The 144,179-nt window shown below is 41.3% G+C and overlaps 2 protein-coding genes across 6 annotated transcripts; one reads left to right on the top strand and one right to left on the bottom strand.

The window, feature by feature from the left end:
* Window positions 1-44,506: 44,506 nt before the first annotated feature.
* On the top strand, window positions 44,507-69,439 carry SNAPC3 (small nuclear RNA activating complex polypeptide 3). Of its 3 annotated transcripts, XR_008627928.1 has the most exons (10): window positions 44,511-45,286; window positions 45,916-45,993; window positions 55,590-55,674; window positions 58,966-59,070; window positions 61,916-62,065; window positions 63,086-63,168; window positions 64,633-64,797; window positions 66,158-66,265; window positions 67,120-68,059; window positions 68,394-69,439. XR_008627928.1 is itself a non-coding variant. In XM_004600165.2 (9 exons), the coding sequence occupies exons 1-9, from the start codon at window positions 44,970-44,972 to the stop codon at window positions 67,265-67,267; spliced, it is 1,239 nt and encodes a 412-aa protein (XP_004600222.2). In that variant the 5' UTR covers window positions 44,511-44,969; the 3' UTR covers window positions 67,268-69,439. The 3 variants fall into 3 exon arrangements, 2 of the variants coding, with proteins under 2 accessions (XP_054979864.1, XP_004600222.2); XM_004600165.2 differs by having other exon boundaries at window positions 67,120-69,439; XM_055123889.1 differs by lacking the exon at window positions 63,086-63,168 and having other exon boundaries at window positions 44,507-45,286; window positions 61,916-62,070; window positions 67,120-69,439.
* A 914-nt stretch (window positions 69,440-70,353) lies between these two features.
* On the bottom strand, window positions 70,354-117,933 carry PSIP1 (PC4 and SRSF1 interacting protein 1). 3 transcript variants are annotated; one of them, XM_055123886.1, is made up of 16 exons: window positions 117,722-117,933; window positions 116,931-117,151; window positions 113,505-113,581; window positions 95,018-95,156; window positions 91,571-91,675; window positions 89,597-89,659; window positions 84,806-84,902; window positions 83,724-83,799; window positions 79,300-79,525; window positions 78,033-78,151; window positions 75,413-75,471; window positions 74,670-74,740; window positions 74,252-74,353; window positions 73,932-74,145; window positions 72,716-72,827; window positions 70,354-71,875 (listed from the first exon to the last, which is right to left on the bottom strand). In XM_055123886.1, the coding sequence occupies exons 2-16, from the start codon at window positions 117,000-117,002 to the stop codon at window positions 71,815-71,817; spliced, it is 1,593 nt and encodes a 530-aa protein (XP_054979861.1). In that variant the 5' UTR covers window positions 117,003-117,151; window positions 117,722-117,933; the 3' UTR covers window positions 70,354-71,814. The 3 variants fall into 3 exon arrangements, with proteins under 3 accessions (XP_054979861.1, XP_054979863.1, XP_054979862.1); XM_055123888.1 differs by lacking the exons at window positions 70,354-71,875; window positions 72,716-72,827; window positions 73,932-74,145; ... (1 more) ...; window positions 74,670-74,740; window positions 75,413-75,471 and adding an exon at window positions 76,435-76,844 and having other exon boundaries at window positions 117,722-117,928; XM_055123887.1 differs by lacking the exons at window positions 70,354-71,875; window positions 72,716-72,827; window positions 73,932-74,145; ... (1 more) ...; window positions 74,670-74,740; window positions 75,413-75,471 and adding an exon at window positions 76,435-76,764 and having other exon boundaries at window positions 117,722-117,928.
* Window positions 117,934-144,179: the final 26,246 nt, after the last annotated feature.

Raw genomic sequence — 144,179 nt, 5'->3', positions numbered from 1 at the left:
TGTCTATTTGAAAAATGTCATAGGTATCCTTATAGACACCACATTGAATCTGTATAATGCTTTGGGGAGTATTGCCATTTTGATGATGTTAATCTTTTCAATCCTTTGGAGTTGTTTCTTGTGTATTGCTGTGTGGTTAGGAACCTGCAGTTAGGATGGCTTTGTATGTAACAGTGAATTATGGGGAGGTGAAGAAATGTGAGGCCCGACAATAATGCCCGAGAACAGATGACTGGCTAAAGAAACTTTGGTACATCTACACAATGGAATACTATGCAGTTGTCAGAAAAGACGAAGTCATGAACTTTGCATACAAGTGGATCAACATGGAAAGTATCATGCTAAGTGAAATGAGTCAGAAAGAGACAGACATAGAAGAATTGCATTCATCTGCCGAATACAAAACAACAGAGTGGGAGACTAACACCCAAGAATAGCAGAAATAAGTACCAGATTTGCTCCATGGCTTGGAAGCTGGCCTCATATGCTGGGGGAAAGAGCAGCTCAGATATAGAAGGGAATACCAAGCAAAAATGTGGTGGGAGGACCCGCTCAAGATAAGAGAGGGTGCTCAGAGCAGACAATAGAACCAAACACATTGGCCATCCAAGACCTCCATTGCTAACCACAACACTCAAAGGGAGAGAGGGAACAGAGGGGAATGCCCTGCCAAAGAAGCGGGGGGGGGGGGGGGGGGGGAGGGGGGGGAGGGAGTGGGTGGGAGGGATGATGGGGTCATCAGTGGAGGACAGGCACTGGTGGAGGGATAGATACTCAAGCTGTATATGACTGAAACACAAGCACAAGAATATGTAAACCTGTATCTGTACCACGGTGATTCATTAATAAAAAAAAAAACTAGATTGAGACCTCCAGCCATCATTTTCCTTAGTGATCCCTTCTCTATTCCATCTGCCTTCTCTCTTCACTCATGAAGCAGTCTTCCAGCTATGGGGCAGTCCTCCTGGCCCTTGTATCTACTATTCTTGGGAGATGCGTGCTGAAAGTAGATAAAGGACCAAACATGATGACCTCTCAGTGTCTGCATTGCAAGCCATAATGCTTAAAAATAGAGAGAGAGTATGGGGAAGATTGTCTGCCATGGAGACAGCGGGGAGGGTGGTAAAGGCGGGGGTATACCTGGGATATTGGTGGTGGGGAATGTGCACTGGTGGAGGGATGGGTGTTTGATCATTGTGTGATTGTAACCCAAACATGAAAGTTTGTAACTATCTCATGGTGATTCGATAAAATTAAAGAAAAAAAAGAAATGTGAGGCCTGGGTTCACTGGTATCTCTAATATCAGATATAGATGAAGTAACTTCTTCATGCAGAAGCTAGTGCATCCACGTGATTTTAGGGTTGGAGGTTTTAAAGTGATGCAATGAGGCATAGTTTTGGGGGTGAAATGTTGAGGATCGAGGCTTCCCTTTGATGGGGGCCAGACTTCAGTCTGGGGAAGGACGAAGAGCCTGTCGTGGTCTACACACCTGAGTTTAAGATGTTAGATTGACAAATTACTATCATTTTCAAAGTCTCCATAATGAGGTGTCATGGCACTGTAAATAAAGATATTTAACATAAAGACACATATTTTATTTTTTTTAATTTTTTATTAGAGAATCACTATGATGTACAGTTAAAACTTACGAACTTTTGTGTTTGCATTTCAGTCATACAGTGATCGTTTACCCATCCCTCCACCAGTGCCCATTCTCCTCCACCAATGATCCCAGTATCCCTCCCCCCACCCCCACCCCATCCCCCACCACCCCATCCTGCCTCTTAGGCAGGGATTCCCTTTTGTTCTCTCTCCTTTGGGGTGAAAGACAAATATTTTAAATGGGGTTCAGTGGTAGAAGTTTGTCTGGCTTACACGAAGTTGCAAATTTTATCCTCACCCCCACCCCTCATGCCAAGTGCAATTCTGGCCGCAGTGTCATTTGTGATCCCCACAACAAATCAGTGCATTGCAGGTCCAAGTACCCCAACAAAAGCTGGAGGCCCCATGAGTACTGCAACTAAATTTCTGAGAGCCTAGGTTGGTCATTTGGCAACAACACAAGAGTAGCAAAGGAAAGGAAAGGGGAAAAACTGAAAAAGAAGAATATTGTTTTTCTCTATCAAACCCCATTCAAACTATTGGAAAGTTTGATTACATCCTTCCTACATATTATTATTTTTATTATTAACACCATGTGTTTATTAAGACCATGAGTTATTATTAACACCACAACATGATTATTAGAGTCTAACCTCTTAAAGTCATTCTATTTTGCATCCTTATGAGATTAGTTTACATATGTGAAAACAAGAAAAGAAGAGTTGCAGGCTGAGAGATAGTACACTAAATAGAACATTTGCCTTGTATGCAGCAGACACAGGTTTGTCTCCATACTGTCCCTCATGCTTGCCAGTACTGATCCCTTATCACAGAGACAGATATAAGCTTTGACCAATGTTGTATATGACCCCCAAACATAACAAAACAAAACAAAACAAAAAGTAGATGGTTAGAACAGCAAGACCCTAAGAAATAACTCTTACGTGATATCCCAGAAGAGCTATTAAACATATAACAATATGAAACAATACAAAAATGTGCTTTTAGAAGGCTAAACAGGCAGTCATTGTATTGTCATCATTATCATCATCATCATCATCATCGTCATCATCATCATCATCATCACAAGAGAATTGTGAGAATTGTTTAAACCAAAAGTAGAGAACTGAATATATTGGATCAGAGATATAGCTCAAAGAGCTGGAGTACATGATTTAAATGCAGGAGGTCTGGGTTTGATCCCAGGCAATGTGGACCCCAAGCACTGCCAGAAACAACCACAGAGCACTAAGCTGATAGTATCCCCTGAGCATCACTGGATGAGGAAGGAAGGAAGGAAGGAAGGAAGGAAGGAAGGAAGGAAGGAAGGAAGGAAGGAAGGAAGGAAGGAAGGGAGGGAGGGAGGGAGGGAGGGAGGGAGGGAGGGAGGGAGGAAGGAAGGAAGGGAGGAAGGAAGGGACAGGAGGGAGGGAGGGAGGGAGGGAGGGAGGGAGGGAGGGAGGGAGGGAAAGAAGGAAGGACGGAAGGAAGGAGTTGGAAGCCAGATGTCTATAAACTGCACAGAATTTTCAGGAAACAGGTGAGAAATAGCACTGAAATCATTTGGGATCATTTTAGAGAAATTATCTAATCTCTCTTCCTTCACTTTCCTCTTCTGTTAAATAGAGATGGTGATATAAACAGAGGAATTACTCAAAGTAAATAGGTGTTCAGCCAATTATTCAATTGGTGGTAATTTCACTTTGACTACTTGAGGAAACAATTCAAGCCTTTCCCCAACCATTTTCCTCTCATTGTTCCTCCTGCTATCTGATATTAGTTTCCTTAGTTCTCTGTCTCTGAATAAGATAGATATTTAATAGGAAAAAGAGTCCATTTTTATTTTACTTCAGTACCTTTATGTTCAAGACAACTATTGAACAAATAAGGTATTCAAGACAATTATTGAACAAATAAGATGTTCAAGACAACTATTGAACATATAAGAACTTTTATCAACTATTTCATTTATCCATAATAAAATTTAAACTTTCATAGTCTTTTTACCACAGGGTTCTTATGATTCTGTGTGTTGAGTCAGGAGATTTGTTGGTGGGGACAGGGAGGGGAATCGCAAACAAAACAATCTTGCTAAAGAGCTAGAAGCCAGAGCAGGAACTGCGCATGCTGCTGGCTGTCTGCCACCAGGTTAGAAGTAAAAGGATCCCAGGTAAAAGGGTCCACCTCAGACTTCAGTCCAGCCTGAGCAGTTACTGATCACCAAAAGTGTTCCTGCACCATGCACAAATAACACTTCATAGCTAAGCCCTTTGATTCACTCATACAGAACTGTATTTCTGGTTGTTGTTGTTGTTGTTGTTTTGTTTGGCGGCTCACCAGCAGTGCTCAGGAGTTACTCCTGACTCTGCACTCAGGAATTACTCCTGGCAGTGTTTGGGGGACCATACGGGATGCCACGAATCGAATTCAGGTCAGGTGCATACAAGGCAAAGGCCCTGTCTACTATAGTATTGCTCAGGTCCCAGAAATTATTTCTATAAACAAAAAAAGTGGTAGTGGTGATAACACAGTATCAGCATACACCAGAAGCATAAATGTTACTAGCATTAATGCTAGTATAAAAGAAATAATTTTTATCCCAAAAAAATAACAAAAATTAGTTACTATTAGTTTCCTATAACTTAACTTCCTCTCTTTTTTTAATTACTCTTGCCCGGTTCCTGAAAAAGCCCTGTACTTTTCCACTCTTGAGTTCTGGAAGGTTTTGCTGAGCAAGCGATTTCCTAAAGGGAGGCGGCGTTCCTGACAGGCTTTACCTGTTCTCTCAGATTCAACCCTGAGCCACTACCCCACAGAATGGCTCCTCCCGTGGTAAGAAGTGTGCCACAAAGGGGTATGGGTGCAGTTAGGACAGAGAAGGGATCACTATGACAATGATAGTTGTAAATGATCACTCTGGATAAAAACTGAGTACTGAAAGGAGGTAGAGTGATATGCATGATACCCTTTCAGTAACAATATTGCAAGCCACAGTGCCTAAAAGTAAAATAAGAGAAAGAGAGAGAGGAGAAAAAGTCTGCCATAGAGGCAGGCTGCTGCAGCGGGGCGAGGAGGGTGGGCAGGAGGGAAACTGTAGACATTGGTGGTGGGGAATGTACACTGGTGAAGGGATGGGTGCTGAAACTTTGTATGACTGAAAAGGAGGAGGAGGAGGAGGAGGAGGAGGAGGAGGAGAAGGAGGAGGAAGAGGAGGAGAAGGAGGAGGAGAAGGAGAGGAGGGAAGAGAGAGAGGAGGGGGAGGAGGAGGAGGAAGAGGAGGGAGGAGAGGGAGAAGAAGGAGGAGAAGGAGGAGGAGAGCTCCTCTTGTGCCCTGCAGGCTTCAGAGTTTAGTCAAATTCTAGAGATGACACTCTTGAATAATAATTTCAAACTAAAAACAAAACACTTCAAAGCATTTTTGCTTACCTCTTAAAATGTTTTTGTGGGTGACACAGCAATTAATTAATGGTGAAATGAAGAAATGATTTTTAGGACTGGGGAGACACCAAGATTAAGACATGTGTCTTACATGCAGCCAAGCCTGGTTCAGTCCCCAGAAGCTCAGGGTGTACTGAGCATAGAGCTCTCCGGGTGTGCCCTGAGGGCCCCCTAGCACTCATGGACATAGCCCTAAGGTCCCCTAGCACCAGTGGGTGCGATGGCCCTGGACATCCCCCCTGGTTATCACCAAGATCACCTGGGAAATCCCCAGTGCTTCAGGACCCAAACAGCACTGCATCCTCAAGCCTTTGCCTTGAATCTGTAACACTATTGTCTAAGAATCCTGGGGTCCCTGAGCACCACTTGAAAGTCCTGCCTCCAAAGAAAGAAACCGAACTTTAAGGGGCAGACTGATATCTTAATAGGCTCAGTACATGCTCTCTATGTGGGAGAGCCAGATTCCGTCCTCAGCACCTCATAGTTTCCTGAGCATCGCTAGGAGTGATCCCCAAGTACTGACCTCAGAGTAGTATCTGAGCACCTCCAGACATGGCTCCAAAATCAAAACCAAATAATTTTCATTAATAAGTTTATTAATGCCATGTTCATCAAACCTAAAATAAAATTAATTGGGTGGATATACTGGGTGGGTTTTGTGTACTAGATTTGAATGATTCATAAATGTATGCATATTCTCTCTTTTTCTTTTCTCTCTTTTCTCTCTCTGTCCTCATGACTACTTTTTCAGCAAACACAATGCAATTATTTCATTATTTTTAAGACAATTCCATGTTTGGACACCTGTGGCAAAGTCTGTTGATCTTTTCTTTCAATTTCTGGACTATTTAGGCATCTATATATTTACCTATATGAAATATATCTATTGAGAATTACGGCTAATTTTAGTGTCAGCTTAAGGAGGTTTTAGTGTCAAATTAATTGGTCAAAGGCTATTAAAAAATAGCTATATGGTGCTGTGATATCAGTTTGGTTTTAACTGACATGAATTAATTTACTAATTGATAAGCCTTTCTAATCAGTTGAGGTCTTAAGAGCAAAGTCACATTCCCCCAAAGAACCAATTCTGCCTCAAGACTGCATCTTAGGGGAGCCCAGGACATAGTTCTAGGGGTAGAATGCGTGCCTTGTATGTGTGAGGCCCTGGGTTCAATCAATGGCAACACATGCCCACCCCGTAGCACCACTGGCTGTGGCCTGAGTAGGGCCCAACCATCACTGGGAGTAGACCCATGGCCAACAATAACAAAAGATAAATGAGAAAGGAAACAATTCCTGGGCCCATGAGCCAGCTCAAAGGTCAAGTGCATGCCTTGCCTATGCATGACCCAGAGTTTGATTGGCAGCAGCACAAGCCCTCCCTGACACTACTGGGTGCAGAGCTGGGGACCCCTGGGTACTGCTGGGACGACACTCAGGACGACATTGAGACATATTTGAATTAGTTCATCTAGCAGAAGTACTGGTCGGGTCAGATTTGCTGCCACAGAACTTATCAGCATTATAGGTCTGCTGAACTTTGACACTAGAGTTGCAGTCAGATGCCAGAAAACAGATTACCACAGTGGTTAACAAAGATCAGCTCCCTAAATAGACATGACCTCAGATTTTCCCAGTAGTTACAAAGATCAGCTCACTAAACAGCTGCTGTTGTGTGCTGGTGGCTGCGATCCCTACATATTTACGTATTGCTCAGGCGGCGTAGACTTTGACACCAATTCACAGATATACTGGCAACTGTGAAATCGTGGTCAGAGACCACATCTTTCAGTGCTGTCGCTGCTTTGGTCCTACTGTTGCTATAAAGCTCTCACAGCTGCAAATTCCCAGGGCCACCTTGGTTCCCACAAATTGAGGGCCACAGTTACTGTATTGAATTGATGAATGTCAGTCCCTGATTGCCCCCAGACTGGCTTGAAGTTATAAACTCAACCCTCACCCTTATGTAGCACCAAACATAATGAAGGAACAAGGAACTTGCCTACATTGATGGATAAATACAGAAGTTCATGAAGGACCCAAAGCCTATCAGAGCTTTCAAAGAAAGACTTTACCAAGAAAGACATCCAAGCAGCTATCCTATGTAGTCATTGAAAGAAAGAAATAAGTGGAAGAGAACAGCAAAAAGTATCAAAGAAAGGATTTTTAAAAACACTTCAGGAGCTTCAGAGATAGTGCAGAGGTTAAGACACTTGCTTGCTTATGGTTTACACAGGTTTGATCCCCAGTACCACATATGGTCCCCTGAGTACTGCCAGGAGTGATCCCTAAGCACAGAGTCAGGATTAAGATAGCCTGGTTTGGCCAAAACTGCCTCCCCATAAAACACTGCCTGTGCATAGTAATTAAAACTCCACTTCAAGCATAAATAAGTGAGGGACTGGGAGAGAGGCTCACCCAGCTAAGTGCATGCATTGTACAAAAGAAGTCTGGGTTCAATTCCTGATACCATATAGTCCCCCAAATACCACCAGTAGTGATTTATGTTCACTGAACCTGAAGTATCTTCTGAGAACTTCCAGGTCACATGTGGGCCAAAATCCAAAATGAAAAGAAAACAATTGATTTAAACAGTACAGTAGTTGAACTGAAAAAACACAAAAATGGGATTGATTTAACAGCAGAATAGAAACCAAATATTGGATCAGTGAATTTGAGAATAAGGTAGAGAAAACTGTTAAAAAGGGAGGAAAATACTTTTTAAAGTGGAAAAATCTAAAAGATTTATGGGTAAACATAGTAAACAGTAAACATGTTCACTTCAGAGAAGCTCTGGAAGAAGAAGAGAGAAAGAGGAAGAATTTTTTTAAATGTTTTGTGAATTTATTCCTCCTCCTCATCATCATAACATCTTACATTTTAAAAATAAGTTGAATTTGTAACATAATGTTTGCCACTTATTACTTTTAAAAATTATACTTAGGGAAGGTGGTTTCATGCTTTATTGGCTTGTCGCAAAAAGCCCTTATTGCCTAAGGCTCATTGACTGACTCTACAGCATGCAAGAAGGTGCTCTGAAGTGAGATTCTTAGGGGTAAGTTGCAACTTAATAATTTAAGTTGAAATTACTTATCAATCTATATGATGATAAAAGATTCAATTAAATAGGAATTCCCATGAAATAGAAATTAATATATATTCTTAGTTGGAGGAAGAATTATTGGTAGAAGGAATGATAGACAGGAATACCCCCAACCTAGGATGGAGATAGTTCCCAGACTCAGGAAACTAAAAGAACACCAAACAAAAGACACCCAGACAAACACCAAGACATAATTTAATAAAAAATGGCAAGAGAGTTGAGACCAGAGCTACACTGCAGTGGGTAGGGAGTTTACCTTGCACACAGCAGATCTGGGTTTAATCCCAGCAGCCTATATGGTACCCCAAGGCCACCAGGAGTGATCCCTGAGTGCAGAGCCAGGTGTGGCCCCCCAAAAAATAAACTAAAAAGATGGCAAGAGAGAAAGAGTAGTGAGACTCCTAAAATCAAAAAGCGAAAAGCAAAGACATATAAAGGCACACCTTAAGTGGAAGGAAGCAAGGAAGGAAGGAAGGAAGGAAGGAAGGAAGGAAGGAAGGAAGGAAGGAAGGAAGGAAGGAAGGAAGGAAGGAAGGAAGGAAGGAAGGAAGGGAGGGAGAAGGAAAGAAAATGCAAAGAATCTAGAATTAGTGAAATGATTTTGAAAAATGATTGAAACATTAGCACTTTCTGAATATACGGTTAACAATATACACTTGTGTTAATGAATCAGACCGTGTAATTTTTGTATAATGATAGTAATTGAATAAATTATCAAGTTCAGTAATGGACCCACACATACACATGTTCAATTTTTTTAGCAAAATTATCAAGAGTCCATGCAGGAAAGGATAGTCTTAAAAAGGTACTGTATAATAATTTTAAAATATTTTTAAAATTTTAAAGAATATTTTCATATTAAAAAGAAAATTTATGGGGCTGGAGTGATAGCACAGCGGATAGGGCGTTTGCCTTGCACGCGGCCAACCCGGGTTCGAATCCCAGCATCCCATATGGTCCCCTGAGCACTGCCAGGGGTAATTCCTGAGTGCAGAGCCAGGAGTAACCCCTGTGCATCGCCAGGTGTGACCCAAAAAGCAAAAAATAAATAAATAAATAAATAAAAAGAAAAAGAAAATTTATATCACATCATTTAAAGACATTTTTAGGAGCTGGTAAGGTAGTTCAAAGTGCTGAAACACAATGCAGTGGGAGAGGGCAGGTTCACTCCCCTGAGCACCAATGGGTATCACCTGATATCCCCTGAGCACCACAGGAAGTAGCGACTAAGCACTACCAGGTGTAACCTCAAAACCAAACCAAAGAAAGAGATTTATGAAGGGTCTTCTTCAAGAGAGACACCTGGAAATTGAGGAGCTAAGCTTAACCTTGTAGCACAATAAGTCTGAACCCCCTGAGTTTCCACTAGAGCATTAAAGCCAACATTCAGGGAAGGTTGATGCTCTTGATGGTATGTCTAAGATAAATGAGATCAGAAGAGGGTTGCCAGGTGTCTTCATTCCACACTCAAAGAACCCCAGGAGAAAACACTTCTAAGTGGAAACACAGGCTGTACTCAGTCCTAGCTCCCCTGGAGGCTTCCCTGAGAGCTGAACACTTAGCCCAGATTCCTCTCCTCAAAGATCTGATCAAGAAAGAAGACAGCTTGTGACAAAAACTAATCCATCCCTTGGTAAAAGCAGAATATGACCATTTCAGAATTTTTCAGAATGAAATAGCTCTACCAGATGTTGTTCACACCCCTCAGAAGATAACCTTTAAATTGTGTCCTAACACATGAAAGAGCGATGACTCAAGGGAGCACAGGAAGGGTGGTTGTTCCTTAAAAGGCTCCAGATTAAACATCCAATGAGCTAAAAGCATGAGCCTGCAATTAAGGAGGACACATGGGATGTAGTTTCTTTAACCAGCTTGACGCAAAGCCATTCCCAATGGAGATTTCTGAGTAGGGCTCTGTTGTTTGCAATGTCCAAGGTAAATATGCTGACACCATGTTAAGGATGAGGCAGAGTGGGAAAGAGAAAAATAAATGATGAAAAACGAACAAAACAAAAAACATTGATTTAGTTATAGGAACAACATAGCCCAGAAAATTATTTTGTGGCTAGAATTCTCGATCCACCTCCTCTCTCCTTCAGTCATTTCCTTTACTTAAAGATAACATCTGCCTGAATGAGCTTCTGTGAGACTTAACGAGAACTATTGCAGGACACCTTAGCAACACACATAGTTAATGTTAAAGGCTGAACAAGATATAGTAGATATATAAGAATAGTATAGTGGTACATATATAATAATAGTAAATATTATATGTAAGAAAGTGTAAGTATTTTCTGTGACCCTCTCTATAGGGAAGTGATAATCTTGGAGTTAATCCCAAGGGTTAGGAAAGAATAAGCAACTCATCACAATAGTGCTACGCTCGCCTTCGTCAGGGGACAAGGAGATGAGACATCCCAGTGATGGGGATGCAGTGGCTATTTTTTTTTTGTTCCCCTAGTTTCATTATTCTTCCCAGGAGGCTGTCCCCAGAGAACTCTAGGGACAGAGAACTCAAGCTCCCTGGCTGGTTAGTTACCAGTTGAGTGTGGCCCATGTGAGGCACTGGTATTTCTTCCCCGTTACCCACCTGCATTAGTACTGCGTCTCTGCCATGTTCACAACTTTCTAGAACTACACTATACCTAGGTGGTCCCCGTCTACCATGATGATCCCCATGGGACTCTGCTACTTTGCATCTCATACCTGGACTTCAATTGCTTTCTGCTGTTACAAATCTGTAAGTGGCCTTGGCGCTCCTGTGTTCTGCTAACTCCATGCACACCTCTATAAGGAATTTCTTCATTAGAGTCCCTTCATTTGAACTTTGTTTGAATGACCTGGATCAAATGCTTATTTCTGCTAGGACCTTGACCTGCCGGGTTTCTAAATAACTCACTAATGAACTCACTAGAGAAATATAAAGTGTTACATTCCAAAGAGTGCCAATTAGTTAACTGTACGAGTGAAAATAGGATGGAGGCTGGAGTAATAGTACAGTGAGTAGGGTGTTTGCCCTGCAAGTGGCCAACCCAGGTTAGATCCCTGGCACCCCATATAGTCTCCTGAGCCCGCCAGGACTGATCCCTAAGTGCAGAGCCAGGAGTTAGCCCTGAGTACCACTGACTATGGCCCAAGAACCAAACAACAACAACAACAAAAGTGAAAACAGGGACCAGAGAGATAATATAAAGGTTAAGGCACTTGCCTAGCATGACACAGGTTTGATTTCCAGCACCACATACCCTGAGCACTGCCACAATGATCCCTGAGCACAGAGCCAGAAGTTAGCCCTAACACTGCCTGGTATGGCTCAAAAAGCAAACAAATAGAAGAGAGTGAAAATATATGTGTATATATAAATTTTTTGTAGTAAAGGGGATTTAACTCAGGGCCTCATAAATGCAAAACATTAACTTAACCACTGAGCTACATCCAAGAGCATATAATAATTTTCCTGCTTTCAAAGGTTCCATGAATACTTTAGAAGTGGTAGCAAAAAGGAGGTGAAACAGAAAAGAGTTCAAAGTGAATGACCAAAGAGAAGGCTGACAGTACCTGGCAATAATACAGAGCAAGGGAAAATAAAGAAAAGACCAACAGTTGAATCATTAAATGAGGTTGATAGATTAGAAATTGACCAGAGAAACTTAAATTGCCTGAGAATATTAGGAAAACCTCTGGGTATGCATCCATATTTATCCTGTAAAAGAGCAAGAGAAAATTACTAGTGAAGATATTTATATATCAAGAAGCTGCTATTTAGTAATATACATGGTTTTACTGGTATAAGTAATAGTTCAAACTCCAAAAAGACTTATTTTTGTAGACCCTAACTGGAATTTCAGGCGCAGGTTATTTGGCTTTTATTTACTTCCCAAGCCTGTGTTGTTTTATCATTTTATGATCATAAGATGTTTACTTCTTACTTCTTTGTCCTGGTATAATCTTTTACAAGTCCCATACTGAAAACATACTGTACTAAGATATATTATCGGGCTGGAGTGATAGCATAGTGGGTAGGGCGTTTTTGCCTTGCATGTGGTTCACCCGGGTTTGAATACCAGAATCCCATATGGTCCCTTGAGCACCACCAGGAGTAATTCCTGAGTGTAGAGCCAGGACTAACCCCTGTGCATCTCCAGGTGTGACCCAAAAAGCAAAAAAAAAGAGAAAAAGATGCATTATATTTATATTCTTGTACCATATCACATGACAAATCACCATGATGTATTAGTTTAACTATTGGTTGTCTGTATTCTCTGATTGACTAGAAAGAGAAGCTGGGTGCTACTCATTCTTTGGTGTGCATAGAATTCAGCAGTGGGTCAGTAGGAAGGTGGTGGATCAGAGAAACACTCTCTAGGGAAGAGTGTTTCTGAGCCAACTTCAAGTGGTGGCAGTATTTATGCCATTTTCCAGGGCAAAATCCTTTTAGGTTCTGAAATTTGAATAGTTAGGGCATTCCAAGGTATTGGGTTCTGGAGTTTGACTTTCTTAGACCAAATCTATCTCTATATAAACCTAAAATAGCAATTCATTGATAAACCAGTAGTTCTGTCCTTACTGACCAAATAATTGTGGTTCTGATGAGCATGTTCTTGTCCTTTGTGTAACATCTAAGGAGAAAAATTAATATCCAATCAGATTACTTGATGAACACAGAGTTAACACAGGGAGAATCAGTTTGATGACTTTAATGGCTGGAATTTAAATATGATAGATGTCAGCAATGGGGTGGTTCAAGTTTTTTCTTCTCGTTTATTTTCTTTTTTGGAGAGGAGCAAAGGGGATTTACTTTGAGATCCACTCTGTTGTTTTGTTTTTTTTTTATTTTCTAAAATAACATTAGCCTAGTGATCTACCTTTATTGATCCCACAAGGCAAAATTGTACAAAAGGTAAGTAATCAAATTAGTATATCCTCTACCAAACATTTTAGTCTTTAAAAGAGGTATGTGTAAATTACATCATAGGAATAAACATTCTGACCACCATAGACTAAGAAAAAGAATATAATAACCTAACTGTTACATAATCATTTCCAATGAAAGGCAGTGTCTTTCACTGCCTGATTTTTAAAAATTTTTTTATTTTTAATTAGTGAATCACCGTGAGGATACAGTTATAGATTTATACAATTTTGTGCTCATGTTTTCCTCATACAAAGTTTGAGAACCCATCCCTTCACCAGTGCCCATTCTCCACCACCAGTAAACCCAGCATCCCTCCTACCCTCCCTAATCCCATCCCCCTCCCCCCCCCCGCAGGGTATTCCCTTTTGTTCTCTCTCTCTAATTAGGTGTTGTGGTTTGCAATAAAGGTGTTGAGCGGCCACTGTGTTCAGTCTCTAGTCTGCATTCGGCCCACATCACGCTTCCCCCGCATGGCCTCCGACCACATTATACTTGGTGATCCCTTCTCTGCGTTGCCCTCTCTCCAGAATGTGAGGCCAGCCTCCAAGCCATGGAGTCAACCTCCTGGTACTTATTTCTACTATTCTTGGGTGTTAGTCTCCTGCTCTGTTATTCTATATTCCACAGATGAGTGCAATCTTTCTATGTCTGTCTCTCTCTTTCTGGGGAGTCCACTCTGTTTTGTTTTTATTTTGGGAAGGCCATATCCAATTGTTATCAGGGCTTAGTCCTGGGTCTCTGCTCTGGGAGACCACTTGTAGTTCAGGGATCAAACCCGGGTCGGGAAGGGCAAGTGCATCATCCACTGCACTATCTCTCCAGACCGTATCAGGCTCTCTAGATTCATGTGCCTGAGCAGTCTCGCTTTTGCTTTTAATTGAGGCAACAATAGTGTAGATGATTATGCTTTTGGCATATAGTTTTGTCATTCCACATCCACCACCTAAGTGCAACTATCCCTTCACCATTGTTCCTATGTCCCTTGCTGTTTCACCCTCCCACACGGCTGGGAAGCATCAGTTCTGTAGTCAGAATCTAAGGGTTCTTCTCACTGGAAGTTGTCCATCCCTTGCCTTGTTTCTTTATATACCCTAGATGAGTGAGATCACCTTGTTCTTGTCTTTGTCTTAATATACTTTGCTTTACACAATACCCTCTAGCTCCCTTCATGTTACAGCAAAATGCAAGATTTCACCTCTTTTCAGAGATGACAAGTACATTGCGTATATAAAACACAATATTTTTAGCCACTCATGTGTTGTTGAGCCCTTAATTTGTCTCTAGATCTTGGCTATTGTGAGTAGTGCCTCAAAAAACATATGCCTTTTGGTTTATTTTGTATTGAATAGATATTATGGAGTGAAATAGCTACATCACTCTATGTGTCTATGTTTTAATGTTCTGAAGATGTCTCAATACTGTTTTCTTGGGGGGGGGGCTGGGGGGAAGAGGCATATGCATCAATATTCAGGGGATAATCCCAGATAAGTGCTTGGGGGTCACTACCAGTAGTGCTCTGGGGACCATACTGCTCTGAGAACTAAACCCAGGGATCCCACACATAAAACATGCACTCTAGCCCTTTGTGCAATCTCTTCAGCCTTCCAAACCATTTTTCCACAATGGCTGGACCGGTTTATAACTCCACCAACAGTGAAGGAAGGTTCCTTTTTCTCCACATCTGCCCTCAATGCAGATTATTATCCATCTTAAAGATATAGAACATTCTCTCTGGTTTGAGGTGATATCTCATACTTGTTTTGATTTGCATTTTCCTGTTAATACAGTCATGAAGAACCCTTACTTTTTCATGGTTATATCATCTTTGGAGAAAATGTCCATTCAGCTCTTCTCTCTGCCCTTATCTTTTTATTTCTTGGATTTGGGGCAACACTCAATGGTTCTCAGGGGTTAATCAAAGTTGAGAACTCAGAGGTTACTCCTGAGACCAACTGTTCAGCAGACAATGCAATTTTGGTGATCAAATCTAGAACTCTTGTATTCAAAGCATGTTCTCAGGTCCTCTGAGCTATTTTGTTGGCCCTCATCCTCCAATTGTTTTACATGAATACCACTGTCCTTGAGCACTGTTCTAGGAGTAGTCCCCAACATTTCCAGGTATGCCCCCCTGTAGGACAGCATTGGTTTGTCCTTTCAGTCTTGCTGCAGGGATCTTAGGTTTATTGAGTTACTCCCAACACAGTGTTCCCATTCCTCTGTGTTTATCTGTAACCTCTTTCTTTGTGCTCTGTTGACTTATAAATATTGCTTTTCTCATCTCAAGTCCTTTGCATAGTTAATTCAGAGCAATGTCCTTTATGTATGGACACAAGAAAGACAGTTAATGCTATGCTTTTGTAACTTGAGAGTTAATTGACTCTGAATGATATTTTCCTCCTGGACATCTGTTCTCTCAACTTAAGCCTCAGTTGCCCTTACTTCCTAGCACCCCAAAAGCAGGGTCCCAATGAGGGACTGGATGGACCCAGGCTGTGAGCTATGTGCTACCCTGGCATCAAAATGGGCCTGGCCAAAGTGCCATAATACTTACTATAAATTAAAAGCATGGTCATGGACAAATTCTGTCATGATCCAGAAAATAGTAACTGGAGTAGAAATCTGCTAGAATTAGAAATGATTAATCTGACCTGAGCACTGTCGTCTGAGTCTGTGGTGAGATGTCCCCAGGGACTCCCCGTACACGCCTCAATGTATCTCTTACTGTGTTCTTACAAAATAACTAATATTAAGAAGTAGTATTAAGATGTTTATTAAGATGTTAATTGAGTTATTGGACTAAGGAAAGGAGAAAAACACCCTAAGTGGTATTTTGCCCATGAGCAAAGGAAGGGCTTTCTTATGTTGATTTTGCTAATTTTTTTTCTTATGTTGATTTTGACATGGTGTGTGTCTACCCCTAATGTGAGAGACCTGGGCAGCAAGATGGAGCATAAAGAAACTAGCAAGGAGGACAGAGAGAGAAGAATGTAGGGGGTGGGGGAGAGAGAGGAGGGAGAGAGAGAGAGAGGAGGGAGAGAGAGAGGAGGGAGAGAGAGGAGGGAGAGAGAGGAGGGAGAGAGAGAGAGGAGGGAGAGAGAGGAAGGAGGGAGAGAGAGAGAGACCAGGCTTTGAGAGGGAGCGTGGAGAGATGAGCAGGAGAGACAGGAGACAGGAATGGGGGGCAGTAGTGAGACTGGAACAGGCGTGTGGGGAGAGTGAAATAAACAGGAACTGATCACCAACCAGCTTGGCCCTTGTTTCCTCCTTTGTCTGCCCATGGCCAGGGACACCCCAGGTGGGCAAGCAGCCCAAGTCCACCGAACCTTGGTGGCAAGAGACAGAGCTGTCAGGGCTCTCCCTAGCCACCCGGAGAATGCACATATACAAAGAATAAGTGTTTACTGAGTCTAAGAAAAAGCTCTCCAGGCTAGAACACATGGTTGCATCCAGGAGACCCTGTTTGACCCAGCACCACAGCGTCCCTCAAGCAGCAGCAGGAGTGACCCCCCCCCCCCCCCCCCGCCAAACACACAGTCAGGAGTAGCCCCAGAGGCTTCAAAACAAAAATAAATAAAAGCCTGCTACAAAAACACTACTTTGAGAAGCCTGCCTCATCACCTCAGCGGTCAGCCTGCCCTTGTTCCCCACAAGAACAAGGCCTAGAGAAATGAAGCACTTTCAGTAAATTTAGTTCTGCAACGTAATTCTTTCCATGTCACAGGTCAAGCCCCACTAGCTGTGGAAATTTTCCTGCTAACAATACAATGATGAACCACACAGATTGCTTGTCATATGTGACTTGGTGGATTCTAGATCCAATTGGCAAAATTATATACTGCTTGTAATTTTTTTTTCCCTACTCTATGCCTCACTTCTCAGAATAGTTTTATTCCCAAGATAATTTCCATAGCTAGTGGCTTTTTATTCTGGATATGGAAGAGTTACATGACTGAGCTGGACTTTTTGAGTTTGTGGGGTGGTTCAGGAGCTACTCCTGGCTCTCTTCAGGACTGGACTTATGGAAAGCAGGGTTTTTTCTCCAAGCTAAGGGAAACAAATGCTGGAGCCGACCATCCACTGTGTAGAAAAGCAATCTTCTCAAAATATCATCTCAGCAGCAGACTTTTGGATATTTGTGTTTTGCTTTATAACTAGTAGTGCTAAAGAGGCTATTCCTGGCCCTTTGCTCAGGGTTGACTAATGCTTGGGGGAAATTATACGTGATACCCAGGGACTGAACCAAGGCTGCCTTCATGCAAGCAAATGCTCTAGTATCTCTGGCCTCTGAGTTGAACTCTAGTCCTCCAAGACCAAAGATATATGAACACATGAACCAGAGTCACCCACACAGTTTGCTCTGAAGGCATGTCAGGGTCTTTGAAAATGACACCTCTACTCTGCTTACGTGCCCTCTCAGCTCCAGGTGGTCCCAGCAACCCCATCTGTTGTTTGTTCCTTGGGCTGGCTTAGGGAAAGCTGTCAAGGTTCAAAGTTTCTGGTTCAGTTTCCTGCTCTGAGTGAGTGGAGGAGGAAAAATGACCTGGATTTAAAAGGGCACTGGATCACACACACACATACACTCTCTCTCTCTCTCTCTCTCTCTCTCTCTCTCTCTCTCTCTCTCTCTCTCTCTCTCTCTCTCTCTCTCTCTCTCTCTCTCTCTCTCTCTCTTTAATATGCTGTGCCTGGTAGCCTCACTAGAGGATGCAAAAACAGTTCTCCGTGTTCAGACGAGCCCTAGCACTGACCAGACAGGAAATATCAAAGTGCGCTAGCAACTGTAACAGAAATAATAGAATAGATTGATAATAATACTAACAACTTGATTCTCATTATCAGACTTTGCTACTGTTTTTCTGACTTGGCTACTGTTACCCAACCAAGCCAGAGGCAAGGCTTTTTATTTTTTTACTTTTAATTAGTGAATCACCGTGAGGGTACAGTTACAGATTTATACATTTTTGTGCTCATGTTTTCCCCATACAAAGTTTGAGAACCCATCCCTTCACCAGTGCCCATTCTCTACCACCAGTAAACCCAGCATCCCTCCTACCCTCCCCAGTACCGTCTCCTCCCCCTCCCCGCCCCCCGCGACACACACGAGGCAAGACTTTTTATACCTGCAGGCTCTACAATAGAGTTAGTTGTGTTGTTATTGAACCATGAATGGTATCTGGCTGAGCTTAACTGAAGAAATTTGTATGTGAACTTCAGGGGAAAAAGCTAGGAGATAAATTAATTTATGTAAGCTTGAATATAGTCATAGGATTAAAAAAACAAGAGACCGGACTTAAATGCTGTAGGCCTAGATTCAAGTACTTATCAGGGTATCTAAGATAAGAAGAGATAGCCTGTAAGCAAGTCCCAAAAAAATAAGAAATAGCACAAGTAGAGTTGAATAGACAGTAGACAGGCTGTGTCTGGGTAGGTGTCAGTACATAAATGACAACTAGGTTCCTACAGCAGTGTTTCTGGGGATTCAGTTATTAGAGGGAAATTAAAAAAAAAAAAACATATTCTCACATGTAATTAACCCTGAATATTTTTTGGCTTTATTCCTTGTGTTTCTGAAAACTATCAGGGTATACATCTCTGGCCTTCTTTCTTTTTTTTTTTTCTTTTTGGGTCATACCCAGCAATGTACAGGGGTTACTCCTGGCTCTGCACTCAGGAATTACTCCTGGCGGTGCTCAGGGGACCATATGGGATGCTGGGATTTGAACCCGGGTCGGCTGCATGCAAAGCAAATGCCCTACCCACTGTGCTATCACTCCAGCCCTTCTGGCCTTCTTTCTATAAATATCCTGGGCTCACAGCTGTCTACATCCAAATTCTCACAAAAGGAAGATATGGGTGGTTTGTTCTGTTTAGCAACTGATATAATAAAAAATATTCCACTCCAAATCACTTGGGGGGTACAGTATCTGCTCAATTACATTATAATATTATTGGGGCAAGTAGTTTGAAATTCCTGCAGAATTTTATTTCTAATTGCCTTATCTACAATCATATTGCAGCAAAGTCGACAGGGAGGGGACCCTGTTATTAAGAATTTATTTATTTATTGTGAAATAATAAACCAAGAAGGGATTTGAAGAAGTTGTCAAATTGCCAGGCCAGAAATAGCCTCAAGGCATGAAGGCACCACCCACATGCAGAAACTGAGGGAGCACCCAGAGAAGAGTGGACCCCTCTGGGGAAAAATAAAAGGTCCAAAGACCCCTCTTTAAAAGAAACAAAAGGTCATAATAGGATAAAAGAGTTAGTAGAGGGAGTAAGGCACTTGCCTTGCATGTGACTAACCCATGTTCAGTATCCAGCTATGCATTTGGTCTCCTGAGAACCACCAGGTGTGATCTCTGGGCACAGTACCAGGAGTAAGCCCTGAGCACTGCAAGATTGGGCCCCAAAAACAAAAAACAAAACAACGATTTTTTTTTTAGTAATGAAAGGGCCCAGCTCCACAAATAATTTCAAGAAGAACCTGTTGCTGATGAGTCATTCCAGGTAGACTGAGAATTCCAGGCTGGAAGTCTAGGGCCTTCTTAGAATGAGATCGTGCAGACACCCCCTTCTGTCTGAAGCCCAACAGCTGCCATCCACATCAAAACCTTCTGGCATACAAATGGCCCAGTTCTCAACTGTCTCAAAAAGTACACCAAGCAGTTAAACCATCCTAGGGGGAACAAGGGCTGGAGTGATAGCACAGCGGGTAGGAATTTGCCTTGCATGCAGTCAACCTAGATTTGATTCATCCATCCCTCTCAGAGAGCCCAGCAAGCTACCGAGAGTATCCTACCCGCACAACAGAGCCTGGCAAGCTCCCCGTGGCGTATTCCATATGCCAGAAACAGTAACAAGTCTCACAATGGAGACGTTACTGGTGCCCGCTTGAGCAAATAGATGAGCAATGGGATGACAGTGACAGTGACGGGAAATAATCTCCAGGCTAAGAAACCTGGGGAGAAACAACGCCTCAGGTTCAGCTTCACACCTGAGCCTCATCAAGTCACCAAGCCATCAAATCATCCCAGCTCATAGTTCTTGGAGTGTAAAGTCACATACTTAGCAACAGGACACCTCCAACTTTCATAGTATTGACAGTCCAGTAGAAACACAGAAACTTTGATGGAAACGTTGCATCGAAGACCGTCAAGCTCAATGAATGGAACCATGAACACCAAAGGCTCAACTAACTCCAACCAGTTCAGTAAATCCTCAGACAATGATTTTAGCAACACCATTGTGAAATGTAACAATTACCACAAATGGACTTTTCTTAATTTTGTTTTTTATAATTCCATTTTTTCCCCTTTGTGTTACAACAAGTTATATAAAGTAAATTTGTCTGTGTCTGTTAAGAGAGCAGGCTGAAGTAGTAAGTGGAAAACTGGGGACACTGGTGGAGGGAAGGCCACATTAGTGGTGGGATTGGTATTGGAACATTGAAGGATTGAAACAACTATATTATGAACAACACTGCAAATCCAGTGTCATAATTAAAAAATCAGTGTCACTGTAACACTGTTATGCCGTTATTCATAGATTTACTCAAGCGGGCACCAGTAATGTCTCTATTCCTCCCAACCCTGAGATTTTAGCAGCCTCTCCTTACTCATATTTCCCAACAATTGGAGGCTCTTTCAGGGCCAGGGGAATGAGACCTATTGTTACTGTCTTTAGCATATGGAATACGCCATGGGTAGCTTGCCAGGTTCTGCCCATGAGGGCGGGATACTCTCAGTAGCTTGCTGGACTCTCTGAGGGGTATATATATATGATTTGTTGGCTACTGTCTGAACTCCATCAAATATGGTGTGGTAATTATGGAAAATGGGTAGGAAGCATCTTATAATGTGTCCGGAAAATGGCCTGGAGCGTGAGGGCAGTTGGGGAGTGGAGGTCAGCTGCCGGGGCTGGGTCCCTTGAGGTGGGGAGGGTCCTCACCCGTGCCCCTCTGGGTGAAAACAGCCTGGCATGGAATTTTATTTAATTAAATAAATTGAACTTAAAATTTAATTGTATTTAATTAAAAACTTTATTTAATTAAAAATAAATAAAACAATTCACAAATTGGGGGCTGGATCAATATAAATGTGGGTAGGATATTTGCCTTGCACACAGCCAACCTGGGTTCTAACCCCACCCCCCAGTATCGTCCCCTGACCCTCCTGGAGTGATTCCTGAGTGAAGAACCAGGAGTAAACCCTGAGTACCACCTGGTGTGGCCCCAAAGTAAAAATAAATAAAAATAAAAATTTTCTAAAGAGAAAATATGGAAAGATCTTCAAGAACTCAAGGCTGTTCAAACTGCAAATAACTTAGAAAACTTTAGGCTATGGTGGGGCGTTTTGGGGAAAGCCCTATTTCTTTTTCTTTTTTTTTTTTTGGTTTTTGAGTCACACCCGGCGATGCACAGGGGTTACTCCTGGCTCTTCACTCAGGAATTACTCCTGGCGGTGCTCAGGGGACCATATGGGATGCTGGAATCAGAACCCCGGTTGGCCACATGCAAGACAAATGCCCTACCCGCTGTGCTATCGCTGCAGGGGTAAAGCCCTATTTCAAAATCATCCTTGTCAAACCAAGTCAGGCACATTCTCCATCTCAACCTGACATGTGTACTCTCAGCTCTCTCTTCCTCCGCACAAGCCCTTTTTCTCTCTTAAACATACAACCCTCTCTGCCAGGGATGGAAACAAATCTGGAAAACCTGATTTGTTTTCCAAGGTTAGGATTGACTTTCCGTTCCCTCCAAAGATCAACTGCTCACTGCAGCTTGAGTTCACATCTCCCCCAAAATGCAGGTGGTGAGACCAGTCCCCACACAGGGCAGATCAAGTCGATTGCCAATGCAGTCTGCTCACTGGAGTCCAGGCTGCCCAGTGAAATTAGGGGAGTGCTGCTGTCTTCTCCACGTGGCAGGTGCTGTGGCACTTCCCCAAATTGCTGAGATGGGTCAAGGAGGGAAGCAGGAAGATTCTCCTCTCAAAGCTATTGCCTCCCTCTCCTGCTTCACCTACATCATCTGAGAGACAGCCAGGAATCAGCCCAAAGAAGAATGGCAACCTATTTAGCTCGGAGAGTCTCTTCTTCCTCCATCTATTATCCTTTTTTATTTTATGAATATCTCTATAGGTTTTTTTAAATTTTTTTAATTTTTAAAAAAAATTTTATTAGTGAATCACCGTGAGGTACAGTTACAAGCTTATGAACTTTTGTGTTTTTATTTCACTCATACAGTGATCATTTACCCATCCCTCCACCAGTGCCCATTCTCCTCCACCAATGATCCCAGTATCTCTTTCGCCACCCCTACCCCATCCCCCACCACCCCACCCTGCTCTGTGGCAGGGCATTCCCTTTTGTTCTCTCTCCTTTTGGGTGTTGTAGTTTGCAATAGAGGTATTGAGTGGCCTTCGTGTTCGGTCTATAGTCTACTTTCAGTTCGCATCTTCCAACCCGAATGGGTCCTCCCAACATCCTCTACTTGGTATTCCCTTCTCTATCTCAGCTGTCTTTTCCCCCAGCATGTGAGGCCAGTTTCCTCTATAGTTTTAAAATAAGATCATTACAATCCAGTTCTGGAGGGGGAAAGAAATCAATGAGCAACTGAGTGATTCCGTTTAGGTTTAGGGAAAAGGAGGTCTTTATAAGGCATTAAATACTATATGCAATTACAAAGTAATGATACTAGCCAATAAACTCCTGTTATGGAAGAGATACTGAAGGCACAGATAGGTTAGAAATCAAGCTAGATTTCATATAACTTGGAAGTGTCTGAGATAAGGATTCACAGTGGCACCATTTTGCCCTTTTTTTGAAAATGAAGAGGACTATGGGTCACACTTGTTGGTGACCCCTAGCCATGGGCAGGAGGCCATACGTGGTGGCAGGGATTAAACATTAGTCAGCCTCCTTCAAGGCAAGTGCTTTCCCTCCTGTTTTAGCTAACAGAAATTGGAGTTATGTTTATATTTAGCAAATTCCTTTTAAACATAAAATGTGTGTTTGGAGAGACAGTACAAGGTTAAGGCACCCATCTTGAACAAGGCCAAGCTGAGTTGCATCCCAGGTATCACATATGGCCCCCCTCGATTAACCACGGGGCACAGCAAGGTGTAAACCAAAATGCCAAAATAAATAAAATGAGATTTAAAAATATGAAATGTGAAATCATTTCACAACAAACCCAACACAAACTAGAGTAAGAAGGCAAAGAAGAGAAAGCACAGATTGCCAATGGTTCCAAGTTTCTACACTCCCTGTCTAGCCTCCATCAGGAGTCCAGTTGTTGCTGGGAATCAGAGGTGGTACCCTGCCTCCTAGGAGACAACTCCCTCAGGAGACCCATTATACCCTAGTGACAGTGACTAGAAATAAAGAACACATTCCATAGGGGGCATCTGACTGTGCTAACCCAAGACTTGGGTCTGTAGCCAAATCAAGTCAAGTCGGTTTTTTACTTATTCCCCATTTGGGGCTGTTCTCTAGAATTTCCCACTGTTGCAGGTGTCCGCTCCTGGGCATGCTCTAGGTTCCTAGCATGTGAACTCATGTTAGATGCTCTCCCTGATTACCTAAGCTTAACCTGGGGCAAAGGTGGGTCAAAGCCCTGGCACCAAGTAGTCTCTCTCACTAATCCACAGGGATCTACAGTTTAGCATTCTTGGACTCCCACTTCTGTGTTGTTCCCTACCTGTGTCAGCATTCCCAGCACCCCCAGGCAGTGCCTTCTGATGACATAAGGCCTCCCCACACCTGCTCATGACCAATTGTGTGTTAACCACACAGATGATGGAAAAGGGTAGTGTCTGGGCAAGAAGCAGATGAGATCAGGCAAATCTGAATGCAAGTACAACCTCGAAACTCACTCTCTCAGCAACTTTGTTCAAGTCAGAGAGTCCTCTAATTTGAATTTTATCATCTCTGAGAGAAATAATAACCCCAGAGAGATATTATAGAGGTTAGGGCACTTGCCTTGCATGCTGCAGACATTGGCTGGATCCTTAGCACTGTATGGTACCTTGAAGAACTTCCAGGAGTGACTACTGAATACCACTGGGTGTAGCAAACCACACCATCACCACCCACAAGAGAAAGAAATAGTTACACCTGATCTACAGTTGTTTAGAAGATTAAATGTTGAAGAAATTTTGAAGCACCTAATTGTGATATTTCTGTTTCATTCAATTACTTCACATAGAATCAGGACTAGAACTAGAGAGATCGTACAGTGGGTAGGGTGTACATGGTTGACCCTTGTTCGATTCACAGTACCTCAGTTTCCTTGAGCACCACCAGGACTGATCCCTAATTACAGTGCCAAGAGTAAGCCCTGAGCACCATCAGATGTGGCTCAAATGCTAAAACAAAAAGCACAAGATCAACTGAATAGGAAACAGGACCTGTATTGGCATATAAACAACCTGATTTGGGAAAGGATTTCCGCCTGCATGGGCTGGAAAAGAACTTCAAAGAGAGGGAGTAGGGGATCTGGTTTTATACCCAGCAAAGAAAGAGAATGATGTAACAGCTTGTCCATAGTCCAGTAGTTTTTCTTGGAAATTCATTAATATTCATGAGTGCCAGCCAGGAAGATAACTGGGGTTGAAGTACACTCTTTGTGTGTAGGAGGCTGGGCCCCAGCACCACATGCTCCACTGAGCACCAAGAGGAGCCACCTCAGCCCCAGCATCGACCTGAGCACCACCTGTGCACCATCTGATGTGGCCCAACACCAACATTTTTTTTCAAAGTACATTCATGAGGAGAATGGTCAGCATGCACAATTGAGAAACATACAATGAGGGGCTGAGCCTCAGCGGGTACAGCGGGTAGGACATTTGCCTTTCACGTGACCGACCCGGGTTCAATCCCTGGTATTCCATACAGTCCCCCAAGACCGCCAAGAGTAATTACTGTGTGCAGAGCCAGGAGTAACCCATGAGCATCGCTGGGTGTGGCCCAAAAACAAAAGAGAGAGAGAGAGAGAGAGAGAGGGAGAGAGAGAGAGAGAGAGAGAGAGAGAGAGAGAGAGAGAGAGAGGGAGGGAGGGAGGGAGGGAGAGGGAGAAGGAGAGAGGAAGAGTCATAGAATGAACATATAATGAACATACACTCCATGTACAGATATTGTGGAGAACAGCAGGGCAAGTGTGGTACTAAAGAGGAGGGCGAGTAGGGTTCTTGGGGGCAAAAGTTCAGCATGACAGTTCTGTTTTGGTTCAGTGAGAGCCAAGTGAATGCAATGGGGCAGCTACACCAGAGAGAGGAAGCCACACGGCCAATCTAATAGTCTCAGGCCAGTCTGTTTTACCATTTCCTAACCTCAGTGAGTCCTAAGGTTTTTGGGAGGGAGGGGGTGAGTGAAGGGGTAAAGTTGCAAAGTTCTGACAACTACTCCACATCTATTAAGACTGATGCCAACGGCTAGGAATGCCTGAGTGTCTCCTTGAGCCCTTTCCACATCGAAGGACCTGGGGCTGGATCAATAGTACAGTGGGTAGGGCGTTTGCCTTGCATGTGGCCGACCCGGGTTCAATTACCAGCATCCTATATGGTCCCCCAGCACCGCTAGGAGGAATTCTTGAGTGCATGAGCCGGGAGTAACCCCTGTGCCTCGCCGGGTGTGACCCAAAAAAACCACATCGAAGGACCTACCAGAGTCACTTTCTCACCTGTGGATCTTATTACAGTGACAAGAAACAGTTGTTAAATAACAAAATCCCAACTAAGTTTATTTTGATTTTAATTTTATTTATTTATTGTGGTTTTGGTGGGAGGGGGTGGTGATCTACTCCCAGTTTCGTGGCAAAGGTGCTGCTCCTGCGAATGCTCAGGAACTGTGCAGGGCTGGAAATCAAACCCAGGCCTCAGAAATTAAGCATGTGCTCCCACTCACTGGATTCTCTCTCTGTCCCCAGGATCTACTGGTTAATGTCATGAATTTTCATCACAATCGAGAGAGCCCTGGACAGGCATTCAAACTATAGATTTCCATCCCAGAAGCCTTATCCTTTGATAATTTTAGACACCTGAGACTTGTTCCATGGTAGAGCACGAGGCCCCAGTTCAATACTGGGTATCACCCACAAAGCCCAGTGTGACCCCTGGTAGCACTGCTGTCGCAATTCCTGGCACCATAACCAAGTGTGTGATGTCCAGCACCCACAAACAAAGTGTGTGTGTGTCAGTAACAGGACTGATATGTTTGGCCCCCACAAGCACCGCAGCTCAAGCACGTGACTCCCAGCAGCAGAAGGTCCTGGGCCCCTGAAGTTTCTCTCACCCTATCTTCCCACATTGCTGATTAAATCATTGTTGCTAGTTTCCTGGAACACTGCATCCTAACCTTCATAGTATAAACTACATATAATCAAAACTGGGCTTGATCCCCTCCCGTGTCCTTTCTTAGGAAATAGCTGTGACGACTGTGATTTTGGAACCATAGACATGGGTGAATGGGAATGGATGATCAATAACTTCCAGTCTTGGAAGTCTGGTGAAAACTAATGCTAAGCAACCAGCAACCCCCGTCACCTGTCGATAAGCCTTGCCCGGGAACAGCAGACAGGCTTGGAGTTGATATCGTGCCCTCTCTTTTGCCTCTTTGTACTGTTGCAGATAAACCTTTCCCCGTTTTCCTAAAGCTTATGTTCCATGATAGGTTTTGGCATGAAGCAGAAAATGAGATGTGGAAGCAGGAAACTAGAGGAAGGACCTCTGAGTGCTCCCTTCAAAGAACTGAGCAGAAATAAATGGGTTGTAAATCACAAGTTAGGACCGGAAAGAGCAGAAGAGCAAGACCAATCAGGTTTACTCAACAGGAACACAACTGGGTAACAGAAACAATTAGTGCCTACACAGAACTTAGAACAAATTGTACTAATCACTAATTGTACCATCATGTATGTTAACTGAAAATGTTTTCCTAGAAATGATGTAGCCTGTATCTAGCCTAGATAATTTCTTTGTGAACTGTGTTCATGGCTCGGCCCATTTTGGCAAGAGCCAGGTTGAGTCCAAGTACTTCGTAACATTGGGCTGCCCCCTCCCACTTCTTGGGTGCTGTCTGTTTCTGGGTCAGATTTCTGTAACAGGAGCATGAGGTGCCACAAGTCTGGTGTCACCAAGAAGCACTACAACCACGTGTGCGATCCTCAGTCATCACAACACCGATAACAACAAAGGGCAGGAAAGGGGGAAACACAATTTTACAACAGCTTTCATGTTAGACACGCCCCACTTTCTAAAGGAACGCAACAGGACAGAGAGAGAGCCCAACGGGCCAAGGACACACTCTGCATGCAGGAGCCCAGACTCCATCCCTGGCACCGCATGATCCCGTGAGCACTGTGAGGAGCAATCTCAAGCACAGAACTTAGAGGAACCCTCAAGCACCACCAGATGTGAGCCTCCAAACAAAAGCAAAACAACTTTCTTTGATTAGTTTCAGGAGTCCTAATCAATATGCTATTGAACACTTTCTCTACTCTCTTTTCTGCAGTATCTTCACCTCAAAACTCCTGTTCACTTTGACTGTGTGCAAGTTTAAGCTCCAGGTGTTATCCATAAAATTCTTTTATAAAAACCACTTTTTATCCTAACAGAATTTTCTTTTGTCAGCTGCTGATATAATAACTGTTTTTATTCTAGGAAGTGGGGGGGAGGGGCAAGTGGTTGGGCCACACCTGGTGGTGCTGAGGGATTACTCCTGGCTCTGTGCTCAGAACTGGAGTCAATACTTTTGGAGCTGGTGCCACAGGTCCACTCTCTGGCATGGTCCCAAGAATACACTACTGGTGTAATCTAAAAACTAAGAAGGAAACAAAATAAAATACTCTAAGACCTCCGGGCCTGATTTCATGGCTCAAAGCAGCTGCCTTGCAAGAGTGCAGCCCTGTGTTGGATCCCCAGTGCTGCCCACAAGCCTAGGGTGGTCCTATGCTATCAGCGAACCCCAAGGCTGTAATGAAACGTCCAGCACACAGCCAGGTGGGCACTGCAACTTAAGATGTGAGAGAGCACAATGGTCAGAATGCATCCCCGAACAACCATGTGTATGATTGCTCATGGGGCAGTGGCCCAGGTGAGCACTTCAGCCGGAATGTGTGTGAGCCCAATGATGAAGTGAATTCCACACCTGGAGAGGATAAGCATAAACACAGCAACTGGAGTGCGTTGGCCCTGGAGAGCACAGCGGCTGCATGGACAAACACCACAACCAAGTATATGCAAGAGCCAGTCATCACAACAACAGCAGTAAGACCAGAGGAAGGCCCGAAGGAAATGGCAGACTTGTTAACTACTTGATTTTGCAATCCCATTTGGGCTTTAATCCAATAGATGTATTTGTACATATAAAAAAGACTAATGCAGCATTGTTTATAAAGGAAGGAGAGTGAAAACAACCCACAGGCAAACTGATGAGCACCATTTAAGTAAATATGGTCCATCCAGTGAATGTAATTTATGCAACCATGGAAGAGAATAAGGAATCTCTATAAAGACTTTCAGATCTTTAAGATACAACACAAAATCTTTTAAAAATTAGGAGCTGGACGGGTAGGGGCGCATGCGCCCAACCCAGGTTTGATCCCCAACATTCCATATGGTCCCCCGAGCACCACCAGAAGTAATTCCTGAGCACAAGAGCCAGGAATATTCCCTGTGCATCGCCCAGTGTGGCCCAAAAAGCAACTGTCACTGTCATCTGTAGCTCATCGATTTGCTCAAGCGGGCACCAGGAACATCTCCATTGTGAGACTGGTTACTGTTTTTGGCATATTGAATACACCACAGGTAGCTTGCCAGGCTCTGCCCTGCAGGCGAGATACTCTCTGTAGCTTGCCGGGCTCTCAGAGAGGGGCGGAGGAATCGAACCCGGGTCGGCCGCATGCAAGGCAAATGCCCTACCTGCTATGCTATCGCTCCAGTCCCCCAAAAAGGGGGGGAAAAAAGAAAGAAAAGAAAATTAGGGGCTGGAGAGAAAGTCCAACTGGTAGGGTACTTGCCTTGCATACAACCAACTGGGACTGGATCCCCAGTATCCCATATGTGCCATAAGCACCACCAGGAGTAATTCCTGAGTGCAGAGCCAGGAGTAACGTCTGAGCATCACCATGTGTGGTCCCAAAGCCAATAAATAAATAAATAAAAAGCAACATTAGAACAATAGTGTCTTTTGTTTTAAACAGTGCAAATGAGACTATATGCTCATGTGTGTTGTATTAGAAAACTATATCAGGGCCAGGGAGAGAACTCAAAGGGTAACATGCAGGAGGCCCAGACTCACTCGGTGCCCAGATGGCATGGTCCCCTGAGCACAACTGAATGTGGCCCTAAATATAAGACTGTAGAAGTTTTGTAGTAGCAGGAATTAAACCCAGGGCCTCAAACAAGGAAGACACGTGCTCTGTCACTGACTTAACATCCCTGGCCCAAAACGTTCTACAAATTTTCCCCATGTCTTGTTAATGTTTTCTGCTTGATACATAATTAGGTGATTTTAAAGTTGAGAAAATTTTGAGTGTAATTAGACAACCCTAGATGGTTTAGCTTTCCTTACACCTTGCCTATTTGATACAGCCTATTGGGACCACCTCAGGACTGACGGTGCTCTGTCATTGATTTAAAAGTCATTCAGTGGGGCTGGAGCAATAGCACAGTGGGTAGGGCGTTTGCCTTGCACGCGGCCGACCCGGGTTGGACTCCCAGCATTTCATATGTTCCCACAAACACCGCCAGGAGTAATTCCTGAGTGTATGAGCCAGGAGTAACTCCTGTGCATCGCCGGGTGTGATCCAAAAAGCAAACAAATAAATAAATAAGAAGAAATAAAAGCCATTCAGTGAGACATGACTGCATTCGTGTTAGAAAAGTGGTCACTACTGAACGCAGAGAGGGAAAACTAAAAACACAATAAACTGAGTGAAAGACGCCTTCCGCCCAGATAAGATCCAGAGCCGTGGAGCGAGAAACGAACCCTCTGCTCCTAAAGACTATGATCCGAGAGGTCTTCTAACCCATTTTGGCACCCAGAGCGGCTTCTTGCAGGAATGCATCTAGACTGTGAACTGAGCTAAAATATCAGAAACCCAAAACCCAAGAACTCAGAGTCTTCACTCTCAGCAATGAAAAGAAATTATTAAATGATGCCTTTTCAGCAGGCCTGATTGTTGAGGGAAAATTCCAAACAATAATAGTGAGTTCTCTATTGAAATATTGAATGTATTCAAAGTATAGAGAGAATAAAGTAAAGATCATTAGCTACTTAGGTGGGGGCTGGATGGGAGGGGGGTATATTGGGGTTCTTGGTGGTGGAACATGTGCACTGGTGAAGGGATGGGGGTTTAATCAGTATATGACTGAGACTTAAACCTGAAAGCTTTGTAATTTTTTTCACGGTGATTCAATAAAATAAAAATTTTTTAAATAAATTAATAAATAAACTGAGTGAAAGAGAAACTTGTCACTGAACACATTTTTTGTTTCTCACTTCAAAAATTATCCATTTAAAATGTTGACTATGTTTTCAAAGAACACACTGAAAGAAAACAGCAGAATCAGAAACAAAGTTAAAAGACAGCCCTTTTGTTTTGTTTTGTTTGGGGAACACACCTAGCAATGCTCAGAGGCTATTCTGGGTTTGTGCTCAGGAGTGACCCCTGGCAGTGCTCAAGGGACCAAATGTGGTGCCAGGGATTGAAAGTGGGTCAACTGGATACAACCCCTGTTAAGATGCTGGCCTTGTGACAAGTCTCTCCCTCAGTTTACTGTGTTTCAGTTTTCACTCTCCATGCCTAGCAATAACCACTTTTTTCATGTCTCTCCACCCCACCTCCCCCTTTTTTTAGCTACTCTGAGTCAAAAACCTGTGGGCAGGGGGGCCGGAGCGATAGCACAGCGGGTAGGGCGTTTGCCTTGCACACGGCTGACCCGGGTTCGATCCCCAGCATCCCATATCATCCCCCAAGCACCGCCAGGAGTAATTCCTGAGTGCAAAGCCAGGAGTAACCCCTGAGCATCGCTGGGTGTGACCAAAAAAGCAAAAAAAAAAAAAACCTGTGGGCAAAAGAAAATGAGGGGAGTATGTTTTGCTTCAGCACCCTCTTGTGTGGGTAGTAATAGCTTATAATCACAGCAACAGCTTGTGAGAACCATTCAGAGGCTTCGAGCAGCACTTGGACAACAGGTGTTAAGGTTTTGAGTTCGATCCCAGGACAACCTCATGCACTGAGCACAATCCTGACAGCTCTGCTGCCTGTGATCCTTCCCACCCTAAGCAATTTCTGTCCATGTCCCGGTCAGGGGTGTGTATTAATTAGTGCTGACCCCTGGCAAGCACCACAGCCAGGCCTGAGGGCAACCCCTTACCACTGTGTAACAAAAACAACAACAAAAGGGTGTTGGAGGAGAAGAGTCATACTTGACAAATAAACCTCAGGATTAAAAGTGAAGAAAGACTAGCCCTGGATTCAGGACAGAGGCACCGGAATAGAAGCCTCTTGTGCCCTGAGGTAAAGAACGCAGAATAAGGAGGACTGGAGTGAGGGAGCTGACCAGTAGATACAGATACACTAGACATATTTACAGACCATATTAACAAACCCAACATGTTACCCTTTATCCAAAATAGCCCATCACCAGACAGGAAGTGAAGATACCACGAACATCATAATGTTGACCTACAACCTTGAAAGGTGTGATATGTACAAGCTTTTCCCAAACAAGAAAAACTAGGCCAACCCTCTCTCCCTCTCATTCTGCCTCTGCCTTTTTCTTTCTCTCAGAAGCTCAAAAGGGAAGTTTCTTACAGTTCTGGAAGCTTATCTGGTAGATCTTGAAGTAGATTGGTGGGTCAGAAAAAGGTTGTCAGATAAAATTCAGCACTATGAAATATGAATTTCAGCTACAGACATTCCTTTATTATGAGTGTATCCTAGACAGTACATGGAACATATTTATATTTAGAAGTTTTCCCTAGGCCAGATAGTTCTGATGGCCGGAGTGCATGACTCGCGTGAGGAAGGCTCTGGCTTTGATCCCTGGCGCTCATGGACCCTGAGCTTTGAGTCAGGAATTAACCCGTAAGTGTGGCCCCAACCCAGAGTTAGTTTGTTTTCTCATTATTTAACCTGGTAATTCATATTTAACAGGGTGCTCTGTGTCTTTGCTGAGTCTCCAAGCCCTCTGAAGAGCCCCTTGGCAGGAGGTGGACAGAGAGTTGCTGGCTGCAGACTTTTCCTTCTGTGCCCTGAGAAGGAAGGTGACCTGTGGGCTCCCACTGGGGAGCCACTCCCTTGATGAGACAGGAGCCTCCATTCTTCTCCTCACTGAAGTATTCAGAGCAAGTGGGAAAATAGCTCTGACTGTTCCTTCCTGGGAATCATTTGCCGCTCAGTCTTCACTGACCACACACACACCATCCTTGGAACCACAAAGACTGGGTTCCACTGTGACTCAGGGGCCAAGCCAACAAGAGACTTCGAGACAGGAAGAGAAAGAACTTCACTGACGACCAGCAACAGACTGCAAGATGGTGCGCCCCAGTCCCCAGAGCAGCCGTCTTGGCTGTACAGTCACCAGAAGGAGCTTTCCTCAGGGAGGACCAGGGAGGGAAGGGGAGTTGCCAGCCAGCGAGTATCACAGTGAAAAATAAAGTCCCCTTTTAGACTAGTGTATCTTATCTGAAAACCTAAACAAAGTAAGGGCTTGCTTTAGAGGGAAGTGTAGTTGAGGATGATTCTTATCTTTAGGCTTTGGGGCAAGGCAGTTGTTGTTTCATACCCATCTTTAACTGTAGCACTGTCTTTGTTGTCTGTTGCCCATTGTTCATCGATTTGCTCAAGCGGGCACCAGTAATGTCTCCATTGTGAGACTTGTTCTTGCAGTTTTTGGCATATCTAATATGCCACGGGGAGCTTGCCAGGCTCTGCCATGCGGCTGGGATACTCTCGGTAGCTTGCTGGGCTCTCCGAGAGGGACGGAGGAATCGAACCCGAGTGCCGAGAACCAATGCCTGGGAACCACCAGGAACCAACGCCTGGGAACCAATATGTCAATACAACCTGACCTGTAACTAAGGAACAACTACTTCTTGGGAAAAATATCAAAGTACCTTTTGAAGGTTGCAGAACAATGCCCAGGGTAACTGCTATCAGGACTCACATCCAGCTTCATTAAGCTTTTGCATTCTCAGCTTCCCGCCCCTCCCCATTCTGCCCACTTCCTCATAAAACCAACTATAAAAAATTAGCTTAGGAGAAATAAAATTGGAGCTTGCTCCCATCCTTTTGTGTCTGTCTGTGTCTGTCTCTTTCTGTTTGTGTCTGTCTGTGTCTGTCTCCTTTTCACTCTCACACCCTCTCCCAGCTACCCACGTTGACCAAGTCCCGCAGGACGGGACACCCGGGTCAGCCGTGTGCAAGGCAAATGCCCTACATGCTGTACTATCGCTCCAGTCCACTGATCTTTAGCAGGACTTCCTCGTGTGTGAGATCTAGATGAGCATTGCTGAGAAGCCAGGCTATAACCCTGATGGACTATCTTTTTATATACCAGAAAAGGCTTTCCCATATAGGTCTTCCGAAGGAGGGAGTGAACACAAATACTCAATGCTCTCTCCCACCAACTGCAATTCCTCTTCAGCCTTTCTTTGCAAGTCCCATCAGCCACCCACTCCTGCAAGAGCCCCCAGCCCTTTCTGTAAGAAGAATGCATTACTACTCAGGGTTTTGCAAGCCTGAACACACCACATGTTTGTTTGCTTAGTCACAACTGGATACAGTAGGATGAGGACAGTCCCTCCTGTTAGATGCACTTGACAATGTGCTAATGAACTAATGGCAACATCTAATATACATGCACATTAGAAATGTACTTAGAAAGCAAGGTGCACTTCTAAGGTGGGTAGTTTTGTTTCCTGATTACAATATAAAATTGTACATAAGAAAAGCATATTATTCCTGAAAATGCCACTCATTTGACACTTTACTGCAAAAGAAATTCAGTTGAGGACTTTGCTCTAAATTCTTCCCCATCTTGAGGGGTGTATTGTTATAGCAGTTATGGGCTAACTGCCGGGTGCTTGGAGATGTTGCATAAGATTATCATGCTTGGGGTTGGAGTGATAGCACAGCTGGTAGGGCGTTTGCCTTGCACACAGACGACCCGGGTTTGATTCACACAGCCGACCCGGGTTTGATTCCCAGCATCCCATATGGTCCCCTGAGCACCGCCAGGGACTAGTGTATCTTATCACTAATTACCAGGGGTAATTCCTGAATGCAGAGCCAGGACTAACCCCTGTGCATCGCCAGGTGTGACCCAAAAAGAAAAACAAAAAAAAAGATTATCATGCCGAACACCAGATGTCTCTGGTGCTTGCACTCTTTTTATTTCACAGTTCATTATTTAACAGCTCTTGTTGGGTATATCTCAGTGCACTGCAGTAGCCACAGAAACAGGAACCACCATGTCTGGGCCAGCAACCCTGAAACTGCTTTTCTTCTTGACTTCACCACTCTGCTGCTAACCTGTGCTACCTGATGCTGGCTAGTTAGTCACTGATTATTGGTCATAGACCAGTTGCTGATTGCCAGGCAGCCCAATGATCTGTATTATCATCGTCTTTCTCTTGTAGTCCTCTATGGTCTACCAATTTGTATGTCCAACCATGCAGTTTCATATATACATATATATGTGTATATATATTTACATATATATGTATATATACATATACACATATATGTATACATATATGTATGTATATTTATGTAAATATATATACACATATATATAGCACTGTAGCACTGTCATACTGTTGTTCATCGATTTGCTTGAGCAGGCACCAGTAACATCTCCATTGTGAGACTTTTTGTTATTGCTTCTGGTATATTGAATACGCCATGGGGAGCTTGCCAGGCTCTGCCGTACGGGCAGGATACTCTCAGTAGCTTGCCGGGCTCTCCCAGAGGGACAGAGGAATCAAACCCATGTTGGCCATGTTCAAAGCAAATGCCTTACCCTCTGTGCTACGGCTCCATATAAAAAATTTTAAGTGACCAATCAGATTATCTAAAGTATTTGGTCCCACTCTTCCTCACTTCCCCATAACAGTATAGACTCCAATTAGATTCTTCTTTATTATAAGTTACTTCCCTTCTAACCAATACAGAAGGGCAATCAAGTCTCACCCTACATAACCCCACTGCAGCTGTGGTTCTGGAAGAAGTAACTAATGAGGCAGAGATCAAGGAGAACAATTCTTCCTCTACCATTCAAGGTCATTTTTGACTGATATAATACTTAAATTGACAGGCTGGAGAGATAGTATAGTGGTAAGGTGCCTGCCTTGCATAACACTGAGTACCATTTGATCTCCAGTATCCCATTCAATCCCTTGAGCATGGCAGAAGTGATCCCTCTGTGCAGAGATAGAAGAAAGCCCTGAACACCACCAGTTGTGCATTACTCCCCAAAAACTAACAAGAAAGAAAAAGAAGGAAGGAAGAAGAAAGAAAAAAAGAAAGAAAGAAAAGAGAGAAAGAAAGAAAGAAAGAAAGAAAGAAAGAAAGAAAGAAAGAAAGAAAGAAAGAAAGAAAGAAAGAAAGAAAGAAAGAAAGAAAGAAAGAAAGAGAATCAAGAGATAGTACAGGAGATAACACGCTTGGCTTGCCTGTGGCCAGCCCGGAATCAAATCTCACATGACATATGGTCCCTGGAACACTACCCAGAATGACCCGTAAGCATGACTGACCCCGCTTCAATTCCTGGCACCATATATGGTTCCCTGTGCCCCACCAGGTAAGCCTTAAGCAGGCCAGGGAGGAAGAGGAGGAGGAGGAAGAGGAGGAGGTGGAGGAGAAGTTAGAGGAGGAGGAGGAGAGGAAAAGGAGGGGGAGGAGGAGGGAATAAGAGAGAGATGGGATATGAGTCTGTGCTTCAAGAAGGGAGAAAGGCATTTAATTTCACTGAAGCAGGAAGGCAGATGTGGGGAAGTCCTAGCAATGAGTGTCTCAGGAATAATAAAACCAAGATGTGAGTTTAAAAAGTTACTCTGTCAGCAGCAGCCCTGAAGAGCAGCCCTGAAGTAGCTCAAAGAAGCAGGAAAGTCAGATTCCTCCCTTTGTGAATACAAGAACCTCAGATGATAAATCTCTAACTGGTACCAGCATAAGATGAGAAGGCTGGAAAGCTTCTCTCTCAAGGGAGGAAAAGCTTCAGCAGGAATGAAAGGCCCTAATAAGAATACAAAAAGAAGGTCTCCAAAAGCCCAAGGCTTTTCCCCTATAATAAACCTTGATAACTCTCTGTCTAGAGAGAACTCCAGGTCAAGGCAATTTGGAGAAAACCCATGCCTTTTAGAGCCTAGCCCTTTGACTCTTCTATTTCTCCTCTTTTGAGGAGAAAAAGAAAAGAGAGTTGTAAACAGCTTTTACACATTAAGCCACTGATACCGAACAGCTACTTGATGGGACCCCTCCTTGGTTGCCCCAACATTCCTTTGCCTTCCCCTCCCCCCATAAAACTAAATCCCAGCCTGTGAGTAGGACAGTTGGGGAGAGAGGGGGAGGGGAAATACATCAGCTAGCTGCTTAGATTGTTGGCACCTGAATAAACCTGTTTTTCTCATACCAACTCTTTCTTTGTTTTGTTTTGTTTTTTGCTTTTTGGGTCACACCTAGCAATGCACAGGGGTTAGTCCTGGCTCTGCACTCAGGAATTAATCCTGGAGGTGCTCGTGGGACCTTATGGGATGCTGGGAATCAAACCCCAGTCGGCCGCATGCAAGTCAAGAGCCCTACCCTCTGTGCTATTGCTCCAGCCCCTCTCACACCAACTCTCATCTCTTAAAAGCTGGTTTTAGTATAGTAAGCGGCCAAATCGTGGATTTGATAGCAATACTACAGTGGAAAGGTTTTCTTTGAAGATAAAGCAGAATCTGATATTAAAGTGGGCCCACACTTTAATCTGGGCCCACAGCTCTGGTCTTCAGTCATTTTCTCCTCCCCTCCAGACAGTGGCCTCAGGCCCCCTCAGCACTCCTGCCACCTTTGGCCTCTCTCGAGCCAAAGCATTTCCCAAAGCTTCCCTGGAGCCAGTGTCATCACTCCAGTTCTTGTGTGCCACTTGCCAAGCCTTGGTCCCTGAGGTGGCAGTTTCCCTTTATTATCTGCTCTTGGAATGGAGAGATAGTACAGCGGGTAGGGCGTTTGCCTTGCACGCGGCCGACCCAGGTTCGATTCCCAGCATCCCATATGGTCCCCTGAGTACCGCCAGGGGTAATTCCTGAGTGCAGAGCCAGGAGTAATCCCTGCGCATTGTCAGGTGTGACCCCAAAACAAAAAATAGTAACAGGTCTCACAATGGAGATGTTACTGCAAATCAATTAAAAATGGAAGGACAGTGCTTTATATAAAACAGTGATATATATAACAGTGATTAGTCTGACATTAATGAGTGTGTCTCAGAGAGGAATTAAAGTAACATAAACATACAAAAGATGTGATATGGCTACAGAAACTTAGGATGATACCAGCCTTACGTATGGGAATCAAACAATATCCTGTCCAAGTCTCTCTCCAAATATGACAGCTATACCCAAATTTCTCCACATCCATAGGCCCCATAATCAAAGGGAGTGATCTTTTTCTATCATTATTATATATAGCCATAGTGCAAGGTGTCAAACCCAAGTTTCAAGTATTCAAAGCATGCACTTTACCACTGAAACAACATCTCTCACTATCTGGTTCTGTTTTCTGCCAGTAGATTTTCTCACTTTCGTTGCTATTCCCAGATTTTACAATAGACACTTTTACAATAAGTTTGGCAACGTCCTTGGAAGAAACTAATTTCCTAATTTTAACATCAGTGGAACTGAGAGGCTGATGTGAGAACAAGAAACATCAAAGCTTCCTAGAGCAATTAGTTGGGGGCAATTTAGAGAACAGAGGGAGAGTCATTATGCAAATAGAAATCAACAGTTATTCAGCCCTGAAAAGATCCATTGCTTAGAATGGAATAGGACAATGGAAAAAGAAAAGATTCAGATTTCCCAACTCTTTTGTTAAAATTGACTATAATTAAAGTCGGCCTCTGAACAGTTATAAATCTTACTCCTCACTAAGTGGTTATTACTCTACTAACTGCCTTTGTAATTAAGACCATTTCCTGGTCACACAAATACCTTTGTCCTTCTACTAATGTCTTTATCAGAAAGAAAACCACTTTGTGATCCCCAGTTTCAGGAAAGCACTTTTCTCTTGTTTCTGAATTCAGTCATTATGAGATACACAGAAGGTTGTTCATGGGTGGGCTTCAGTAATACAATGTTCCAACACCCATCCCTTCACCAGTGTACTTCTCTAACCACAATGTCCCAAATTTCCTATGCCCCAGCCCCCACCTGCCTCTGTGGCAGGCACTTTTCACTTTTCTTCTCTCTCTCTCTCTCTCTCTCTCTCTCTCTCTCTCTCTCTCTCTCTCTCTCTCTCTCTCTCTCCTCCCACCCTTTGGGCATTATGGTTTGCAATACAGGTCCTGAAAGGTAATCAGGCATGTCCCTTTACCTCCTTTCAACACTCAATTATTGTGCAAAGTGATCGTGTCCAGCTATCATTGTGACAGTGATCTCTTCTTATCCTAATTGCCCTCCACGCCACCAACCTTTCCCCACTCATTTGTAGCAAGCTTCCAACCATGGATCAGATCTCCCAGCCTTTGTCTCTGCTATCCTTGGGTATTATTCTCATAGTATGATTTGTTTTTATATCCCACAAATGCATACAATCTCTTCCTCTTCCTCTGACTCACTTTAATTAACATAATATTCTCCATATCCATCCAAGGAAAACAATTTTCCACCTGAGCATTCAACTTGTTCAAGCAGAGAATCCTAGAACACCACCAAGCAAAGATTTTCCCCTTTTTACCTTTCATTCATTGCTAATGGGACTGTTGTCTGTTTCAGCCTCTATAGGAACAGGATAGAGACTCGTCAAAGAACTAAAAATGGGACTTTTGCATGACCAAGTGATTTTATTCCTTGCTTTTATCAAACAAACACAAAACAATTCAAAGATCTTTTTTATACCTATGTTCATCACAGCACTATTGACAATAGTCAAAATCCAGAAACAAAGGTACCCAACTTGGATACTTGGATATTTTTATCCAATAGTCTGGTTGTGACATAAGGCTTGGAGAGATTCACAACAGGTAAGGTACTTGTTTTGCATGCAGCTGACCCAGTTTCAATCCCTGGCACTTCATATGTCCCCCAAGCACTGCCAGGAGTGATCCCTGAGCACAGAGCCAGGAGTTAGTCTTGAACAACACCAGGCATGACCTGCTGCCCTCTCCTCCCCTGGCCAAAAAAAAAAGTCATGAAATATAAATACATAAAATTCTATTCATCTATAAGAAAAAATGAGATCCAGGCTAGAGAGATAGTACAGGTGTTAAGGTGATTTCCTTGCAAGCTGTCAACAGGGGTTAGAACCCCAGCACAGCCATAATAAGGAGTAAGCCCTGAATATAGTGGGTATGTCCATAAGCAGTAAATTAATAAGGGAAAGCAAAATTGTACAGGGGCTAAGACACTTGCCTTGTACTCAGCCATCCTTGGTTAGTCTTTTCCTTTGATAAACAGTTGGGAAACTAAGAGCAAGATAGCACTTTGGTCTTGGTTTGTGCAACTTCTCAGAGGCCTGACACTATCAACTCAATCCAGAGAAACTTTTTTTTACAATCAAGAAAGTTTGTAATTTTTCCCTCAAGAACAGTACAGAGGGTGGAGGGGGCAGAGTGACAGTACATCAGGTAGGGGGATTGACTTACATGCGGCCAACCCACATTTGATCCCCAGAATTCCATATGATTGCCTGAACTTGCCAGGAATAAGTCCTGAGTGCACAGCCAGGAGCAAACTTTAAACACTGTCAGGTGTGGTTTCCCCACCTAAAACAAACAAACAAAACAAAACAAAAAACAAAACAAAAGAACTATGCGTGGGACCAGAGTGATAGAACAACACATAGGAGTACTGTACCTCTGGGGTTCAATCTCTGGCATCCCATATGGTCCTCTGAGCCCCACCAGGAGTGATCCTTCAAGGTAGAGCCAGGAGTAACCCCTGAGCACTTCTGGGTACAACCCCAAAACACACTGTACAAAGTTCACTGACAAGTATAGGGGTATACCTGTTCTAGGACGTTGGACCCTTTCGACCTAATTCTGCTGCTGTCTGGTTCAAGGGCTAGGTCTAGTAAAACTTCCTGTGGTCAATTTTGCTACAGTTCCAGGCAATATTGCTGGAGCGATAGCACAGCGGTTGGGTGTTCGCCTTTCATGTGGCCAACCGGAGTTCGATTCCTCCGCCCCTCTCAGAGAGCCCGGCAAGCTACCGAGAGTATCGAGCCCGCGCGGCAGAGCCTGGCAAGCTACCCGTGCGTATTGGATATGCCAAAAACAGTAACAATAAGTCTCTCAATGAGAAGACGTTACTGGTGCCCGCTCGAACAAATCAATGAGCTACGGGATGACAGTGACAGTGACTGAGGAAGAGGAAACTTTCCTCTCACCTTTTAAATTTAGCCATGAGGGACGATGACTTTAATTGACTGACAAATGCTAGATTAACAAGAGAAAAGAGAGATTTTTATTCACAGATATATTATGCAAGAGTTTATAGAAGAAAAATGTTAATGCAAAATTTGAATATCTAACGTTCTTTTTTTTCAAATAAGGAGCTTTCTTTCTTTTTCTAAGGACATATACTCTCTTAAAAAGAGAAAGGAATTATTTTTATGGGAAAAAGAAAGGATTTAATAGGGAATAGGAAAAAAGGGAAATAAATGAAAGATAAATGGGCCCTTGGGAGAATAAGTGGGAGATGTACTTTAGTGACAATCTCTGTTCCCCACTTCTAGTCAATCCCCTGGTTGTGGGAAGGATTATTCATGACTATTGAGTTCATTGGGGAGAGTCTGTACTTATTTACTTCTTTTTAGGCTTCAGGCAATACCCAGTGGTACTCAGGGGTTAGTCTGTGGTGGGGGCTTTAGGGGAGGTCATTGCCTGTGGTGCTCAGAGAATTATGCAGTGCAGGCGATTCCAAGATTTCTGCATATGAGGCATGAGCTCAGTCTTTTGAGCTGTCTCTCTGGTCCCTAAGGCACTGCATTTAAATAGTAATGGAGCTCAATGATGATAATAATTATTATTACATATGCATATGTATTTATGCATTTGGTTTGGGGGCCATACCTGCCATGTTCAGGGCTTACTTCTGGCTCTGTGCTTATGGATTACTCTTGGCAGGGCTCGGGGTAAACCTTTATATGGTTCTGGGGATTCAACCAGGTCGCTGCACGCGAGGCAAACACCTTACCCACTGTATTTCTGCAGCCCAACAATAATCATTTTTAAAAATCTATTCTCTTAGACGAGGGATAGCTCATTATCTGTAATACATGTTCACAGCCACTCAGACACTGGCAATACTGGCTGTGGCACTTACCAAACCAAAAACAACAGCAGCGACAACAAGAAAAAACCCTATTCTCAAATGCTTTTAACTTAATTTTTTTTAATTATTATTTTGGGCCACATCCCACCTTTCCCACTTCCCAAAGCTACATCCCACTCATTCCCAGCTCAGTGCTTGTAACTCCCAGTGGTGCTCAAGGGCCATAAGATGCCAAGAATCAGACCACCAACTCCTGAATGGGAAGCGTGCACTCCTTCCCTGGATCTTCCAGGCCCTTAAAATTAATTTTATGCTACAGTAACTACTCTGGAACCCCACTGCCTTACTCAAAGAGGGATTGTTGCCGCGAAAACTCAATGAAATGCCAGACGGTGGTGGCTGCTGGTGTGGGTGCTGGTGCTCTTCACCCTCGGCTATCTGAAGTCTGCACATCACAAGCCCCGAGCACCACAACTCACCACCTTCCTCTGCAATTCTCTTCCCAGTCCTGCCCTTCCTGTTGCTACTCAGGAACCACTGTGGTCTCCACCTCCTGAGATTCATTTTACTAAATCTCCAGAAATGTTGAGTCCTTTAACCTAACGTGCCCCCTTCTTCCTTCCTTCCTTCCTTCCTTCCTTCCTTCCTTCCTTCCTTCCTTCCTTCCTTCCTTCCTTCCTTCCTTCCTTCCTTCCTTCCTTCCTTCCTTCCTTCCTTCCTTCCTTCCTTCCTTCCTTCCTTCCTTCCTTTTTGCATGAGAGCTCCCCCTGTTGAGATTTTGGACCAAGTCTTACACGCCCCAATAAGTATTTGTTCTTTTTTTTTGGGGGGGGGGGCTCACACTCGGCGATGCACAGGGGTTACTCCTGGCTCTGCACTGGCAGTGCTGGGGGACCATATGGGATGCTGGGGATCGAACCTGGGTCGGCCACGTGCAAGGCAAATGCCCTACCCGCTGTGCTATCGCTCTAGCCCCACGTGCAAGGCAAATGCCCTATCCACTGTGCTATCGCTCTAGCCCCAAGTATTTGTTCTTATTTAGACTGTAATCATCCAACTCAAACCAGACTAAGATTTTAAAAAAAGAAAAGAAAAAAAGAAACATTACTGCCTCATATGATGGCAAATCTAGGGGAAGAAATGGTCTTAGCCATAAGGGTTCCAAATCAGATGGCTTCTTTCTCTATCTTTTTTGCTTATTACGCACTTGGCTTTCTTACTTCCTTCTAGCTCTTCCTTTGGCCAACATAAGCTAAGTCCAATGTACCTCTTTAGAGGCTCGGAAGAGAAGGCCATTTCTTAGCATACAGAGAAACCCTTACAAGAAACTGATTGGCGCTGGTTGAGTCACAGGCTCATCCCTGAACCACTTACTAGGGCCAGAGTAGGAAGAGTTGTGTGACTAACAGACAAAGGAGGATCCAAAGGAGAAGTAGCGGGTGGAGGTGGAGGGTCAATTCTAAGAAAGGTAGATAAAATAAAAACAACAGACATCTCTTATAACAATGTACTGAAAAATACCAGACTTCAATAAAAATAGACAACTAGAAACTGGACAAAGAGTGGCTGGGGATATAACTCAGTGATGAATTACCTAAGGACCTGACTTCAACTGTGGTACTGACAAAATAAAAGTATGGCGAAAGGACTAGAAGTTTCTTCAAAGAATATATGCAAACATTTTACGAATATATAAAAATATACTTAGTATTATCAGTCATCTGAAAAATTGCAAATCAAACCCACAAAAGACTTCATTGAACCCACTAGGATGGCTGTAATTTTAAAAAGTCAAATAACAAGTGCGGCAAGGATGTGGATAAATAAGAACTCTCATATGCTCTTGATGAAAGTGTAAAATAGGGCAGCCACTGAATAAAAAACAGATGGGAATTTCTTCAAATGGTTTAGCAGAGTTCCACATGGCTCAGCAATTTTACTTGTTTCCCCCAAACAAGTGAAAATGTAGCAGCATAAAAACTTGCATGTGAATGTTCATAGGATCATTATTCATAACAATCCAAAGGAAGAATCAGTTTTGATGAAAAGACAATGGCATAGTTATGCAATATATTATTCACACCTAAAAGGAATGAAGTACTGATGCTTACTGCAATATAAATAACCGTGAAATACTAAACTAAATGAACCCTGTCACAAATACCACTAATACTTTACACATACATCAAACGCCTAAAATAGGTATAATCTACAGAGACAAAATAGTGGCTGAGAAGCCAGAGAGATAGTACATCAGGTAGGGTGTTTGTCTTGCAGTAGCCGCCGGGGTTTGATCCTCGTACATCCCATATGGTCCCCAAGTCTACCAGGAGTGATCCCTGAATTCAGTGCCAGAAGTAAACCCAGGCACCAATGGGTATGGTCCCATTGGGTATGGCCCTAAACCAAATTAACTAATTAATTAATCGTGGTTGAGTTGGTTTAGGAGAGTGTGAGTACTGGAACTGACAACTAAAATATAAGGTGTTTCTTTTCAAAGTTCTGGACCTGGGATGTGGCTCAGGGAAAGAGACCTTGCCGCATATGTGTGAGGCATCACCCAACACCAACCAGTCCTGCAAACACACTAAACCCCATTGCGCGAATTCTTTAATGGATGAAGTTTATAACGCATACATTATATCCCAATAAATAGCCACAGTTCATCTTGCGTGTCCTGCTGTATCCTTTGTGGCTTGAGTGATGGATAGAAATCTCCACTTGTGGCCTGGACCACTCGAGTTTAAACCTGCTTCTATTAGCTAGCAGTTAAGTCTGTTCTCAGCAGTCTCCTAGGAGTGGATGATCCCGGCTTTGGGTCTGTTCCTTTTTTTTTTTTATGCGCAATCGGGTTAATACGGTACATTACCATCTACGTAGCAGATGCTCAATAAACACGTGGCTGTGTGAAGCACGTTACGTGCACACGGGAACCTGGGAAGGCTCTGAAGGATGCAGACCTGGGGCGCCAGTCGTGCCCCTAGTCGCGGATGCTCACCTCCAAGGGGACAGCAAATCGACAATAGTCGCAGGTTTGGGGAAGTCAAGGGAAAGTCGCGCACCTCCCGTGGAGGATAGCCCAGGGCGGGGCCGAGGGCGCGGCGAGGGAGCGCCCCCTAGCGGAGAGAGCCGTACTACGTAACCGGAGCACGGAACGCGGTCGGGCAGGCGGAGCTGACACCCGGGCTCGCAACCGCTCTCTCTCCGCCCCGGCGCGAGCCGAGAACAATGCTCGCAGCCCAGCGCTCGGGGGCTCGCGGCGCCCCGCCCCGCGGGGGCGGGCCCGGCGCGGGGGTTGCCGGGAAATGTAGTCTTTCCCTGCGCTCCCGCTGCCCTGCGACTCGTCACTGGGAGCCATCTTCGACTACAAGTCCCAGCACAACCCGCGAGGCCTTGATCGCCCGACTTTTGCCGGGAAGGGAGTGGGGCGAACATGGCTGAAGGCGTTCGGCTCAGCTCGACGTGCAGCGGGCTGGATGACCAGGGGGACTCCATGTCCACCAGGGGCGGCTGCAACTTTCCAGAGTACGAGCTTCCCGAGCTCAACACGCGCGCTTTCCATGTGGGAGCCTTCGGGGAGCTGTGGCGTAGCCGGCTGCGTGGGGCCGGGGACTTGGCTCTGAGAGATCCGCCCGCATCCGCGGTACCCGGGGGTCGAGGGGACGAGGACTCCGGCCCGGAGGATGCCGCGGTGGCCCGGGATCTGGGTTGCAGCTTGGAGGCGGCCGCCGAGCTGAGGGCGGTGTGCGGGTAAGCGCGCTGTCGAAGGGTCTTTCTGCTCTGTAGGGCCGGTCCCCGGGGTGCTGCTGCCTTAGAGCCAGACGGGTCGGCTCGACCCTGTGGGGTTCCTCCGATTTGAAAGCCCAGGAGAGATCGATCTCCCTTTGCAAGCTTTCAGCCTGCTGGAACCTTCCTCAAACGCCAGCAGCCCTGTGCTCAGCATGCACAATTCCCGCGAGGGGAAGGATCGGGAAGCTTTGTGTTAGCTGGGTTTTAAGTCCTTGTTAATAGAAAGGGATAGCGACGTGGAACCCGGCACTGACAGACTCCGACAATGGAGAAGCCTTAGTGACGGTGAGGCTGGGAGGATGTGTGTCAGTGGACTTCCTGGACGTGCTAGTCCCACATCTCCCCAGGCGTGCTTTAGTTGGAGAGGAAATCCAAAAAGAACTTTTAACATCCTCCTTTGAGTGGCCCTCATTAATCGGCCCATATTCTGTTCTTCGTAGAACATGCCTTAGGAAAATTCCGCTTTGAATACGGACTTCTTTGAGAGGGCTGCCAGATTTTTCTCCCCTGCCTTTAGTGTTCAGTGATGTAGTTAGGACAAAATCCTGTCGATCCTGGTTGATTGCTTTTTCTTTTTGTTTTTGCTTTAGCCTTGATAAACTGAACTGCCTCAAGGAAGGGGAGGATCCGGAAGTTATCCCAGAGGATACCGAGCTCGTGACATTGGGGTATGAGGATTTCAGTTTTATGTCTACTCATTAAAACTTTTTCCGATATTACATTATTCCCCCAAATGAAGGTATTATATCGTTATAGTGCATCTGACACCCCCTGAATTCAATCTTTGTTGACTTTTAATCACATTTGTTTTAGCTGTGGTGGAGGTCCCATTAAGTCTTTCTCTTACTAGACTTGAGTATGTTGCAGACATCATGATTTACCCCTAAAAATATTAGCATATAGTTTCTGAAGGTGTTCTCTTAAGCACTGTTATTACTCCTAAGAAATTATTCCTAATAGCACATACATGACCTCTAATATCTAGTTCATATTTAAATTTATTTATTTTGTTTGGGTACCTCCCTTGGTGTTGCTCACTCCTGGTATCCCCCTCAGGGAATCAAATTCGGGCCTCTTGGCAATAGAACATGCTTAATCCTACCTCAAAAACTCAGACAGGGCCAGCGGGGAGGGCATTTGCCTTGCACGAGGCCGACCCCGGCTTCAATTCCCAGCATCCATATGGTCCCCCGAACACGGCCAGGAGTAATTCCTGAGTGCAAAGCCAGGAGTAACCCCTGAGCATCGCGGGGTGTGACCCAAAAAGCTGGGAAAAAAAAAAACCAACTCAGGCAGGCATCTTAACTCTACCTTGGTTTCTTTTTTTTTTTTTCTCTTTTTTGGGGTCACACCCGGCGATGCACAGGGGTTACTACTGGCTCTGCACTCAGGAATCACTCCTGGCGGTGCTCAGGGGACCATATAGGATGCTGGGATTCGAACCTGGGTTGGCCACGTGCAAGGCAAACGCCCTACCCGCTGTGTTATCTCTCCAGCCCCCCTTGGTTTCTTTTTTTGGTTTGTTTTTGTTTTTGCTTTTTGGGTCACACCTGGCAATGCACTGGGGTTACTCCTAGCTTATGCACTCAGGAATTACTGCTGGTGGTGCTTGGGGGACCATATAGGGTGCTGGGAATCATACCGCCTCAGCCTCGTGCAAGGCAAACGCCCTACCTCTGTGCTATTGCTCCAGCCTCTACCTTGGTTTCTCACATAATAGCTGCCAGAACTGTTCTCATCTGTTTAGATGCTCTGGGATCCCCCATGGTTTGTTTGTTTTTGTTTTCATGCCACACCTTACTCCTGCCTCTACACTCAAGCATCACTCCTGGCCGAGCTCAGGGAACCATTTGGGAGGCCATGGATCAAGCCCAGCTCTGCATAATGCAAGTCAAGTACTTTACCAGCTGTAAGGCCCCATGAGTCCTCCGTGTTTGACATCCTAAGTTTCCTTTCGTATTACCTCTACCCATCTCTTCATTAGGGAATAGATATACTTACTGTTCTAGGCAGAGTGATCGAGGTGCACTCGGCAAAGTTTAAGTCAAGAATTCTTTCTCAGCTGATCAGCGACTGTTCTCCATATGCCCGCCCACGATTTGAACAGGAGAGCAGCCCCCCAAACTGTCTTCTTGAGCTTTTTTTTTTTCCTTTTTGGGTCTCACCTGGCGATGTACAGGGGTTACTCCTGGCTCTGCACTCAGGAATTACTCCTGGCAGTGCTCAGGGGACCATAGGGATGCTGGGAATTGAACCTGGGTCTGCCTCGTGCAAGGCAAATGCCCTACCCGCTGTACTATTGCTTCAGCCCCTTCTTGAGCTTTTTATGGACCTGTTTCACCTCCCATTTGCTGGCTAAGTGAGCAAGCAGGCTGGGTATAGAAGCTAAAGATAAGCGGTTAGCAGAGCAATCAATTGATTACAAAATGGGACTGTTAGTAGGACAATAGATAAGCAGTGATTTAGTAAAACAACAACAAAGCAGAGTAGTTAGACAATAGTTCAACAACTGATTGATTGATGTAGGTCCTAAGCAATAGGCCACCCTCTTCATTGGTCCCCCTCTTGCATCGTGTGTCTTGATTTTCTGCCAAGTGAGCACACATCCTGCCCATTACCAGATGAGCACACATCCTGCTTCTCTGCCGTGTGAACATGCCTCCATCTTAGCTGTCGAAGGGGCTCACCCCTGGGCACCAGGGTCAAGGACAGATTTCTCTCTCAAGGGAGTGGACTCAGTGCGTCTTACACACTTCCATTACCTTGAACCCTTCCCGTATTTTAAAGTCCTTGCAGGCTGTTTGACTTCCAGCTTTAAGTGTATTTTACTGCTTTACTCTCGTGGTCAGCTGTTCTTGATTAATTAGTTGTCTCTTTCTGCAGCGCACTACTGATTGTGTCATTGTCTTGTTTAACACCTTTTAATGGCCTGGGTGGTGGGGGTAGGAGATGGGAGTAGATCTTAAAGGACTGGATTGGAGTTTATGCTTTACCTGCTGGTGCCTGGGTTCAGCCCCCAGCACCTTATGGCACAGTCCCCTAAGCACTGCCCTGAGGATTCCCCAAACTCTAAGCTGCAAGTTTGGCCCCAACACAAACACAAACGAACTTTTAACGGGTTTTAAGCACAAGTCTTTGTGGAGGAGTGGGGAAACTCAGCTGTGCTTGTGCCTTATTCCTGGCTCTGTGCTTGGCAATCACTCCTGGCAGTGCTCCAGGACCCATATGCCCTGCTGTGGATTGAGCCTGGGTCTGCTGCATGCAAGGAAAGAGCCTTACTAAAAGCCACTCTGCTAAAAGCCTTTTTTTTTTTTGAGATTATAATGTAGCTTTCATTTTAAAAATTCAGTCACAGTGAATTCCAAAAGCCATTTTTATGTAATTCACAAGAGCCTCTACAGTGGCTTTAGCTGATCTTTTTTATGTCTAATCTCCGCATTGCCGAGACACTGCACTGCTTTCAGTTGCTGAAATGTGCAAATGTGTTTTTCCCCTGCAGGCCTTGCCTAGAACCTCATTCTTCCTTGTTCCCGATCTGAGTCTGCTGTCCTTTGAGTATTAAGGATTCAGCACTCTCTTTAGTTCCCCTAATCAGACATTCAATTTTCTGTCTTCCTCGCTGGAGTTTAAGGTTTTCAAGCTACATCTGTCACTTCATGCATTTCCTAGAATTTTGACTCCTAATAGACTGTAGATATTTACAGAATGAACAAAATAAATGTAGCTGACCTAAAGCTAAGGATGTGATTTTTAGAAATTGAAGATTGAATTTTAGTGATAGTTATAAACAAAGTATTTTTGCTCTAGTTAAGAAGATAAAATGGTTTTTATCAGACCAAGTAATGACTAGAAAATTTTTTCGAAAGAGCACAAATGTATCTGTGTATCTGATTTTATTGCTCTTCAAGGATCCTTTGTAAGACCCCCCACCAGTTAAAAGATTATAACCTGTGGAGGTTCAGATGGTGATGATGGTGTTTTTAAGCAATAAACATTTTCTAAATTATTTTATTTTATTTTAGATACCATGGTTTACAAAACTGCTAATGGTGGGGTTTCTTGCATTAAACATTCCATTACCACACCTGCATTGTTTCCAGATTTTGACTATTGGGAACATGCTACAGTAAACCTAGGAAAGAAAAAGGCTTTTTCTGAGTAGAGGTTTTGGGTCCTTGGTTGGAATAGATGCCAAGAGGTGGGATGGCTGGATTCTGTGGAAGCTCAATTCCTAGTATTTTACGATGTGTCTCTATTGTTTCCCCCAAAGCCTGGGACAGTCGACAGTTTCACCATCCGTGAAGAGAGTATTAAGGTCTATATTAAGGTCTATATGTTGTTTTATTTAGATGTAGTGTTATCATCCACTTAATTGACTTGGTGCAGTGTATGTTATAATAAAACAGTATTGTATCCCAAAAGCTGGAATGAGAAATGATTGTGTTAACAATCATTTTAAATAATGGGAGAAAGGCTCAAACTCTTTGACAGGCTAGATAAAATAAGAAAGGTTAAATAAGAAGATAGAAATCTGAGATCATTGAAAATACAAATACAAGTTAACCCTTGGAATAGAAGTACAAATGTCAGGTCTTCCTCCACGATGTTTTGTGGGGTTTTGTTTTTGTTGTATGGGGATTTGTTGCCTTATGGGGACCGTATGGGGTGCCAGGGATTGAACCCAGGTTGGGGTTCAAGCCCAGGTTGGCTGCTTGCAAGGCAAACCCCTACCCGCTGTACCATCGATCCATCCCTTGTTTTTTTTTTTTTTTTTTTCTTTTTGGGTCACACCCGGCAATGCACAGGGATCATTCCTGGCTCATGCACTCAGGAATTACCCCTGGCGGTGCTCAGGGGACCATATGGGATGCTGGGATTCAAACCCGGGTCGGCCGCGTGCAAGGCAAACGCCCTACCCGCTGTGCTATCACTCCAGCCCCCATCCCTTGTTTTTAAAATGACATAATGAACAAGTGCCTAACACAATCAGAGGTGTACATTCAAAAATGGAATAGAATTGAGATAAGGCACTTGATTTATTGGGACCACACCCCAGAATGTAGGTACTCCCCAGGTACTCCTGGGAATTCCGTGAACACACAGAAAGGTCCAGCTGGAAACACTTTTGACTGTCAGGAGTGGGGACTGCCCTGTTCTCTCAGCTGCCCGACACTCACTCTGAAGAACCCCCCAGGACTCTGCTCTCTCTTTTGGACACTCTAGCTTTTGTCATGTCTTTTGTTTGTTTTGATTGTGGTTGACACTGGTCAACAACACTATGGGTTTTAGGGGTGTGGCTTTAACCTTCAGTCTTCTGTCACACGTACCCACTGTCTTCTGCCATGATCCTCTAGGACACCTCAGCCCAGCACCCTGCCCCCTCCTTTGGTAACCACAGCTGTGTTATTAGAATCCAAGATTTTGTTTTCCTTGTTTGTTTATTCTACATTCGAGTGAAATGATAAGACCTTGTGTTTTTGGGGGATTGATTTCTTAGGAGAGGGGCATGGTGCAATGCTTACGTGCTCAGGGGAGCCCCTGGAAATGTAGGCCGGGTGGTTCAGTGCTTGACCCAGTCACTCGATGCTGCTCTTGTTCTGGTTTGGTGGTGCAAGGGCCTTCTGTGCTTAAGGGTTGTGCTCCATCCCTTTCCCCACTCCTAGCTCTTCAAAGCTGTCTCCCTGCGCCTCTCCCCTTCTGACTTATTTCACTTAGCACAATCCCCTCTCTCCCTCCCATGTTGTGTAAGATGGCAAGATTTTATATATTTGATAGCTGAATGGTGTTCCATCGTAAATACAGGCCATCTTTTCTTGAGCTACTTATCTGATGGTGGATTCTTAGGTTGTTTCCATGCTTGGCTGTTCTGAGTGGTGCTGCAATGAACATACAGGTGCATATCTTTGTAGATGAATGTTTTCATATTCTTTCTACTAATTCTTAGGAGGAAATTGCCTGCGTTATAAACTGACCCTGCTTCTGATTTTCTCAGGACTGTAGATGCTGCTCTTGAAAGTGGCAGTTTAAGTTTCCAGCCCCACCAACAGTGTATGAAGTCTCCTTTTTCTCTGCACCTTGCCGACATTATTTCTTTTCTTTTTAATATGTGTCAATATCAGAGATGCTCATTTTGCTTATATTTTGATAATAAGTGTTAAACTTTTTTTTTTAATGTGCTTCTTGGCCATCTGTATGTCTTCTTTGATCTGAGAAGAGGGTTAGAATTTGGGTCACATCTGGCAGCTCCCAACTCTGCTCTGGGATCATGCCTGCTGCGGCTCCAGAGACCTGGTGGTGTTGGGAAGCGAATCCCGGCTCCCCAAAGCCAAGTGTGCTCTCAGCCCCGGGAGTCTCTGGCCCTCAACATTGTCCTTGGAGAAGTGCCTGTGGAGTCTGCACATTTTTTTAGAATTGAATTACCTTGTGATACACAGTTAAAAAATTGTTCATGATTGGGTTTCAGTCATACAGTGTTCCAATCCCTATCTCTTCACCAGTGTACATTTCCCACTACCAATGTCTCCAGTTTCCCACCCTCCGGCCTGCCTCTATGGCAAGCAGTTTCCCTTCTTCTTCCCCCCCCCCCCCCGCCTCTTTCTCCCCTCTCCACGCTCCTCTCTCTCCTGCACCCTCTCTTTCTCCTCTCCTCTCTCTTTCTCATTTTAGGCATTATAGTTTGCAATACAGGTACTGAAAGGTTATCATTATATCACTTTGCTTTCTTTCAGAACTGAGTGCACTTTTTTCACAATTTTTTTCTTGTCTAATGGTATGAGTTATTTATTTTGGATATTCCTTTTTTGGATATACAAATATCTTCTCCATAAGAGGTAGATCCCCTTTTCTTTTTTTGTGTTGGGGGCACACCAGCTATGCTTTGGACTTACTCCGGCTTTATGCTCAGGCATCATTCCTGGCAATGTGTGGGGGATCATTTGTGGTATTTGGTGATTGTACTAGGTTGACCCTCTGCAGGGTATTAAGTCATGCACATTAACCACTGTATTATCTGGTTCCACCTTTTCTTTTTTGTGGTGTTTGTTTTCACTGAGAAGGAGGTTTTTAATTTGATGTAGTATCTTTCGTATCTTTTTGTTTTTATTTCTTTAGCTATTAGAGTTGAATTCCCCAGAATAGACCTGCATCCATAAGCTTGTCTTCTGTGTTTTCTTCTGTATTTTGAGGTTGTATATTCTCACTGATGTCTTTATTAAGTTGTTATATTTGTAGATGTATTATTACATTTGTAATCTCATCTGCATGAGATTTGGAATGCACAAATGTAGGCGGAATCTGTCAAGATTTGGAACAAGCAGTTCAGAAGATGGATATAGGAGTTTTAGGGATGCTAACTTCAGGCCTAATGTTCTTTAAAACCACAACCAACAGCTTGGTTTCTCCATCTTGGAGATTCTATACCTGTTTCTACCGGTTCAGCATCAGAGATCCAGCATCAGTTAGATTTTCTGGCAAGCTTGTATCTCTTGTGTCCACTGGGCAACTAATTCAAACTTCCAGGTTTTGGGGGATTTTGGACTCAAGATTTTGGATTTCTGTCTTCTTCAGATTTTACAGTGTATGAAGTCCAATATAAAGTGTGTTCTGTGTAGTAAATATTTCGTTCATATAGTTCTACTAGTCACATGTATTTCTATTCTACTCTCGCAGTTACATGGACCATATAAAAGAAGTACATTGGAGTTTATTCCTTTACACAGCAGGTTTGGCACCTGCTGTGATCCACCCTTTCATGAGAGAATAAGCACCTTCTGCACATATGAGCCACATTGTGGATTTTTCCCTTTCCTCTGTGAAATTCCTATTACGCTCGGTTACATACTTCATACTTTATTTATTTATTTTTGGGTCACACCCCGCAATGCACAGGGGTTATTCCTGTCTCATACACTCAGGAATTACTCCTGGCGGTGCTAAGGGGACCATATGGGATGCTGGGATTCAAACCCAGGTCCGCCACGTGCAAGGCAAACACCCTACCTGCTGCTCTATTGCTCCAACCCCACTTTAGTTATTTTTGGTTGTGATGAAAGCATTGCATTTTTGTCTGATAAAATCTGCTGTTACTTCAGGGAAATATTTAATTTACTGTTTTCAGACAATTATGTAATAGCAGATATTGTTGTTTTCATTTCCTTAGCTTTCTAGTCAAATAACCCATTATGAATTTTCAAATTGAGTTTTTTAATTTATCATTTGATATATGTTCTCATTTAGTGCTAACATTTTTGTATATATGTTCGGGTATTTTTTTACATGTTTTATTTTTTTATAAAGTTATAATTTTCATTAGAAGACAAAAAACGAGGAAGGGTCCAGCAAAGCAAAATCTTCAAAGCATATGCTACCTTTCCTGTAAGAACAAGGTGCACCTTGTATCCATTTGTTACCTCATCAGATTTATCATGAGGTGTTTTATTGTTTGGAGTGAGGGGTTCTTTCTCAGCAAAAATGTGCCTTGGCGTTTTAACTACTTTTTCTTTGCCATTTGGCATTATGTTAAGCTTGTACAGAATGGGGGACTTGGCGGGGGTAAAGATTTTGTTCTTGATCTGATATGCCAGCTTAGTGGGATCGTGTGGTTTCTGATACACACAGCTTCCTCTAAACTTGCGGCCAACCAGAGTTCAATCCCCAGCACCTCATATAGTATCCTGAGCACCAATAGAGTGATCTCTGAGCATACCAGGGGTCAGCCCTGAGCTCAGCTGACTGTGACACTATGACCCCAAAACAAAAAGAGGGGCTGGAGAGATAGTATAGCGATGTCATCCCCTGTAATCCTGTGTCGGTTTCTCCTCCCGTGCCCGCCCTCCAGTTCTCCAGTTGTAGAGCCAGGAGTAAGCCTTGTGCACAGCTGGGTGAGGCCAAAGAAGAAGAAGAAGAAACTCTTCTTTCAGCGGTGAAAAAATGTAGCAGGGAAATAGAGGGGTACTGGTGTGTATGTTTAATATTGCAGATGAAATCTGCAGATCAGTGCTCAAAATCCTGAATGAAAGTTTGAAAACTAACAAGATTTGCCTAGATTCAGAAGACCATCTTTCCATATACTGCCAAGTACAAAGAGTTTGTTTAGTCTAAGAGTCTGGCTAAAAAATTTGTCTAGGTAAATGTTGCCAGTAATAAGATATTACTTAATCTTGAGCCTGTTGATAAGGAAAGGACTTGAGGAGGACATTGTTCTCATAGATATTCTTGCCTAAAAGTTGCCTAATGTTGTCCAGTCATGAGGAAACAAATCAAATCTAATTGAAGGACATTCTACAAAGTAATCAATTAATGAGAATACCTCATACATGGCTACGACCATCCCACCCCACCCAAAATGTGTCAAAATAGAAAGAGAATAAAGAAGTTTTTTTAATGGGGGTGGACCTTGCAAGGGAAAGGAGATATAAATTGTGGTATCTCAGGTAGGATACTGAGTTCAGAATAAAAGAAAAAATATTCTGAGTTCAGAATATTTTGAAAGTTGGGGGTCTCTCTTTCCTTCCTTCTCTTTCTCTTTTTCCTTTCCTTTTTTTACCACTCCTAATAGTACTCAGGGTTGACTCCTGACTGATTTGTGCAGAAGGTGTCACTCCTTGGGGTACTGGAACCTGGTCCTCCAGTATGCAGTATACAAACGCATGTGCTCAGCACATTAAGGAAACTGCAGCCTAAATTAAAATATTTTTGAACTCCAACAAAGATGGATAGTCAGTACTGTATTGCTGTTAATTTCCTGATCTTTGTAATTATTCTGTGGTCATGAAAGATGTCACATAGGTAAATTCAGGAAAGAGATCCTTGGAGACTTTTTTTCCAGACTTTTTAGTCCAAAATTTGATTAAAAATTAAATGAGTTCAATATAAAAATATTTGCCTATTTAAAGATTTTTTTGAGGTCCTGGAGTGTAGTTGAGTGGCAAAATTCATGCCTTGCTTATTACAAGGCCTGGATTTGATCATCTGCTCCACCAGGAAATAAAATAATGTTTTAGCACCTAACTTCTAGAAGTTCTCATTTAAAAATTTTTAAACTGGGGCTGGAGAGATTATATAGTGGGTGGGGCACTTGCCTTGCAAGCAACAGACCTGTTCTATCCCTGACACCCCATATGGTCCCCTGGTCCCTCCAGGAGTAAACCCTGAGCACTGTCCCATGTGGTCGGGGGGGAAAATTTTTTTTTTAATAAAATGAAAAAGTTTTGAAAAGCCCAGTAAAGAATATTGAAATGTGTGTTTTTGTATGTGTTTGTAACAGAGTTAGAAAGAAATTTCTGGAACATCGTGAAGAAACCATAAGGATAGATCGGGTCTGCAGACAAGAAACATTTGCTTATGAGATGGTAAGCATCTCATCTTTTTCTCCTTTTCTCACAAAACAGTAATCGCCATCACTAAATGAGTATTGGTGAAACTGGAGGCTTTTTACTGTTGTTTTTGATGTTCTGGGAACTAAACCCAGGGCCTCACATATGCAAGGCAAGTGCTCATCTGCTGAGCTATACATCCCTGGCCCTAAACTGGAGACATTCCATTGGGTTTGGGAACTGTTAGGAGAACAAGACCCAACAGGTTCAAGTAATGATGTATGTGCTCATTGCTGATAGTTTTGTATGTTGATTGCATATACATATTGGTTTGTATGTCCTGCAACTTGGCTAAATATACTTACTAACTCCAGTACCATTTTTTTGTTTATTATTTTGGCTTATTTTTTACATAGCTTTGTTATACTTAACCATCTGCAGGCTTTTTCATTTTATCTCTGTACAATTTCTTCCTCATTTTTTTTTCCTTTTTCCTCCCTAATTACTCTGGCAAGAATTTTTAATAATACATGAAACAGAAGTAGTAAAAACATTTAGCCATGACAAGTGACATCTTTATCAGTCTTTTACCATTGAGTATAGTATTTTTGTATGTTGCCTTTATCGTGTTTAGGAAGCTACCTGCTATGCTTAGTTTTTTTCATGTGTTTATCATGAAAGTTTTTTCATATGCTTTCTTTGCATCGATTGAGAAGATAATTTCTTCATTACTTTATTGGTGGCTGGATTGATAGCACAGTGGATAGGGCGTGTGCCTTGCACGCAGTCGACCTGGGTTCAATTCCTCCATCCCTCTCAAAGAGCCAGCAAGCTACCGAGAGTATCCTGCCCACACGGCAGAACCTGGCAAGCTACCCATGGTGTTTTCGATATGCCAAAAACAGTAACAAGTCTCACAATGGAGATGTTTCTGGTGCCCACTCAAGCAAATCAATAAACAATAGGACGACAGTGCTACTTTATTGGTGTGGTATACTACATTGATTTATATGTGTTGGACTACACATTTGTGATGTGAGGATAAATTCCACTTGGTTGTGGTATATAATTCTTAAATCACTGTATCACTCATCCCATTGTTCATCGATTTATTCGAGCAGGCACCAGTAACGTCTCCATTCATCCCAGCCCTGAGATTTTAGCAGCCTCTCCTTACTTGTCTTTCCCAAAAATTGGAGGCTCTTTCAGGGTCAGGGGAATGAGACCTGTTATCGTTACTATATTTGGCATATCGAATATGCCACAGGGGGGTTGCCAGGCTTGTCCCGTGCTGGTGGGATACTCTTCAGCAGCTTGCCAGGCTCTCCAAGAGGCATTTATATTTATTTCCCTTTATGATAATGTTTCACGTGGCTGCATGTGTGAGACTCGACCTGGAGTGTGGTGGCAGTTAGGTAGTAGAGGTTGGCTGCCGGGGCTGGTGAGGGTTCTCACCTGCCCTCCCCTGGGGCGCCCCGAGTGAAAACAGCCCGGCTCGGAGTCTGGTGGCATGGCTGGTGGCATGGTTATGGGGGCCTCAAGTTGGCTATTTACAACACAAATATCTTAGTATAATTTTTCAAAAGGTATATGTCAACTTCCAAATGTAGAATATAAATAAAACAAAACTTGCACAAATTAAATATGTTGCTAAATTTGGTTTGCTAGTATTTTGTTGGGCTTTCCATTTACATTCATCAGGAATATTTACCTGTATTTTTCTTGTAGTATTTTTGTCTGGTTTTAGTGTCAAAGTACTTGGTTAATTTCACAGATTGAGTTAGGATGTGTTCCCTCATCTTCATAATTTTTTTAAGACTTTGAGCAAGTCTAGTAAAATGAATTCCCTTGAGTTTTGATTACTTGAAAATGTCTTAATTTCTCTTTTGTCCTTTTGGGAATGAGGAAGGTGCCTAGGATTGAACCCAGAGCCTCATGAGCAGTGCATACCCACTACCACTGAGGTCTGTCCCTAACATCTTTGAAGTATTGTTTTGCCAGGTACAGAATTCTTGGTTGGCAGTTTTCTCTTTCATGGCATTAGATAATGTCACCACACTACCTTCGTTGCACCATTATTTCTAATGAGAAATCTTATTGAGGAGCCTGATTTTCTTTTGTTTTTTGTTTGTGGTTTTCTCAGCCCATGAGGGCATTTAAAACAGTGCATTTAATATATTTGACTAGTACTTGTAATATCCGAGCTTCCTTTTTTTGTTTTGTTTTGTTTTTTGTTTTGGTTTGGTTTGGTTTTGGGTCACACCTGGCAATGTACAAGGGTTACTCCTGGCTCATATACTCAGGAATTACTGCTGGCGGTGCTCCGGGGACCATATGGGATCCTGGGAATCCAACCTGAGTTGGCCGAGTGCAAGGCAAATGCCCTACCCGCTGTGCTATTACTCCAGCCTCTATCTGAGCTTTCTTAAGGGTGATTTTTGTCAAATTCCTTTTCTTTTGTGAATGGACCATGTTTTTTCTTCTTTTTATGTAATGATATCATGTTAACCCAACATTATAATTTCTACCCCTCTTCTCAGGGGTGCTGGGGATTGAACTGCACCTCATTCTTGGAATGCAAGTGCTACACTGCTGAGTTACTCCCCCCAGCCCTATACCAGCACTGTAGATGTTAGTGTTATACTAACCTTAGTTGATATTCCTGTTTCTCATCAGTTGCTGGGCACTTTCTGCTAAACATCTTCTTCAGTTTTTATTGTAGTTTAGGTAACAGGGTTAAAATAGTATTTGTGCTTATGGTTTTAATGTACAAACTTAACTGCCCTTTCCCTAAAGTGCCCATAACACTCCTATCCTTTTTTTTGTCACTTCTGCTTTGCCTCTTCCTTCCCAACACCTGCTCCCACTGTGGAATGTCAGTCTTTTTTTTTTTTTTTTTTTTTTTTTTTTTTTTTTTTTTGCTTTTTGGGTCATACCTGGCGATGCACAGGAGTTACTCCTGGCTCTGCATTCAGGAATAACCCCTGGCGGTGCTCAGGGGACCATATGGGATGCTGGGAATCAAACTCGGATTGGCCGCGTGCAAGGCAAACGCCCTACCCGCTGTGCTATTGCTCCAGCGCCAGAATGTCAGTCTTCTAATCCAAGACAGCCAGGTATCTTACTAGCGTCTCTCTCTGTATATATTCTCAGCTGAAGATGAAACTAAAGCTTATAAAAGTTTTTTAAAAATTTTCTTCTGATAGAGTTATAAGACTAATCTATATGGCTGATTCAAATCGCCGTTTACAGAAATTGTTCTATACTGCCTCTTACTTAACTCACAGAGTCTAATTTAAGGTCTCTAAATTATTTTTCCTCCTCCAGGAGTCACATGCTATGGGGAAAAAGCCTGAAGATCCAGGTAACATGATTGAAGAAGGAGAGCTTATTCTGTCAGTGAATATCTTGTACCCTGTTATTTTTCATAAGGTCAGTAGTAAAATCTTTGAGATTTCATAGATAATTTAGATGTCATAGATAATTTGAGTATCTTTTGTCAAGGGATTTAATTTGAATGTTTAATATCCCTAGGGTTCAAAATTAATATTAGCACATGGATATCTTATATAACATCTGTATTCTTTGGGTCTTTATTTTGGATTTGGTTTTTGGTTTTCGGGCCACACACAGAGGTGCTTGGAGTCTGTTCCCAACTGGGTCGCTCTGCTGGTGCTGGTGATCGACCCAGGCTTCTGCCTGCGTAGCATGTGCTCAGCCCATTGATTGAGCTATCTCAGCCCAAAGTCCTGCGTTTTTTTAAGGAATGTTGTGAGAAGGATCAGGCCTCTTGATTAATGGGACTATGGTTACAGCATTAGATATATATTTGATTGTGCCTGGGAGCAACTAAGAATGTGTCTATAATTACTATAATTATATGAGTTCTCGAAAGTTATTGTTTTGGGTTTTGCAGAATACTGGTGAAGTAGCATGACCACTCTTCACCAGAAGGTAATAAGACATTTAAGGATAGCTCTTCTTTGTTTCAAATCAGAAGGCTAATAGGATAAAGCAATCCAGGAATTCTCAGGAGTCTCTAATCAAAAGGATTCTGTTCTTGATAGCCTAGATATAATAAACTTGAAGCATCTGGATATATTCAGTACCAGTTGTCTTAGTTGACTGAGATCTCAAATCTTAATTCAAAAACAAAACCAATGAAACTGAACCTTTGGGTTTATAATGTGAAGTTAAGGTATAGATATACTTATTGAGGTAACTCCTAAGAAATTCAAAAGAGACAGTGCTACCAGGTGGAATTATACTCCAGAGTGTCATTAGTAGCATCTTGATTATATGCCGTAGCCTAAGCGTTCTGTTGCTGGGTACAGGTACATAGTCCATTCAGGCTGCTATAATAAAATATCAAAATCGGTGACTTATTTTTGAACCTTTGCTGGGGGAGGGAGGGGGGTCAGGGCCTGGTGCTGGGGATCTAACACAGGTTCTCACATACTTAAAGTGCTCAACCATGAATCTGTATCTCCTGCCAAGAATGGGTGTCTTTATAAACAAGAGATATTTATTTATAGTTTTGAGGGCTGGAAAAAAATCTAGATCTCTGGGGTTCCAGCATAATCAAGTAAGGAGCCTCAGGTCAATCACAGACCCTCACTTGTAAGGGTCTAGAGAGCTCCATGGGTCTCTTATGGGAACACTATTCCCCTTTGGGAGGATTACCTTTTAAGGTCTAGTTACCTCCAGAAGAAGAAAACACAAGTGGCCTTACATGTGTGAGACCCTGGCTTCAGCCCCAGCACCCCTGCAAAAAAAAAAAAATCCCAGTTTGTTTAAAGATGGGATGTGGTTTGAGGTGGAAGCACCTGCTGTGCTGGTTTCCAACCTTGATACTGTCCCCCCAAAAAAGTTTCCAAAGACCCCCTCCTCCTGACCCCATCACATTGCATGTTGGGATTCTAAAATGTTTCAGATCATTGCAACAGTACCACAGTGTGCCCAGCTTGTCTTAACTGATTGAGGTCACCAAGAAACAGCTTGAGGGGCAGTGAGATTGGTTTCTGTTACTTACTTCTCTAAGAGGAAGGGACATAGAATGTCCTGCTGCAGGACCACAACAGGAAGAAGCTCCAGAAATATTTGGGAAAATCTCCAGGCTCTCATAGAGTTGGGGATGACTTCCCGCCATCCTCTTGTTCTTCCAGAAGTCTTGCAGTCACACCTATGAACTGCCTCTGGTGCCATATGAGCTCTTTAACTGGCCATGGTCCAGAGACTCATAAATAAATCTCAAAAGAGCAATAAGCTGCGGAGATGCTTCCGAAGCCCAAAGTCACCATCCAGTTAAAATTTAACTCTAGCTATGTCACCCCATTTAAAATTTTTGCATTCCTAGAACGATATTTCATACTCTGCACCACTGATGTACCAGGAGTAGCACACATTGGATGGGATGTAGAGGGTAGCCAATCTCAATCAAGAAAATATTAACATACAAGGCTTAACTTGTAACAGTGTATTACTAATCTCTTACACAAGAGCTTAGTTGCTCCAGGATGAGATACAACGATCTTAGTACACTTTCTTCTAAGGAAATATATTTTTTTAATCATTTTTAGTGAATTTTTCATAACAAGCAATACAAAATAAATTATATAGGTCCTCCTGTTGGGGGAGGCTTGGATGGTGGTTGGGAAAATTGGAAATAATGGTGGTGGGAAGGGTAATGATGGTGGAATTGCTGTTGGAATATTGACTGTAATAAACCATCATTAACAACTTAGTAAGAATAAAATAAAATTTAAAAAAGAAAGAAATAGTTCCAGAGACAGAAAGGAGGCAAGAACAGTACAGATCAGTGTACAGTATAGCCTTTTTGGGAATTTCCCTGGGAAAGGCAGAGACAAACAGGTAAATAGATTTAGTATTATTGGCTTGAATGAATACTTCCAATAGACTGTAGGATATCAGGATCATCCCTCATTATTTGAAACCTGGCTCTGAATTGGAGTTGGACTGACTTGGTTAGAGCGTTAGTCCTGAGCACCGCCACATGTGCTCCTACTCCCCCCAAAAAAATTAAAAAATTAAAAATTAATTAAAAGGTGTTTTCAGAGTATGGGCTGTGATTCACATGGGGTATGTGAACAATTGTAGGCTTGAATTTGACCCTGTCATTAATGGGCATCAAACAGATAAAGAATTTAAGAAAACATAATGAAAGCACCAGTTCTTTGTTTAGATCTGAGTATTATAAGATTATTTGGGGGTTTTCTCCCCCGTATAGAGATTTAATTATTTACTCATTGGCTTTTAGCACAAAGAGCATAAGCCCTACCAAACAATATTGGTACTGGGTAGTCAAAAGCTTACGGAACTGAGGGATTCGATTTGCTGTGTCAGCGACCTCCAGATTGGCGGGGAATTCAGCAGCACTCCTGACCAGGCCCCAGAGCACATCAGCAAAGTAAGGTGATTTATTTATTTATCTATTTTTAGCTCCATAAATGAGAATAATAAGCTAAACGTAGTGATTTTTTTCCTAGTAGGTGCATGAATACTTTTGTATTTTATGCCGTCATCTCAAATACTACATCTCTTTCCTCTATCAAGACTGTTCCCAGGAGCTTCCATTCCCCTTAAGGTGCCTGCTGCTGAGGCCTAGCCTGGCTCTCTCTGGGATGCTATAACCAAGGACGTCCTGTACTTGTCATCATCCCTACTCTTCCCTGCATCATCATTTCTGTTTGCTCTTTACCCTTGTAAAAATGTGGGGATATACTCTGCCCTCGCACTTCTCCTTGCCCCCACCCCACACCCGATCTTCCTATATCTACCTACCATTCGTCACTGTTCTCAGCTTCCTTCTCGGCTCACTGACTCAAGAATGAATGATAGTCAAACATAGGACATAATATGGGGCCGCAGATATAGTACTGCGGGTAGTGTGCTTGTCTTGCACACAACACACCTGCATTCAATCCCTGGCATCCCATGGCATCACCTGAGCACTGCCAGAAATGATCCCAGAGCCAAGAGTAACCTCTGAGCACCACCAGATGTGGCCCAAGAACACCCCCCCCCAAAAAAAAAGATAATAATTAGGCCTAAATCTCCACTGTTTCTTTGTCTCCTCACTTTTTCTTATTACACGCACTTCTGTTCCTCACTACTCCACAACCATTTTTGTAATTTCCTACTTTTTTTCACCACAAACTCAGTTCTCTTAGTTTTTCATTAATGCATAGCACATTGTATATTTCTATTTTGATACATTTGATTGGGATTTTAGCTGATTTTCTTCCTATATGACTATCATTTTCTTTACTGGATGCTTTATCTTACTCTGTATTAAGATCAATCCTTAAACCATTCTATATTTGTGTGTATATATATATATACAATAAATCTTACACATTTCATATTACTATGATTATATGACATTTTAAGTTAGAAATTATTCACAATGTCACCTGTTTTCTCATAGGATCTGTACAAATCAGCCTTCTTTTATTTTGAAGGAACTTTTTACAATGATAAACGATACCCTGAATGCAGAGATTTGAGCAGGTACGATTTCAAAAACTATCTCAAAGTCTTTTCTATTTCCGCACACACCCACTCAATAGACCATCAAAGATCGCTACCAATGAATTATCTTGTTAGATTGTTTGCTTATTTTTTGGTGGGAAACAAAATTCTGTTTTTCAGTTCTCTAATCTGGTTGGCCATGGTGGCGGTGGCAGTAGTATTAATAGCAGTAGCAGGTAGGTGTGTAAGTGTGCATGGGGTCGGGGGGCTTTCTGTCTTTCCTCTAGGCCTTGTATGTAGGAGATGTGCTCTCTACAGTGAGCTTTGTATTTTCCTACAAAATGTGTAACAACACGCAGATCACTACTGAATCCTTGTCAGTTACCTACAATTACTTTTTCAGCCTGTTATTTTTTTTTTTTGCTTTTTGGGAGTCACACCCGACAATGCTCTGCATTCAGGAATTACTCCTGGCGGTGCTCAGGGAACCATCTGGGATGCTGGGAATCTGAACCCGGGTCAGCTGCGTGCAACGCAAACACCCTACTGTCTGTGCTCCAGCCCCTCTACTACTTATTTTTAAAATCATAGCAGATCTTGTATTGACCTTTGCTACATCTGAAAAACTCAAATCCCTCTTAAATTATTCACTAACTTCCTTAGGTGATAGCAAGTTTATTTTTCACTTTTTTTGTTTTGGGGCCATACCCAACCGTGGTCAGGAATCACTCCTGATGGGCTCAGGGACCATATGGTATACTAGGGATCAAATCCTGGTCGGCTGCCTGGAAGACAGGTATTCTACTTGCTGTACCATTGCTCTTACCCCTGTTCCTTTTGTTGTTGTTGTTACTGTCCAGTGTATGCTGTTGGTGCCCAAAGTGAGTGGCTAACTGTGACTGCTTTAATGTATAACATACAAAATCCATACCTAATGTAATTTCACTTGGATTATAATTTTATTTTTAACCATCATATTAGCTAATTTAAATAATTCCATTAAATGTTAACTTTTTTGTTGTTTTCCGTTTTGAGCCACATCCAGCTGGCTGGATTGCTCCTGGCTCTCTGCTCAGGGATCACTTCTGGAAGTTTTGGGGGGACCATATGCAGTGCTGGGGCTTGAACTAGGGTCAGCTGCGGGTAAGGCAAGCCCCTTTACAAGTCCTGTTTGCTAAAGCAAAGTGAGAGGCCTGGCTCATGTTAAGACATTTTCCATTCAATCTAAAGTGATACATAGTAACCTCCAGAACACTATCTTTATAAAAAGTGTTTAAAAGAGCAGATATAATTTTAGAATTGGAAAGATAACTTTGACCTCATGGACTGTTATGGGGTATGTGTAGTTCACTATGTACATAAAAACTCTGATTTTCCTCTTAGGATAGCAACTGTTCCGTTCATTGGTGAGCTGGCTTTTGTGAAAGGCTGTAATCACAAACTTTTCTGTCATCTCCAGAATTTGTGCATCATTGATCTCTCCTCACTTTTTCCTCACCCCAGAACTATCATCGAGTGGTCAGAGTCCCATGACCGAGGCTATGGGAAGTTCCAGACTGCTAAAATGGAAGAGTTCACCTTCAATGACTTGTACATCAAACTGGGTTTCCCTTACTTGTACTGCCACCAGGGAGACTGTGAACATGTTGTCGTCATTACCGATATAAGGTGTGTACATGTCAACACTCCAAACACTGTTGTTACTTGTTCTCCTTATCATTTCAGTATGAAGATGCAGGTAGTTACCTTTTATTCCTCTTCTCCTGTTTATATATTCTTTAAAGGAGTAAAAGTAATCACTGCAGACTTTGGGGCAGAAAAAAAAATTTGCTTTTCACGCACGCAGTGACTAAATCAGCATTCATTTGAATTCTGTTGTTTTTGCAAAAGGTTTAAGAAACACTATAGTATTTGAGGGTCAAAACTCTGAACTCTTTGAAAATTAAATTTCTCCACTTGTGTATGACAACTCTTTATTCAGATGGGAGTCATCCACTTTGTGTATCACACATGCCAACCTTTGCTTTCACAAATGTGAATTAGTTTTAGATTTCTGGCATTGTTTTGGGGGTAAGTTGAGTAGTAATTCTCGTAGTTGATGTCAGAGCACTAGGACTCGAAGATCCAGATTTAATGATTCCTGGCACTGTGTATTCCCCACACTGCACTCCAGCACCTCCAGGCATGGCCCTCCCTCCCCAACTGAAAAATGCTGTCTAAATTGGGAGCTTCAGATAGTCTGTGGTTTGAGAATACTTTTTAAAAAAATCTATATAGCTGGATCTATCATGAATAAAGACTTTCATTTTCTTCTTAGGAACTCTTAGTAGTTTATGAAGGACAAATATATGTGTTCAGACTTGCTACTTACCTCTGAGATTTGTGAGACAATAATTACTGCTTTTTGTTTTGGGGCCACATCCAATGATGCTCAGAGCTTGCTTCTGGCCCTGCAGTCAGGAGTCACTCCTAACAGGGCTCAGGGTACTCTGGGATGCTGAGGATCCAACCCAGGTCAGCCCTGTGCAAGACAAGCACCCTGCCTATGTCCTATCCCAGGGTTATATTATACCAGCAGGAGGAACAGATAATTTCAGAAAGGCCCCTGCCTCTTTCCGTCTTTTCTAAGGGGACTCCTCCCCACCCCCAAGAGTGCTTACGGGGCCCCAGGAGTTAGTGCCAGCAATAATCAGCCAAGGAAGCCAGATGAGTTCCTGCCAGGGCCCAAGAATGCAGTGAGTGAAGCTTGGGGCCTGAGTAGCCCGGTGTACACCTGGTGATACCTAAGAGGCTATGCACACACCTTCAGATCCTCCCCCCAGGAGGAGACTGTGCGTGCACCCTTGACCCCAGTGCTGTCTCCCTGGGGCCAAATCTCCAAAAATTTACTTTCCAGACTATGAGAAGTACTTCACATGAAAAACAAGCCTTGTAAATAAAAATGTGGGGTGTGAAGCAGTACGATCTGGTGTCAGTTCATAATGTGCACAAAAATTTGCACATTAATATGTTCATTTCCTTCTAATAGGCTTGCGCATCATGATGACTGTTTGGATAGAACACTTTATCCCCTTCTTATCAAGAAACACTGGCTATGGACCAGAAAATGTTTTGTGTGTAAAATGTACACAGCCAGGTAAGTGATACCTGTTTTCTTTGAAGTATTGATTCTTAATACTGATCATTAGTTCTTTTCTTTTTTGAATTTGAGGACTTCCGCTTTAAGGTTATAAAGATAGTATCTACTAGGGAAGGAGCACAGATTCGTTTATGCACAACCATGTTTTCATCAATATGGAAGACAGAGATAGCTCAGATTCGGACTGATTTGTCATCAGGAACATATTCTCTTGTCTCCAGTCAACAGTTCAAGGGGAAAATTCTTCTATCAGCTTGTTTTGATTTCCCTACAAAATCGCTTTCTTAAACAATCATTAGAAAATTGAGGAATGTCAAAACAAAATCATGAGAAGCAGAATTAAGACCGACAAACTGTGTTTTCATTGTAATAAAATCTAAGACCAAATGATATATTTCAAACAGAATCACGGTTGAATCCAGATGTACATGTTCTTCCCATCTGCCAGTTAGATAAAATAGCTTTTTTTTTTTTCAAGTTTGTAGCGTATAATTTATTTATTGCTTTTTCAGACAGAGGGTTAAGTATGTAATGGCAAAATGTATTATTGAAGCCATCAATATTTTTTTTTTTTGCCTTCGGGGTGGTGGGGTGGTGGGGTGGTGAGGGGTGGGGAGGTGTCCAGAACCACTTCCAGTGGTACTTTGCAGGAAGGTGGGAGAATTATGTGATGCTAGGGATGTACCCCAGGCTTCAACATTTACAACACAAGTGCTTTCCCACTTTAGCTATACCTGGGTCTTTAGCTTATCTTTAAAGTCTTTCAGTTACATATAAAGGTAGAATGATATAGTGCGAGGGTCATAATTTATAGTATGTTTTAAAAGTTTTATTTATTTTTCTTAATACAGATGGGTGACAAATAATGACAGTTTTGCACCAGAGGACCCATGCTTCTTTTGTGACGTTTGCTTCCGAATGCTGCATTATGACTCAGAAGGCAACAAACTGGGGGAATTTCTTGCTTATCCTTATGTTGATCCTGGAACCTTTAATTAATAACACCAAAATATACCCTTGTCAAGCACTGTTTGCTTGGATGATCTATTTCCAAGAAATACCATTGAGGAATAGTGTTTACCTGAAGCGATTACCCTAGGAGAAATTTAAATCAGATATTCTTATAACAGTGACTTGATTGTATTTATATGTTTAGAAATATATATATTAAATTTAGTATTTATTCCAAAGCTTTTTGTCCATTTTTAAGCGATTCATCTTTAAGTTCTAGGAGTGTTTGACACAAATCCTTTGTCAGATATATCTATATCCTGATGTCCTTTGAGGCTTCCCTAGCTGATGTGTCCAGAGTGCATTTAGCTAATGACAGGTTAGTTAACGGTACATCTGGTGGTAAAAGCATTTATGAAATTCTTTTAAGAAAAGTGAGGGCTGCATCTTCTGCTATGATGCTTCCTAGGAAAAGAGCCATTAATCTTAATGAAAATGAAGCTGAGCAAATTTACAGTATTAAAAACTGGTGTAATCTGAATTCTCATAGTGGGCTCCTCAGTGATTAGTTCACTAACCTATTTAATGAGGCTTTCTGCATGAAAATAAAAGATGTGGTATATACAATTAAACTTTCACAGAAGTAGCATTTAAACTGATTTCATTTCTTGATAAGGTCTCTCTTTACTATTAGCTTATAATTCCTGTTTATTTTCTAATTTATTTGATTATATGCTATGACCACTAGGAATGGACGTCACTATTGATTCCTGGTTCTGGCTCTGCTAATTCTTGGACATTGGGGATCTGACTCAGTGCTGGCATGCAGGCTTTGCATTCGTGAGTGCTACATTTGATCCTCTCAACACGTAGTTCTCTAAGCCATGCCAGGTGTCACCCCAAAGACCAAACAAAATATAAGAAACAGGTTTTTTTGTGAATCAGCTCTCCATTTTCTCTTGTTACCTTAATATACTCCTAGTTCTCTTCCTTCATTCTTGGCCAAAAGACAACTTTAATAAGTCCTGGAGTCTAGATCAGAAACCTGTAGCCATTTATATAAATGTGTTCTCCAGAAACATTCTTTGATGGACAATGTTACTGTTTTAAGACTTTTGGAATGCTATAATAGTTTTTAATGTGTTACATTTAAATTTCACTTTCTCTTTTCTAGGTTATGTTTAAATTCAACTGAATACCACATTCCACTGGATGTCTAAGAATCTTTACCATATAAATCAACTAGTCCTATGTATTAAAAGGCTGACAGTGAAATATTTTATGGACTAAAACACCATATATATTGGTGTGTAAGCACCTGTTTCAGTTGTCTTATGGCGTTCTCCCTCAGCCGACTCAGAATCAATGTTAAGAACTAAGATTTAGTCTCCTAAATCTTAGAAGACTGGATTTTAGATACCTGTATTTTTCACTTTTTTCTTCTTTTGCTTTTCGGGTCACACCCAGCAATGCACAGGGTTTTACTCCTGGCTCTACACTCAGGAAACACTCCTGGCGGTGCTGGGGGACCATATGGGATGCTGGGAACCGAACCGGAAGTATTTTTCACCTTTATGCTGATGATATTGCATTGAACAGAAAAATTCTTCTTGAAATCAAAAATACTTTTGAAGCACATTCATTATAAAGCTCTGCTTAATTCGATTTCTTTTTATCCATAAAAAGCTTTTTGGTTTTGAGCCACACCAGGCAGGACTGAGAAAAGCAGTCCTGCAGTGTTGGGGCTTGAAACCATGCCTCCGTCATATATTTAGCTCAGCACTCTGAGCCCGTTCTGATCCCGAAGTTTTGGGGTGGGAGGCTGACGATGTAGGCCCCACGAGGGTGCTCTAAGAACCATGTAGTGCTGGAATCAAGCCAGGCCTCCACAGCAGAGCATACGCCCATCTAGCCCCTTGAGCATTCTCTGATCTCATTTTAATGGACCCCAAAGACTTAGATGTTATTATTAACTGCTATTGTTTCAAAGATTCAGATATCACACACCTTCAATTGTTTCTTGGTGAATTCCTAGAATGCTAATATATTCTTGAGTTAAATACACAAGCCTGATATCTTTCAAAAGCAGGAATATTGCAGCTACAAAATTCAACTATTAAACATGTCGTTTTTCATTCATTACTATCATCTGTGATGTTGGCAGATTGGACCACCCACATACATAAATGTATTTCTGCTCATTTAGCAGGTTTTTCTTCATTCAGTTTGCTTTTCTTGTTTCTGGGACATACCCAGTGGTGTACAGGGCTTTTTCCTGGCTCTTCACTCAGGGATCATTCCTAAAGGAACCTGGGGGCATAGAAGGTGCCAGGGACTGGATCCGGGTCGGCCATATCTGAGGCAAGTGCCCTACTCTTTATGACTCTAGCCCCAAGGTTTGTTTTAGTAGCTTGACCTTTCACTGAGCAATGCACTGCCAAAGAGTTCTCCCTCTCGTCCTTATAGAGCCTAATAAGAATTTCTGCTCTCGTACAGGATTATAGATGGTGGACATCATCTTGACCTGACATTAACCAGGTAAGTTACTAACATACTGACCAAACCAGGATAAAACCTAGGAAAATCAGTCCTGAGCTTTCAAGGTTGAAGACCTAGTCAAGGTGTAAATCAAGTTCCTGGATCTGGATGGCACATCTGAAATTTCTTAGATCAGTTGCTGAGACAAGCAACTAATCTACCATGACTTTCTTTTAAAAACTTATCCAGTAGAAAAGCAATGCATAATATTTTTATACATAAACACTAAGTACTTGCTCATTTAAATTATCTCAGTGACTTATTCAGCTATGGAGTTATGATCAAATATACAAACTGAACAAATGCTCATGGTAATCATCTATGAATCAACTTAGGACAGAAGTTATTTCTTGAAACAATGGATTAAGATCAAAGAGACCGTTGCTTTCACATAATACCAATTGGTTAAAACAAGGCCAACTCATGTAAGCAAATATTGTCAAAACCAAGAGGGGATGTTTCGTAATTTTGTGGTAATTTATATTACACATTACAGGAAGAAAAAGAATGGAAAAAATATTTCCTTGGTTTTTATCACTGAACTTAAATAGTGCAATTTGACCAAGTCAACATAAACTAAGAAATTACTAGTACACTTTGATAGAAAAATTCTTTAATCAAAACAAGTTTACATGTTGACACTTATGGCTTAACTCTAATAAATCTGTCGAAATTTAAAGTGTAAGGACTAAACAAGTAACGAAGGGTTTAATAGCAAGAATTTCCTCAAATCAGTGGGCCCTAGTTCCATTGTAAGACCTCTGAAAAGCAAAACTTGAATTGTAGAGGTCAAGTATACAATGCATCTCACATGCACAACACTGCATTAAGCCTGTATTCATAGTTCCAAAGATAGGACAAGTGTCATTGAAAACCACAACTGACCTAATGTTAAAAATATTTTCAAATGCTTTTAATTACCTTTGAATTTTGTTTTTAACCTTGTTTTCCTGATTGAGTCCCTCCAAATACAGAATATACAGGCTATCAAAGTACTCCTTTGTCTGCTGCCTTGGAGTGATCAATGCGTCCACATTTTGCAGTCCTACCACATGTACAATATAAAATGAAAATTACCTCCTGATACAGCCATATTTTCAATTAACCTTAGTTTCCTTATATATTTACTTTTTATTTACGGTATAAGCGTCATGGGATTTTTTTCCAATTAAAAAAATATGACTTATTGAAATCCTTAATGAGTATTTTAAGAAACTTCAGAAACTCAAGACATTTCTCAAAAATAATCTTCAGTTTTCTGTTTTAGCAACTAGTGCCCGTGATTATAGATGGCTGAACCCCCAAAACCAGATTCATTCCTATACACACCCATTTCACTCTTCCTAAGTCATGTGACTTTAACTGAGCTCCCTGCCATGAAACTAATTTATATCCAAATGTTAACATGAATTTTTTTTACCTCATAAAATTGTCAGTTAAATGTCAGTTGGGATATATGGTTGTCATACAAAAAGGCATACAGACCACACATTATTACAAAGCAGTAGGATGTTAGCACAATGTAGACTGAGATTATTTTAAAATAAACTTTTGATAAAAGGAGGGAGTACTTATATAGAAGTAACATTTTATCTACCATTAAAAATGCGTAACTTCTACAAAACCCACAAACAGTGAAAAGACAGTCTGGTAAATCCAATATTTGTAAAAACTATGCACAAACCCCCACGATATTTTGGGAAAGAGGAAAGGTGTATACAAGTAGCTCTTAAAATGTAACCTTTTTTCCTACTCTCATTAACACATTAACATACACACACTAATTGAAAATATGCTACAACCAATGTCTTGAAAGGCAGTTTAACATTTCCAAAAATGGATTTCCCCCACATGTACTGTATATTGTAGCTGTCAATACTGCACAAGTACAAGTAGCAATGTTTACTTTTAAACAGAGTTAAGGGGATTTTCTCCCTCAAAACAAGTTTTAGACATCAAAACCTATGCTTATAAAAATTTAAAACTTTCAGCAATCTAAATATTCCAAATGAAAACCATTACAAACTTCTTGAATGTTATGTTCCAGGTATATCGGCCTAGTTATCTAGTGTAGAATCCTTCAAAGATATTTCAATCTCTCTCTCTTCACTGGATGGCCTAAAAAAGGGAAAGAAATGTGGGGTAAATTAGTTTTCCCTCAAGAGGAAAAAAAAATAAGCGCCTGACTTTTAAAACTTGCTTTTCCATAGTCTTCTTCACTCCCAACATAAATTATCAAGCAAGATATTACAAAAATGATACAGATATTTCCATGAACATCAAGGATTCAAAAACTGTTGTGGCCAGAGGGTTGAAGTGCTAGTACAGCAGGAAGGGTGCGTGACTTGCACCCAAGTATGGCCCCCTGAGTCCTGCCAAGAGTGATCCCTGAGAAAAGCTGTGTGGCCCTCCCCGCCCCCTTTCAAAAAAGAAAAATATGTAAGTCTAAGCCCACTAAATGTACAATACAGTGGAAAAAATGTAAACTTGAACATCTTGTTACTGTGTTATTGTAGACCACAAAAATAGCCTGGGATTCTAGATCTAATTGTGTTATCCTTTCAAGAAAGAAAAATAACAGAAAATAGGTAGAGTAGTTTTGTTAACTAGAATACTAAAGTAATACATTTTGGGTTTTTTTTTTCTTGTTTAAACAAGATGCTTTTAATTGAAAGAAAGAGATATTTTAGGGAGGTGGGAGGAAGATGTATTCAAGAACACATCCTTTTCCAGAGGGTTGGAAAGGGCTGAAGAGAGAAATAAACTTGAACACAGGCTTGAAGAGGCAAACAGGACTAATACCTTTGAATACAATACCAAAGCAGTTGGGACAAAAATTCTTACATTGTGTCCTCTGGTTTGACTTCCTGAATTCAGAAACTAGAGGTGAAAATACAAGGCCTTACACAAATAACCTAGGAACAACAATGTGATTTTAAAACAAAAACATGTTCTTACTTTTTCTTACTGCTGGCCTCATGACTGTCTTTGCTTTCTTCATTGCTGTCACCATTATGCTGTGGTTGATTACTGTCTGGATTATCAGGTCCTCCATTCAGAGTCTTTGAACCTTTAAGAATATTCAAAAGGAAAAACTTCTAATACTTTAAATAGAGAGAGAGAGTACAGAGCCAGCCTGGGTTCAATTCCCAGCACCCCTTAGCCCCACCAGGGGTAACCCTTGGGTACAGCCAGGTTTGGTCCAAAAAACAAAGTGTTCTTCCTAGGAAGTGTTTCTCAACTTTCTTCCTAAGGCCCCCTTTTCACCCTACCCCTTCCTCTGACCACCGTCTTATTCTTTTTAGCCTCCAAGACTCCTTTTATGCCACTGCTCCCTTCCTATAAACTCAGTTGTCCCTTGTGGGTCTTTCAGATATCCTGGAGGCCATCTGATCTCCAGTTGAAAGAAATCAAAGTAAAACAACTATAATTTATACTTAATGTAGTTTTTAATTATGCCATAGTATAAGTAACAATTTTGTGCCTTATAAGTAAATGATAACTTTCTCACCCTATTTGCAAATCTCTAAAGTCATTTATCATTCACTAAAAATTATTTTGGGCAACAACCAAATCAATGGATTTCTAAATTAAGCAGCTCCTGAGATGTTTATAAATAAAATGTTCCCGATTCAATATATTTGTTGTTAAAATGGTTTATCTGGAATATTCTTCAAAATAATCTGTCCAGCCAGATAATGTAGGTGTTAAGAACAATGTCTGTATGCAGCTGCCCCCAGGGCAGCATACAGTGTGGCATTAGAGGTTCCCAGGATCCCAGTGGCCCTGGTCTGAACAGCACCGCCGTTGCCGGGAGTCAATGGGAGGCACCTTCCATTCTGCCCCTTGTCATTTTCAGCACTGTCACAAAGGAACTTTGTAAATTGCTGAAGTTATGTGAAGTACATGGAACACAGAAAGTCTACTCCTATTTCTGTGAAAATTAGAAAGTTTACTAATGATAAGAGAATACTAAACCCTAGTAGTGTCATACAAATTTAAACTTTATAAAAGCATTTAAATTTAAGCAAAGCTAAGGTTGAGCACTACATTATACTAATTGCTTTAGGAGAACCTTTTATCAATTTATATAGGTTTTTGAGAACTTTATTAATTTATACAGGTAACTTAGAGCCATTTTACAAAACAGCCCCCAAGAATAATTGTAACATACCTGTTTGTTCCTTTTCTAACTTTTTGTTTGGCCCTTTCTTCCCTTGATCTTTGGTTTTATTTGCTTCTTCATGCTGTCTTTGTTCGGCAAGAGATTTATTCAGCACTTGTGTGATCACAGAATCTCCTTCACCAACCAAAAACATATTTTTAAACTTGTTATACAACATTGTAGACTTTTCCATGATAATCTGACTAACTTTGAATCGCCGTATCTGAGGGAAAATAGATATGCGTAAGTGTTTCCCCATGTAATGTTACTGTTCAATGAAGTACTGATAAGGATGCTCCTAAAATCTGTTAGGACTCAAAATTACTTACTTTTTTCAGTGTTGTGATCATCTCTGTGTGTTTCTGAGCTTGCTGCATTGTGACCTGAAGTGAAGCAAGTTCATCCAAGGCTTCTATACATCTGGCCACATCCTTTATGACAAAAGAGTAATTAATTCCACAACTGCTAATCACAGCTTATATTGTTTCTAAAGATTACCTTTTAAACCTTAAATAATGAGGCTATCTAGTGAGGCAAAATACCAATAATAGTTCTGTGTATGTGTGTTTCTAAGTGGGCTGACAGGGACTGATGAACCCAGGGCCTCAAATTTGCAAGTGTTCTATTGCTGAGCTACATATCCAGTCCCCAAATAGTAACCCCTTTATTTTACATTTTTAACATATAATATCATGTGAGAAAATATTAGGCTACAAAACACTGTTTAAATGAAGTAGAAACACTTACAAGATTATCAATTTTGAGTGAATTTTTAATTTCAGCATGTATCCTTTGAAGTCGAGAATCCATTGATGTTTCTATAAATTAAAATGAAACAGTAAGTATCTTTTTCCAAAATCATCACTTATAAGCACTAAGTAAAGTGTAACGGGGAAATTTGGTGAATTTTTAAAGGTATAACTATGTTTAACATTTGGCTTGGGAAATCAGCCTCAGTTAAATACAATACAACCTTCTAGCTTGTATGTCTAAAGTAAACAGTTTGATCAACTCTTCTATTCCAACCCTTAAACTCTTCCTTCAGTTTAAATATTCGAGCAAAAATAGAAAATTAGCTTTAGTATAATGCTATGAAAATTCAGAGTACTGGATGAGGAGCTTTAAAATAAATTGGTCGAGGGACCGGAGAGAGTACAGCGGTAGGGTGTTCGCCTTGCAGTTGCAAGTCTGGTCTTCCCTTGCAAGTCTCAAGGTTTGATCTCTGGCATCCCATACGTTTCCCACCCGAGCACTGCCAGGAGTGATTTCTGAGCACAGAGGTAGGAATAAGCCCTGAGCACTGCTGGGTGTGTGTGGCCCAAAAACAAACCAAAAAATTGGTTGCTTAGCCAGTTCACCTGGTTATTTATAGGATAAAATGAAATCCATTAGTATTCAAAGATTTAAGGACATAGACTAACTTCAAAACTTATACTTAAGAAATTACCTATTTAATCATTTTATATATCTTAGAAAGTGAAATAACTAACCTCGCTTCTTCTCCACTTTCTTAACTTCTGAAGGCTTCTTTCCTTCATCTTTATTCTGCCTATCAAATGTTAACACAAATATTTCAAAACATTGGAACGTTGTGACAATTAGCAAATGTCCACAATGTCTTATGTAAAAGTTAAAGAATTCCTCTTTAAAACAATTAAAGTCAGTAATCTAGATCACAGGCACTAGCTGCGGTTCTGAGAGCTCTTCAGTGCCACACCACATCGTTGAGTATGAGCGTAACTAAAACCATTACACGCTGAAAAAATCATCTAACCATCTTATTTTTCAGTGACATCACAAATAATTAACATTTTTAAATTTTAAAGCAGTGAATATTGTAAGTGAAATTTTCTTTTCCAACAAGTGTGTTAGAATACCAATTTCAGAATCAAAGAACAGAACAAGCCTTAACAGGAAGACAATGTCTTATGTTTTGTGGGTTCTGTATCACATTTAGTCTAAAAATTAACATGTTACATAGATTGACTTTATGTTCCCCCCACACATTTCCAAAGGGTAGGTAATGTGAGGGAACTAAAGTGTTATTAAACTGCTTCTTATTTTGCCAATTTAGCATACTTAAATCACATTCATGAATATTTGCATAATACTTTCACAACTCAAAAAATACTTAGTTACAAAACTATAACCATTTAAAAATAAATTTCTAAATATTCCTAGTACCTTGGCTTGGAGTTCGGGCACTACTGAAAACCAATTGAAATAGACAAGAACAAAAAATACCTAAAAATCAGTGTTTTTTTAAAAAAAACTTTATTTTAAAATTTTGGTTACAGTTTCATTTTTTTTCTTAACAAGTCTATGGTTTAATCTCTCAGGATTAAAAAACAATTATTAAGATTCTAAATAATTAAACAACAAAGGAATTGTCAAGGGAAGGGCACAACTGCCCCAGTCTCTGGGGTATATAGCTATTCCAGTTTAATACCTAGCTTCAAACCAAAATTTTTATATTTTCTAAATGAAATAATGTACAACCACCATCTTCATCTGAGGTTATAACTTCAAACACAAAGCTTCATTGTAAGCTTGTAAAAAAACTTAACAGGAATGTTGGCGGACCTTAATATGTAGTGTGTACCTTACAGGATTTTTTAAACAATCATAACACAGTAATAATGCCATTAATGAAGTCCTCAATTTAGAATCTGGAACATTCTTCCATGAAGGGGGGGGGAGGGGGGAATTCAGTCCAATGAGTCTGTCTCAAGATCTTCATCTCTCGTTTGCTCCACTTGTATTCTCTTTTCAGTTACTGGATTAATGCTTTGAGCCCAAAATGAGATATATTTTTTATTACTGTAGATTACATGTTGTTTGGCTGGGAATACAATACAATAAACTTTATTTTGCATAATGCATTTCACACAAGCTGCATCTGAAATGCTTTACAGAGCAAAACTGTCCAAGTACAAAGTTTTGTAATAACAGGAGAAGGAAAGAAAACACAAATATTAGAATTTGAGAAGGTTACATTCGGAGGACATTCAAAAAAAAGAAATTGAAACACATAGATAATGAAGAAGGACTGGGCTAGATTTACTAGGCAACAACTATTTCATATCTTACTTGGGAAGCACAATAAAGTTAAAAGCAACAAACAGTCCAACAACTTTTCAGGAAAAGGAGAGAAAAGGATAGGTAACAAAAATAACTAAGCTTTACAGAAGTGGTCAAATTCTCTAGTAAGTCAGAGGGAGTATTGTTTTTCAGCTTTATATCAATCTCTATATTACTCCCATAAAGAAGCTTAAACTGTTTCTATATCTTCCAAGTGACTAACCATATTCAAATGCTATTCTTGTAAAGACGTTCGGCTTATATATAAATATATATGAAAACCACAAGATTTGACTAACTCAATTGGACTTAGTGACCCTCCCCCCAAATCACCTCACTAATATAGCTGACTCAGAATAATGCATGATGCTTCACAAATAAAACACTTGTTTTTCAGAACTCAGTGACAGCCTAAAATAAAAATTGATGTAATAAAGACATGAAGTCTTAATCACTGCCGGTTATTTTTTTCTAATAAAATTAAAGGGTAAAAAATTCTCCACAAGAATATATTGTCCTCAAGTATTAAAACAAGGAAAACTGACTAAAAATGCGTGAAAACTGCACTCATGCAAATAAGCATCAGTCTTTAGATTTCTTTTTACTGGCTCCGTAAGTTTTCAACTGTGCTTTTGTTATTTTTTTTTTTTTTGCTGGTCTTTGGGGGTAGAGGCCTGCTATTCATTCAAAAATTAATAGAAACTTAATTCTTGCTCCACCAATAGATCATCACCACTTTTTTTGTATTTAAATCTATCAAAAGTAAGTTTTCTCAAAGCCACTAACAATTAACTCCTATCTGCACTTTTACTTCAAAAAATAATTCAGAAGGTCATTACCTCAGCGAATTTAATCTACTTTCTCAAGATGGAAGGAAACCTAAACCTAATCACCACATAATGGATATTTTTTCCTAACGAATGAGAAAAGTCACTTTAAAAGCTTCATAAGTCTGGAAATAAGATTCTATTTGTTTAAACTTTTCATGCTAGCTTAAGAGACCAAATTTAGAATTTAAAAAATACTCACTGCTCAGTCTCCATTTGTTCCTCTTGCTTGCGTTTTCTATCTGCTGCTTCCTTCTCATGTTGACCTTTCAGCATATTCCTTCTATGAGCAGTCTGAAAGTTTCTTCCACCTTTTCTCTTCTGTTTTATTTGAGAAGTATAGGATGGATTTAAGTAAACTATGAAGTGACTAGTGCTTCCATGATTACATCTTGGAGAAAAAATATGCTAATTTTTAAAGGGCAAAATAATTAAAGTATCAAGCTGCACTAGTATACTGCCATCTAGTTTATTTTCCCATTATAAACACTGGGATTATCTATTTTATTCAAACACCACTGGAAGAATGATGTTTCTATTAAGTAAATGCCATGTTTTTCACCTATATATAGTGGCTGTGATTTTAATTACTGTTAGCTGCAAAGTATGCCAATCAACCTATGTAATTTAAATGTGAGGGACTTCTGAAAGTCTTTAAAAACAAATAATTAACACAACTAGTCTTGTGAAGTCTTAAAACTTGGGTTTGTAGTTTCCAAAACTATATGGAAAAAAACACGCTTTCTACCCAAAAAAGGTAAATTTTCTGACCAACTATAATTTCCAAATACTATATATACACAGACCTGAACCAGTAAAGGGGGCCGAATTAATAGTACAGCAGGTCAGGCGTTTGCCTTATACACGGCTGACCTGGGTTCAATCCTGGCATCCCATAAGGTGCCCTGAGCCCACCAGGAGTAAGCCCTGAGCAAAGTAGGGTGTGACACCCCACCACCAAAGAAGAAAAAGAATCAATGAAGAATAAAGACTCAAAATCCATATATATAAAACCAAGTCTTTTCCATCAATCTTCACAATGCTCACAGCCTGTTTTGCTCCTTCTCTATTTTCTTACCTTTTCTAGAAGGGTGTGGTTATTAGGAATTATCACTGTCATCCGGTTGCTCATCGATTTGTTCAAGTGGGCACCAGTAACGTCTCTCATTGAGAGACTTATTGTTACTGTTTTTGGCATATCCAATACACACAGGTAGCTTGCCAGGCTCTGCCTCTCGGGCTCGATACTCTCGGTAGCTTGCCGAGATTAGGAATTATATGACATATAATTGTGAAAAGGTAACATTTTAGAAAGTACAATAAACTTAAAATATATCTTTTAAAAGTTAAGTAGATTCACACAAGAAATATTGACTAACATTCACATTTAGACTTACAAAGATAAAATTCACTAGGTAAGAAAACTTCATAGACTCTAAAAAACACATTTTGACATGTAAATGTTCTACCTTTTCACCTTCTTGATCATCATCATCTTCAGAATCAGAGGTTGATGTAACCCCTGTTTTAGCTAAATTTTTCCTTTTTGAGTCAACTTCTTTCTTCCCATCTTTTTTGTCTGGCTCTTTTCTTGGCTTATCTTCTTCCTTTTGGCCCTCTTCCTCCTTTTTAAGCTGCTTTTTAGGTTGTTTTTCCTCCTGCCCCTTCTTCTTACTTTTGTCTTCTTCAGCTACCCTATACAACAAACAGAAATCGAACTGTTATATATCATTAACATGTTATTCAACTGTAGTCTCTCAATTCAACTTACTATGTTGGAAAACAGCTTTGTTTCTTAAAGGCAAATTCAATATTTGTCAATTATAACATTAACATCCAACTATAAGAGGAAAAGAAATGATTTTAATATAAATTAAAGGTATAAAAATTTTTTAAATAGGTATAAAAATTTTGACAGTGGGGATGAGGCTCAGTAGAAGAGAGCATGAGTCATATAATAAATAAGACCTTCAGGTTGAATTCAGGCACTAAAAAAAACCTTGCCATACCAACTGTTTCCCTCGGTATTTCAAGTTATTTTGTTACGTGACATTCACTGAAAGTACTAAGTTAATAAAATTCATTTTTATACATTAAGCACTATTTATAATTCTGCACATACAGTAGAGTATAAAAAAGGGTTTTTTTTTACTCATTTGTAATATTTAAAAAGTGGACGGTGAGAAACGGCTAGTTCGGTGGTTTTGGTGTTTCTCAACCTTTCTGGCCTTGTTTTCTCCCTATGGGCACCCCTTCCTAAAGCACTGGCTTAGAGTGCCTGCCTTGAAAACAAGCTGAAGGCTCAACCCCTGGTGTTACCACACGAGCGAGGTCTGACAGTTCTGCGGTCTGTGATCCTCAGTTGCAAGCAATTTCCAGCCATACTGTGCAAGCGCCACAATTAAAGCAGGATGCAACTGAGTGAACACAATAGAACTTAAAGATACGCTGTAACTATGGTGAGAAAATACAGCCTTTGGCAGGATGTATGTGAACACTTAGGCAACTAGCAGATGTGCAGTGTGTGAATACAAGTAAAAGGTGAGCGAACACTAAAGTAGAGTTGGTGCTTAATCACTTTTGTTCTTTGTGGTATGCTTGCTGCATACCATGGCCTGCACCACCACCCAGTCACCACAGCAGGAATAAAAGGGAAAGGCAAGAGGACTGGGGAGGTGATTCAGGGAGAGTAAGAAATTCTGGGTTCAGTCCTGAATACTGCATGCATCTGCATGTGTACACACACAAATACACACACACACACATCATTAATAAAATTTCAGGAATGTAAAGATAATGTTTATTTTAGAATTCATATATTCTTTTTTTTTTTTAATTAGTAACAGTGAGGGTACAGTTACAGATTCAAACATTTTCGTGCTTATTTTTCCCTCATGCAGTGTTCAGGAGCCCATCCCTCCACCAGTGTCCATTCTCCACCACCAATGAACTGAGTATCCCTCCCACAAAATTCGTATCTTCTTCACAAGGTGAAAGACTCCTAACTTCACATATGGTAAAATATGGCCAATGAAGTTTAATATTTAACACTGCTAAACTCTGTTCAACTAAATCAACCACAAAAGTATTACTTGAAACTTTGACAAGCAGTTTTCTAGCATTTCAATTTCAAATCAACTGATTTTCTAACCAGAAACCTGTTTCCTTGATTCCCTGAGATATTATTAAACTACAAGGGGAAAAAAACAACCTTTAAGAAACCATTTGTGGGCCGGAGCAATAGTACGGCAGGAAGGTGTTTGCCTTGTACCCAGCTGACCAGAGTTTGATCCCCAGCATCCCATATGGTCCCCCGGGCACCACCAGGAGTAATTCCTGAATGCAGAGCCAAGAGTAACCCCTGGGCATCATCGGGTGTGACCCAAAAGAAAAGAAAAACCCAAAAACAAAACAAAAAACCTAAAAACTATTTGTCCCATAACTGTTAGTGAGCACACCATTTTTCAAATCATCTCTTTTTAGGCATATAAAATCATTTAATGTCAACATTTCTCAATAAATGTCCATGTTCTAATATCTTCATGGAAATAAAAACAATATGAAAATTATTTCAAGGCTTTAATAGATATTTTTCAACTGCTTCCCCAAATGGTATTATCTCTTAGAAAGAGGCAAATAGCAAAAAAAAAAAAAAAAAAATCCTATTTTATATAAAATTGGTGCAGACAAAATAAAAACACTAAGTGGTCAATGATAGTTTCCTGAGAAAGGGGAAGGTATATATAAATAAAATCAAGCTTAAATGTAAATATACCCTTTGGACATAAGAAAAGCATATTCTATCCAATATATGCACAACAATAGATATTAAGTCTCTTGAATGGTTCTCTTTTCTTTTTACCACTTTATATGAAAAATAAAGTTCCTTATGTAACAACTTATTTTCCTTTTAACCTGTAACAGATGGAAGCACTAATGCAAACTAATCCCCATATATCTAGAAGATTATGAAACAGTTTTGGCTCTTCTAGGCCAATCCTACTAGCTTGTCATTCTAGGATCCATTGCAAATCAGCTGTCACCAATAGACAGACTCCCCTCTCACAGTAGAAAGCTAAAGAGCACAAAAGATTATAGTGTAGCCCAGTCAACACAGAGCAAGAATTTGAAATACAATAAGCCACTACCAATTTAGTATTGCTCACTGACCCAGCAGAACGCTAAGACAAACCACTAACAAAAACCTAGAATATGGCACCGAGGCTGGGGAAACTGAAAACCCTATTATTATGCTGTGAGTTGAACCAGTAAAGACAGTTACCACCTGGTGGTAACTTAAAAATTTAGACAATCAAATTATGGCTTTGGAGAAGTAAGTTTCAAAAGATAAGAATGCTGGATCTTAAATTGTTCGAGTTTTCTTGTTTGTTTTTTTCTGGCGGGGGGTAGGGAGCACTACATCTGATGGTACTTGGGGCTTACTCCTGGCTCTGCCCTTGGTATCAGAGATAGAATAGGGGGTAAAACGCATGCCTCGCATGCAGCTAATCCAGGTTCATACCCCAGCACAACATGGTTCCTCCAAACATCCCTGGGGTGGCCTGGTTAACTGCTGCCAAAGGCCTCCTGAGCACCCCCTGGAATGGCACTCTCCCAAGCCCCGCTTCAAGTCCCTGTGGCCAGGGAGAGGGCTTGACAGGCCGAATACACACTCAGGAATCCCAGGTTCAATCCCAAGCACTGACTACATGGTACCATAAGCACTGAGCCAGCTGTGGCCCCCAAAACAATAGCTAAAAACTTTTGCCCTCTTGGGTCCTGAGTGATAGTACAGAGGGCAGGATGCTTGCCTCTCACACCTCGGACTTGAGTTCGGTCTCAGCATCTCATACAGTCCCCTGAGCACCACCATAAGTGATCCCTGAGCTCAGAGCTCAGTGTGCCACCCCCACACAAAAGTTTGTTCTTTTTTTATCTAAATACATATCCCAAGTGAAGCTTCTACCCAGAAAAGCTAACATACAAGGTAACAAAAAAGATGACATCATAGAAAAAAAGCAGCCTGGGTAGTTTGTTAATAGCTATGGAGTTATTTCAAAATGATTTAAAATTCAGGGCTGGAGCAATAGCACAGCGGGTAGGGCATTTGCCTTCCACGCGGCCCACCCAGGTTCAATTCCCAGCATCCCATATGGTCCCCCGAGCACCACCAGGAGTAATTCCTGAGTGCATGAGCCAGGAGTAACTCCTGTACATTGCTGGGTGTGACCAAAAAAGAAAAAAAAAATTTAAATTTAAATTATAGGGCCGAAGCGGTATTACTGTAGGTAGAGTGTGGGCCTTGATCTCGACCAACCAGGATTCAATTCCCAGCATCCCATATGGTCCCCTGAGCACTGCCAGGAGTAATTCCTGAGTGCAGAGCCACAGGTAACCTGAGCATTGGCAGGTGTGACCCAAAAAGCAAAAAAATTAATCTAAATTATAAGGCAATTTTTATCACTTTTCAAATAAAAATTATTCTGGAGGAACTAATGTTTTATAGTTATCAATTCAAAAAACGTTTAGGGTATAGGAGATAATTCAATATGCTGAGGGCAAACTAAAGTACAGAGCCTGAGGAACTTGTGGGGAGTGGAGGACAAAAAAAAGAAGCCTAAAATTTCTTTTCTTTTTTATTTATTTATTTTTAAAAATTTCTTTAAGTATACTATTTTGCTCAACTTCCCAATGAATTTGCCAGCAATATCCTGTTCTGTCAGAGATTCAATAATCACATCATATTTTTCTTGATTACCCATTTTTACTTTCTGCTAGTACTATTTCTTCATCTTAAATTACATTTTAAAAATAAAACATCCTAAGTAAAAGTGGGAAAATATCCATTTAAATATCTCATTATGTAATTAATTTACATTAAAAATAAACTCACATGTCACTCTCTGAAGGACAGGGTTGTTTTACCATCTTGGGTCTGCCTCTTGGTTTTGGAATCTTGACTTCTGCAGCTAATATTCACACAGAAAAAAAATATTCTTAACTACCAGTTTTCCCAGAAAGATGCAAATCTCACATAAATTACACGTAATATATACTCTCAGTGGTTTACAACAGATACAGTTATCTCAAGTTTTAAATATTCTCCCAAATGGCTCAAATTGAGTAGAGGAGAAAGATTAGAGTTTAAATCACCAGAGAAAATTTCAAATTAGTATAGCTCACAGAGTATAATAAAAAGAACATTATTTTAACAAATATCACAAAAAGGTCAGCTTTGCAACTATAATTCTCATAATATGTATATGCATGATTTTAGTTATATATATATATATACACATGTGTGTGTGTATATATATGTATGTATACACACACACACACACATTCATTTCTTTGCAATCCTGTTCAGGACTGAATTTTCTAACTCCAGCAATTGCATAACAAAATCTTAGTTCTTCTCTTTCTTTCTTTTGGGTATTACTCACCCTATAACTTTTTCATTAAGATTCCCATTATAAAGTAGGGGAAAAATTACTATTTTGGTTATTTTAACTTCATAGTAGAGGCAGATCTTTCTAATCTATTTCCAACTTGCCAGAGTAGAAAAATACTTTAAGATGGCAATACTGAAGATAGCTACATATCCTAAATAGCCAAATAAATGCAGTAACTTAAAATACTAATAGTTTTCGTTAATTCAATGTTATCTCTCAAGCTTCATTATGACTCCACATAAAATAAACCCCTCATTCATAGGATTTAAACTTCACCACAGCCTCATCTGCCACTATCAAAGGAAAATATAACAGGCATAAAATAATATTTTAAAAAATTCTAAGCAATTAGTCCAGGTTTAAATACTTTAGAGCAGAAACCATATTTATCTCCTTTGGAACTTGATCACATAAAACTAATTGCCTGGCCACTTACTGACCTATGTCTGGAGGCATCAAACACTTACTTAAATGGATTGGAATATTAATCACAAGCCAGAGATCTGAACATTAATAATCCTACCTGCAGGTCGTCCTCTTTTAGGACTCACTTTTAGATTAACAGACGATGCTGCTGTTGTCACTACGCCTGACTCCTCGGATTCTACTTGTTTTTCTGCCTGGATCACAAAGATTTAATTAACTTATTTAGCAAAAAGGACTCATTCCATGTTTAGTTCAATGGCAAAATATGCCACTTTAAAATAATTTCACTATTTTTCAACAGCTGACTCATCAGAGTGACATCAAACTTATTTTATAATTTTAACAAACAAGTCTACAATTTAAAAAAAAAATTAAAACTGGGGAGAGTATATATAGCCTTGCCGATCAAGCCCAGTTTGATCCCCAGAACATGGCAGGGATCACTCCTGAGCAGAGCCAGGGGTAGCCCTTTAGCACTGTCACGTAGTCCAAATCCCACACCCCAAAATACTTATTAAAAATGGAACTTTTCAACCAAGTCAGTTATTTATAAAAATAAAGCTAATATTCTTGGTATAAAATGATGACCAAAGTATAATGTAATTACAACTATAGCCCACATATTGCTTACAAGTAGCATACCTGTATTAAGTATTAAGTGTTAACACTTTAAATATATACTGATAAAAAAAAATAAATATATACTGATAATTTTACATATATAATTATTATTCTAATATTATAAAAGGCAAGAAATTAAGTTGTGGATATTCCTATTTTGAACTTTGTTAATATATGCTATTTTCCAATTGAGATTTATTGTTCTCCAGTATTCTTATTTTCCACAAAGATTTTACAATAATGTACGGTCAAGGAATCTCAATTATCCCTTGCAAATTATAATGCTCCCTTAAGAGCCAATAGCCCCAAATAAGAATCAGTTTTGTTGACCCAGGCATTAAAATAGAACAAAGGTTAACAACTACTAATTAGAAAGGAAATGTAGACATTAACTAAACATAATTGAAAAGGGAGGGAACATTAAGAGAAAAAATAAAGAGGGAGAATCACTATGAACTGCATTTCCCAAACCCCAATTATTTAAAATCCAATGTAAACTGCATCAACAAAAATTGAAAATCTTTTTGATCTAATACTTAAGAAATGTTAATTCTTGGGGCTGGAGCAATAGCACAGCGGGGAGGGCGTTTGCCTTGCACGCGGCCAACCCGGGTTCGATTCCCAGCATCCCATATGGTCCCCTGAGCACCGCCAGGGGTGATTCCTGAGTGCAGAGCCAGGAATAACCCCCGTGCATCGCCAGGTGTGACCCAAAAAGCAAAAATAAAAAAATAAAAAAAATTAATTCTTAATGAAATGAACCTTCACATACTGATTACTGACCAATAAACTGTTAACACTCATCTAAAAATTTCTTACACAAATTATCAGCCATACAATATGCAAATTTGACTCAGAAACCCCACTAGTATTCTTTTAGCTAGTTTTTTTGTTGTTTTTGCAGTACCAATGACAGAACATTTTTGTTTCAAAAACTGGAGGGGAGTACTAAGCAGCACAGGGACTGAGGTGCTTGCCTTGCGTGCAGCAGACCCTGTGTCAATCCCCACCACAGTGTCCGAGTCCACCGTAAGTGAGCGCCCCATGGGCATAGAGTTAGGCTAAGATCTGAGAACCACTGAGAAAAATAATCTGAAAACTTTTGCTTTTATACAGTTACATGATACAAAGAATTAAATGTTTCCTTTTTCTTGTTAAAACATTTTCTTATGAGACTCCATTCTTTCTCACCCAGCATATCCTTACATATACTCGTGTTCTTGCTTTGCAAATATTAAGTCTCTTTTTCAACTTCAACTATCTCCCTTAGCAATGCAATCCCATCACAGCATTTTCACTCCACTCCTTCAAAAAGTTTAAAAACAGTGTTAACTTTAACTTAAACATTCTTCAACCAACTTTGTCCCTTATTATCTGATTTTAAAGTATCCTAGAGGATAATACAATGGGTAGTGCTCTTGCCTTGCAAGTGTCCAACCTAGGTTCAATCCCAGCATAGCAGAATCACATGAGCCCCACCAAGAGTGACCCCTGAGCACAAAGCCAGGAGTAAGCCATGAGCACTGCCAGGTGTGACCCAAAAACAACCAAAAGAAGTACCCTAGAGGAACCCCATTAATAAATTATTTTACTGTACATCCTCTGTCATACATACCACTTTTCACTTTTAAAATTCCTCCCTTGTTTCACTTGATGTCTTCGAGATTTTCCTGACAGTTAAATTTCAGCCATCATTTTACAAAGCCATCTTCTTTTTATCTCCATTGTAATTCCACAGGATTCTGGTTTCTGTAGTCTTCCAAGTGAATTTTCTCCCTTGACTACATCATGTACTTCACTATTTCTGTATCACTGACCAAATCTTTTGCTTTTTGTCCCTTTAGCATTTCACTTCTGTCCCATGCTTTTGCCTTACGAGTTAACCCAGTCATCCACATTACCTCAGTCTTTCCCTAGGTTCTGCACCCCCTCCCTCCAACAGCCACTTCCAGTCAAATCCCATCCTAAAACACTACCACAAAATCCTGCTGAGGTCGTTGTCTTTCCAATCTCGTGCTAACTTGCTTTTTGTTTTTTGTTTTTAAAAAAAAGACCTCTCCTAGGCCTGATGGCTCAAAAGGCTGAGTGCAGGACCCTGGGTATGACTCCTGACCCCTGGCTTCCTGGCTCCCCACCCCCACTCCCAACCCCCACCCTGTCAGTCAGCAAACAGAATGACCCTCAGGTGCTGGCTGAGAATTGTTCCAGCGCATGATCAGGTGTGGCCCCAAAACAAAAATTAAAAAGACACAAACTGGTCAGTTAACAAATTTCTAACATAATTTCCTAAATCTTTTAATTTTGTATTTGTTGATGAATGAATCTACATATTTTTTTAAGAAAGTGTTATTAAACAGTATTATGTCAACTTAAAATGAAGACATGCCACAAAACTGCCATCTTGCAAGTCTGTTTTTATTTTAATTTGGGGCCAGACCCAGTGGACCTCAAGTGGTTACTCCCAATGTGGTGCTGTATGGACCATGTGTTGCCGGGGATCAACCCCACGTCTCTTTCATATAAAACATGTGCTCCAGCCAACTGAGCTAACTCGATAGCCCTAGTGTTCTTTTTCTTGACAGAACTGAAGAGATCCTAGAAGGTAACCACTGACCCTATCTACCTCACTGATGCCGAGTCTAGAATCAGAAAGTAACCGTCTAATGAGGCTCCATCCGGACTTCACAGTACTTTCCATCAACTCCATTTCATTCCTGTTTTTGTTTGCTGTGGGGCCACATCCGGCTATGCTGAGGGTTTACTCTTGGTGGATCGTGGGGAACCTTACAGACAGAATCCAGGTCACAGTATGAAGTGCCCTGCCCACTGTAATTTCTAACTCCCTACTCCTAATTTTTAAAGACTCCTATTTTTATATATCTGTCCATCTTAATAAAAGTGTAAATGTGAAAGAAATTCAAGTTTATACCTACCTTGCACATGGCTGGATCCTCTCTGCCCGGATTAGTAATGTCAGTGCTAAAATTCTGAAGGAATTTGTGAACTGACTGCTCTACCCAGTCTAATCCCCATTTATTCACACTGCTTTAAACCAATGTGTCTCACCTTGATCGTGGCCCTTCTCTGACGTTTTTCCCTTCTAGTGGCTACTGTCTGTACTAGTTGGTCCCTAAGCCAAGGGACAATCAGTACATTACATTTAAGTCATTTTTACCTGTGAGCCCCTTAGAATATCTTGAAGGTACACAAAGGGGCTATGTTGCCCCCCAGATGAGAAACACTAACTGAAGTAAAGACAAAATGTGACAAAGAATCAATGGTTCTCCATCATACTTGTAGGTTACATTCCTCAGGTTAACATCATTAGAGGGTTTTCTCATAAACTACAGTCTGGTAACACAAAATGTATCTGAAATGCAAGAAGTTACATTTTCTCTTTGCTTTTATATATACTGCCTCACATGTCTATCCCTCCAACTACATGAAAAAAATTCTACTTATCTTTTAAAATCTGGTAAAAATTAATAATCCTTTCTCTTCTTACATATCCCACAGCAGATAACTACTTCAATTTTCCTATTTTGCTTCCTCATGAGACAACCAATTCTCAACATTTTCTTTGTTCTCTTTGGCATATTCTAACTGTTTGGAACATAATTTGTTAAGAAAAAAGATGTGATGAACTGAACTTTACAGGGAGTAACAATTACAAGTCTATCAAGTACTCAGGCCCTAACACACTCACTTGCCCCAACAATATTGTCAAGACAGTAACAAATTTATACAGCACTTTGTAATCTAAGTCCTCACTAATTTACTCAAGGAGTTCTCAAAAACTGACTTTTAAATCAGCAACATATCAACAAAAGCACACTAGAATTTGTTTTTTCTCATCATAATGTTACATCAAAATTATATTCAAGAATCTGTTGTCCCAGAATTCATTAGGAATATTTTACATGTGTTAGAACTTCATACTCGATATATCCTCCATACATTATCATTCTTTTGACAAAGTAAACAAGTCAAAGTTACTAAAAGGAGTAAAAATGAAAGCATTTAATTTCCTGAATCATAAAATTTAGGAAATTCTAAGTGATACCTTACCTTAAGGTATCAGTCAGAAAATTAACAGTTTTGATTAAATAACAGAACTTGCCTTTTAAATATATAAATAATTTAAAGGAAAGGACACAATAAAAGGTACCTTCAAATTAAAGATATTATATTCACTATTGCTAAGCTTTCTCAATTTAACTAAAACAATCACTCTTTGAGGATCCCTGTGGATAAGCAGAAAATTTACCTTTCTCTTTCTCCCTCTTCTAGCAGCTTTGGGAGTGGTTATGTCCATTGCTTTACTCACATCCTGAAATAAGAATATAGATGAAACTAAATAATTTATGCTAGGACAGAAATTTTCTTAAAAAGTCAAGCAGCACATAAAACCTGGTTTGCTTCTTTATCTTTAGCTTTATAATGAGAGTACAGGCATTAAATATATTATCATTATAGAGCTAAACAGTATCTTCAGCTACACATAGCTAGTACAGTAAGAACTTTTTATTTAGATTTGCAAAATCATTTTTCCTTCAGTAGAATCCTGACTACAGAGTTGTGAATTTTAAAGCTGTCCCAGACTTTGGAGATAATCCCAACATGAGTATGAGTATGAGTCCTAAAAGGGTTAGAAGAGTAACTCAATTAAAATGAAAGCAATTAAAATTCAAATCAGTGCACTTTCCAATACAACCCCATCCCATAATACTAATTAACATTTTACTAACAAGTGGCCAGAGGGAGTTGAAATCACAGAGCACACATGCCCAGCTGAGGCCCAGAGTTCAATCCCCAGAGTATTACATCCGGGGACTGAATCTCCAGTATTCCATGGCAGTCAGAGTAGTAGTGGCATAGATCCTACTAAATAATGTAAATTTCTAAAGAAAGCAAGGGTGGAGACAATGTCCAATAAAAACAAATCCTTAAGATTGCGACAAAACTGAGTAGAGTTGGGGGACTATATAGAAAGAGTCCTATGGACAGTGGTGGAGGGATGAGTGGTATGATAATAAACTCAATATATAATTTTGTTGTTGTTGTTGTTCCTCCCAACCTTTGGTTTTCTGGCTATACTAGCAGTGGTTAGGGATTACTCTAACTCTGCACTCAGGAACTAACTCTGAGGAGCTGGGGGGTGGGGGTATCATATGGGATGCCAGGGACTGAACCTGGGTCAGCCATGTGCAAAACAAGGATGCTATCCACTACACACTGTCTTTCCCACCCACAACATATGTATTTTTTATTTTTAAAAATTAATTTAAAATACACACACAGGCTCAGGGAGTTAGTTAAAAACACTACGAGAACAACTAAGGTTGCACGCATTAGGCCCTGAGCTAGACTGCAAGCATACCCCCTGAGCATTGGTCAGAGAGGCAGTGACAGTCTTCCAACACCATCAGGATGGCCTCTAATACCACTCTGCCAATATAGCCCCACTTCACTTTATCAGAGTAACCCCAGATGAATCACTGAAGTGTCAGGTCTGCTCAGGTGAGTATGATACACTCACCCCTTATGTACAGCTTTGGAGCTATTTCCCCACCACAAAAGATATAAAGGAAAAACAAAAAATACTGAGCATAATGCACTCATAATACAGCTGGACCTCTTATTTTGTACAACAATATAATTTCAAATAAGAACATTCATGCACCTCTAAGATTAAAGAACTATTTTGATTGTTTTTTTTTTCTTTTTTTTGGGTCACACCTGGCGATGCACAGGGATTACTCCTGGCTGTGCACTCAGGAACCACCCCTGGCGGTGCTCAGGGGACCATATGGGATGCTGGAATTCAAACGTGGGTCAGTCACGTGCAAGGCAAACGCCCTACCCGCTGTGCTATCATTCCAACCCCCTAAAGAACTATTCTGAAATACTATATTTAACTTAGAAATAAGCCTTAAATATTTTCTCATTTATTATTCAACTACTTTAAAGAGTACTTTCTGGGGCTGGAGTGATAGCACAGTGGGAAGGACATTTGCCTTGCAGGTGGTCAACTTGGGTTTAATTCCCAGCATCCTATATGGTCCCCTAAGCACTGCCAGGAGTGATTCCTGAATGCAGAGCCAGGAGTAACTAAACTCTGAGCACTGCTGGGTGTGACCCAAAAAGAAAGAAGAAGAAAAAAAAAGAATACTTTCTACTTATTTTACCATTTGTCTTATGTAAAAAATTATTCTCGCATTCTAAACCCATCTAAACATACCTCATTACTGGCTTTCTCTTCAAGGTCAGTATCTTCCTTTGAAACACTTGTTTCTTTTTCTTCAACTTCAACATCAGATGATGCATTTGACTGTTTAGCTGATGCCTATAAATAAAAAATAAAATTGAAAATAAGGTTTTACCCCAACTTAAAACTTAAAAACTTCCCAGTTGAAAATCAAAATCCATTTTACAGGACATAAATAGTCTGACTTCCACTTCACTCAATACTTAATTTATGTCATTTTAAAATAAATACTATTAAATCAAAGGATTTATCATACTGCAGTTAAATGAATATAAGCACAGAGGATTTTTTTTTTTGGGGGGGGTCACACCTGGCGATGCACAGGGGTTACTCCTGGCTCTTCACTCAGGAATTACCCCTGGCGGTGCTCAGGGGACCATATGGGATGCTGGGATTAGAACCCGGGTCGGCCGCGTGCAAGGCAAACGCCCTATCCGCTGTGCTATCGCTCCAACTCCCACAGAGGATTTTTAAGTCTACTATTATTTTAAGTCCACTGAGGGTTTATAATCCTGCAGCTAAATGAATATAAGCACAGAGGATAAAACAGTGACACAGAAGTGCAATTACAAACATTTTTCTGACAATCACATCCATACAAAGTTGTTAAAATAGCACTTTGTATAGGTAAAACAGCCAACACTGATCAATTTATGAAGTAATCTAGAGACCAACATACCTGTATGTGCTCTATCACAGGCTTTTAGCAAATGATATCTATAACGTTTACTTTTATTTATATATACATGTGTGTGTCTACAGCTTTTAGTCTTTGATCTTATCACAAACTTCCTTTCTTTTTTCCTTTTTGGGTCACACCCAGAGATGCTCAAGAGTTACTCCTGGATCAGGAATTACTCCTGGCAGTGCTTGGGGAACGATATGGGATGCTGGGGATTGAGCCCTGGTTGGCCGCATACAAGGCAATCACCCTCCCCACTGGACTATTGCTCTGGCCCAAACTTCATTTATTTTAAAAGCAGATTCATGAGACCCAAACCTAAGTGACTCTGATTAAAAAGGCTATGAGTCTAATCATCATCATTAAATATTAAAAGTACTCCCAGTAATTTAAACAGGGGACTTCATCTCCCTAGATTTTCAAAATATCAACCTAAGACGAGCAAGAGGCAACTCAGTCTTCACTAGAAGCTGTGGGGACAGAAGCAGTCGCGTGAGCCCTGAGCGAGTTTCTAGGAGGCAACTGAGCAGGATTCAAAAACCCATGCAACTCTGCTAAACCCCACCCACGGGTTAGAAAGGCGAACGGAGTGGCTTTTCCAGCAGCCAGTTATAGGCTCCCAATATAACCTATAAGATCCATTTCCAGAGTTAGAAGTTAAATAGTTACAAAGGAACACCAAAAGGAAGGGAATATCCTAGAAGGGGAAAGAAGTGTTCACCACCCACAGGCTGCCACAGGCACTATGGAAAGAGAGCAGAAAACAACCAGGAGGAGGGGAGGGAGACAGGATCCCTGAAGCCCCTACATGGAATACCCACATACAAAATCTCTCTGAAAAAAGAATTCAGAGAAGGAATTGTGAGGAAGTTCAATGAGTTCAAAGGAAAGTGGAACGGACATACAATAAAATACAGGAATACATGTGAGCAACAGTGGAATGGACAGGCAATAAAATACAGGAGGAAATTAGAGCAGAAATAGGAAAACAACAAACAGAAATGTCATCAATAAAAAACTCTGGTAGATGAAATGAAAAACTAATTGGGTGCCCTCAACTGTAAGATGACAACAGCTAAAGATAGAATTAGCAAGCTTGAAGATGCTCTCCAGAAAGCATACAGGCAACAACAGAAGATGGAAAAAGACCTCAAAATAGCTCAAGGTCAGGTAAGAGACATAAGGGATGAATTCAAAAGGAACAACATAAGAATCATTGATGTCTCAGAGGGACAGGAAGGCAAGCCCAATGAGGTAGTAATAGTTAAAGAAATCATCCAGGTTGTCACTGGAAGATGGAGTTGACTATAGGTTTCCAAGCTAACTGAAACCATGTACCCTTTTAGGTATTTCTTTTGGCAAGTCTTTTAAACTTTAAACTCTTTCCATTTTTGTAAAAAGAGGCAATTTAAATACTCTCCATTACCATAAAGTTTGAACAAAATCTAACAAAATACAACAAAATGTAAGATCTACAGAAGGTCTCTACATTATAGTCAACTTCTACCTTGTAAGTTTGATTATCACTGCTTTACCCAAATCCAGGAAAGTGTTGCTGAAGATGATCTGGGTTAGAAACCCAAGAGTTCATCAAACCCACAAAAAACAATTGTATTTTTAAGGGAAGAAAATGATCGATTGCCTTCTAAAAATTTGACTGTGAAATTCCAAGTATATGTGGTGAAAAAAAATCACACAGATATTAAACAGGTAGAAACAGGAAACCATGACATTGAAGGACAATGAAGACCATAAAGGCACAATCACAAAACACATGATCCAAGTGAGGTTACGGAATACAGAAGCAATTCAATCACTCTGAAATCCCATGATATAGTAAGGCAATGATGATGGGCAATCATTCATCCAATTCTTATATTTATTCAACAATTGTTTATTAAATATTTAGTCTTCCCCAAACACTTTACAGTGCTGACACATATAGGACATACAACACTTTACTCTTAGGGACAGTAGTTAATGAATGGCACTGAAGTTCAGGTGCAATTCTAAGTACCATAACAAATTCACAGTGGAACTGAAAGACTTGAGATCACCTAATTTAGCAAGGAACATTAATGTTACAAATGGAAATTAATGTTACAAACAGAAAACAATGTTATAAACAGAAAAGGAACTGAAAAGTGTTCAAGATGAGGAAAAGAAACTAAAAAAAAAATTAAGATTTCAGAATAGCAAATAACAAAATTTCCAATCTGTTACTATGTCCTTGTTTAGATTTATTCATATTCCCCCTGCCACCAGCTCAATTAGTAAAAAAGAATAAGCTCTAGACACATAAAAAACAGAATCAAAGGATTAAAACTGCTCTTCAAGATATCAAAAACAAGAAGAATAATTTGCGTAGGGTTATAAATATATTCTTCACTTAACCCATGAGGTCTATAATTTGAACATACTCAGATTTTAGCTATTGTAAGACAAACACACACCCTTCAAGGGGAAAAAAAATGTGTGCTTAATAGTACACATGGCTTTAATTTCAATGATTAAACAAACTTTCAGCCAGAAGTTAAAAACGCATATTTTCCAGTTTTCTGAACTCTTTTAACTATGCAGGTACTTTTCATCAAGTCACTCAAAAAACAAGGACTAAGTTTGAATTTCAAAAGGGAAATTTAATCTGAAAAATCACAATTTTCTTAATTTTCCTACTACAGTTAAAATAGTCATTCCCTCAAGAATAAGAAACTACAAAATTATATGCAATGACTTACCTGTTGACTTGAAAATTTCACTTTTGGATTGTTATCTATCTCCCATAAACCTTCATTAAAGCCTTTTCGTTTATTTGGTTTGCCATACTTTTCTTTATTTTCGGAATAAGGAAATATATCCTTTGGGCCTAAAAAAGCACTACAAAGGGAGAGAAAACAAAATGTAAATTCATAGCAATAAAATACAGTTACTAAATAATAATACCCCATGAAATGATTACCCATTTTTAACCTTGATGCATTATTTTAAAGTCTTACAGATACAAATATATTTCTACTTCATTTCAAAGAATTTCATTAAATGCACAAGCTCCTAGATTTATAGTCCTATTAAAAAAAAAAAGTTGCACAGTATCTTAAGGCCACTGAACTGTACACTAAAAGCACTGTCGTAGGGGCCGGAGCGATAGCACAGCGGGTAGGGCGTTTGCCTTGCACGCGGCCGACCCGGGTTCGATCCCCGGCATCCCATATGGTCCCCCAAGCACCGCCAGGAGTAGTTCCTGAGTGCAAAGCCAGGAGTAACCCCTGAGCATCGCTGGGTGTGACCCAAAAAGCAAAAAAAAAAAAAAAAATAAAATAAAAAAATAAAAGCACTGTCGTAGCACTGTCGTCCCGCTGTTCATGATTTGTTTAAGCGGGCATCAGTAACATCTCCACTGTGAGACTTGTTACTGTTTTTGGCATATCGAATATGCCATGGGTAGCTTGCCAGGCTCTGCTGTGTGGAAGGCTCAGTGGCATGCCAGGCTCTCCAAGAGGGACATAGGCCATGTGCAAGGAAAACGCCCTACCTGCTATGGTATCGCTCCAGTCCATTTGAGTTGGAACAGTACACTTAAAAACTGTACAAATTGAGATGGCAGGTCCAAAGTGGCCAAATAGAAAAAACGTGTTTACTACTTCCTACTAGAATTATAGCAACTCTGCACTACAATTCAAATTAATCTACAAACACAGAAACAGGAAACATTGATGAAGAAAGCTTTCATAACAAAGGAATCCAAAAGGATCAGACACACACTTCTGCCAAGAAACCCCATCAGAGGGAACTACCTACAATCAGAAAGATTTCTAAGGAATGAAAATGATCAAAAGGGTTGGGGGGGGAGGAGGTAAATTTGCAAAACATCTGGCACCCCATCCTACTATCCCAATGGTTTTTGTTGTTTTGTTAGTGGGCGGGGTGCAGGAAAGAAGGACCATACCTGTCTTATTCCTGGCTCTGTGCTTAGGGGCCACTCCTGGTGGGCTCAGGGGACCATACGTAGTGCCAGGGACACAATCCAGGCCAGCATATAAGGCAAGCACCCTACCATCCACGGTAACTATCACTTCAGCCCCAATCCCATACTTTCAACACAGAAACTAAAGCAAGAAACTACAAGGTCCAAGTACGTCAACACCATATGTTGATCTTTTCCAATTCTGCAGAGATGCAGGTGGCGACCATATTATGTCCCTTTTTTCCTTAACAACGGTCCTTGGGGGCAAGTCACTGAGGGGAATACCCACCCTTTCCTTGCAAATATCTGTGCCAGCTAGAGGCAGACACGATCACGTGGGCTTCCATCTAACAAGCAGAACCAGTGACCAGACCCCATCTGTCAGTAAACTAGCCACACCCCTGCAAACAGAGCTGTGCTGAACTCCCAGAAGAGAATCAGCAAAGGAAACCCACCACCAGGCTGCTTGGCACCCTGCCACTCCCTACATCTGTGCCACCAACAGGTGGGACTGAGACCCCAGCCATCCTCTTTGAATTGATTCCATCGAGATACCCCTGTCACGGCCTTGATCCCGAGTCCAATTCAGTGGCAGCACAGGGCCCAGGCACTGATGGCCTGAATGCCCACACCACTGTCAGGAAAACTCCACTTGGCCAGGCCAGCTACTCAGCAGCACAAGTCCTATCAGTTCCCAAGTCCAGCTAACAGACCCTTCCCCTCTTTTTCTTTTCTAATATTCATTTCTTCCCAATCCTTGTTTACGATACTCTTAGTAATAGCGTTTCAGTGATACAATACTGCAGCCCCACACCCACCACCAGATCATCCGCTTCTTAGTTCTATAGGCAGATGCCTCTGTGGTCTTGAACATAGCCTTGACAACAAGCTGAGAACTCCTAGCAGCGCAAAGCTACATAAGCTGAAGAAAACATGAAGTCCTTAGTGTGGCTCACTAGAATGACATCAAATGGGGAGACTTCACGAAAACAGAAAGATTCAAAGACTGACGTATGGAAGTTTGAAAAATGCAAACCCAAATAATACTAAAGAATACAGGAACAGACTGGCCCCTCTCCCCGCCCTGATGAGACCCCAAGTTGCCGCCCACAAACAGCTCCATTGGCTCCTGAACGGCCATGATCCTAGAGGCACACAAACCAATATCAGAACCCAGTGGCTTCTGGCAGAAATCCCTCCGGGTTTAATTACTAAAATACCAGAAATCCAAAATTGCGCGTCCACAACATTATATACTCTTCATTATCAGCAATAGAAAACAAATTATCTAATGATGCCTTTTCGGCAGGTCTGATTGTTGGGGGGAAATTCCAAATAATAATGGTGGGTCTTCCGTCGAAAAACTGAATGAAATCCAAGTAGAGAGAAAGTGGAAATCATCACCCACAGAGGCAGGGGGAGGGTTGGGAAGAGGGTATACTGGGGTTCTTGGTGGTGGAACATGTGCACTGGTGAAGGGATGGGTGTTTGATCATTGTATGACCAAGACTTAAACCTGAAAGCTTTATAACTGTTCTCATGGTGATTCAATTTTTAAAAAAAAAGTACACAATAAGAACAAAAATAAAGAATACAGGAACAAAACCAAGAAGCTCAAGAGCAGAATGAGAGCAAAAGCTGAAGCAATGAGCTTGAAGGTGATAGTAGAAACCAGACAAAAATACCAGGAAATGAGATTGCTTTACAAAAAAATATTTAAGACAATAAGCATACAATTTATGAGATACCAAGAGGAATAACATTTGCTTTAAGAAAGGGTACTAGGAAAAACTGTTAAGAATTTTCCTTCAAAGAGAAAAGGGGGAAGACAGAGCAATGAATATCCAACTCAGAGTTTTACACTTACAAGTACTCTGCCACGGATCTACATTTTTAATCCATCAGAATACTTACTGGAATAAACAGCTGAATTTTCCCTAAGCCAAGTGTCAAACACCCAGAATTCAGGAAGTTTCAAATAAATTCAGAGACCCAGCAAGCTACTGAGAGTAACTTGCCCGCACGGCAGAGCCTGGCAAGCTACCCGTCGAGCATTCGATATGCAAAAAAAAAAAAAAAAAAAACCCAGTAACAACAAGTCTTTTAATGGAGCCATTACTGATGCCTGCTCAAGCAAATTGATGAGCAAGGGGATGGCAGTGACAGTGACTATAATTAAAAACTAAGGAAAATTCTAAACCCAGAAGAAAAGCAACCCCCTAGTTACAAAGGAACCCCCTAGAGAGTATCAACAGGTTTCTCAAAAGAAATCCTACAGGCCAGAAAGAAGTGGCATGATGGATACAAAATACTAAAGAGAAAACAATTCCAACCAAGAATGTTTTACCAAATGTCTGGAGCAGTAGCACAAAGGGCAGGGTATTTGCCTTGTACACTGCTGACCTGGGTTAGATTCCCAGCATCCCACATGGTTTCCTGATCCAAGAGTAACCCCTGAGTGCATGAGCCAGGAGTAACCCCTGTGCATCGCCGGGTGTGACCCCAAAAGAAAAAAAAATTCTACTCAACTAGGCTATCATTCAAATTAAAGAATTAAAAATGTTTTTCTGCGCCAGAGCAAGTACAGCTTGAGAGCCTGTCTTACACACAGACGACCTGGGTCTGATCTCCATCACCACATATGGTTCCCCACTCCCTGTCAGAGTGACCCCTGAGCACTGCTAGGTGTCCCCAAAGAAAAACAAAAAAAAAGGTTTTTATACAAGTTAAAGGAATTCATAACCACTAATCAGTAATTTCAGAAATATATAGGGTTCGCCTATAAAAGGAAAAGAAACCTCACTAGAAAGCAAGAAAATACCTTAAAACATAAATCATGGGAAAGAAGAGGAAAAAAAATTGGAGATTTCTTCTCAAGATTAGAGAAGAAATCTATTAGCTCCATTCTGCTGAATTTAGAGCACCTGCTCTAAATCCACCACTTCCAGGACTCTGCCTCTTCTAAGAAACTGAAACATCATCCTCCGACCCCCCCCCCACACACACACACAGAGTAGTGGGCTCGGGTATAACAAAGGGGATAATTTTTCCCCTTCCCTGGGATAATTTTTCCCCTTCCCTCGAAGGAACTAGGGAGGGAACTTACCTTTTCTGTTGTTTTTGTTGAAAAGAGCACTGTGAGCAAGTAAATTTGGTACAGAGAATTCTTACTTTCAGATACCGTATTTCTCCAGTCTAGTTATTTTTCAGTTAAAATAATGTAGGATCCCTCAGGTTATCTATTTTTACCTTGGATACGTTATGCAGTTAGTAGTCCAAAAAGTAAGTTCATTTTATTCACACTTTAAGGTTTATTTTCACAGGAATCACTCATGATTCTTCTGTGGTTTGGAGGGAGGTCTACAAGTAAGATCTTCAATTTCATTTCTCCGAGGGGGAGCATCGCCTCTCCCAGCAATGCTGACAGACTACTCTGTGGCTCTGCGCACAGGGGTCACTCTATCACAGCTCAGGAGACCACACAAGGGAAGCAAACAACACCAGTACTCTTCAGTCACTTCAGTTTCACTTTTGATACAGATAATCTCTCTTCCCCTCTCAATCTACCTCCCACGGAGGACAGGAGACCAGGAGATCAGTAGTTTTCAACCTTTTATACCTGTGCATGGGTGGCTAAGAATACAGCTCTACTATATCCTCAGTCTTCCATTCCACCCTCTTTCAGTCTAATTTTATTGACCTTTGCAAAAAACAAAAACAAAAACAAAAACCTCACCTTCATTGATGAGACAGGTTTTGATTCTGACTTCTATCTTTGAATATCCTGTGCCATTTTTATTTTAAATAAGACTTTACTCTGCTATTTATTCTCTAGATCGTATTTTTGAACCAGACCCAGAGATGGTTGGGCGGCTACTCCCACCTGGACATGTGCTGTTGGGGCTTGAACTCTGGGCACCAGCATGTAAAGCATGTACTCTGCATCCTCAAAGCCTGAGCATTAAAATTACATGGTTACGTTTGGCTGAATACTGCAGAGTAGCCCACCAGCCCCTTAAAAATTGCTTAGGAGCCTAAAAGTAAAAGGGCAACTGTATTAAACAACACACTTAAATGCACCCCAAAGATAATTTTATTTCAAAATACTGTAAGGGGGAGGCTGGTATAGAAACATAGATGACCTGCCTTGAGCATATAAAATCCTGGGTTCCATCTCTGGCATCACAAATAAGAAAAAAAAAAAAGTCATTTGATGTATCACTCAACATATGAAACACTGTCAGTCACTTAATAATAATGAAGGCACTGTTATTATGTTACTGCATCTGTACATACCTACACACATAACTTAATGTTGCTACTATTTTGCACTGGGAATGGAGCCCAGAATCTCCTACCCAGGACATGTGCTCATTGAGCTACATCCCTGCCCTCTCCATATATACACTTTCTGGATATAATATTATGAATTAAGATTTTAACTCTAGAAGGCTGCAGCGAAAGTAGACAGGACACTGGCCTTGCAAACAGCCTACCCAGGCTTCATCCTCAGCACCACATATGCCCCCTTGAGCCCCTCCAGGAGTGAGTAATCCCTGAGCACAGAGCAGGAGTTAAGCCCTGGGCACCAGCCAGGTATGGTCTAGAAACAAAAAAGATCTTGACTACATTCACCGAAGGAATTAGACTCCTTAAATAGATTGCTCATTTATATATTTAACACTCCAATTCTGTACGCATGGAGCCAGAATGGAGCCATGGTGGACACTCAGTGAACAAGTCATTGCTTCCAGAGGAGAACACAGCATAGATTTCCTGGGAGCCTGTGGTCACACCAATTTTGCCAACCAATAGATTGTTTTTTTGTGTTTTTGTGTAAATACACCTTACTTTATACTGGCAATTCATTGTCACTGACAGTTTATTAACACATACTCTTCCATCCTGCACCCAGGACACTAAATAGCACTTTACCACTACACTTGAAGGGTCTTATAAGATATATAATAAACAAAAAGCACTGAAATGCAAAATTCAAGGCATTATACTTGAAAAAAAAAAACACCATAGTTTGACAGATGAAAACGAGGCAAACCACTGTCTTATTCAGCCTCACCAAGCAATACTGCATAAGTGACCTGTATTTTTCCACATGGAATACAAATATAACCACAAAGACGTGGATACTGGAACAAAGTACAAATAAATTTTAGTGCATGGGCACAATGACAAACACAGCATTTAGAAATGATGATGCAATTGTTGTGTATATGTACCTTTATATATTTAGATACATTCTCCAGAACAGACACCTCTCTGTTAGCTAACACTGAAGTTTTATTCAATTCTACAAAGGCAGATGAACTGTAGGTATTACTTTTTTTTTGCCACAATGACTGATATGCAGTATTTTTCAAAAAAAAAAAAGCAATTTGCTATTAGTTTTCTCTACAATTTAAAATTAGTAGGTAAATATTGGGCTGGAGTGATAGCAGAGCGGTATGGCATTCGCCTTTCACGCGGATGACCCGTGTTCGATTCCTCCGCCCCTCTCGGAGAGCCTGGCAAGCTACCGAGAGTATTGCGCCCACACAGCAGAGCCTGGCAAGCTACCTGTGTGGCATATTGGATATGCCAAACACAGTAACAATAAGTCTCACAATGAGAGACGTTACTGGTGGCCGCTCGAACAAATCGATGAGCAATGGGATAACAGTGACAGTGACAGGTAAATATCACAAGAATTATACACGTGGGGCTGGGGCTGGAGTGATAGTACAGGGGGAGGGTATTTGCCTGGCACACGGCCAACTCGGGTTCAAGTCCCAGCATCCCATATGGTCCCCTAAGAACCGCCAGGAGTAATTCCTGAGTGCAGAGCCAGGAGTAACCCCTGTGCATCGCCAGGTGTGACCCCCCCAAAAAAAATTACAAATGTGGGGTTCAGAATAATTGGAATAAGAGAGCCTGACTTGAATGGATATTGTCACAAGTTCAAATGCCAGGATTCCCACCAATGCAAAGCACTGTCAGGTCAATTCTGTGATCCTTGGCACTTCAAGCAACACTGCTACACTGCAGTCATGTTTATAAATACCACAAAAGGGGTGCAAGCCCTACTCAGTACTGAAATTTAAAGAGTAAGTGGACAGGAAGTATAACTTCTAGCAAGCACAAATACAAGTATCACAGTGAACCAAAATTTCTGTGCCTCAACTGAAAGTGCCACCCCCCACCTCATGGTTTTATGTTTGATGTCCAAACACAACGAAAGGAATGTAAACACAACCTTACACACAACCCCTGCACAATAGTGAGGCATGTGTGCAACCCCCAGCAATGGCTACATAAACAAGGAGAAAAGGGGATTTTCTTAAGTTAAACCTCTGTGTTCTAAGGTTTTAAATTAAGGAGTTTTTTAAATTAAAACTTAGGGGCCACAGTTATAGTTCAGCAGGTAGTGGTCTGCCTTGCACGCAGCCAACTCAACATTCTATATGGATCCCCAATACTCCCTTATGGTCCCTCGAGCCCCACCAGGAATGATCCCTAAGCACAGAGCCACGAATAAACACTGAGCACCAGCCGAAGCAAACAACAAAAATAAACATTAGGAATTTAACTGTAACATTCCAGTTTTCTTTTTAAAAGATTTTTATAGCTTTTTATCTTTTGAGAAACTTTTAAATTTTAATAGCTTTTAAAAATCTTTATTCTAAAAGAATAAAGATAAGTTTTAATTAAAAGTAAATGAATTCAGGGGTTCAGAGGGTATGGTGCTGGCAGCAGGTCAACCTGTAGCTGTGGGGCAAGTGCATCAGCAGCCTGATGGTGCCTTCAGACTTTTCAGATTTCCAGATACCGCAAAATTGCTGCTGTGCCTTTGGCCAGACCCGAACAACTTGGGGCCTAGTTTACAAAAAAATTAAATGGCCAAAAGTTAGGTATGCAGGAGACACACCCACAAACCACCTCCGGCTCAGTTATATAAGCTCATTCATTGGCCTTATTTCAAAGACCCATAAATCTCAAAAGAGATCAAAATACACAGTTAGGGCCTGTAGCACAGAGGCAGGAACCCGTGCTGAGAGCTCCAGGCCCGCTTGGATCAGGACTGGGCCTCGTTCCCCCAGGTCTCCAGTTTTCCAGCAGCTTGGCAGTCACACCCCAAACTGCCCCCAGAGCCATGTAATCTCATCAACAACCAAGACCCAGGGACTATAAACTAAAACTTCCACCAGGCTAATTCACCGGGACGCCCCAGAGGGGGACAGGTGAGAGCCCCCCACCCCAAGGGACCCAGCTCCGGCAGCCAAAAACCTCTACAACCCAACCGCCGCCACGCACTCAGGCCAAGCCTCACACATGAGTGAAGTCCTGCGGAATCCATCCAGGTAATGAGGAACTTTGTGACCTTGGACTCTGGGCTCGATGGAACCAGGAGCGGAAGTCCTCTGCCCACTTTCCCCCAGTCTTCAGTGATCCAGGGGTCATGCCCAGAAGCCACCTCCTGCCGGCGCCAGATAATCTCACCATCAGCCACCGTCCAGATCACACGACTGCTTCTCCCTCATAGCCATGCCACAAGTCTCCATGCCAGGCTGTTTCACACAGGGCGCCCCGGGGGGTGGGGGGGAGCCCTCCTGGCCCCAAGGGACCCAGCCCCGGCAGCCACAACTCAACCACCGCCATGCTCAAGACCGCTCCCCACGTGCTTGGGTCAAGCCTCACATAAGTAAACATATTCCTGGACCAAAAGCGGCCACAAATACACATCATAAAACACTCCCTACCCATTCTCCATAATTACCACACCACAACTGATGAGGTTCAGATAGTAGGCAACAAATCATAGGATATATATATGCATATATACATATTTCCAGGTATATATCAAAGCGCATATATACATACTTCCAGATATATTTATCTCAAAGCTCACATCACCCAAACTTTAACAACATGTTGGTATCCTATAGAATGTCTTAATGGCTCCTGCCAAAATAGAACAATCTTCACACTGTTTCCTATATGAACACTTTTATGTAAGCATGTTCAGCAGTTCCTCATAACAGATAATATGAAATATATTCTTTCAGTTGTGTTTTTGGAAAGGGATTGGGGTTTGGAAAGGAAACATCCTCAATTTGGTGATGGGAAGGTGCAACAGTGGTGGGATTGGTATTTGAATACTGAATGTAATCAAACGTTGTGAACTAAATTATAAAATTTAAAAAATTAAAAATGGAAAAAAAAGTAATATGGAGTTCATGCCCAGTTCAATCAGCTTCATCATGGCTGAATAAATAGCAGTGCTCCTATATTGTAAAAAAAAAAAAAAAGTAAATGAGTTCAGTAGAAAAGCACTTGCCTTTCACAAAGAAGCCAACATCTCTTTAATCCCAGCACCACAAAAATAAGGCAGAGAGTTCTATATAAATATAACCACTACATCAAAGTCAGCTTTATCATTGTTTATAGTCAGGAATACTCATTATATTCATGTATTTTCATTGTATGTCAACTAAGGCACAATTAAATTGTTATCTCAATCCAAAGAAATTTGAACTATACAAGGTATCTTTCACTCCTGAAACCACACAATGCCCCTTACACAACCATTCTTTTTTCCTTTTGAGTGCCTAAGTTTGGCTGTAGGTCCTCACACAATTGGCAGATGAATGCTCTACCATGAAGCTATATCCTACACATAAACAGTTTCAAACTGTTAACAAATGACTTAACTGTCCACCGATAGATAATAAAGTACTCTAATGTGAATAAAAACTTCAACACAAATTCTCTCTCCTACAATTCCACAAAAATAACTCAACACCAAAGAAGGTAAAAGACAACAGGAATTTATGTTAGAAAAAAAATTTTAAACCACCAACATTAGGAATTTTTAAGAATTACTCTAAATCTAAAAACTATTCAAGAGAAAACTGATTCTAATCAGACATAATTTAATACACAAAGGTTTGACAATTAAATATGCATGATAATTTTTTCTCCTTAAAAAAACTCTCATACTTTGCAAGGTAATATAAGCATAAAAATGATAATGCACAGAAATCTTAATAGGACAAATTTAGCCCAAAACAACCTTTAAAAACTGTCAAAACATTTATTGTTTAATCTCTACTAAAGCAATAGAAAAGTACAATACTAATATTTAGTAAAATGTCATTTATTAAAACCTTAGAACACTGAAGTTAAGGTGTTTCATTTCTTTGCAAAATACTTAAGAGTAGGTTGGAAAAAGCTTACCTTCTTCCAATTATTTAACTTATAATATGGAGTGAGCATATTTTCTAACTCTTGTTAAATCATACTCCACTGTCTGATCAACTTCCACTATTTTACCAACTGCACACCCTATGTGATGAAGTATCTTAAATTTTTTTTTTGGTGGCTGTGATATCTTCACCTTTTTATCAATTTTCTTCGTTTATGTTGATAAGCTTTTGCCTTCAGCAGCTTCCTCTGCCTGCCTGCAAAGTTCCACTCTCCAAACACAAGTCTTCACAACCAACCCCATTCAAATTCAATTCAAATTACATCTCTAATAGTTTCTTTGCTATACTTTAACTTTTGTTAGAGAACTCCCCATTTTTAAAAAATGTAACCTGGATGTGTATAAGTTAGAGAAAATGAGTAAATACTTATACACATTTAACTGTCTATGCACTGAATAACAGATGCATGAGGCTGAATCAGAACAGACTTCAAATCATGACAAATGTTAATTTACATCATGATCTGGATTGAAGAGCTAGCAGCAAATGATGTGGTTTATGCAACTATTAGTCCCAGAGTAAGTGAAATATAAACTAAATTGGTAATAGGTTATTTTAACTAAACCAGGAGAACCAAAATTCACATATAAATTATGCAAAGCTAAGGACCGCCCACAATTTTATCTCTTCTTAATTTTTTTTCAGCTTTCTGGTTTTTGGATTTTTGGGGGAGCCACACCCGGGTGCTCGGCTTACTCCTGGCTTTGTGTTCAGGAATCACTCCTAGCAGGGCTGAGAAATGTGGTCTTGGAGATCAATCCTGGGTCAGTCATGTGCCAAGTCAAGTTCCCTACCCACTTTACTATATATAGCTCTGGACCCAGTTTCTGAGTTTTTGTTTACATGGGTTTTAGTTTTGGGCTCTTGGGTCACATCCCAGCAGTGCACAGGAACTACTCCCAGCTCTGTGCTTGGGAACAAAAGGACGTTGTTGGAATCAAACCTGGGCCTTCTGAACGGACGACATGTGGCTTAACCCATTGAGTTCACTCTCCAGTCCTGTTACAAGAGTTTAAGAACAAGAATTCACACCAGAGTGGAAGAGGGAAAAACAAGGAGAGCGGGGAAGGGTAAAGGAAGTCTGCTCTATTAGTAATAAAGTCCCAGTTAATTCCACCTGAAGTAAAGGCATTAAGGAACTCTTACTCGCTGCTTTCTCATTAGCTGAATCTATATGGTTTTTTCAGCATGCACCTCACCTAAAAGGGATGCAAAGCTCAAGAGCACCACAATCTGATGTGCAATCCCTGGAGGGCTCCACAGTCAGGCATGTGTACAGCCTCAATCATCATAACATCACCCATGAAACAAAGGGAATGTGGGGGAGTAAAGAGATTTTTTTTAAAACCCTTAAGAAAAAAATGGTGCAGGGCCAGAGACAATACCGCCGATAGGCTGCTTGCTTTGCACATAGCCAATGTGGGTTTAATCCCAGGTATACACTATGGTGCCGAGTCCACCAGGAGTGATCCCTGAGCACAGAGCAGAAGTAAACCCTGAGCATATTTAATAATTCTGAATGTCTGTTTTGGTTTTAGCAATGCAGGGATCAAACCTAGGGCCTCACGCAGGCAAGACAAGCACCCTTGGCTGAGACACAACCTTGGTCCCAACAATTACTTAACACTACAAACTATTTCAGTAAACAGTTATTCAAAAATTACTGTCAGAAGCTGGAGCTATAGTACAATGTACTACAGCTGGAGCTATAGTACAATTTGCCTTGCACACGGCCAGCCTGGTTCAATCTTCAGTATCCCATATGTTCCCCGAGCACAGCCAGGAGTAATTCCTGAGTGCAAAGCCAGAAGTAACCACTACACACACTATGCATCGCCGGGTATGACTCCCCACACCCCCAAAAAATTACTGTCTACAACTGGACCATTTCTATATGAAATTTTAAATAACAATGTAATAATGCAGCTATAGGGGCTGGAGTGATAGCACAGCGGGTAGGGCGTTTGCCTTGCACGCGGCCAACCCGGGTTCGATTCCCAGCATCCCATATGGTCCCCCAGCACTGCCAGGAGTGATTCCTGAGTGCAAAGCCAGGAGTAACCCCTGAGCATCGCCGGGTGTGACCCAAAAAAGCAAAAAAAAAAAAAAAAAAAAAAAAAAAATGCAGCTATAATAAACATTGCTCAATCTTTGCAAAGATCTTCATAGCATGTTATGTTCAACTACTGGGTCAAAGTGGGCTGGAGCCATAGCACAGCAGGTAGGGCCTTTGCCTTGTACGTGGCCGACCCGGGTTCGATTCCTCCGTCCCTCTCAGAGAGTCCGGCAAGCTACCCATGGCATATTCAATATGCCAAAAACAGTAACAAGAAGTCTCACTATGAAGATGTTAGTGGTGCCCTAGAGTAAATCAATGAACAACAGGACAACAGTGCTACAGTGCTACTGGGTCAAAGTATATAGGTTTAGGGGCTAGAGCAATAGCACAGCGGGTAAGGCGTTCGCCTTGCACGCAGCCGACCTGGGTTCAATTCCCAGCATCCATATGGTCCCCCGAGCACTGCCAGGAGAAATTCCAGAATGCAAGGCCAGGAGTAACCCCTGTGCATTGCCAGGTGTGACCCCCCCCCAAAAAAAGTATATAGGTTTAAAATTAAGAAGCCCCACAATATCATAACAGACAGAAATCTACCAAATTATCACATACTAATTATGGGACAGGATGGAGGTGTCAGCTAAGCCTATGGCTTGAGCCCTGAACTAGCTGGCTGAGTTGAAAGTATCACTGGACAGACTCCGGGGACCCCTGAGCATTATCTTGGGGTGCCCCCCCCAAAAAAAACCTTACCTCCAAATTCAGGCTACTATCACAGTTTAGTGAATAGGATCCAGATTAGTTTTTAGCTGTCATTATTCTCCCATAAGAACACGTGACTATTTTATAATGGCATATAAATTTCAAATAAAATATATCAAAACAACAGTCTTAGGGACCAGGAAAGGGTGCTTTCTCTGCACACAGGAGTCCAGAGTGCTGTCCCTGACACACAGTCTCCCCAACACTGCCATAACCAACTCCCAGAGTTTCCCCTGAGCACCACCAGGTGTGGTCCCAAACACCCCAGCAGGTATAAGGGTTGTTTCTAAAAGTGAGATGTACTTTTATGCTCCTTTTGCATGGAACTGTTTATGCTGTTTTAAATAGAAGTTTTCTTGTGCCAAGGATAAAATCCTAGACCTCACTCATACTAGATAACCAAGGGTCAAACCCAGGGCTTCACATTTACTAAACAGTTTATCTCTGACCTACATACCAAGTCCCTGTTTTAACATTTTTAAGATTTAAAAAAAGTATGCATTAATTTAAACTAAGTTACCCACCTAATTCCAAAGCTGAAAGGAAATTTAGGGATAACCAAGTACTTTTGGTGGGGTAAGTACATACATAGTAATGCTCAGGGCTTACTCCCTGTGTGCTTAGAGGACTAAATGAGTTGCCAGGAAACAAACTGGGTTGGGTACGTGCAAGGCAAACTCCACCTGTACCATCTCTCCATCCCCAATTCATTTTTAAAGGTTTAAAAATTAAGGGTTAGGGGCTGGAGCAATAGCACAGCCGGTAGGGCATTTGCCTTGCATGCGGCCGATCCGGGTTCGATTCCCAACATCCCGTATGGTCCCCTGAGCACTTCCAGGGGTGATTCCTGAGTGCAGAGCCAAGAGTAACCTCTGTGAATCGCTAGGTGTGACCCCCCCCCCAAAAAAAAATAAGGGTTAGAAAGAGTTACTGACTGGAAAATTTACCAATGGAAAACTTCCGAAGACTCAAAGCTAATATAAAAACATAATAGTGAATTGATTACAATAATTTTTGGGGGGGGGGGGCTTTTGGGGTTACTCCTGGTTCTGCACTCAATAATCACTCCTGGGGAGCTGCTCCACAGCTTAGAAGCGGGCCTCACACACTGGGGGAAAAGGCAGCTCAGACAGAGAAGGGACCACCAAGTAAAGGGTGCTTGGAGGACCCACTCGGGATAGGAGATGTGTGCTGAAGGTAGACTATAGACCGAATATGATGGTCACTTAAATGCCTGTACTGCAAACCACAACACCCAAAGGAGGAGAGAGAGTAAAAGGAAATGAATGTGCATGCCACAGAGGTGGTGGAGGGTGGGGGGAATGGGGTGGGAGTGGTGGGAGGGAGACTGGGAACATCAGTGGTGAATGGGCACTGGTGGAGGGATGGGTACTCGATCATTTTAAGACTGAAACGTAAGCACAAAAGTTTGTTAAGTCTGTAAGTCTATATTTGGACCTCACGGTATAATTCTAAGGCTTAACAACTTCCTCAACAAAAGGAAAACAAAGAATCTGAGACAAGGTATTATCTATCTGGTAGTTGTGTGAGCAGACTGAGATAAATACAAAATAACCTCTTGGGGCTGGAGCGGTAGCACAGCGGGTAAGGCGTTTGCCTTGCAAGCGGCCGACCCAGGTTCGATTCCCAGCATCCCATATGGTCCCCTGAGCACCGCCAGGGGTAATTCCTGAGTGCACTGCCAGGTGTGACCCAAAAAGCAAGAAAAAAAAAAGTACAAAATAGCCTCCTATACACCCTTACCAACATTAAAGGAATCAGTATTATCAGTATTAAAGATTTCAGGACACTTGGTTTCAGGACAGGAAAATAACATGATCTGGTTGAGATATAGAGATTATTTTGAATAAGAACAGAAGAAACCGATACCAAATAGAGTAAAGACACTATGGACAATTGTTTAATTGGAGATTTATACAGAGTTTAACTGGAGAGGGGAAGAGAAAGATTGGAAAGATCAAAATGCACTATAAAGAATCCAGACTGATGTGAAAAAGAGAAGAACAACAAGATTTCCAGTTCCAGTAAGCAACACCGGTTCCACGTTACTCTTATTGGAAGACTATTTTGAGGGCCAGAGAAACAGAGCAGCGGCCTGGAGTGCCTGCACTGCCAGCATATGATCACAAGCTCAGATTTCCAGTGTCCTACAAGCACCAAGCAAACTCCTGGCAGCTCTGCTGTCTCCAATCCCCAAGCAATTTCCAGCTGTGCTGCAGCCAGGTGTGTACAAGCACAAAAAGGGGTGTGACCCCAATGAGCACACAAACTTTAAAAAGGTGTGCGAACCCCACAGCCAGGAAGTCCAACCCTTGATCATTATCTGTGTGAGTTCCACAGTGGCACCCCGTAATGAGCACCAGAATCTGCATGGTTTAACTACGAGTTCAACCCTGGCAAGCATGAGTACAAGCATCTCAAGTAAAGAAAAGCAAACCTTAGTGGGCACCAGTCTGATGTGCACCCCTTGGAGAGCTAAACAAAGCCCTGGGTTTGAGCATAGCATCCCACTGGACATGAGCAACACCAGAAGAAACTGTCAGCACCGAGGGGCTGCAGAGACTGTATAGCAGGTGGGGCACTCGCCTTGTACGCAGCAGACCAGGGTTCTATCCACAGCATCCCAATCCCATATGGTCCCCTGAGCACCGCCAGGAGTGATTCCTGAGCGCTGAGTCAGGTGGGGATCCCCAAAAGAGAAACTCTCAGAAGTAGCCCCTTATACTCCCAAACCACCACACCCGCAAAAAAGTTTTAAATGTTTAAGACAACCTGGTAGGTGAACACAACTGGTAGTCTCACAACATACTGTCAATATTCAAATCTTGACTGCAGGTTGTACTTCAGAAAAGAATGAAGTTGTGGTCCCCTGAGCAGAGAGCCAGGAGTAGCCCCTAAGCACTGCCAAGTTTAAAACTGCCAAAAAAAGCTAACAATGAAAAAACAATCTATAAACCAGTTATGAATTCATTTTCCAAATTCCCATTCTCTTCCCACCCCCCCTAACTCCAGGCTACTAATAACCTACTTAATGACCAATTCAAATTGAAATGTTTTTTAAAAAAATAGAAAAAAGCAGTTTCAACTCTTGATGGGGCAGAGGGAAGTAAACAATCATCAGAAATAAAAATTCTGTTTTTAAGTACAAAAAGTCACCAGACTATGGGCCAGAGTGATAGCACAGCGGGTAGGACATTTGCCTTGCACATGGCCGACCTGGGTTCAATCCCCGGCATCCCATATGGTCCCCCCAAGCAAGCACCGCCAGGAGTAATCCCTGAGCAATGCTGGGTGTGGCAAAAAAAAAAAAAAAGCCACCAGACTAATATACAGCCACACTGCCTTTCCAAAGATGAAAAACAGGGACAGAGCAATGTGAGATCAACTTCTGGGCCTTGAAAACAGCTTGAGGTATTCCACCCCCTCTTCCCCACCCCCCCTAAATTATTTGTTGGGAGGGATTTGGGAGATACCTGGGGTTCTCAGGGGTTACTCCTGGCAATGCTTGGGGAACCATAGAGATACTGGGCATTGAACCCAGGCCAGCTGTGTACAGGACAAGCGCCCTAACCTGCTGTACTATCTCTCCAGCCCTATAAAACTAAATTTTCAAATGTAGAATACATCTAAACCCAACTTAAACTGGAGATCAATTCTACACTTAAAACAGTAAAGAAAATTATGTGGTAACTAACAGACAAGAGTCCAGAATTGGCAAATCTAGACAGTAAACTAACAGCTAAGGAGTACAAAACTATACTAAGCCCTGCTAAATCATAGGGGTTTTCTTTGTTTTGGTTTGGGTTTTTCTGCAGTGTCCCAGGGATCAAACACAAAGCCTTGGCACATACTCTACATCTGAGCCACATTACAGGCCAAACTATGCAGAGGTGAACTAGCTGTAAATTAGATTACAATAAAGAAAGCTGTTTATAAGGAAATTATATAAAAGTCCATACATCAGCAAAGCAACTACCATAATCTAATTATTGTTGGGGGGTACCACACCCAGAAATCCCCTAGGGCCCCCCTTCTGCACCTGCCCTCCAGCCCTTTCAGCCATAATCTGTCCCCTGATTACAGTAACAATTCTATTCCTCCTGGGTCCAGGTAAACCAGTCAAGTTTACCCAAACTACTCTAAACTTCAAAAATCACTGGCTGTATAGTACATATAAGATAAACTTTCAAGTTTATAGAATATTATTTTCCAAGATTAATGCGACAGTCCCTGAAGTCTTACGCAACTAGAAATTCCAACATGCCATTGCCAGGTAAATAGTTTGTTAGTCAAGCACTGGCCTTCCAAGTTTGAGGCCCTGGACTCAATCCCCCAAAAAAGCAATAACTGTGTTAATATAGAAATTTTGTTTTGAATATGCTCTCCATACCAGTTCTCTGCCCATATGGCCACTGGTGACAGCAAAGCGGGTACTTTAACTCTTGGAATGATATGTACATTGAGGGAACTACTCAGATTTTTTTTTTTCCATTTCTGACAATATACTGTTTATAGGGGCACACATCACAAATCCTATAGACAGGCTGTGCTTATAAATAAGCATTTATCATACTAAACGTTAATAGTGAATGCCTTGGTAAAATTTATTTGCTTAGAGAAGCATTTTTTAAAGTGGATGGTAAGGGGGGGGGTGTTGGGGGTGGAGTAAATTCCAACAATCTAAGTGGTTAATAGTAGCCTCCGGAGCAACAGAGAGGGTGCTTTCAATTTGCTTAAAAGAATGAAGATTTCCAGCACAAGATTTACCCCCTGAAAAAGGGACCATTGGCCAGGTAGGTCAGGAGTTCAGGTACCTCTAGTTTTAGAGGTTTACAACAGTTTCCTTTTATGATTTTTTATAATTAAGAAAACACCTATTACAATATGAGTTAAACCCACAATATCTTAGTTTTTCTACCTTGGGAAAATGGCTCAATGGCACATGTTTTTCATGAAACAGGCCCCAAAAATCAAACAAAAATTAATTTGGAGGGAAGAAAAAACAGATGACTTTTTCCAAAGTTGATTCAAAGATGATTCTAAACTTTCTCAATAGTTTACTATTTTCCTTTTGAATTAATTGCTACTTGTTTCTCATTCTGCATCCAATGTTCCAGACAAAATTAACTGGTTTGTTTGCTTTGAGAGCTAAAAGGACTTACGTCTCATGAGTTCCAAAAAAGAAAATGGGCAGTTTGTTTGTGGGTGGTTTTACAGCTCCATCGGGAACTTCATCTACCTGAAAGAGCAGAAAAATTAAAACATCTTAAGTCATACAGAATTCAACATAGCAGAAACACCTGGAAACAAGACAACCAAAATAACACAATGTAAAGTTGACCTGTTTTAATAGATCTGAGTTTTTATAGGTCACAACTAAAAAGGCTTGGAAAACCAACTACATCTCAACTATTTTGGTAGCAAAACTTGGACCTACATTGGCCATCATTTCTATTATGTACCTAAAGTTTCTACTGATGCTTCTCTGCAGAAACAGACTTGGCTATCCCAGACACAACCAGGGCAAAATTAAGTACCAACATTACCTTTCTAAAATCCCAAAATTCTAATTTTTAAACACATCTAACTTAATCACTTCAGATAAAGAACTTTGATTTTCTTCCAAAAAATCCAAAATCTTTCTGCTGGAGATTTAAAAATAAATGAATAATGCAAAAGCAAACATTAATAGTTTAAAGCAGCATTTCTCAATAACTGAAACACATTATGAAAAGATCCTGTATCTACAAGACTGAATCACAGATTACGTATCCAGTGCTCATTTCTCTTTTTAAGGGGCTGGGAGTGGCACACCTGGCGGTGCTCAGAGCTTACTACTGGCTCTGCATTCAGGGATCAATCCTGGTGCACTCGGGGGAGCATATGGGTACCAGGAATTGAACTGGGGTTGACCTCGTGTAAGGCAAGTGTCCTATCCACTCTACTTTTACTATCTCTCCAGCCACTCACTTATCTTTCAATTTCCTAATTAAGTTATCAGGTGCTATTATGCAATATATCATTGAAGATTTACAATACTTATCCTTCGCCTTATCATTAAAGGAAAAGCAGATCTAAGTGTTAAAAACACCAGAATATCTAGCCAGAATCTACAAACAATTCTAGTGCCAAGTACAGCACCTGGGTCAGCTTCGCACAAGCTCCTTCCCCACTGTACTATGCCTCCAGCCCCTCACAGTATCTTTTTTATTTCACAATTTTCATCTTTCTGTAGACTAAATAAAAGTCTACTCTCCTGCTCACAAGAGAAGTCTTGCTCAATTTCAGGCACATTTGAATTACACACCAGATGACAGACACTACTAAAGGAGCAAACTTTCAGATTACCTAATCACCTATGAATCAATTCCCCTACAGAAGACCAGTGCATGAAGAATGATCTGATTGGTAGTCGGAAGGTTTCCGACACCAACATCACCCAAGCACTTATGGGTATTTGACTTCCTCACCTCTGATTATGCCTGTTGCTTTAACTTTGTGAGAAACACACCCTGCAAGTCTTCCCCAGGAACTGCAAAATATTTTGAGACCACAAGGGATATTTTCTATCACACCATCATATGCTTCTGCTAGCAAATAACCTTTTATTTCTGCTAGCAAAAAGTCTGTGCAAATGTCTAGCACCTAAAGTTTAGTAAATGTCCATCACTAAAACAAATTTTTTTTTTTGGTTTTGGTGCCAAAACAGGCAGTGCTCAGGGCTCATCCTGTCCTGGCTCTAGGCTCAGGATCATCACTGGTGGGGCTGGGGGGTACCAGGTGCAGTGCGGGGATCTAATCCATGTTGGCTGCAGTCAGGATGAGCATCACGCCCATCTCTCTAGGCCCTCCAAAAAATATTTTAAGTTGTCTTTTAAGACATTATTAGTACTAGATTACCAGAATGTGCAAGGCCTTTAAAGGAATTAATGATATTTGGGGTATCTAGACAGAAAATGTTAAGATGAAAACAATAAAAATCATCACCTCAGCTCTCTCTAGACCTTATGACAGACAACTGAATACAGATGAATCACGTAACCTCAGATTCTCAGGCACTTCTAAATTTACTAAACCACCACCAACAAACCTAGGCGCCAAGTCGGCCAGCTTCTTTCTTTTTTGTTTGGGGGGCACACCCGTGCTGCTCAGGGCTTACTCATGGCTCTGTACTCAGGGATCAAACCAGAGTCAGCCACAGCAAGGCAAGCACCTTAACTGCTGTACTATCCTCTCCTGCCCTTTCCCTATTCTCAAATTTTTAAGTACTAAATGCATTTTAAGTACCTATTGATAAGGACCCTGGGAGGTATAAAGATATTTACTTTATGACTACTTGCCCTGAAGAATCTGACATTTTATTTGGAGGTCAAACCATAAGAAATTATCACAAAAGAAAATTTGTGTTATAAAGAATTATCATTGAATTCTGTTCAAATACAATTCCCTCTGAAAAGGTAGGCCAAATGAGGGGAACACATCCAGTCTGAAGAAAACCTACATACCTAAGTCTATAAACAAAAAATTACAACAATGAATATTTTATACTTGTAGAGCACTCAGAACTCATCCCATAATTCCCTAACCAGTAGGTATTTTTCCTCCCAGTGGACTTATGACAAACATTCTTCAAAGAACAAATCAGTGGTAACTGTAATTTTGTAATATCACTTTTATATTTGAGATCTTGAAGTTATTCAAGTCTATAAATCTTTGTTTAGGTCCTATCACTAATGGAACCGGAGTCTTACCATTAACTAAAAAACAGACTTTCTGAAAATTGTGTAGGGCTTTAGACAGTCTTTATTCCTGAATATCATAAAAAAAAAAAATTCCTGGGTACTTCATCAAAGTCTCTGTACCAATAACCACGATCCCTCAATTCAGGGTCCATACCTTTTAGCTCTGGGAATCAAAGCAGCAATTTTCTCAAGGTCATAAAGGCAAATTTTCTCAATAAGGAGATAAAAATCAGCTTCTTGACACATCTCTGGCACTAACTCTTGAAATCTTTTAAAAGGTCTGATTCTAAATCCAAAGACATCAAGTGCAAAATCATCCCCAAACCACTATTAACCAAATTCAAAGTCTCTCCGAGCGTTTGCATATGATTTACATGCATTCTATTGATAGTTTGCATTTTACTGAAAAGGACTGTCAATGTTTCATGCATCAAAAAAAAAAAAAACCCACACATAAAGCCCAAGCTTGATCATTATCTCCATCTTTCAATGGAATGGTAACTTGCATCTCTAAGTATTTACTCTTCTGCAGACCTGTCAAACTCTTGCCGAAAACAAATCCTTAGGGAAATAAGTAGGACCACCTGGATCACAAAGCCACGGGAGATTACCGCTGTTCCCCACTACACCCGCCCCCGCGCCCCCCCCCCGTACACACACCCCCAAATAAAAAGCTAAAATGAAAGGTCAGGTTACAGCTAAGGCCCATAAGGAACGCGAGGGGGAGAAAGGACACGAACGAAAGAAATAAATAAAAAATCAAATCAGAGTCAGGCAGGGTAGGGCAGTAGGCCGGAGGGAGGGCGCAGCGCTAAAAGGCGAAGGCGAAGGCTCAAAATCACTTACTCGAGCTGGCCAATGAGGGTACCCTTTCATCTTGGCGAAGATGAGGTCTCCCGGTTTGAAATCGCGTGTCATATTTCGGGGGCGAGGCGGGGGGTCCGAAGCCCGGGGAGGAGGAGGAGGAGGTGCGGCGGGGCGGACGGCGAGGGGGCGTACCGGAGTGCAGGCTCCCCGGGCAGCCAGAGGGAGAGGATGCCTGAGGGGTGGGGGGGGTCCCAAAGCGCCTGCAACGGAGAGCACCGAGGGCGGTTAAAGCGAAGAAACCCGAAGGGAGGGGCCGGAGAAGGGGGGGGTGTGGGGAGGGGGAGGGGCGGGGAGGGGTGCGATGGGAGGGGGGGCACAGTCGCCTCCCGCTCCTCCCCTCCCGCCCCCCGCTGGACGCGGCCTCCGCAGCCCTCCAAGCTGCCCCTCCAGGTCCTGCAGGTCCGCCGCTCCAGGACGCAAAAGCCGCCGCCACCTGAGGCGGAGATGCTGCTTAGCCCCCAGGCCCCCTCCCCTCCCGCCCCGCTACCCCTGGAGCCCCAGGAGGGAGGGGGGCTTTTTCCTTTTTTTTTTTTTTAGAGGTGGGGGTGGGGGGAGGAGGGGAAAAATTTAAAGGATGGCCATTAAAAAAAGGGCGGGGGGAGTGTCCCCGTTCCAAGCACACACCACCGCTCCCCTAAGGTGCCTTCCAGAGCGCCGCAGCCCCGGGCCGCCCCCTCGGCTCCCGGGCGGGCCGCGGCCACTTCTCGGCTTCAGCCAGGAGCGAGGCCACCGAAGGGGGGGGCGGGGCGAGCCGCCCGCCGCCCGCTCACCTGCCGGGGCCGCGGGCGCTCAGGCTGCGGTTGCGGGCCAGCCGCCCGTGCCCGCGTCCACGCAAGCCACCTGCGCCACCAGCTGCCGCAGAGGCGTCTCAACGGCCCCGAATCGCAACCGCCGCCGCCGCCGCCGCTGCCGCTGCCGCCGCCGTCGCTGCGCTGCTCCCGCGCGGCTCCCGCTCGGCGCCCGCTAGCACTGGGGCGGCACCAAGTGCCCGCCGGACGAGGGGGGATCGCTCAGCCCGGGCCCGAGGCGCGGGGGGTCCCGGGAGGAACTCGGACGAGCCGAGCGCCCTCGCCCGAGGCGTGGAAGGGAAACTGCGGCGTGCCGACGGCCGGGGAGGCCGGTACGGAAGAACAAAGGCGTGGGGGAAAGTCGCCCGGCCCGCCGCGGCTCCCCCCTGCGGTCTGCGGAGTGGTCGCGCCCGGCCCGCCCCTGCTGGCTGCTCTGCGTGTGTGTATTTGTATGAGTACTGTATGTAAAAGGCGGGGAGGGAGGAAACGATTGTTGTGGACGGCGTTTGGGGGCGGGTATCTGGGCCTCCAGCCCTTGGCTTGTGTGTTAGGGAGGACCTGGCAGCCTAAGCGGCATGTTCTTCCACCGTTTCCCAGGGTGGGGAGGCGTTGATGTCGCACTTGCGCCGTTTGCACTATCCAAAAAAGAACTGTACAGAGAAACCCCTAGATGAAATCGGAGCATGCATGAAGCGGTTTGCAGGGTGTGCAGCCTGTAGGCCTCTTTCACCTCGCTCAATGAGCCCTGTGGTCGCCCTTTCTTTGAAACTGTGTAATATGAGAAAGCCCCATTTCTATGTCTTTTCAGTTAACAATCCGAAGAACTATTAAGAAAAATACTACCCCAACGAATGCAAATTGTGGAGAGGAAAACAATGACAGGAAAGCTGAAGTCTTTCAGATAGGATGTGGGTTTAGGCCCATAGTAAAATTTAACTGCATCTAAATGCTATTTCTCAAATAGACTGGTAGAGCTCGAAGGCAGTACACTACCAGGGCTAATTAAGCTACAAATGTGTTTTTTCTTTTAAAATACTTTTCCAGGTATTTCTAAAATAATTTTTTTTGCTCGTTGGCTTAATAGATGATAGTGATATGCTCAGCTCTCTGATATTTAATAGATATTAAACTGATGATTTAATATTTTTGCTGATCAGAACTGTTACTAAAAGTGGTTCATTTTAACAATTATGATCCATGTTCCAAATATAGTAAATGAAAAGGCATTTTGAAGATTAATAAAAATAAATCTTAAACTCTGTTTCATCCATTATTGAGCTTCTAAAACAGTACCTATTGTGGTTCATGTGTTAAGCAGTTGTAGATACTGGAGCTAGAACCATAAATAAGCATAAATAATACTTGAAATATGAAAAAGCTTCAGACTATTGAAGTCCATAATAATACCTTACTAATCAGTACTTAGTCCCTTAAATGAAGGGCTTAAAACTAGGAATAAAGGAAAAGTAGAAACAGCTTCATTAATAGATAAAAAGAATTTTTTTAAAGAGGGACATTCAGTAAAAGGAGTGAAAGAAGTGATAACCAAGTTTCAAGACACTAAATCATTTCTCTGCACCATGGAGAAGGCTCCAATGGTGCAAAAAAAAAAAGAAAGAAAAGAAAAGAAACTGCCTGGCAAAGGCAAAGGAAGAGTGGAAATGTTTTTGAAGCTTCTCATCCTGGAGTTTTGATCTGGTGTGTACTATGGAACTGCTATAGATTTTGAACAAGAAAAGGATGCAAATGATTCATCCATAAATTCTCACTACTACAAAGGTTGAGGGTTATTGTAGTAAGCCTCTCTGACCCACTTCTGGTCAAAACTGGTGACTGAAAAAAGGAAGGAAGGACACAGCTTGGCACACAAAGGAATAGTTGTAAGGTGTTAGTCATAAATCATTCCAAAAATTGGAGAACATTGGAAGATGCTGTGTAGGCAAAATCAAGTTCTCCTGCAGCAACCATTTTGGATGAACCTTCTTTGTTCTAAAACAAATAATGCTCTGCAACTCCTAGTGAGGTCCAGGTGCCGCTTAGAAGAAACCCTAGCTCCCATCCCCACCCCCTCCTGCTAAATCAGAATCTACATTTAACAAGATCCACAGGTGATTCTTATGCAAATTCAAGTTTAAGAAATGACTAATGTAGCGAATACTTCAGATGGTAGGAATTTAAAGATCAGATTGCAAAGATATCATAAATTACACGTTAGCATTTAAGAATAAGTATTTGTGCTAAGTCAAAGCAAAGAGGAAGTGGTTCCTGTGAGTAGAGGAGCCTTAGAAAAGAAATAGAAAATAGAGGGAACTTAAAAACAAAACAAATAAAAACCCATGATATGTTTGTTTTTAAAAACAAAGAATAAACTCGGTTCCAGCTATGTTTAAGTTTGGGCAATTTCAATTTGTGGGAGTCCATAGAAAACAGGTGATACCCTTTAAACAATAAGTCAAGGCAAAACAGGTGGTAGTTTAAGCCTCCAGAGAACAAAAACTGGGAGCCCAGGGAGCTGTAATTGTGGGCTGCAGGGGGAGGGGCCGGAGGCAGGAGGGGAGGTTGGGTTCATCAGATCCTCTTAGAGAGCTTTTCTGAACTCTTGAGCCTCTCTGCTCTCCAGCTGTGACTGAACTAGCCCTCCCCCCACCCAGTCTTCAGAGTAAGGATGCCAGAAAAAGTAACAGGATAGAGATTACAGAAGCTATGACAAAGTTGTAAGGAAAAAAGAATGCAGTTCCCCCAAGCAGCTGAAGCAAAGAAGAGGGTAAAGAGATCTCAATGGGTGGAATCAGGAGCTTGATTTATAATCTTTGGTGAAGGAGAGGAGGGAGGATAAGAGGCAGGGCCACACCTCGCAGTGGTGCTCAGGGGACCACCTCCAGTGCCAGGGATCAAACCCACTTCAGCTATGTTAAAGGCAAGCAAGTGCCTCAACCCTGGATTCTCATTGGCCCTATAATCTTAAATTTAACTCAGATGCTGCTATCCCAAATTATACACCAGCTGCTGGCCACAGGGATATCCAAGGCCCTCTGCTTTCAAATTCATTCTTTCCTGTGATTCTGCTGCACCTCTAATTGGAGTAGGGAACAAGAAGAGCTTATAATTTTTTTAAAAAAGATGCTAGAAGTAAAAACTGTTCAGTACTTTTCCAATTTCAGTCACTTGGAAATTGAAAATATTACCAGTTTCATGTTTCCTAAGAAAATGTCTGTACCCCACTGCAAACCTAGGCTGTTTCTTCTACCAGTCCATTCTGTTTAACTCCTAGTTCTGTAAGAGTCACCTCAAATAACCAGCATGCAATTTCTAATTTATAGTTTTTCCTACTAGTCTCTAAACTACTTATAGGTGTACACAATCTTAATTGCCAGTGCTAGGAATTTAGCAAGCACTCAAAGTTGTTCTCAGTAAATACTTGCTGAGTTAGAGAACAAGGCAGGTGAAACCCCTCACCGGGCCACCCTTTTGAGCAGAGAAAGCAGATAAGAAATTTTAAGGTATACGTTTTGTTTTCATTTTGTGATTTTTTTTCATGTATTAAAAGTTGACTCTGTAAATCATTGACATTTTGCATTGACTCAATACATTCATTTTAACCATTTTCATGGAAATCTTTCAAACTGAGGTTTGGTTCTCAGCAAAATCTTAGCAAAATTCAATAATACATTGAAAAGAATCATACAGGACTAATCACAATAGCCAAAATCTGGAAATAACCCAAATGTCCAAGAACAGATAACTCGTAAAAGATAATATGGTACAAATACACAATGGAATACTACTTAACTATAAGAAAAGATGAAATTATGTAATTTACCGCTTTGTGGATGGATCTGGAGAGTATCAAACTGAGTGAAGTCAGCCAGAAGGAGAGAGACAGATGCAGAATGATCTCTCAAGTGTGGAATATAAAGAAGGATAGAAAGGGAACAACAAATGGACGAAAGGTACAGAATCTATATACTGTTGTATGGAAGGGAGTTAACCATGGCTGTGGAATGTGTGGTGGGACATTGAGGTGGGGGCAGGAGAAATCTAAGACAATGGCGGAGGACAATGGACACTCCCATAGGAGGTACGCTGTTCTAATGCTATTTCATAAAGCCCTCTCATTAACAGTATTGTAAAGTTGCAAAGGATGGTGACTATAATGAAATACTTTTAAAAATAAAATAAAAGTCATAAATCATGATCAAGTAGAATTAACCCCATGTTCAAGGGTGGTTCAACATATATAAATTAAGATGCTAACCACATTAATACAAGGATGGATAAAAATTACATGATAAGGGGTTGAAGAAATAACTAAACAGGTTGAAGCCATGTTCAACATGCACAATCCCTGGAGTCAATCACTGGTACTGGCATAATTCACCCGAACACAAAGCCTGGTGTAATCCCAGAGCACTGCCAGATATGACCCCTAAACAACAATAAGAACAACAAAAATTATATGATCATATCAATAAGTGCAGAAAAAGCATTCAACAAGATCCAACATACTTTTATGACAAAAACGCTCAATTAAACGGGATAGAAGAAACTTCTCACAATGTAGTAAAGGTCATATCACAAACCTGTGAAAACATCACACTCAATGGTGAAAAACTGAAAGCTTCCCTCTGAGATCAGGCACAGAGGTGGAGAGATTGTACAGTGGCTAGGGCACTTGCTTTGCACGTGACCAACTAAAGTTTGATCTTCAACACCCCTTATTATGGTTCCCCAAACCCTGCTAAGAGTGATCCCTGAGCACAGAGCCAGGAGTAAGCTCTGAACACCACTGAGTCTGACTCAGACTCAGTGATCAGGCACAAAACAAAGATGCCCATCTTCACCTCACTTACAATATTAGAACTTTTTTCCATAGCAGTTAATCACTAAAGAGATACAATACCTGGCAGTGCACCGTCTCCGGAGCATTGCTGGCCATCGTATTGCCAGGGTAGTTTAAGAGGTCCCTGGGACAATGGGGCCTGAGCACTACAGCATCCTCAGGCCTATCTCTGTACTGGGTCTAGTTGGTCAAATGAGGCAGGGAAGGAACCCCAGGTCCCTGAACACTCTGTGGGAAGCATCCCCCCACCAGAAAAACTTCAAATTCACTATTCAGAGATGACATACATAGAAGCAAAAAAATATTCCATCCCAAAATTCTAGAAACAATGAATCTATAAAACCAATACATAGACATCTTGCATTTTTATGTTAAACAGGTAAAAGATATATAAAAACAATCCAATTTACAGTTGCACCCAAAAGTATCCAGTGCATGGGAATCAACTTATGAAAGAGGTGAAAGATACAAAGTAAATAATAAATAACATTTTTTTAAAAAATTGTTGGGCCACACCAGGGAATGCTCAGGGGTTACTCCTGGCTCTGCCCTTATTAATTATGACTGGAGGTGCTCAGCAAATCGTATGTGATGCTGGGGATCAATATAAAATAAAAATTATATTTTAAATATAATTTTATCTGTTGGATTCTATCTCTTGTGTTTCACATATATTTTACATGCATGTGAATTCTAATTTTTAAAAAATCTGTATAGGGGAGAGTGATAGTATAGCAGGTAGGGCACTTGCCTTACAATTGGCCGATCGGAGTTTGATCCCCAGCACCCCATATGGTCCTCTGATCCTCACCAGGAGTGATTCCTCAGAGCCAGGAGTAATTCCTAAGCATTTCTGGGGTGTGGCTCAAAAAAATTTTTATTTTTATTTTTTTAATTTTTTTGCTTTTTGGATCACACCTGGCGATGCACAGGGGTTACTCCTGACTCTGCACTCAGGAATTACCCCTGGCGGTGCTCAGGGGACCACACGGGATGCTGGGAATCAAACCCGGGTCGGCCGTGTGCAAGGCAAGTGCCCTATCCACTGTGCTATCGCTCCAGCCCCTCAAAAACAATTTTAATGTAAAATTGGGTTGACTAAGTACATGGCAAGTTCCCTATCCACTGGACTATCTGGCCCTAAATAAATTTTTTTTTAATTTTATTGAATCACTGTGAGATAGTTATAAGCTTTCATGTTTGGGTTACAAGCTCACAATGATCAAACACCCATTTCTCCACCAGTGCACATTCTACTCCACCAGTGCACATTCCCCACCACCAATATCCCAGGTATACCCCCCCTTTCCCACCCTCCCCCTGCCTCCATGGGAAACAATATTCTCCATATTCTCCCTCTACTTTTGGGCATTATGGCTTGCAACACAGACACTGAGAGGTCATCATGTTTGGTCCATTATCTACTTTCAGCACACGTCTCCCATCCCGACTGATTCCTCCAGCCATCATTTTCTTAGTGATCCCTTCTCTATTCCACCTGCCTTCTCCCCTCCGCTCATGAAGCAGGCTTCCAGCTATGGGGCAATCCTCCTGGCCCTTGTATCTATCTACTGTCCTTGGGTGTCAGCTGGCCCCTAAATAATTTTATAAATTATTTCAAATAGTAGAAGACATAAGAAAATGGAAACATATCCCTTCTTCATGGATTAAAATAATCATCCTATTCAAAACATTATATAGGTTTCATGCTGTCCCTATCAAAAACTGTAGAAAACAAAATCAATACAGCTTTAGTACCTGCTTCAATATGTTCCTTTACTTAATTGGAAGTTTTTACCTCCAAGATTTCAAATCTGAGGGTTTTTATTATAATCATAACCTAGGCACATCCCGCATTATTTTTACCCATTAAATATTTTCCCCCTTAGCTTGACTTTAGTCATTTATCCTCCTACCACTTATTTCATTCATTTGCTTTCAGTCTTATTTGTTGCTGATGACAATAGGTTTCAGGTTTTGTTTTTTTTTTTCTGCTATAATTCCATCACTAATTTTTATTATTTATTTATTATTATTTTATTTATTTTTATTTTTATTATTTATTATGTTTGCTGCTAGAATTCCATCACAGATTTATTGCATTATTATTTTATTATTTATTATAAATTTAAAATTTAAAATTTTTATGGTTTGTTTTTGAGTCATATCCAGCAATTCTCTGAACTTACTCCTGACTCTGCACTGAGGAATTGCTGCCAGCAGTGCTCAGGGAACCCTATGGGATGCTAGTGATCAACCCCCAGTAGGATGTGTGAAACGCAACTCCCGCAACTCCCCACCTGTTCACTCTTGCTCCGCTCGCCCCAGCCACCGCCTTTGCCCCCACTAAACATTCTAAGCTGAAGCCTAACATTTTTTATCATAAAATCGAACTCTTCTAAAGCGTTCAAGCGTATTACATAGACACCTAAACCGACAAATTATAGGCTGGGGATATATAGCTCAGTGTCTTACAAAACATGAAGCAGTACCTGGACCACACCCCCCACGCCCACCCCAGCACCTCCTGTTGTAAGGTAGCTTCCCTGAACAAGTGCAGGACCAATTCTGGTCCTGGGGAACTGCCAAGTACTGCAGGGTATTCTTGGTGATCTCTGACAAGACAGGGCCTGAGCAGCTATACATATACAGACTCTCTAGCACCCAACAATCTGGTCAGATTTGGCCAAATATTGCTGGAAATGGCCCACAGATGCCCTGAACATTGTTATGGAGGGCTGCCCACCCCACCCCAACCCACCCTGTCACAGAGTATAATAAAAATGTAGATAAAATGCCGAGATATAGAACAGCAGGTAAGGTTTGCCTTGCACTTGACCCACCTGGGTTGGATCCTAAGAACCCCTTTATGGTCCTCCAGAAGTGATCTGTGAGTACAGAGCTAGGGGTAAGCCCTGGACAAAGCCAGGTGTGACCCCAAAAAACAAAAAAGGGAATACGGGGCTGGAGCAATAGTACTCCAATAGGTGGGGCGTTTGCTTTGCACACGGCCGACCCGAGTTCGATTCCCAGCATCCCATAAGGTCCTCTGAGCACTGCCAGGAGTGATTCCTGAGTGCAGAGCCAGGAGTAACCCCGGTGCATTGCCAAATGTGACCCAAAAAGAAAAAAAAAGGAAAAACAATATGAATGTCATAATAATTTGAGAGCTATTATTACTCATTCTCAAAAACATGAAAGTGCTTATATACTTGAAATTTTGCTCATTTCCTTATTCTCCTTGAACTCATTTCCATTCTATCCATCTCCTTATAGATTTTTGTTCTAATGCAATAGACCTTAATATTGCCAAGTAATATGCATATAAATTGAAATTATAAAAGTTATTTTTCATCTTTTTATTTAACAAACTTTTTAAAATTGGATTTTCTTTTAACTGCCATATGACATATATATTATATAATTTGGTAAATTATTCATCATGGAAGTTGTACTGGATGTTATACATGTACTTTTAACATGAAAAAATCTTGTTCAAATTTCTTGAAGTATATATAATATCTAATAAAAGTCATGTATGACAAATGCTATTCTGTCCATTTTTAAGTTTGTTTTTTGGGTCACACTAGGTGGTGCTCAAGACTTACTCCTGGCTCTGTGCTCATGGATCACTTCTGGGAACATGTTTTGCCAGGGACTAAACCCAGGTTGTCTACATGCAAGGCAAGTGCCTTTTGTCTATCTCCCAGTTCTTTCTATTGTGTCAAAGAAAAAAATTAATTTTGATTTTTCTTACTAGGAGGTAGAACATTTTAAACATTTTTTCAAGATGAAATAAGAAAAATTTAATTGAAAAAATGTGATGTGGCAGAATTTTCAGATGTATTATTGATTCTCACTCAATTCAAAAACCATCACCAAAATTTTTAATCTGTAATTCATCCAACGTATTTGAAAGTAGTTAGTAATCCTAGAAAACTTTTCTGTGTGCAAGGCAAACGCCCTACCCGCTGTACTATCACTTCAGCCCGAATAAATTTAATATATTTTAAAATAAAGAAATGCTTTGCTTATGATTTAATGACAAATCCTAAGGATGAGCAATGAGAACAAATAAAAAGAATTGTTTATTTGAAGAGTTTGAGAAACATGTTGATGCACTATATTTCTTATCAGTGCTCTGTTTTTTTGTTCCTATAGAATACCGCTTAATTTTCTTATACAACTCAGAAAGATGGAAGAGGATACCATCTGCTTCTTTTTCCCAAGCCCAATTTTGCTAAAATAAATAGAAAATCATACAGATCATACAGTTAAAACTCATAGTGCTATGACAAGTTTGAATATTATTTCACAAATATATCTATCAAAAAAGCACTGTTTATTTTTTTTCTTTATTAACATTTAACTCTAATACTACCTACTAACAAAAACTACAGTTTCTTTAAAGAGATTGCTTTCCTCCACCTAGAACCTCACAAAAATTTAATAGTCTTTAGGTACTGAGTAGGTTTTAAAGACATTTTTTCATGATTATACCTTACTGATAGCCTGGGTCCTTGTATATCATGATAGCATAGTAAGAGTAGCACTGTTATAGCACTGTCGTCCCGTTGTTTGTCAATTTGCTGGAGCGGGCTCCAGTAACATTTCCATTGTGGAGACTTGTTACTGTTTTTGGCATATCGAGTACACCACAGGTATCTTTCTAGGCTCTGCCGTGCGGGAGGGATAATCTCGGTAGCTTTCCGGGCTCTCTGAGAGAGATGGAGGAATCGAACCCAGGTCAGCCGGGTGCAACGCCCTACCCACTGTGCTATTGCTCCAGTCCCAAAGCACAACAGTTAAACTTAAATATGTAACAGTAAATGAGTCAGGTTGTAGGTGGGAGGGCATTTGGGTAAGGGATAGAGGGATAGGGGACGTGGGTTAGTGGGATTGAAGGTGGGAATAATGCTGGAAAACTCATTGTTAACAACTACTTAAATCGTTGTCTAAGCAAAAAGGCAGGGAAAAGACTTTCTTAAGTGGCTCGGGAAATAGCTCAAGAGACTGAAAGTACATGACTGGCATGTGAAAGCCTGGGTTTGAGGTTCAGCATATTGACCCTGGAGAACCACCCATTTGCTCCTGGTGGCCCCCAGGTCTGTGAGGTCCAAGCAGCATGCAAGTGTCCAAGGCCACGAGCACTGTTTAGGACCTCCCTAAACCTTCCATTCCCAATTGGAAGCATCTTCCTTATCTTGTCCAAATGGATTCTTTCCATTTGGGTAGCTGGGGTGAGGGGAGGGGAATAATGTTCTGAATTATAAGAATCATACATTCATTGTAATTATTGTCTTTGCAATCCAAACGCAAGGAAACAAAAGTCTGGAAAGCAGAACCAAGGGGATAAGCAGATGAAAACTAGAACACGCTGTAGAGGTTGGAGAGATGGTTCAAAAGGCTGCGGTGCAGGCTGGGCATGGCGGTAGGCGAGGGTAGCAGGTTTGATCCTTGAGCCTTTTGTTTTCCCAAGCACTGTCCAAGTTACCTTAAGAGAAACCTTTCTCTTGATCTTTCCTTATACAGTGCTATTTTTTCACTTTTTACTTTGAAATAATTATAGATTCATAGAAGTTGCAAAAATAATTTTTAGAAATTCCGTTTGCCCTTCACCAATTTCCCTTCGTGGTTATATCATAACTATATGGCACAAGAACAAAAATCTAGAAATTAACGTTGGTATCATGTATCTGTTTAGTACTATGGCATCCACCACCTGTAAATTCCTGCAACGACCACCACAATCATGATCCAGAGCTCAAGCATCATGAGTATTTTCTAGACATCTTAACGGTCATCTCCTCCCAAAAGAAGCCCTTCACAATCACTAACCACTGACAGTCACGTACCATTTCTCCATCCCTCTAATTTTATCATACCAAATTTTGTTATTTTATTGCATTTTGTAAGTGGAATCATACAGCTGTGACCTTTTAGAAAAAGAGACTTTTTCTATTCATTTTATTGTTCTTGAAATCCATCCAAATTCTGTGTATCTACTGAGTTCTGTGTAACTACTTCATTGCTTTTTATATCTTAAGTAGATTTCATACCATAGATGGACACAGTTTGTTAACTATTCTCATTTTGCAGGACATTTTAGTTGTTTCCAGATTTTTGCTATTACAAATAAACGCCTTCAAATAGTCATATATAGTCTTTGAGTAAATATATTTTCATTCCTTTGGGAAACATGCCCAGAATTACAATTACTGAGTTCTAGAGTGGTTGCATAGTTAGTTTTTTAGGAAGCAACCAAACTTTCGTCCAGAGTGGCTTCTCATTCTAAATTCCCATTGTGTGAGAGTTCTGGTGCACAATTTCACCACTGTTCAGAATTGTCACATTTTTTTCCCCACTGTCCTGGTTAATGTGGTCTTAATTTCCATTTCCATAATGATTGGTGATAATTAAACATATTTTATTTCCTTATTTATTATCTGTGCATTGTATTTAGTGAAATGTCTCTTTGTGCTGTCTATTTTCTACTTGAATTGGTTTTTTCTGTTGAATTTCATGCAGTCATTATATATTCTGGATAAGAATGCATTGTCAAATGTTTTATACTTCCAGGTATTTTAAGCCAACGTTTAGCTTGTATTTTCATCTTCTTTTGAAGGTATTCCAAAGAATAAAAGTTGTTGGATTTATTATTTATTATTTTTTTTTCGTTTTGGGTCACACCCAGTGATGCACAGGGGTTACTCCTGGCTCTGCACTCAGGAATTACCCCTGGCGGTGCTCAGGAGTCCATATGGGATGCTGGGAATTGAACCTGGGTCGGCCATGTGCAAGGCAAACGCCCTACCCGCTGTGTTATTGCTCCAGCCCTTATTATTTATTATTTTTGTTTTGTTTTTTGGTCAAACCTGGTGGGTTTAGGAGCCACACCCAGCTCTGTGTTTGGAGGACCCCATGTGTTGCTTCACTTTTTAAAAAATTTTTTTCTTTGTTTTTTGGGTCACACCCAGCAATACACAGGGGTTACTCCTGGCTTTGCACTCAGGAATTACTCCTGGTGGTGCTCAGGGGACCATATGGGATGCTGGGAATTGAACCCGGGTCAGCCACGTGCAAGGCAAACGCCCTACCTGCTGTACTATCGCTCCAGTCCCTTGTCGTAATGACTGGGAAGCCATATTATGGTGATACTTTCATCTTTATTTTTTGTTTCTTTTGTTGTCTGTGGGGCCACACCCAGCTGTGCTCAGGTCTAACTCCTGGCTCTGTACTCAGGGATCATTCCTGTTAGCGTTGGGGAGACCATATGTGGTGCTATGGATCAACCAGGTCAACTGCCTACAAGGCAATTGCCCTTTCCACTATGCTGTCCCTGCTGTCCATGCTTGCACATTTGGTTTAGGTGCACACCAGGCATTCAATATTCATTCAGCTTGTGGTTCACTCATGCTTGGCTTCAGTGCCCACTGAGGGTGGAACTCCTTTAGCTGTGGAGCTTGCACACATGCTCGAGTCTCCCAGCTTTTCAGTTGTGGTGCACGCACATATTCTGACTGCAGTGCTCACCAGGGTCAATAGAGGCCTCGCTCCCATACTAGCCAGGGCTCACCCTTCTGACTAAAATAACATCTTTTAGTTTTACTAAAGGATTTTATTTCTTTGTTGCAGTGCTGGCTGTGGCATACCTGAAAATTGCTGTGGTGCCAAGGATCATAGACAGCAGGACTGACATTCCCCAAAAGCAGAGCCATCAGAACAGCACTCAGCACATTTGGTGGCACCAGCGATTTTATCTATTCCTGGCGCTACACTCAAGGATCACTCGGTCCTGCTGGGGGACCATATGTGGTGCTGCCACAGTATGGCAGGTAGAGCACTTGACTTGCATATGACCAACCTGGTTCAAGTCCCAGCCTCTCATATGGTCCCCTGAGTACCACCAGGAGTGTTCCCTGAGTGCAGAGCTAGGAGTCACCCCCAAACATCCCCAAATGTGGCTCCAAAACAAAACAAAAGAAAAAGAAAACCCAGCAAAAACACAACAGAGAGCTGAGTTCCAAAGAAAGGAATTTTATTCTGTCTCCCTATGTTTCCTTAATTTACTTTTTGTAGTTAAGGCCCTTTGTAGATGATATTAAAATATGCAATACTATTGTCCTAGTATTTATGTTACACATTAACTATAAATACTAAAGTTAATTATTTCACTATACAGAATATTGATGCAATGTAAACAGTCTTGTGAAAGTTATATAAAAGTATTTGTAAAGGAAAAAAAATATAGTTCATAGTTTTTAACAATATAAAACTAAAAGAAATATTGGGTGTAGAAATATAAATACAAAGTTAAGAAAACCAAGCTGTGATTTTATTTCTACCAACGATTCAGAAAGTGCTTCTCTTCTTTCAGTGTTCCAATGATAAGGACATCTGGGATTCAGAATTATTTAGTGTTGCTTGAATTTACTCAAGTCTTCTTTCTCCTCATAAAATCTGTAATTGTATGTTATGAGTAAGCAATACAGTGGTGGTGGTTTTAGAGCATATTATCCGTATACAGCATCGTCATGATGAATGCCAGTACAGTTTTTTGAAGACTGCAGATGTATAGAATTTTTATCTTTTTCATAAAGCTCTATATTTCCCCTTTGTATAAAATTAAATACTATAAGCTATTTAGACTGGGTTTAACAAAAGGGTAGGTGAATTGAATAGGAAAATATGATGATCTGATTATGAAGTCTGAGGGTAGATTTACAAAACTTGTGGTACAATTGTTCAAATAATGGCAGGACTGGGGAAATGGTTGCAGAGCTACTGCTGGAGAGTTGAGAAGCAGTCCCTGGGATCCATTGCTGACTTTTTTTTTTTTTTTTTGCAAAGGGGTAAAAGGCTAGCCCCTATGGTGCTCAGGGGCTCTTTCTGGCTCTGTGATCAAAAGTGATCCCTGGGAGTGCTGAGGGACCATATGCTATGTTGGGGATTCAAACCAAGGTCAATAGGATGCAAGGAAAGTGCTTTAAACTTGTACACTATCTCTTCAGTCGCCCCCACCACCACCACCTTGATGCCATACTACATGAAGGAAAAACTGAAGACTTAGATTTAGCTGTAAAGATTGAACAACTCAGTTTTCCATTAATTACAGACTGTATAAACCAGCTAGATCAGGCTTTTCAAGTTTCTTTATCTGTTTTCTGGTTATAGCAGAACAAAGAGAAGAGAACATACACACACACATAATCTATCAAAACATTGCTTTATTTTATTTTGTCTTACTTTGTTTTGCCTTATAGGAGTCTCTCAAGAAGTGTTCATGGCATCTACATACCTTGTACTATTTGGCCAACTAGCCAGATGGCTCCATGTTCAGGCCCAGTGACAGGAGACCATGAGGGCCAAACTTGCTGTGCTCAGAGGGCTATCAGGACTATACCTGGTGACTCAGAGGGAACGGCATGCAGCTTTGGGGATCAAACTCAGGGCTTTGTGATGCCATACATGTGCTCCAACCTTTGTAACTATTTCCCTGCCCTCCAATATCTTCATTTTTATCTCTTTTCCTATCAACAAAGCATCATAAAACTTACAAAGGCTCTCCATGTCTAGTTCAGGACACCTTAAATAATTAGGGTAGTTGGGGCCAGAGAGAAAGTACAGAGGTTAAGTCATTTGCCTTGCATATGAACCCAGGAATCACCAGGAGTGACCCCAAACCATCCCTGCTCCAAAAAAAACTATGGTTGTTATATTAAAAATAATTTTAGTTGTATTGAATTTTGCAATACTATTTTAATTGTATTGTCACTGTACAATTATAATTTTAATTGTAATGTCACTGCATTATTTTGGGGTCACTCCCACTGATTCTTTGGTGCTTCCCCAGTTTTGTACTTGGGGGACTATGCACATGATACTGGGACTTGAACCTGGGTCTCCTTCATGCAAAGAATATGTTCATGCTATTGAGCTAACTCTCCAGCCATAAGGAAAAGAATTATTATAGTAAAATATATATAAGATATAAATTTACCACTTTAACTGTATCTTAAGTGTAAAATTAAGTGGCATAGGTAAATTACATTGTTAAAACTCTTCATCCCAGGATTCTTCCTCTTCCAAAAGACATTTCTACTCCTAATCTACATTAAGGATAGTATGGTCTTTTGGATAGAGAGGGCAATAGAAATATGGTGTGTGTGTGTGTGTGTGTGTGTGTGTGTGTGTGTGTGAGAGAGAGAGACAGAGACAGAGACAGAGACAGAGACAGAGAGACAGAGAGAGACACAGAGACACAGAGACACAGAGAGACAGACACAAAGAGAGAGAGAGAGAGAGAGAGAGAGAGAGAGAGGTGGGGTGGAGAAAAATAATAATCCTGATGGAAAGAGAATGAGCAGAAAAGTCAACCTTGGGCAGGAGTAAATTTCTAGAACTAATGAAGAACTTTGCATGAAGAACAGCTCAGGTAATGTCCACTATACCTTGTAGGGCACTGTATCTTTTTTTTTTTTTTTTTTTTTTTTTTTGCTTTTTGGGTCACATCTGGCAATGCACAGGGGTTACTCATGTCTTTGTACTCAGGAATTACTCCTGGTACTCCTGGTGGTGCTCAGGGGACCATGTGGGATGCTGGGAATTGAACCCGTGTCGGCCCCATGCAAGGCAAATGCCCTACCCGCTGTGCTATCACTCTAGCCCCAAGGGCATTGTATCTTTGATCTCCTAGCTATAACCCTTGGATCTAGTATTTTTGGGTTGAATCTTAGTATTTTTTAAGAGCTCTAGAAGCTCAAAACTCATGCAAACAGGCCAAACTTGACCCTTCCTAAGTGTCGTAAACATTTCTCTAGAGTTAAGAAATGTTCAGAAAACACATTCAAGAAAAAATGTGGTAGAAAAAAGGAAGCATTTATTTCCAAGATATTCTTAGAGTATATATCTAAGATGCCTCAACTCCCCCTCTCTTCTAAACCATGGGCCACACTCTGGATTCTCCTTGGTCTTCTAGACAGGGTAGGTTTAGAAAAGATGAAACTCTAAGACTTCTTCCCTCTCCAAAATCATGGGAAGGAGCAAACAACACAAAGCAATATGACATTTCCAGAGTAGAAAACTGCAAAACCAAAATAAAACTGAAACTTTCAAATAAAATTAAACAATTTATTTCTTCACTTTCATATTTTAAAAGCATATTCTATAGCAATAATGATGACAATAATGATAACAAGTTATTGAGTCCTCATTATGTACTCAGAAAAATCCTTCCTTCAAGGAAGATACAATTTTTTTCTCCCATTTGCCAATGAGGAAAGTCAGGCATGGAGAAAGAAAGAAACTTGATCCAATTCATTTCTTCCACTAATACTTATGTTTGACAAAGAATGACAGGGATGCAATGCTATACAAAATTGATATTGGCTATTCTTCCTCTCGTTATTTATAACCAAATGGGAGCAAACAAGAAGGCAAATAAATAAAATAAATTCATGTTGAATCAATGTGTCTGAAGGAAGCATATGAAGAAGTGGGTGCGTCTGAAACTAATTTAGGCCGGGTAGTCAAGGAAGTGCTCTCTATGGAGATGAGGTTAAAACAGTCCCTCAGGGAAGGAAAAATAACTTGTCATTCAAAGGATAGAGAAAGAGTTCCAGGCAACATAAATAATAGCATGTGCAAAGAACTTGGAATATTCCTGAAACTGAAATAAAATCTGCTTGACTGGAGTGTGGAGAGGAGGAGGTGGAAATAAGCCATTAAATGACATTGAAAGATTACTGATTATTCAGGGCCTGTGGACCACAATAAAGGGTTTGAACTTTATTTTTTCTCTTTCATGTTTGAGATAACTGTCATTAGCTCCTGCTTGGGGCCCATGGTTGCTTTTTATGTTTTTCTTTTTCTTTTTAAACTTGTATTCCTAAAGGTTCTAGCACAAACATTCTTTACTGATAGAAAATCAAATGAATCTTCTTTGAAGGAATGTGATATATGATTCCATATACATGAACTGTCAACAGATGGCATATCTGCAGAAACAGGCAGCAGATGAGTGGTTTCCTGGAGTGGGAGAGGACAGGGACTACTACAAATAGACATGAGGGACCTTTCGGGCCATGATGAAAGTTTCATAAGATGGGATTGTGGTGATGGTTGCCCAACTCTATAAATTTACCAACAACATCAACAAAACCAATGTAATTGGACACAGAGTGCGTCAATTTTCTGGCATGTAAAATATACTTCAATAAATCTATTGTAAAAAGATGGAAATAAATACAAACCTGAAACTATTTATAAAACTGGAGAAAAATACACTACCAAGGAGGGCAAAAGCTACAAACAACAGACAGTTCTTGAATTTATAAAAGGCTTCAAAGCTGCACCCAACTTTGTATCCTTGGGAAGAATCTCCTGTGAGTGATGATTCCAAGTGCTCTCGTAGCTTGCTTATGACATTTGTCCTTAATCTTATAGAAACTGAAGTGAGAGGGGACATGAGGCTATCAAAATAATGCCTATTTGGCCAGAGAGATAGTGAAGGGGCAAAGATACTTGCCTTGTATGTGACCAATCTCAGTTTGATCTCTGACAGTATGCATACTTCCATGAACACTGCCAGAAATCACCCTGAGCACAGAACTAGGAGAATCAGTGAGGATATAAACAAAACAACCACCCGCAGGTAATAATATTACTCTATTAATTATTAGACAAAATAAGTAAAATAAGTTGTAACAGAAATGGGAAAAAATGAGGACTTTCAGTGTGAACTTCAAACGCTTTGAATTTCTAGGACAGTTATTTATGGTTAACATTTTTTCAGCTGCTTAAAAATCATTTGAGGGGCTGAAGCAATAGTACAACGGTAGGGTGTTTGCCTTGCACGCGGCCAACCTGGGTTCGATTCCCAGCATCCCATATGGTCCCCCGAGCACCGTCAGGAGTGATTCCTGAGTGCATGAGCCACGAGTAACCCCTGTGCATTGCCAGGTGTAACCCAAAAACAAACAAACAAACAAACCAAAAAAAGTCATTTGAATAGTTTCTTCAGATTTGCCTTTCTTTCTACCTTAGAGCTCTGCTTTCTTGTGTGAGATTTCCCAAGCTTATGTTTCTTAGCTTCTCTTCTTCCTAAACTGGTGATGGAAGTTCCACCAGTCAAGTTCTACCAGTCAGAAGCATTTATACAAATCTTGGGGTTGGAAGTGAAAATACAGGAGTGAAATGACAGAAAAAGAAGGAGTGCAACCAAATAGCAGAACCCCTACTCCGACCCTGAAGTGGGATGTCCTGGGATGGTAGTGAGGGCAGCAACTTTTTTATAGTTCAGTACAGGACTTTGTAAGCTTTTTCTCCCGTAGATCTGGGGAGCTTGATTTTTGTTCTTTTGACTTTTGGGCCACACCTGCCTGTGCTTGGGGCCCACACCTGGCTCGGCACTCAGGAATTGCTCCCGTTTGGAACTGGGGGACCATATGGGGTTCTGGGGATGCAACCCGAGTCTACCACATGCATGGCAAGCGCCTCAGCCTATACTATTGCACTGGCCCCAGAGCTGGGAGCTTTTCTGACTGTTTATCGATATGTAAAAATGAAGCCCAAAGTTTAATGGCTTCAAACTGTCCTCAACTTTTAATAATCGTAAGGACTAGGATTTTGTCATGGCACAGAACAGGAAGTTTGTTTCTGCTCCACCTGCTACCTGCAGGGGCCAGGCCACACAGACCTGGATGTTTCACTGGTATGTCTGGTGCTTTGGTTAGATCATTCAAGGCTGAGTGGAGGAGCTCACTGTGGGCCATGTGTCTGAGGCTGATGTTCTCACAACTGGCCAGATTCCCCAGGTCATCATCTTTTGGCAATGTGCCTCCACCTCTCCAAGCGGATTTTTGCATTTGGCTTCTCATTTAGAATAGCTGGGTTTTGCAGGCAGAAAGGTCCCTCAAGTGTAAGAAAAAATGCTTCCAAGCTTTCCTAAAAATTAGTTCCAGAACCCATAGGGTGTCACTTTGTATTCTGTTAGGTAACATAAGTCACAGGGTCATTCTTGTTTCAGGGGACCTTCTTCACAAGGGTGAACAACCAAGAGACACAGCTCATCCCAAGCCACCAACATGATAGTTTGCATATTCAGTTTTCCTTCCTGCCCTTCCAATGACCTTGTCAGAGATTGTATGTTACATGACAAACACCTTTCTGCTTAAAACCTTCGAGCTAAGATTCTGATGACTGCAAGCAATAACCTGTGCCTTACACAATTCTCAATTCAAACATTTCCTCTTCGCTTAATGGAACATAAAATGCAAGAACCCAATAATATTATCAACTTTCTCTTCTTATCACTCTTGTTATTATTCAAATTCCAACTTTGTCTCCCAATCTTTTCACAATTAATTCCAGGAGTTGTTGTGGGTGTATTAAGTCAAACCTCTCTCCTCAAAAGATACCAGGCAGAAGTTCGAGAGATAGTACAGGAGATAAAGCATTTGTACTGTATGTGGTTATGTCAACAGTGCCCAGGTTCAAATCCCAGTACTACATATAGTTCCCAGAGCACTGCAGAGATGACTCCTGAGTACAGATCCAGGAAAAGACTCTGAGCACTGCCAGGTGTGAACCAAATCACCTTCCAAAGAAAGGGAAAAAAAGAAGAAGAAGAAGAAGAAGAAGATGCCAGGCAGGGCTCAGGACATAGCTCAGGGGTCAGAGTGCAAGACATGTGCAAGGACCAGAGTTTGATCCTTGGCTCTATATGGCCCACTGAGAAAAGCTGGGTGAAGTCGGGGTAGTATCTGAGCACCATCAAGTATGGCCATGTGACTTCCAGCACTGAACCACTCAACCTGGTTGGCCGAGTGTTGCCAGGAGAGGAGCTTAGGCTTCTTGAGCACTGCTGGGAGTCCCCATCCTCCCGAGGTACCAGGCATAAAATGTTTAAAGTAGAGGTTTAACCAAAGGAAAAACTGTTACTGATCTTAGTAAGATTAGAGAGTAACTGATCTTACACCAATGGAAAACCTTACTCTAATGATCTTACCAATGGAAAACCAGTAGAGGTTTAAGCAAAGGAAAAACTGTTACTGATCTGAGTAAGATTAGAGTAACTGATCTTACTCTAATGGAAAATCTTACTCTGATGATCTTACCAGTGGAAAACCAGCAGGACTGTTCTGTTGGAGGGAGACACCCATGACATCGGCAACTATCGCCCAATCTGCCTGTTGTCCATCGTCTACAAGTTGCTCACTTGAGTCATCCTGTATAGAATAGGCAGAACACTAGACAAAGAACAACCATGCGAGCAAGAAGGGTTCTGAAAAGGATTCAGAACAATCAACCATATCCACACAGTGAGTGACCAAGCTCACTGAAGTTGCACGAGAGTTCAAGATGCAGCTCTGTCTAACGCTCATCGATTTAAAGAAGGCCTTTGATTCTGTTGAGACTGAAGCAGTCATCAAGCCCTAGCCAAACAGGGCATTCAAACTCAGTACATCAAGATCCTCCGCCAGCTGTATTATGGATTCACCACCAGGATCTCACCATTCTACAAGGAAGTGATCATTGATGTAAAGAGAAAGGTTCAGCAGAGTGATACCATTTCACCGAAACTCTTCAGTGCCACTCTCGAGAACGTCATGTGATGAATGGAATGGGAAGGAATGGGAGTGAAGATAGATGCTTGGCAACTATACCACCTCTACTTCGCTGATGACATCGTTCTCATAACGCCAAATATTAGCCAACTGGCACAAATGCTGGCCGACTTCGACAGCAAGTGTGGAAAGGTCGGACTGCAGCTGAATCTCACCAAAACAATGTTCATGAAAAACAAACTAGTACCTGACATTTCATTTGCTCTCAATGGAACAAACATCTCCGAATGCAGCAGCTATGTGTATCTGGGTCGAGAACTCAACATGAGGAATGAGTTGGAGCCAGAACTGCACAGGAGGAAGAGAGCAGCGTGGAATGCCTTCAAGAGCATCGAAGAAGTGATTACGAGGAGGAAGAACCTCCGACTCTGGACACATCTTTTCGACTCCACCATTCTTCCTGCACTAACATACGCCTTAGAGACCTGGGCCCTAGGAAAACAGAATGAGAATACTATTCGGGTATCCCAAAGAGGAATGGAAAGAGCTATGCTTGGAGTATCATGTTTCACTCAAGTGAGAGAAGGAATCTGGAGTTCCAACCTCCATCGACGGTCAAGAATCAGGGACGCTATCTCGTTTGCCACGGCATCGAAAATCAGATGGGCTGGACACGTAATGCGGTTCAGAGACAACCACTGGACTAGAGCTGCTACCGACTGGATTCCACAGGACGTCAAAAGACTGCATGGCCACCCACCTATAAGATGGTCAGACTTCTTTGTCAAGATTGTGAACGAAAGGTTTGAGACTCTTCGTGTTCCTGGAGTGAGCAGATACATTGGGCTACACTAGCACTCGACAGGGACAAATGGAGACGTTACTGGTGCCTGGTCAAGCAAATCAAAGATCAACGGGATGACAAATGATACAAGTGATTTTACTCTAAGATCTATGATCTCTTTTCAAATTCACTTTTGAATTCATTTTTCTAATTCATTTGATTTCTAATTCATTTGATACAGTATATATTAATACTCCAACAAAATAGATAACCTGAAAAATAAATGATAATTTAATCACATTTATAAATATAGCTAAAATATATTTTTAAATTTTTATTAGTGAATCACTGTGAGGTACAGTTACAAACTTATGACCTTTCATGTTTGCATTTCAGTTATACAGTGATCATTTACATCCTTCCACCAGTACCCATTCTCCTCCACCAATGTTCCCAGTATCCCTCTCACCACCCCAACCCCCACCACCCCACCCTGCCCCTTCAGCAGGGCATTCCCTTTTGTTCTCTTCTCTCTCTGTTGGATGTTGTAGTTCGCAATAGAGGTATTGAGTAGCCATCATGTTTGGTCTATAGTCTACTTTTGGCACGCAGCTTTCAACCCGAGTGGGTCCTCCCAACATTCTCTACTAGGTGTTCCCTTCTCTATCTTTAGCTAAAATATTTTTAAAGGGCAGTTCAAATCCAAGTAATTAAAAACATAATAAATATAAATTTCAATGTAATGATCAAGTAGTCCCAAGATTGCAAGTATGAGTCAATGTCAGAGAATAGTAATGTAATACAGGAGGAATAGAATAGGGGCTTCAAATACTTGCCTTGCAAGCATATGGTCATGAATTCAAATACCTGGTGTCCTACATATGGAATGTGATCCTAGCATCTTTGTTCTCTGTGATCTCTGGTGTGACAATTTTCAACCACATTAGTTTGTGGAGAGACCACTAAAAAGGTTGTGACATCTGGTAAACATAACATACAAACACACACACACAAAATGATGTGCAAGTAAGACAACTAGGAAGCATGACATTTGGTGAATATGTATGTGGACATTGTAGAACCCTTGAGTGAGCACCACAACATAACCTGCGTGCCTCAGCAAAGAATGCTCACCCTGGTAAGCACTCAAATACCACAGCAAAAAGAGTACAAAGCTCAATGAGCACTGTGGCCAAGAACCAGAGCCTTAATCTGAAGTAGAATCCCTGGTGAGCACCACAGCTAAAAACTCTGCAAGCGGGACTGGAGGGATAGCACAGCGGGTCACCGTGGCCAACCCAGCTTCGATTACCAGCATCCCATATGGTCCCCCGAGCACCACCAGGAGTAAACCCTGTGCATCACTGGGTGTGACCCAAAAAGCAAAAACAAACAAACAAAAAAAAAAAAACAGAAAACCAACTTTGTGGGTCTTTTGGGGCTGGAGCAATAGCACAGTGGGTAGGGCGTTTGCCTTGCACGCGGCCAACCCGGGTTCAAATTCCAGCATCCCATATGGTTCCCCCCCCACCCCGCCCAGCACTGCCAGGAGTAACTCCTGAGTGCATGAGCTAGGAGTAACCCCTGTGCATCGCCGGGTATGACCCAAAAACCAAAAAAAAAAAGAAAAAAGAAAAGTTCCTCCCTGCTCTTGAATCAAGGCTTTAGAAGGACCTTCTAGAGAACTTGATACTTGTCCTCTGTGGCAAGAATAGAGGGGACAATGTCTGCTAGAGCCCCTCTGATGCCTCCTGACTGAGAAGCTCACACCAAGGGCAATGAGATTCCAGGAGAGTAGCTGTGCAGAGTGAAGTGAAACCCAAGAACAGAGCAAGGGAGCAGAAAACAGGGCACAGGAGTTCTCTCGCTCTTGTCATAAAAGGAGTGGGTGGCAGATACCCACAGCCTCTGCAGACTCCTCAGAAGTCTCAATTCAGGAGAAGATGTCTTTAAATATTTACTGGACCCAGGTATGTACCCATGAGAAATGTATGTATAGACAGATACATATTATGTATGTATCATAGTATATACATACATACATACACTATACATATATACATACATTATATATACAGGTATACATACATACATTATGTATATACATACATACACATGTTATGTATGTATATACACAATATATACATTACATATACTATATATACACAATATATATTATACATACATATATACAACATATATTTTATATATACATATATACACACATTAAAAATGTGTACAAGATATTTCATTGCAGAATTTAGCAGAATAGCTCCAACCAAAATCTTCCCAAATGTGGATAAAGATTAAAATGGATAAAAAAACACATGGTTTTTTAAACACATGAATAAAGATAGAAATATTAGTATCTACTGACATGTAACTTGGTGGTGGGTTATGTATGAGACCCACATATGAGCACCACATACACACATACACCCACATACATTATTGGACAACATATTTTCATTATTGAATTAGGAATAGATTTTTTACCTATTACAATGATGTTGGCACTTCCTGTTACCAAAGAATTATCACAAAAGTCATAACTGAGTTTCATTGTGGGGTGGGTGGTATTGGGAACCTTTCCTATTGAAAACATTTTTAAAAACCATGGGAAAGAACATATTTGGAACATTTTTGTTATATCCCACTGTTTCGCTTCTTCAATATGCTAGTTACAGTACTCACTAAAAATACAAAAATAGCTTTTTAATCTAAAAATAGAACATTAGAGGTATCAGATGTGGCTCAGTAGCAGACTGCACGTCTGATATATAGGTGGCCTTGGTTTTGTCCCCAGCATCATGCACACAAAAAGGAAATTAGAAAAAAAACAGGTTTTTAAAATAAAAATAACCACTATAGATAATGTGTCAAAATTCAATTTTAAAGAATTATTCTACATTAACATATTGAACAATGTAAAGGCTATCAACTTCTTTATTCAAAATTGATCTGACCAGTCCTCCTGGCCCCTGTTTTCCCTGGCCTTGGATATTAGTTTCATATTTTAAATAAAATGATAGTCAATTGTTGGAAGTTTACTACAAAATGTCTGGGGAGTGGAGGGTAGTTAGGATAGAGAAGGGAGCAGTATGACACTAATAGTTGGAAATGATCATTTTGGATAGGAACTGAGAATTGAAAGTAGGAAAAGGGTTATACCTGATAACTAACTTTTCAGTATCTGTACTGCAAATCATAAGGCCCAAAAGGAGAGAGAGAGAGAGAGAGAGAGAGAGAGAGAGAAAGGAGAGAGAGGAGAAAGAGAGAGGGGGGAGAGAGAGAGAGAGGGAAGGAGAGAGAGAGGAAAAGTGCCTGTCATAGAGGTGGGTCAGTGGGTGGGACATTGGGGACATTCGTGGTGGGAAATGTATACTGGTGAAATAATGGATGGCGGAACATTATATGACTGAAACCCAATCATGAAAAACTGTGTACCTCACTGAGATTCAATTTTAAAAAATTAAAAGAACAAAGCAAAACAAAATTGATCGAACCATTCACCTAGTCAACTAGGTAATAAGTAGAATGAGTTAGAATAGAACTACCAAGTCTGAAGAAAGCTAGTTGTCATTCTTCAAAGGCAATATAGTTATTACGGATATATTCCTTGAGAATTAACTAAATGTATATTAGAATTAATTCTGAGCTCTTAGAAATTAACTGAATGAATATTATTAAGTCTTTCTAAATATGATTTTTCCATTTTTAAATTATCACTGAGATAAAATGGTTTACAATGGTGTTAATATTTATGCTTTTGTTGTTCAAAGTTACTGCACCTTCACCACTATCAGAGTGCTACATCCTCTTCATTTTGTCACTTCCAGTCCACACTTGACCCTCCTGCCCACTCCCTTCCTTCACTTGGTAGCCTCAGTATTTTTGTCAGTTAGAAAGTTTGTTTTCATTGGTTGTTGTCTAGCCCCTTCTAAAATTCTTTACTTATTTTAGCTTTTGGACCACAGCCAGCGATGCTCAGGAATTACTCCTGGTGGTGCTGGGGGTGGGGGTGGGGGCACCACATGGGATGCAGGGAATTGACCCCAGGTCGGCAAATATTAATAGTTTAAAACAGCATTTCTCAATGACTGAAACACGTTTTGAAAAGATCATATACCTTCATGGGTGAATCACAAGTTACCTATTCTGTGCTCTTTGTGTGTGTGTGTGTATGTGTGTGTGTGTGTGTGTGTGTGTGTGTGTGTGTGTGTGTGTGTTGGACTGGAGTGATATAGCACAGCAGGTAGGGCGTTTGCCTTGCACATGGCTGACCAGGGTTCAATTCCCCTGTCCCTCTTGGAGAGCCCGGCAAGCTACCAAGAGTATCTCACCTGCATGGCAGTGCCTGGTGAGCTACCCATGGCATATTCAATATGCCAAAAACAGGGGCTGGAGCACAGCGGGTAGGGCATTTGCCTTGCACGCGGCCGACCCTGGTTCTAATCCCAGCATCCCATATGGTCCCCTGAGCACCGCCAGGGGTAATTCCTGAGTGAAGAGCCAGGAGTAACCCGTGTGCATCGCCGGGTGTGACCCAAAAACCAAAAAAAAAAAAATCAATATGCCAAAAACAGTAACAACAAGTCTCACAATGGACACATTACTGGTGCCCGTTCGAGCAAATTGATGAGCAATGGGACGACAGTGTTACAGTGTGTGTGTGTTGGGGTAGGGGGGATGGCAGGGGACACATCCAATAGTGATCAGAGTTTATTCTTTGCTCTGCACTCAGGGATACTCCTGGGGGTGCTCAGGGGACCACACGGGTTGCCAGGAATCAAACTTGGGTGGCTTTCTTCATAATCATCATCATCAGCCTTCTTGACATTTAATCTTTCTTTCTGGCTGTATTAGCTTCCTTGTTGCTCCTCTAATGTGCTTCACACATTTCGAGATTGCTAGTCCTTCTATTTGGAATGCTCTTACCTTAATTAGTTGCCTACTTTCTCCCACATCACCTATAAGACTTTGCTTAAATGTCATCCACTCAGGGAGACCTTCCCAAGTCACTCTTCTAAAATGGGGACAATCCACCGCCCCCCTCCTGCATCCATATGCTGTCCCTTTCCTAGTTCTTGTACTATTCCCTCCCCCCACCCATAGCATTTATTCCTCATTTGGCATGCTATGTATTATGCATTTCTTTATTTCCTATATTAGCTATTATACACATAACAAAACCTGTGGATCTAAAAAAATTGTTTTGCTTCAGGGAAAACATCAGCATGGCAGAGTGTC

The sequence above is a fragment of the Sorex araneus genome, chromosome 1, assembly GCF_027595985.1.
Source record: "Sorex araneus isolate mSorAra2 chromosome 1, mSorAra2.pri, whole genome shotgun sequence".
NCBI classification, from domain to species: Eukaryota; Metazoa; Chordata; class Mammalia; order Eulipotyphla; family Soricidae; genus Sorex; species Sorex araneus.
Note: the sequence above shows the minus strand (reverse complement) of the source record. Positions and strands in the feature narration are given on the sequence as shown.

Bases quoted from the DNA above. Each gene is read 5' to 3' on its own strand.
- PSIP1 (XM_055123886.1), bottom strand. From the start codon at position 117,002: ATGACACGCGATTTCAAACCGGGAGACCTCATCTTCGCCAAGATGAAA. The intron at 78,152-79,299 runs GTAGAACATTTA...CAAATAAAACAG, and splicing joins ATGATCAAGAAGGTGAAAAG to AAGAGAAAAGGTGGAAGAAA. The intron at 72,828-73,931 runs GTATGTTACAAT...ATATTCTTAAAG, and splicing joins GTTAGAAAAGGAACAAACAG to GTTCAAAGACTCTGAATGGA.
- SNAPC3 (XM_004600165.2), top strand. From the start codon at position 44,970: ATGGCTGAAGGCGTTCGGCTCAGCTCGACGTGCAGCGGGCTGGATGAC. The intron at 45,994-55,589 runs GTATGAGGATTT...TGTTTGTAACAG, and splicing joins ACCGAGCTCGTGACATTGGG to AGTTAGAAAGAAATTTCTGG. The intron at 66,266-67,119 runs GTAAGTGATACC...TTCTTAATACAG, and splicing joins TGTAAAATGTACACAGCCAG to ATGGGTGACAAATAATGACA.